General features: G+C 35.8%; 7 protein-coding genes, 1 long non-coding RNA gene and 1 other non-coding gene across 10 annotated transcripts; 2 read left to right on the top strand and 7 right to left on the bottom strand.

Annotated features, from left to right (window-relative positions):
* Window positions 1–19,922: 19,922 nt before the first annotated feature.
* LOC133294673 (pentatricopeptide repeat-containing protein At2g17140) lies at window positions 19,923–23,194 on the bottom strand. The gene is made up of 2 exons (XM_061493389.1): window positions 20,697–23,194; window positions 19,923–20,065 (listed from the first exon to the last, which is right to left on the bottom strand). The coding sequence occupies exons 1-2, from the start codon at window positions 23,192–23,194 to the stop codon at window positions 19,954–19,956; spliced, it is 2,610 nt and encodes an 869-aa protein (XP_061349373.1). The 3' UTR covers window positions 19,923–19,953.
* A 10,773-nt stretch (window positions 23,195–33,967) lies between these two features.
* Window positions 33,968–42,832, bottom strand: LOC133294666 (probable disease resistance protein At1g61300). Its single transcript, XM_061493381.1, has 2 exons — window positions 42,590–42,832; window positions 33,968–36,556 (listed from the first exon to the last, which is right to left on the bottom strand). The coding sequence occupies exons 1-2, from the start codon at window positions 42,830–42,832 to the stop codon at window positions 33,968–33,970; spliced, it is 2,832 nt and encodes a 943-aa protein (XP_061349365.1).
* Window positions 42,833–47,458: 4,626 nt separating this feature from the next.
* Window positions 47,459–49,809, top strand: LOC133294672 (protein PLANT CADMIUM RESISTANCE 8-like). The gene is made up of 5 exons (XM_061493387.1): window positions 47,459–47,718; window positions 47,809–47,872; window positions 48,032–48,196; window positions 49,018–49,083; window positions 49,268–49,809. The coding sequence occupies exons 1-5, from the start codon at window positions 47,459–47,461 to the stop codon at window positions 49,427–49,429; spliced, it is 717 nt and encodes a 238-aa protein (XP_061349371.1). The 3' UTR covers window positions 49,430–49,809.
* A 63-nt stretch (window positions 49,810–49,872) lies between these two features.
* On the bottom strand, window positions 49,873–49,946 carry TRNAT-AGU (transfer RNA threonine (anticodon AGU)). Its single transcript has one exon. It is a non-coding gene; the product is annotated as a tRNA-Thr (tRNA).
* Window positions 49,947–51,125: 1,179 nt separating this feature from the next.
* LOC133294670 (protein PAL OF QUIRKY) lies at window positions 51,126–52,759 on the bottom strand. Its single transcript, XM_061493385.1, has 2 exons — window positions 52,447–52,759; window positions 51,126–52,336 (listed from the first exon to the last, which is right to left on the bottom strand). Exons 1-2 carry the CDS (start codon window positions 52,685–52,687, stop codon window positions 51,297–51,299), a joined length of 1,281 nt encoding a protein of 426 aa, XP_061349369.1. The 5' UTR covers window positions 52,688–52,759; the 3' UTR covers window positions 51,126–51,296.
* A 7,204-nt stretch (window positions 52,760–59,963) lies between these two features.
* Window positions 59,964–61,698, bottom strand: LOC133294674 (uncharacterized). Its single transcript, XR_009749238.1, has 3 exons — window positions 61,416–61,698; window positions 61,058–61,131; window positions 59,964–60,337 (listed from the first exon to the last, which is right to left on the bottom strand). It is a non-coding gene; the product is annotated as an uncharacterized LOC133294674 (long non-coding RNA).
* A 9,513-nt stretch (window positions 61,699–71,211) lies between these two features.
* On the top strand, window positions 71,212–77,006 carry LOC133294668 (lysine-specific demethylase JMJ28-like). The gene is made up of 12 exons (XM_061493384.1): window positions 71,212–71,988; window positions 72,089–72,231; window positions 72,830–72,935; window positions 73,026–73,158; window positions 73,251–73,314; window positions 73,399–74,125; window positions 74,417–74,740; window positions 75,392–75,952; window positions 76,028–76,100; window positions 76,184–76,269; window positions 76,533–76,652; window positions 76,755–77,006. The coding sequence occupies exons 1-12, from the start codon at window positions 71,308–71,310 to the stop codon at window positions 76,824–76,826; spliced, it is 3,090 nt and encodes a 1,029-aa protein (XP_061349368.1). The 5' UTR covers window positions 71,212–71,307; the 3' UTR covers window positions 76,827–77,006.
* Window positions 77,007–79,539: 2,533 nt separating this feature from the next.
* LOC133294667 (uncharacterized) lies at window positions 79,540–86,960 on the bottom strand. Of its 2 annotated transcripts, none has more exons than XM_061493382.1 (5): window positions 86,768–86,960; window positions 82,800–84,135; window positions 81,702–81,968; window positions 80,068–80,223; window positions 79,540–79,862 (listed from the first exon to the last, which is right to left on the bottom strand). In XM_061493382.1, the coding sequence occupies exons 2-5, from the start codon at window positions 84,126–84,128 to the stop codon at window positions 79,743–79,745; spliced, it is 1,872 nt and encodes a 623-aa protein (XP_061349366.1). In that variant the 5' UTR covers window positions 84,129–84,135; window positions 86,768–86,960; the 3' UTR covers window positions 79,540–79,742. The 2 variants fall into 2 exon arrangements, with proteins under 2 accessions (XP_061349366.1, XP_061349367.1); XM_061493383.1 differs by lacking the exon at window positions 86,768–86,960 and adding an exon at window positions 84,975–84,982.
* Window positions 86,961–116,497: 29,537 nt separating this feature from the next.
* On the bottom strand, window positions 116,498–118,289 carry LOC133294671 (transcription factor MYB102-like). Its single transcript, XM_061493386.1, has 3 exons — window positions 118,025–118,289; window positions 117,756–117,885; window positions 116,498–117,406 (listed from the first exon to the last, which is right to left on the bottom strand). The coding sequence occupies exons 1-3, from the start codon at window positions 118,155–118,157 to the stop codon at window positions 116,560–116,562; spliced, it is 1,110 nt and encodes a 369-aa protein (XP_061349370.1). The 5' UTR covers window positions 118,158–118,289; the 3' UTR covers window positions 116,498–116,559.
* Between the last annotated feature and the right edge of the window lie 9,388 nt (window positions 118,290–127,677).

Raw genomic sequence — 127,677 nt, 5'->3', positions numbered from 1 at the left:
TTGGGATATGTCCTTGTGGGGGGTTTAGTAGGCGGAAGTCATGAGGAGATTGACACTATTTTCGTGGTGAGGGAGTTTGTGGATGTGTTTCCAGATGAAATTCCACAACTTCCGCCTCATAGAGAGATTGAGTTCACGATTGATCTATTGCCTGGTGTGGGGCCTATTTCTCTGGCTCCGTATAGGATGTCAACACCGGAATTAGCCGAGTTAAAGAAGCATATTGAAGAGCTTTCGGCTAAGCAGTTTATCCGGCCAAGTGTGTCCCCGTGGGGAGCACCAGTCATATTTGTTAAGAAGAAGGACGGTAGCATGAGATTGTGCACTGATTACCGTCAGTTGAATAAGGTTACCATTAAGAACAAGTATCCTCTCCCTCGCATAGACGATTTGCTTGATCAGTTGAGGGGTGCTTGTGTTTTCTCAAAGATTGATTTGACGTCGGGTTATCATCAAATCCGAATTAGGCAGGAAGATATTCCGAAGACTGCCTTCCGATCTAGATATGGACATTATGAGTATCAAGTAATTCCATTTGGACTCACTAATGCTCCTGCGGTGTTTATGGAATACATGAATCGCATATTTAAGCCGTTTCTGGATCAATTCGTGATTGTGTTTATTGATGATATCCTGATATATTCCAAGAGTAAGGAAGAGCATGAAGGTCACTTGAGAACTGTGTTGCAAATTCTCAGAGAGAAACAGTTATATGCAAAGCCTTCTAAATGTGAATTTTGGCTTTCTCAAGTGCAATTTCTGGGTCACGTTGTCTCTGCTGATGGAGTGGCGGTTGATCCTAGCAAGATAGAAGCAGTTGTTGATTGGGAGAGACCCAAGACAGTAACAGAAATAAGAAGTTTTCTGGGTTTGGCTGGTTATTACCGGAGATTCATTAAAGAATATTCAGCCATGGTGTTGCCATTGACCCGTTTGACCTGGAAGGATACTCCATTTGTTTGGACACAAGAATGTGAAGAATGCTTTCAGAGCCTTAAGGAGAAATTGACGACTGCTCCGGTGTTAGTACTTCCTGATCCGGAAGGTGAATTTGAGCTATACAGCGATGCTTCCAAAAAGGGATTGGGATGTGTGCTGATGCAAGATAAGCGGGTGGTAGCTTATGCATCGAGGCAATTGAAACCGCATGAAGAAAATTATCCAACCCATGACCTTGAGCTTGCTGCAATTGTTTTTGGGTTGAAACAGTGGAGGCATTTCTTGTATGGAATGCAATTTGCAATATTCAGCGATCACAAGAGTTTGAAATACTTGTTTGATCAAAAGGAGCTGAATATGAGACAACGACGGTAGACCGAGTTCCTAAAAGACTATGATTTTGAATTGAAATATCATCCTGGCAAGGCTAATGTTGTAGCTGATGCACTGAGCCGAAAATCCGTGAGTATATCAAGCATGATGATCAGAGATTATGATGTGATTGAGAGGTTCAGAGATATTCAATTATCTAAAATCTTTCCATGTAAAATTTGTGGCTTTGAAATCACAAGCATTGAGAATGAACTGATGACCAGAATTAGAGAGGCTCAACTGCAAAATGAAAGTGCTAAACGACTGAAGGGTCAGAGTGGTGTATCCTGCAATGATGAGGGTATACTATTATATCAGGGTCGTGTTGTTGTACCTAGGCAGTTGGCGGAGGAAGTAATGACAGAGGCTCATAAGGGTCATTTTACAGTTCATCCGGGAGCTACAAAGATGTATCAGGACCTAAAGATTAATTTCTGGTGGCCTGGTATGAAGAAATATATTGCCGAATTTGTCTCTAAGTGTCTCATTTGTCAGAAGATCAAGATTGAGCATCAAAGGCCTTCTGGTATGTTGCAACCTCTGGATGTTACTGAATGGAAATGGGAGAGTATCTCTATGGATTTCGTAGTGGGATTGCCGCGAACACAGGCTAGTTATGATTCTATATGGGTGATTGTGGATAGATTGACAAAATCCGCACACTTTTTGCCAGTTCGGGTAGACTTCTCAGCTGAGAGATTGGCTAGGCTCTATGTGAAGGAGATTGTGAGGCTTCATGGGGTGCCTGAGAGCATTGTTAGTGATCGGGACCCGAAGTTCACTTCTCGCTTCTGGGGAGCATTGCAGGAGGCTCTTGGCACTCAGTTGAGACTGAGCACTGCTTATCACCCACAGACGGATGGTCAGACTGAGAGGACCATTCAGACGTTGGAGGATATGCTGAGGGCTTGCACCCAGGAGCAGGGTACTGCATGGGATCGATATCTCCCGCTGGTTGAGTTTTCATATAATAATAGTTTTCATGCTAGTCTGGGTATGGCTCCCTACGAGGCCTTGTATGGTCGCAGGTGTAGGACACCTACTTGTTGGTCAGAGGTTGGAGACACAGAGCGGTTTGGATTGGATTTTGTTCAGGAGACTACTGAGCAGATCAAAATGATTAGGGATCGTCTGAAAAAGGCTCAGGATCGTCAGAAAAGTTACTATGATCTCAAGCATCGACCTCTAGAGTTTGAGGAGGGAGATCATGTGTTCCAGAAGCTGTCACCGGTTACAGGTGTTAGACGAGCCCTTGGAGTGAGGAAGCTGAGTCCGAGATTTATTGGACCCTACCAGATTCTTCGTAGGGTGGGACCGGTTGCCTACCAGCTTGCCTTACCTCCACAATTGGCAAATTTGCATGATGTGTTTCATGTTTCTCAGCTGAGGAGATATGTAGCTAATCCTTCTCATGTGGTTCAACCTCATAATGTGGAGATCCGGGAGAATTTAAAGACTCCTATTGGGCCACATAAGATACTTGAAAGAGATGAGAAGAAGCTGAGAAATAAATCTATTCCTATGGTGAAAGTCCAGTGGGAAGGAAGGACGCCTGAAGAGTCCACTTGGGAGCGGGAAGATGAGCTTCTCCGGCAATATCCTGAGTTTAAGGACAGGTACGTTCTTGATTTTGCGGACAAAATCGCTAAAAGGTGGGGTGACTATAATAGCCCTAACCTAAGTAATTGGCAAATTACATGTAATTAAATAATTAAGCATGTTTTAGTGAGTAAAGTTAAGTATAAGGCTTAATGAAATGAATCTGAGTCACTTTGGAGTTAAAAAGTGTACTCAGTGAAAATTAAGGGGTATAAATGGGTACTGGTGAAAGTGCCCAAAATATAAAAACAAAAATAGTAATATTCCTAGAATAATATTCCAGACTTTTGGGTAAAGTTTGGTAATTATTGGAGTTGAATAGATAGACGAACCAATACCCGCTTAAAGCCACTTAACCTATGTTAAGTGACTAAAAACACAAAAAGAGAACCCATTTCCCCCACTTTCCCGTCGCCAGAAAACAGAAAGAAGAAGAAGAAGAAGGAGAAAGGAGGGAGAAGGAAGGGAGGAAGAGAGAGAGAGATCAAATCTTAACCGATTGGAGTGATTCAAAAGCCTAAATCGCTTAGAATCTCGCCCTCTTTCATAATCCTAGCTTTGTTTTGAGTGGGAGTTATTGGGGAGAGAGATATCAACCCTCCAAAATTCGCCCCTTTTGGTGAGAGTTGGGGTTTTGGGGTGATTCTCTCCATTGAAGCTTGAGGAACGCTCCTTACTTGGTTGTGTGACCATTGGTGGTAAGATTCTAACCCTTGAACCTCATGATTCCTTGAAAATTGCATGAGTTAGAGTTTATGAATAGTGTTTTAAGGTTTGTGATGAAATGTTGTTAAATTAGCTATGTTTTAGGAAGAATGGAGCTTAGAGCACGTTATGGAAAATGCTAGGAATGTCATTTAATCGGTGAAAATGAGCTTAGATGGCTAAATGCTTATATTTGGAAAATGGCAAGAATATGACACTTAGATATTGGATTTCTTGCATTGTTGATAAATGGTATGGCTTGGTTGATTGATGATTGTGTCCTAATGATGTCTAGGATTGAGACATTTGGACCGACCGTGAGGGATCAACCGCTTGAGCAAGCTATGGAGCTTGAGTAGCTCATTGGAATCGGTGTTGGTTTTGGAGAAGAGTATTGTTGACATTGGTGGTGAACTAAGGTTGCTGAAGCTTTGAGGTAAGCCTTCGGACCTTGGGTATAATTCCCTTGATTGTTCCACCAAGCCCTGAAAGGGTAGTGGTGATTATAGTGTATATAAATGCAATGAAATAGTGTAATGCTTTGTTATACGTATGTGTATGCATTTGGTGTGGCATAGGATGGTGTTTCCCTATGTGGTATGTTGCATGACGATGCGTAAATCATACTTGGTAGTTAGCTGGCCAGTAGGACTATTTGCATCTGAGTTTCCTTAGGACAGCTTGAGAGCTCGAGGGATTTCTCCTGGAGATGTATTGCACTTTGCATAGATATGTATTTACTGCATTATTATTGTTATTGCTATTACACTGATATGGAACTGTGGGGTGGAGAGATGCTCCAAGGACCCCTGGTTTACTGGATATATTCGTATATCTCACCCCGTGTTGTGGGAACCCCCTTTCAGGTAAGGATGCTGCAGGAGCCTCGGGTGGCAAGTGGCCATATCTGGATTAGCATATACATGAAATGTGGCATTTCTTTTGAGATTATACATGTTGTTTTGTAGCTCACATGTATAGAATTGTAATTAATAGGCATTGATAGATGTATGATTTGTATATTGGAATGGACTTAGCCTATGCTCATGCCTTTGGTCATCTCTTTTGTTGATGGGAGCCAAGGGAATGATCATAGTGTTTTGTAAGCTAAGTTCCATGATTTGTAATGGATATGTACTGTAAATGATGCCTACTTGAAATTCAATATATGCATGCTTGTTATGTATTGAGTTATTGAATTGGTTGGGCTGAGAATCAATTAGGTACCTTTTGTTTAAATTGGGAAACGATGAGAAAACAAAGGTTATGCTGCCCAAATTCTAGCTAGATCTCATGAGAGGAGGTTGGATGAGTGCTAGGATTTAGTTTTGGGGCATGGACAATTGGGGTTTGGAATGGGGATGCATCTTCCCCTAGACTTGGACTTGAAGAAAGTGGGAATTGGAATTCCCTGGCAGCGCGCTTAAGCGCCCAGGAGCGCGCTCAAGCGCCCTGCTGCCCCTGTGAGTGCCAATGCATTCGGCCTCCTCGCGCTGGAGCGCCCAAAGTGGGGGCTTAAGCGCCCAGGATTGCGCGCTGGAGCGCCTTGGTTTGCGCTTAAGCGCTCTTCGCTGCAGAAAGATGGGATGCTTACTGTCCCCTCGAGTTTTAGCGCCCAGAGTGGGGCTTAAGCGCCCAGGGTTGCGCGCTTGAGCGCCCTTAGCCACTGAAGGAGGAGATGCTTCTGTCTCTGCGCGCTAAAACGTCCCAATGGGAGCTGAAGCGCCCAGGATGGCGCGCTTGAGCGCCCTGATGCGCGCTTAAGCGCCCATTCACACTGAAATACCTGATGCTTCCTGCCTCCGTGCGCCTAAGCGCCCAGATGGAGGCTTTAGCGCCCGATAACGCGCGCTTGAGCGCCCGGTAGCGCGCTGAAGCGCGCGGGGCCTGTGACCAACACTCTCTTGTGTTGCTTCAAATTGTCATAACTTGGGCTATAGTGCTCCGATTTGAGCGCGGTTTGAAGCCACGGGTAGCTAATGAAGAAATCTACAATATAGTAGAAGTTGTGAAATAAATAGGAAGTAAATTAATGGTTTAAAATGGAATAAGAACATGATGTTAAGCTTAATTTATCGGATTCCGCATGGTAATACGGTTATGATCACCAAATTGGGTATTATAAATTCGGCATGTTTTAAAATAAAAAATTTATCCAGATTTTAATTGAACCCATGTGATTGTAACTGCGCTTAATATCATAATGCGATGTTAACAAACCGGTTCTAGAACGGGGTGTTACACAAGTCAAGCACGCTTAACTGTGGAGTGCTTCCGATCCAGGCTACCGAAAAGCAGATGCATCTTGTTAGTATAAGTAGTACCAATTAATTCTTATAAGCTATCCCAAACTGTGCAGTCTCATACCTGCACAGTATTTGGAATCTCTCTCTTTCGGGTGTCGATTCAATTCATTCATGCATGTAACCCCGCACTGGAAGCCTGTCAGGAGCCGCTCCTTGTCCGTGCCTCTTTGCACCGGCGATCACTCCCCGCCCTCGTCAGCGCTCGGGATGTTACAATTTAGTTGATATAATTTTGTAGTTGGTGCTCGCCTTGTGAAAATAATATAGAAAAATATTTGAAAACTCACTTCTTTGAATCACTTATCTCTTTATGATTTTTACTTTAAATACTGAATCCACTATAATTTTTTTCATTTAAATCTTTCCTTAACACCATTAAAAATATAATTAATTTTTTCTATTTTACTCTTCTTAAAAGAAGAAAACAAATGATGCACCCGAGCTGACTCGCTTGGATTGGACTTTTCCATTATTTATTTCTTTATTTAAGAAATTTTAATAATTGCTAGTTATTTCCTTTTTGTTATTTTAGATTATGTTTGAGTGTGCGTTGATTGTGCGTTATCTCCTTTGATTGTGCATGATTATAGTTATTTACTTTTTTGTTATTTTATTTTTGCATATTTAAGGCTTGGAGAACCCTATTCTTATTTGGTTGTTTTTTGTTAAATAAAATTAAGAAAAAAATAAATGGTATTTTCTCACAATCCTTATGTTCGTTCTTATTTCTGTTTAGCCAATTGATTACTGCTTCGGCATTATTTGGTAATCAGAGCTCTGGTTGTCACTTAAATGGCTGAACAGAACAATGGCGGTCGAGGTCGAGGTCGTGGACGACGGCTATAGAGGGCGTGGTAACACCCATTATGGCGACGGCAAACAACCACACATCGACGTGCGACACACCATAATTGTAGCAATGGCTGCTACAATGGCAGAACATGGTAGGCGAATTCAAGAGCTCGAACAACTGTTTGCCCAAACACAGTTGGACGAGTCAGATGAAGGAAGGAAATCTGAAAGATCATCTCATGAGGAGGAAAGGAGCGAAAACCCATTCTGGAACTGGAACCAAGAGCGACGAGGACGAAGTCAACCTCGAAATCAATCTTTTTTTGCTAATATTGGGGTGAAGATTGAGATCCCGAAATTCGAGGGCACCACTCATACAGATGAGTTTATTGACGAGTCACACACCGTCGAAAGGGTCTTTGACATCAGAGACTTGACAGAAGACCAGAAGGTCCTGATCTATGATGAATATGATGAAGAGCAAGATGATGAGAATCCTATTATGGATGCTCCAGTCTATGACGAGTTCTCTATCTATGATAAGTATGATTGGGAGAAAGACGATGAGAATTCAGAGATGGAAGAAATCTCTTATAGTAATTTCGGTGGAAAGTCAGTTATTAGAAATTCTAATATCTCTGACAAAGATGAAGTTCTACCCCAGTATTATGAATTTAGGGAAAACGAGCATAACAACCTCATGCTCCATGAAGATAAAGATTTAACTTTTGGTAAAAGTTTAATTGGAGATGGTCAAGGGCAATGGGAATTGTTGTTACATCAGACGAAATTTTCCTACTACGGATCACAAATGCGATCGTTGATCCAAACTACAAATGAATATATCAAGCATATCAAAGAATTGCATTTCCAAGTCCTAATCTTAATTAGGAAATTCGGTGAAATTGTATCAGAAGAGTTGCCACCTGGGTTACCACCTGAAGAAGTTCATATCAATGTAGACGAAGCAGATTCGAGGGCGAATCTTTTTCAAGTGGAAGAGAATGATGCACCTGAGCTGACTCGCTTGGATTGGACTTTTCCATTATTTATTTCTTTATTTAGATCAACTTCCACGCATAGTCTTACAAATCTTGCTTTTTCAGTGTCCCCATCACCATTCTCTTCTCTTCTAAACGAAGCTTTGTCCACTTTCAATGTTTTCCTAAAAATGTTTCCTATCCTCCATAGGTGCTGCATGGTGTAAAATTTAGTGCAGAGGCCAGGGATCCTCAACCAAATAGCTAGCTTTTTCACCTTCTCATCATAGGGGTCAAAGAAGGGTCTCCATCTTTGGACAATAACGCAGTGATCAGCTACAATCCATGGTCCTTAATGGAGGAGATGGTGGTAGTCCTTGTCATCATTGAATTTGATTAGAGATTATCCATTGTCCAACTCAACTACCTTGTAGTCTCCCTTCAAGTTCCAAAGTCTTTGCAGTCTCGCCAGAAGGAATCTTGAAGCCATCTTTTTTCCCATCAGTTTGATAATGAAGGTGTTCCTCTACTTTTTGCAGTCTTCTTTATGCTGCTTCCTTGAAATTACATAAAATGGACATAGTGGATCGTCCATTCCACCAGGGTGGGCCTCATCTGGCATCTCTTCCTTTGCCTCCTCTTTCCTTTGCTTTGCTATCCAATCTTCATCCTCGCTTTTGGATACATCACCATCTCCATTGAGGCATAGGACTTTGTCCATATACGATACCAGTTTTCTCCCCTTATCAGTGTTAAGCTTCTTCCCTAATGTGGGATAGGGGATGTTAGTTGACACACCTTCCTGGCCTTCACAAATTTCATGATCATGCATTTCATCATCCATGGTTTCATCATTCAGGGCACCTGTTCCTTTGGGTTTTTTGACACTCCTAGCTAAAACATCCTCTTCCTCCGTCGTAGGACCTCTATCAAGCATTGTTCTCATTTTTTCTCCGCTAGACATCAAAGAGTCCATACATGTACTTTTGAATTGTACAATATTCTATCTTCTTGTCAACATCGTAACTGTCAGATCATGTGAAACATCAAGATCGACGGCATGGAATTCTCTATCTTCAGATTCCCTCATGGAAGTATGCAAAGATTGCCTAATGCAAAGGAAGAGCCGTTGCTTCACTTTCCAGCATGAACACCTCATGAGCTGTTGAATCTTGCACACATGACATTCATAATCAGTATGCATCTCAAAGATTTACTTTTAAGACTTAAATCACGAATGCATGGATCAAGAAGCTCCATTATTCTCTGTTCATTCCAAAGATGACAGATGCACATCCATTCCATCATAAAACATTAGCTTTATCACTGCAATGAAATTAGGATTATCAATAATACTACTTTTACAAACATTTTGTAAACTAGAATATCAAAATACGCTAGAAACTTCCAAGATAGGCGCCATAAGTGGCTAAAAGTGCTAGCATATGCAGTAAAGCTCCTGTAACGGTAAAACATCTATGCATTAAATAAATAAATGAATAAAATATGCAAGTTGTATGTGTTACATATCCTACCAAACTTGAGTCATCTCAGTGACAAAAGCCAGTGTTCCTGCTGCCACTCAAAATCGCTACTTCCCTAGTATTAATTGCCAAAACTACTGATATCAAATTTGACAGAAAATAGAATTTCCATTGCATATTCTGGCGATACAGCACCGATACAGTTATATTGAGATTATTGTAGTTCTAATAAGATTAATTGGATGATTTATCAAACAAGTAAAATCAAAGCATATTTACTATGTACCAACCACCCTGTACTGGCTTCATTCTGGTTTCCCTCAAATATCCTAGCCAAGCCAAAGTCTGAAATTCTTGGGTTCATGTTTCCATCCAACAAAAATGTTGCTTGCATTTAGATCTCCATGAATTACTCTTTCATGAATCCCAGTGCAGATAAAGTAGCCCAGGCTCTTGTAATGCCTTCAATGATCCAATCCCCTTTGCCCAAGCTTATTTTCTACTGAGAATGTTTGTGGCTATTTCAAAGCAACTAAAATTGAACAATAGCAGTACTGGTCTACTCAGTTAATTCCTCTCCAGACTTAGGTCAGCCGATTCCAAAACTCTGATGATAAGTCTATCCTCTTGGTTGTTCCAAAGTCAGGGGCATTGAAATTTTTGCAACGTGAAGCTAACGAAACTGTTGGAAAATGGAAAGGAGGAAAGAAACAGTATATAAAATCTTGTCTTTCATAAGAGAGAAAAAAATATAGATATTCATGAAAATGAATATATTACCTTTGAGTTTTTTCTTGAACCTCCATACCAGCCATACAAAGATTCCAGGGAAGATTAGACCTACTACAACAGCTAATATTATCCAAATTGGTCTTTTTCACCCCATCACCTGTATTTGAAGATATAGAAGCCATATACTGTAATTATAAATTGATAATCATAGAAGCTAGTGATTCTCATCATACTCATAAACAACAAATAAACAGATCAAAAATCAATGTATATAAATGGTTGAGATGGCTAAATAACTGCACGATGAGCTCAACAATGACAAGAATTTCAAATAGTTCAATTTACAAGATTAGGTACAAATTATACAAGACTACAAATTACTAACTACAGATGACTCTATGCAACGAAAATATCAAGTCTAGGTACATCACAGCCAATTATACAATTGTTCAAAAAGGAGTAAGATTGCAAGAATCATAAAATAAAGTACATTATTATTGCATAATTGTATTGAAGTTTTTCTAATATGCAGTTGTATATTGCTTGGCATTGATAGGAAGATATATTCAATGGTCGTTTGAGAAAGAAAAACAGATAAGAAGCACATGACCAGCAAGTTTCTTCCCCTATCTGTCTTATGGGGAAAATTCCTTTGTATTAGCAGGACTTTGCTGTTGGCTGATAATGTTAGTTTGTATATAAAGGGTGACTAGTTGAAGAATTTCCTTGAGGTACTTCCATTAAAAATAGTATTGATTTGTATATCAAAATTGAGAAACTAAACAATGGAAATAAAGAGGAAGGGCTATTTACCTTACGTAAATCAGAATCAGCAAGATGAATGTTCAGTATATTTCCATGATTTTTGAAATGTTGAACATTAACTAATTCCTTGTACCAAATCATGCACCCAATTCCAAGAGCATTTGCATATATGCAGTTCAAGGACTATTCTGCAGACAATTTCCCTCACAGTATTCACTGTCAACAATTACCCAACATTTGAAATCCAGAAACTTCATACACCGACATGCAAACTTACCATCTTATCCAACATTCACCTCTGTTCCAGAAGTATCAGCTCTAAGCCTTCGGTGGTGTCATCCTCTTACAACCACCTGACCAATGCCCACTATTCACCGATCCCTATTCTTTGGTTCAAACCCATTTATTACTTCTCCGATGTTCATTCAAAAGATAGAAAGATATTAGTTCAAAATAGTAAACCTTGAAATGCCTAACTCTATGCTTTATGCTGTTAGCAAATCCCCAGTCACCAAAACATGTTAGAAGGAAGGGGACAGGACTTAAGATGATTTGTAGTTAATTAGTAGCATGTCAGTTAGGTAGTTGGAGAATCTCCAACTGAATTAACTGTGGCTGTTAATTAGTTAAGATAGGCTGGCAAAAAAGAAAAAATAAAAGGGGAGCAGAAGAGAGGAAAATCAGGCTAGATCATAGAACAGAAATAGAGGCCAGGGTTCTCTAACCCGTGGAGTAAGGAGAGAATTAGAGAGCAACAACATTGTACCTTTCTACCATTCTTTACATTCAGGATTCTGAACACTGAGAAGAGACCATAGCAATAAGGATTCTGTTTTCTGCACCGTTATTTTCTAATTACTATACCAGTCTCTATCATATACACATGGCTACAACCTGCTAGGTGTCTCTATTACTCCATTGCATATATTTCATCCATCACAATTTGTTCCCAAAATATATATAACTTCCACATTGAAGAACAAAAATTCTTCCTTGATAGGCACTGCAATGTTCATATACATAAGTAGAGCTACATACACAATCTGTTAGATATTAAGAGACTTTAGAGGTTTTATTAATTACAATTGACTGGTGATCAGAATTCAAGAAAAAAAATAAAATATATTTTAAGGCTTAAGCAGATAACTACATAATCAAAGAAGAAAGTAGCAATTCAAAATCACTTGATTTGGTGTGTTACCATTTATGAACTTCAATTAAAAATCCTCATATGGGAATCAAACTAAAATAGGGAGAAGGACGGGATATGAGGAGAAGGGGATGAATGGTTTTAAAACCATGTAGTTACTTTCCATAGCAAACGACAAATGGCTATCTATATCTATCTATTTGGCAATGTTATTGTACTGTAGGTGGTACATAGATGTCTCCCGTGAGGGTGAAGTATATTGATATAGGGGTGTCCATAGTAACCATGGTAGAGACCAAGGCACTAGTGGAGCTTCCCATGTATGTGCTGAAGGGGGGAGTGTGTGTGTATGGCTAGGGTTCCTATTCTAGATAACCCAACCCCTAAGAAGCCCAATAAACCCTTTCCCCTAAAAGGGCCCAACCATGTGGGCAGCCCAATGGCGGGGGCCCAATGACCCCCCACTTGTACATGTCAGCCCTACCAGCATCGACCAAGCACTGGTCCCTAGGCGGCTCGCATTCCTAAGCGAGACACTAAAATGCCTCTCCTAGGAACCCCAACCCTCTGTAAGTCGCCCCAGATACCATTACAGGTAAACGCCCCTCTGTCCCATGCTGCCACCGCCAGAAGCAGGTACTGTATCACTGCCTACTCCTGCTATGGGAGCTAATCATAGCAGGCCCCAAGGAGCGTTGACCTCCAGAAGAGGATCCCTCAACGGATCAGCACACAGGACCTCTATAAATACCACTCCCCCCACACATAGTGGAGATCGATTTATGTACTGTTGTTATGCCCATTTGTATTTAGTCTCATTATTGCTCATTATCTGCCATTGTTATTAACTTACCAAACCCTTGGAACATTACTTATTAGCCAGGTCTTTACCTTGGCTGAAGGTATTATCCATATATTGATATTACCCTATCAGGGTACACAGTGGGCTTACTGATTCTATCAGTACATTGGCGCCGTCTGTGGGATTTAAATTGGAGCAACTGGACATCAAAGACCCAAGTTACTGGGCATTATTTATTATACATTCATATCGCCGTTGTGAAAGAAAGGAATATACATATCTATCATCTATGAAGACTACCAGCCTCTTTCTCTCTTGGAACACATTATCTTCTCGGGAAGCTTTCATCTACTACATTATTTCTCACCTACGAGTTTTATTTCTGAAGAAAGGAGCATATATATTTATCATCAGGATCTTCATCACCTCTCTCTCTTGCAACAATTATCTTCTCCAGAAGTTTTCATCTACTACATTATTTGTCACCAGCAAGATTTATTTATGAAGAATGGAGCGTATATATTTATCATCAGGATCTTCATCACCTCTCTCTCTTGGAACAATTATCTTCTCGAGAGGTTTTCATCTACTACATTATTTGTCACCAGCAAGATTTATTTATGAAGAATGGAGCGTATATATTTATCATCAGGATCTTCATCACCTCTCCCTCTTGGAACAATTATCTTCTCCAGAGGTTTTCATCTACTACATTATTTGTCACCAGCAAGATTTATTTATGAAGAATGGAGCGTATATATTTATCATCAGGATCTTCATCACATCTCTCTCTTGGAACAACTGTTAAAATCTCCAGGCTGCTTGATTCCACATGGGCGTTATTTATCATGAGAATCTCCATCACTCTCTATTTTGGAACACATCATCCTCTCCGGAAGATCTCATCTACTACTTTATTTATCTCACGAAGCTCGGATCTGCAATCCTGTCGACATTATTTTATTATTATCAGACGGTCAAGACTTTCTTGTTCCAGTTGTCATCATCTACAGGGTACTTGATTCAACATGGGCTCGCCAGCTTATTACTACTTCAACAATATTTGAAGACCTTCCTCAATAACAAGACGCATCTTCGAAGACAACAAAGTTCAGCACAATTGCAAGCCATAATAGAAGATTCTCCTGAAGTATTTAAGCATTGTCAATCAGACAATTCATACTCGACGACAACAAATAAGCAACTCATGAAGGCCGACGTATTATCGATCGGTTACATTATATCCTGCTTAGAACACTACACACTACGAATAACCGGCCTAAGCTGCCATACATCTTGGCACCCTTGCTTCGCAAAGCTACCAAGCTGGGGGGCTTCTGTTCTGGATAGCCCACATGCATAGGCCCACTACGGGGCCCAATCTAAAAGGCCCACTTCTAGAAGGCATCATAGGATGCCCCCTCTTCCCCATGCACACCAGCTGCCCCTGCACAAGGGCAGAGGTTCAGCATGCCTAGCCTGAAAAGGCTAGGCTGGCTAGGTTGACTAGGGCTCTTGCTCTAAATACCCCCTCTCACATTGAGGGACAAATCCTCTTCTTCTCCATTGAGCTTCATGCGCTGCCACTAGGAGAACAACCCTAGCCATACACACACACTCCCCCCTTGAGCACATACATGAGAAGCTCCACTAGTGCCTTGGTCTCTACCATGGTTACTATGGACACCCCTATATCAATATACTTCACCCTCACGGGAGACATTTATGTACCCTCATAAATGACGATAAAAATGTGCCTAGTGGGACGTTGGCCAGGCGCCGGCCATATAGGACTTTTGCCGAAAGGTAGCACATCTAGGACTCTGTTTGCCGAGGGGAAGCACATCCCGGACTTTGTTTGCCGAGGGGTAGTACATCCCAGACTTTGTTTGCCGAGGGGTATCACTTCCCGGTGCCGAGGGGTATCACATCCCAGACTTTGTTTGCCGAGGGGTATCACATCCCGAACTTTGTTTGCCGGAGGTGAGAACCGTCCCGGCCTTCATAACTAATTACCGTGGGTGAGAACCATCTCGGCCTTCATAACTAATTACCGTGGGTGAGAACCATCCCGGCTTTCACAATTAATTGTCGGAGATGAGAACCATCTCGACTTTCAACTCATATGAAATTTATAATCATATGAGATTTATAATGATGTAGTTGGAGAGAAACATATATATACTAGTGAAGAGATGTTGTTGCCTGGTGTTGAGAATAAAACCTGACCGACACTTGGCATGCAAGTGTTGATTGGATAGCTTTCAGGTTGTTGATTGGCATAAGAGCTTGGTCTCCATGTTGGGAGAGCTGAAATCCTACTGTTGGGCGTGATGAAATGCTTGCCTCCCTGTTGGGCGGGATGAGAGCTTGGTCTCCATGTTGGGAGAGCTGAAATGTTGGCCTCCATGTTGGGCGTGATGAAATGTTGGCCTCTCTGTTGGGAGTGATGAAATGCTGGTCTCCCTGTTGGGCGTGATGGAAAGCTGGTCTTCCTGTTGGATAAGCAGAAGGATCGATAGAGAAGGTGGCCATCTTTCTTCTGAACGGTCTCAAGTCTGGCCGGTCAAATATTGTACTCCTTTTATTTGCATGTGACCCTTACCATTTTCAAATGAGCATTTTCAAATGACCTTAGAATTGAAAAGGGCGTTCCATTCTGTGAGAAAAATATTGATATCCTCATTGACTTGTCAATTTATTTGGCTGCACGACCTTTGTTGTTCTTCAGAAATTTGAATGTAGATGAAATCTTTAAGGTGGGTCCCACGAGAATCAATATTCAAAGACTTGCTCTGAAAAATGTTTGCTTTGCTTAGCTTTCACGTGATTGTCAGATCATGTACTTCGCACCATTTAAAATGGAAGAAGGAAATTCATGTTTGATAGATGCTTCACGTAATGGCACCCTGATAGCGTGAGGGCAGAAAACTTGTAAATGGACATTACGTCCGTTAATTATTAAGCAGCTCGTATGAAAATTATGATCAAATAAGAGGATATAGAATGAAGAAAAAGAGCCATATATATGACAAGATATTATTGTTGAAAATAAAACCTGACAATGTGAGAGTCATTGGGCACTTGGCATGTAAATGTTGATTGCTTGAGGTACGAGTGGATCGCCCTTCGGTAATGGTTCTTTTTCCCCGGATTATTTGGCCGCCATCATAATAGCAATTAAAGTCACCTTCTGATTACGTATTTTGAGGCACTCTAATTAAGTGATGCCTTACCAATCTTTGAGGTCACGTGTATGTAGAAAAAATAGACGTAGACTTTGGTCACCAATTGATAGCACGCCTTTCAAAGAAATCAATTCTTGCGTAAGTATCTTTCTTTGCAGAGACAACACATATGTTTGCTAACTTTAACTTCTTGTAGTTCTCAATAGGGGCCCGCCATCATAGTTGCAATAATAACTTGTGATTTGTTAGTTCCCTCTCCTTCAACACTTGAATACGCGGTCTTCAGGGATGACCTTCACATTTGTTAGTTCCCTCTCTTTCAGCACTTTAGCCGAGCAGGAGAAATACTCAATCTTCAGTGTTTGCTCGGTTAATCTTTAAAATCGATCTCCACGTTGCCATCGAGGGAAGACAGATAAGATGGTTGGTAGATGAGTGGCTGGCGGTTCTGAGCTAAAGGGAGCCTCGCCGATAGCCAAAATTGACTAGTGAAACCACGGAGCTTCGAAACGGAGGTCGTCTGCCATTGTCGCCTGCCATGAATGCCCTAGCATGAAGACTAGTGTGTGAAGGTTGATGAGAGCGAGCGGGTTGGTCGCCAGCCATGATCGCTAGTCATGATCGCCGGCTATGGTTGCCTCGCCATATGTCCGGCTGAAAGAGTCTTGGACGATTGGTTGAGTAAAAAAGGATGTCAGTCTTCCCGTTGGGAGCGAACCTGGTCTTCAGGGTAGTGGCGGTGAACGGCAAGAGAAGGGAGATAAGTTGTGGATGAGGAACTGACTGGCATTGGTGGTCGCCCAGAATTGATGAGCGCTCAGAACTGGTGGCCACCCGAAATTGATGGGCGCTCGGACCTGGCGGTGGCTTGTTTAGAGGTTTGGTCTTCGTTGGGCGGTTGATGGCTGGCGGTGGGTGGGCGACCACATCTTCAAGTACCGGCGACTGGCATAAAGCTGAGCAGTTTAATCGGGCTTCATTTTTCCGGTTGGCCATCGTGTGTGGGGGAGGCTGCTTCTACAAGCTGGTATTCCTGGCGAGGGTCATAAGCTCCTCGTCAAGAGAAAAGGGCGACCTTCTCAAAGGCTTGTTATACTGGGCAAAGTACCTCTCAATGGTTCTCATCCATCAGGAGGGTGATCGATGTACAGTTGAAAGTGAGAGATTAATGTCCGAGGTGGTCTGGACTGGCTTCCGATCGGAAAGATCAAGGCTTTGTAAGCTGTTGATAGTGAGGCGCCTGCGTGTCCTCGTTTGCGAAGCGGAAAATGGTTCCTTGATGCTCGGCCAGTGTGGCTTCTGAGCGATTGTGCCCATCAGTAAACATGTAGTGCGGCGGTTGCCGGAGAGGAGTTCCTGGAGCTCTATTTTATTGATTTTCTGAATCTGTACGGTCTAAGAAGTTTGATATGTTGGGCGGTGGCTTCTTAGGGCGATGGGACCTTCAAGTTTGGTATTCTTTGGACTGATTGAAGGGATCTTCTATATGCTCGATGAATTACTCGTGAAGACGGTCGTTTCTTGGATTGCATTTGTTGATTTCTTCGAACATGTGGTAAGCGACCTGGAAAGTGGTTGAAACTAAACCATATGAATGAAAGTATGAGATACATCTTTACCTGGGAGTGGATGTCTAGCTTGCTGGCGACCGGAAGATGGCCAATCTGGTGGAGCCACTGAATAGTGAGTGGCGATCGTTCCTGTCAAACCGTTGGGTGATTGGCTTGAGCGGTGGTTCAAGGCTGTTGTTTTACACTTGGGTGGAAAAAATCAAACCTTTCAACATATGGCGTTCGGTTCGACCGGCAGTAGGGCGGTTAGCAACATATGGCGTTAGGCGTGATAGGCATAAGGATGATGGGGTCATGGCTTATGAACGGTGACAGTGGGCGGTGGTACCGTTGGGCGGTTGGACCCTCCTTGGTTTGTTAATCTTTGGCGGTCGGTGGTGTAGGCGACATCTGGCGTTCGACATCTGTGATAACAAGAAAGCTATTTTAAAATTCCTTGATCCTTTAATCCTTGTAAGGTTGTAGTAGGTTGGCGAAAGTCCCTGTTTGGCTACGCCATTGACTCGGGTCATGCTTCTCTGAGTTGTCTACTCCCCTCTGTCAGCTTGCTAGTACAAACTTACATCTTTTATTCTGTGTCTTCTAGAAACTTCACATTGAAATATATATATATATATATATATATATATATATAACAATTATTAAATAAAATGAAAAGAAAGATATGAGAACTGATGCCAAGACCACAGCTTTGTTTATTAAATAATATGAAAAGAAAGATATGAGAACTGATGTCAAGATCACAGCTTTGTTTAGTGCACGTCCTCCGAGAAAGCACGCATCCACAAACCGAGTTCTAAAGATAGACCGCACCCCAATGTCTTTGATTTTGATTTGACAATTGATTGAAGATCAGAATTCACATGACTACAGTCACGAATATATATAAAATTGAAATTGGTGTTACCTTTGATTTTTTGGTGGAGACCACCTTTTTGGGGCCCATCAGTTGGTCAATTCATGACACATAGCTTTGTTGAAATTGCATCCCACGAGATTGGAAAAGTTTAAGTAATATATTTTTTAAAGCATTTAAGAAATGGACCTTTTTTGACATGTCCTTCTTTATGACCGCCTGGTATGGATCTTGATGGAGTCGTGTTTGTACAAGTCTTGGACAATAACTGTAGTGCATAGGAAAAAGCTGTCTTTCTTACCTCTGACCGTTCGGAAGGAAAAGAGGAGTCTTTGAGGGAGTCAATAACTGAAGATATGGATTGATTTGCTTATTAGGCTTTTACTCTGGTACGGTTGGTTGATCGCCAATAAAGCAGTGATGGGTTCTGCATCGTCATTTCTTCAAACTCCATTCATGAGTTGGTTTGGGTCTTTTTTCCTTCTCTATCCACTGGCATTTCCTTTTTCTTCTTGTTGGGTGGCATTTATTGTGAATGCTGGTTTCTCAGCTCAGTAGATGATGGCTTCCCGAAATGTAAGAATTTAGTGATGTTGTACGCTGGATTGAAGTTGACTGGTTTGGGTTTTAAGGATATGTTCCCAAAGACCGGTCTCGTGCTTGGCTGGTATCCCTTGAACGACATGCTCCCAAAGAATGAGGTTGTGATGGACTTGCTGGCTAATATTTTTTGGATTTCTGGAAATCCGATGTTTTGGTTCTTCTATTTCCCTTGTAGATCTGGTTTTCCTTCAGTTGTGTTTAAAGACTTTCGTATAACCCAGTAACAGGTCTTTTGTAGTTGAATAAACAAGGGGCGTTTTGCTAGAATGCCTTTGAGAAAAGTGACAAAGAGGTTATGAGTTGTGAAACTGGGAGAGAAGAGAGTTTATCGGCTTTCTTAGAACTTCCGGTTGAAGAGTGGGAATCAGAATTTATGGTTTCCCACAGACGGCGCCAATGTACTGTAGGTGGTACATAGATGTCTCCCGTGAGGGTGAAGTATATTGATATAGGGGTGTCCATAGTAACCATGGTAGAGACCAAGGCGCTAGTGGAGCTTCCCATGTATGTGCTCAAGGGGGGAGTGTGTGTGTATGGCTAGGGTTGTTCTCCTGGTGGCAGCGCATGAAGCTCAATGGAGAAGAAGAGGATCTGTCCCTCAATGTGAGAGGGGGTATTTAGAGCAAGAGCCCTAGTCAACCTAGCCAGCCTAGCCTTTTCAGGCTAGGCATGCTGAACCCCTGCCCTTGTGCAGGGGCAGCTGGTGTGCATGGGGAAGAGGAGGCATCCTATGATGTCTTCTAGAAGTGGGCCTTTTAGATTGGGCCCAGTAGTAGGCCTATGCATGTGGGCTATCCAGAACAGTTATCAAGTGCACACCCTTGATATTCAGCGGACATACAAGAGGGGAAAATGTTTAACTTAAGTGTTTATATAACTCATACACTGGTCTTTGAATTAATATTGGTATTGCATATCCTTGGCATTGAAAGGAATAATGAAGACTTAACAGAAAACCTGCTTTACTTACAAATAGGTCTTCTATATCTCGAACCACAAACCTTTACATTCTCCTATCTGCTACTCCCTCCACCCACCTCTGGGGTTGAAAGAAAAAGGTAAGCATACCCAGAAAAAAAAAAAAAAAAAAACAATTAACCACCACCATCTTAGTAATCAAGAAAATCCTTCTGCTGAGGCAGCAAACTCGATATACTTCCTTGACCCCAGCCATTCTGCACATGCTTCAGAGTTTTCAATGCAATTCCACTGCCACCATCCCTGTCAAGGATTAGGTAACGATTCATTATTACTGATCGAAGAATATGTAGCATAAGTAAATTGTGGATTGCACTCGTTAAAAAAGCCAGACATTATACAACGCATAGTAGAATCCGAGTTTACATTTAGTTTGATGGAACTAATATATTTAAGATGGCAGCAAATGATAATAAGATATATTGTTAGATGTCACATGATAAAGCAAATCTTTCAAAGATGAATAAAACGCATAAAATGTTTTTATCTGTGTGAGTTTATCAACCAAGTCGAGTTAGAAACTGTCTAATAAATAAGGTATAGAAATGAGGCCACAGGTTCTATCAGGTGGTAGTATTCCATTCATCCAAACATAGTTTTCTCTGTCTTCTAAAATTCAGCAGTTTAAGTTGTCATTGTCCAAAAGTTATAAAAGAAATTACATAGACCATATTTTTGGGAAAGCTAGTAGTCGCATTTAGAGATTAAGGATGCAGATTATGGACAGACTAACCACAGACAAAGAAAAAGAACTGAATAAACAATTGAACCCAGGACAACCCAAACTATCTAATGAAAAATCATCATTTTTCCGAAGATGAACGGAACCCAAAAGTGAAATGAAAGATTATATTCATCACCCAAATGGCCATACCTGTTAATTATATCCTGCCAGTCACTTCCACCATCCTTATGTAGTTTTCCAGGAACGATCCTCTTTCTATTTTGATAAGTCCTATCAGCAGCTCTATCTTCTAAAGCCAATTCCATCATCTTCTTTGCTAGTTCATCAGCTTGTTGCTTGTTCCCCCTTTTACTTAGGCCATCAATTACAGGCATGAATGATGAATGGTTGAAGCCATACCCCTTATCAATCAATTTATGAAGAAGGCCATTAGCATCATCTAATCTTTCGTCCTGGCAAAGTCTGTCAATCAATTCTTTATACATGAAATTCTTCAATGTGAAAAATCGATCTAACGAGGCTTCAAATAGCTCCTTTGCTTCAGAGAGTTGTCCTCCAGCAAGTAATTCGTTGAACATCAAACTGTACAAGGCTTCTTTGTGGCCACATATACTCAAAGCTACCTCAAATAGTTCACATGCTACTTTAAAATCAGTAGACTTGCTGAAGGCTTTAATCAATATTTTGAAGGAAGATATATTGGGAAATATGCCCTTATCCAACATTTCATGTAAAAGAGAAGTGGCATCCTTTGTTTTCCCTACTTCACAAAGACAACTAATTATGTTATTATAAGTGCAAATATCAGGACTTATCCCTTTTTCTCTCATCTCATCCATCAATCCGTATATTTCAAATATTTGCCTTTTACTTCCTAAGCCCAGGATCAATGAATTATAAGTTCGAAGAGTGTTGTTGCAACCATTTCTCTCCATATCCTTCAGGACACGGAAGGCCGATGATATCTTCCCTTGTTTACAGAAACTCCAAATGAACGTGTCATAGGTCATAGAATCCGGGTGCAAGTTTTTTGCCATCATCTCAATAAATTTTTTTTTGGCTTCCTCTAGCCTTCCAACCTTACAAAGTCCATTAATTATGGTTGTATATGTGATTACATCAGGCAAGCTGTTTGATACATTATGGATTGAATTAACTAGGCTGGCAAATGTGTTTCCTTTACCAAGGGAAGTTGGTCCATCAGTCCACATCTCACTTACAATTTCAATTGCTTTATCCAGCTCTCCATTTCTACAGAGACCATTGACCACAATATTGCAGGTCACAGTATCTAATTGATAGTGTTTTTCATTCATCTTTTGCAGAAACTCCTCTGCTTCTAGTGTTCTCTTCTCTTTCCACAGGCTATGCAGCAATGTGTTGCAGGTATAAGTATTTGGGTGACAGCCATTCCTTATCATTTCATGAAGAACAGTTTTAGCTTCAAAAACCTTCCCTTTGCTACAGTACCCATGGAGGAGAATACTATAAGTAACAGTATCCGGGTAAACACCATTGTTGATCATCAAATCCACCAACCTTCTGGCATCTGACAGCATATGGTTCCTGCACAGCCCATCCATCATAATGTTATATGAATAAGCATTTGGTTCAATGCCTTCGGCTACCATTTCATTAAGAACTAACCAAGCTTCCGATAATTTTCCATTTCTAAGCAACCCAAACAACCATATATTATAACTTTCCAAAGTGACAAAATTACCAATTTTCTTCATGGTCTCAACCAAAGACCTAGCATCCTCCAGCATACCTTGCTTGCAGAATCCCTTAAGCATCAAGTTAAAAGTTATGATATTAGGCCTGGGAACTCCCAACTCTTCATCCACCTGCATATCTCTGAAAATCCTCGACGCCTCTAAAACTTTCCCGGCTCTACAAAGTGCTGATATCCTAGAGTTAAAGGTAACAACATCCGGCAACATACCCTTCTCTCTCATCCTCCCAACCAATTTCTCAGCTTCATCAGTAAGATCCCTTCTACAAAAGCTAGAAACCAGAGTATTGTACACAACTCTATTAGCATTGTGATTTTCCTTGTTAACAAGCTCCAAGGCTTGATTGACGAGGCCGGCTCTACAAAACCCGCGAACCAAAATCCCAAAAGTGAACTCATTGGGTTGACACCCTTTTTCAGACATTCTATCAAACAGTTCACGAGCATGATCAAGAGCGCCGGATTCACACAAGGATTGAATCAAGAGATTGAAAGTGTAGGTTTGTGGCTTAACACCAGCGGCGATCATGTCGGTGTATAACCACTTGACGAAATCTGAACGGTTTTGTTTGAGGGTTAAGTGGAGGAGCAAGTGGTACGAGGAAAGTGAAGGAGGAAGTGCAGGGAATTGGGTTCTGAGGGATTTGAAGTGCGAGAAAGCCCTGTCGATGTGACCCGATTGTGCCAAAACTCGAACCAGGGAAATGATGCAAGAATGGGCAATGTGGTTGACCTGCGACGCCACGATGAGTTCGTGGAGTTCATCGATTTCGCGCTGCATGTTAGCGCCAACAAGGACACGTGTCATGGTAGCAACAAGATGATGAGTAGTAGTAGAAGTGGATAACGAAGACGAAGGAGAAGAAAGGATGCGCTTTAAAAGATGCCATGCCAATCTCGGATTGTTGCTGTTCTTCAAAACACCTTTCACTAGCTTCCTCGTTTGCTCCATATGTTAGTGTGTTGTCTTGTTTTGTTTGGTTTAGACTTTAGATTGTGCTTTCGGAGGTTTCCCGGTAGCAAATTACGTAGTTTTAAACTGTGGTCAAAATTACGTAGTTTTGACCTACTCAGGGTGGGAGGAATGATCCGTTTTACAAATTTTTACAAATTATATTACGTACTTCCCTTCCGAAGTATATAGTATAACTTAATGATACTTTCATAATATATAATATAGTTTGTAACAATATATAAATAAAAAGTTTGCTAGGTACATAGTTTGCGGGGTTTATCTTTTCGTTAAAATTCTTAGTTACTTTTATTTAAAAAAGAAAATTGGAGTCCCATTTAAGAGTTTTGCAAGAGCCAATGCCATAAAATTCATATACAAACAAGAAATAAAATTAAACAATTGGCATGAATCTATTCACAGTGGTCAAGCTAGCAAAACACAACAAAGTGTTTCCATTAATCACAGCAACCAACTTATCCGCAGGGTTATCAGTAAGTTTTGCTGCGAAGTTTTGTTCATTATGTCATAAATTAGAATTTAGAAAACATATAAATGAGGAAAATAATAGCGAAAACACAAAAATGGACCATCCGCAGGGTCATATGTTGGCGATAACGGCAAATGTTGCGATCACGGCAAATGCACCGGTCGTACAAGTAATATAATGTTTAAGTAAGAGATCGTTCCCACGAGGATTAAAATTCAATCACTAGTTCACTACTTTGACTTAAGTTGGACAATCGAAATTGCATTTGTAACAGGATTTGAATTGAAATTTAAATATTTAAAGTAATTAAAAGCAAGAATAAAAACAAGAATTTAAAGATTTGATTTAACTAATAGAAATTAAACGTAGCTAAGGTTTCGATTTCCTTCAATCTCTCGATTATGTCTGAATTCCTTCTTTAAGTTAATCGCCCTTAATATCAATCTAATCGATTCTTTCTAATGTAATTAGGGCTCAATCCCTTGTTACCCTAAATCTTTACAATCTTGCAAGAATCCTAGTTCCTCGGTTTTTCCACAAGAAGATAAGCATTAAATTCAAGAATCTAACGATTACGCAAACCCTGTGTCTATCCCTAGAATCATAAAGCTTTCGATGAAATTATCAGATACAGATCATGCACCAACATTCCTATTGTCATGCATTTACCTAAGATCAATATATAAGATTCAAGCTCATATAAAGCATTAAGAACAGATAATTTCATTCATGATAAAAAGGAAAATTAACATAAAGAATTGTTCAAGACATAAACGATTAACTGAATTCCATCTAACCCTAACTGCTTAAGAATTTAGCCAGACATAGCAAGATCAAGAACGAAAGAAAATATAAAAGCTTCTCCAAACTCCATAGTTGATTGGTGAATCTTCAATATCTCCAGTGCAAGCTTGATTTTAATCCGTCTCCGCCGCTCACGAACATGAACTGTGGATTTCTCTGCGTTCCCTCTGCCTCCAAATACCAAGAACTATCTAGGAATATGAAAAAGTGATTAATTCTGACCCAAAATGTGTTTTTAAGGGCAAAGAATTCGTGCCCTAGGTGGATACTTCAAGTGGGCCTAAGTTGGGTCTTTTGGGGCGCTTAAGCCTGAATCTTCGCGCTTAAGCCTCCTTGATATTGCATGCAGAATTAACGTGGCGCGCTTAAGCGCGCTCTTCGAAACACAACTTTTACTCTTGGTCGCGCTTAAGCCCTGAGTTGGGGGCTTAAGCTTCCTCAGGCAGTGGCTATTTGCTTATTTTGGAATAATTGGGAGGCTTAAGCTTCGAAATGGAGGCTTAAGCTTCCTCTTCAACAACTTGATTTTTCTTGATTTTCTTTAGATAGATCCTCATATCTTCTAGTTTTTATCTCCATATATCCAATCTTCATATTTGACTCCATTTATCATCAAATTCCTTCAAAATAGCAAATATACATTATTTAATTCATAATTCATAACATTCATGATTTTTATATCAAAACCCTAGTTTTTACTCATTTAACTTGATAATTCATATAATTTTAGTTTATAAAATAAAATAAACTAAAGGTTTATCATCATACAATAGCAGTTATTATTGAGGCACAAAGTTCTACTATCTCTACCCTTTGCTAGCGAGCCCTCCTTAAAAAGTGACCATCCTGCAAAGTCTGACACTTTTGAGATATGATTCAAATGAAGAACCCCCTAAGGAAAAAAAAAAAAGTAAATGTCTGTTAGTTTCCCTTGACATCAAGATATGCTTTATGGCATGTCTGTTAGTTTCTCATTTTCCTGTAGTTACTTACCATTCTCGGGAATCAAACTCACTGTCCACACATCTTATTTAAGAGAAACGTAAAAGCATTAATATTGTGAATAGTAAAACATCAACTATTAATGAAACTATTGCTGTTTTGAAACTATTTACGGGTATGTAGCAGTTATTCATGCCCAAATTGGGCAAGACAATTCACGCCCAAACTATGTGTGAATGCCACGTAATTCACGCCCAAATTAGACATGATTAGTCATGCCCCATGCAGGCGTCGCACATATATCCTGTCTCTTTTAGGCGTGATTGGCATACAGATTCCTTATTTTAACACCTATCATCTCCACATTGTTCACAACTCTTATACATCATAACTTCTTAGTCTTTGATACAATCTCATTTGCTTACTCATACTCTGTTTTGTGTTTTTTTGTTAATATAGTTAAGAATGAGTTCACATTCTGATTCTGTTCGTGTTGTTTTAAATTATAAAGGTAGAAAAATAGAAGGTCGAAGTGGTGTCATTTTTTAAGGCGAGAAAAGGCCAACACGCATCATACGCAACTCAACAGTTAGCGAACTACATCAAAAATTAGCGCTTTGAAGGTAAATAATCTATCAATGTGGTCACTGCAAGAATATGGTGTGAATCACAATATATTAGTATGCAAGTTGTGGATGATGAAGACGTAGAAATGGTAATTGGAGAATTTTTCAATTAGTCAAGGGAAGATTTTTTAGAGTTGTACGAGGATATTGCCGAAGCAGAGGATGTTGCTTTACCCATTAGGTCAGTTGATTTCAATTTTGCACATAATGCATCATCATCTGCTGCTCCAGTTGTTAATCTATCTATTGAAGGAGAAAATGACCCTACCTGTGTTGTGGAAGATGATGGTGATGATTAAAATATCGCAATGGAAGATCAACTTCTTGCTGAGGATGCTAGCGCTTCGGACAATGATGATGATCGTGGTATTCCTGAAACTCAGATCCTAGAATATAATGTTGTGGGGGAGTCTCATGTCCAGGAACATCATGACATCACGTCCACTCAGTGACCGTAAATTTCAGAAGGTGTGTTAGTAAACAATGAAAATATACATTTATATTTCCATAAAAAAATTAATAGTTTTACTTCGAACATGCAGGTGACGATGTTGTTCCTTTTTGGAAAGAAATTCCATAGTACACATACATTGATTGGGATCTTCTGAGGGAACATGATTCTTATAACGAGGGTTCAAGTTTAAGTTCCTATTCAGGTTCAGTGTAACATCTCAAGCGCTAATGAGGGCGGGAAGAGATCGCTAGTGAGAAAGGGCACAGACAAGGAGCGGCTCCTGGCAGGCTTCCAACGGGGATTACATGAATGAATCGAATCGACACCCGAAAAAGAGGGATTCCAAAGATTGTGCAGGTATGAAACTGCACAGTTAGAGATAGCTTATAAGAATTAATTGGTACTACCTATACTAACAAGATGCATATACTTTTCGGTAGCCCAAAATGGAAGAACTCATAATTAAGCGTGCTTAACTTGGAGCAATTCTGGGATGGGTGACTTCTTGGGAAGTTTTCTCAGGAAGTGTGTGAGTAAGGATAAAGCACGCTGAAAAGTCCAGTGTTAGTATGTGGGGATAGTCATTGATTCTTGAAGCGGCCGAGCGTTACATTCAAGTTCAAATAATGGTCCATGGATAATAGGTAATAAGTTGTATGTTAAGCAAGAATTTCCATAAAAAAAGAGGTGCAGATGGAAATCAAGAGAAACCTAATGAAAGAGCATCAAGAAGTGATTGTGCTTGAAAGCACGCCTACAAAGTTAAGTACGAATTGTCGTGAGCATGAACACGGTTGCCCGTGGAGGGTTAGGGTAATAAAACCAATGTACGGTGAAAATTGGAAAGTTTCTAAATGGAATGGAGACCACAATTGCTTGAATGACCACATTTCTCAGGGTCATAGATAGCTTGATGCTGATGTTATTGCTTCACTCATACTAGGTAAGCTATTGAATTATTTTGTCATTCTTTTGTGTTTAATAGTTACATGAATAAGGTTTAATGTCTACTTACAATATGATTGTTAGGAATGATAAAATAGGAGCCATTAGTCTCAACTACACTGGTTCAAGAGAGGATCATCTATGCGTATGGTTTCAAAGTTTCATATAGAAAGGCATGGTATGCAAAGTATAAAGCAATTGCGATGATGTATGGTGATTGGGAGGAGTCTTATGCTTTTTTGCTCAGGTGGTGTGAATATATGCTTCGCTTTTCTCCAGGTTCTGTTTATAATATTCAAAAGATGATTATTTTGTTGCTCATCGACTGGTACGTGAAAAATGTGTTTCATCGCATTTTTTGGACCTATAGACAATGTTGTGAAGCTTTCAATTTTTGAAAACCATTAATCCAAATTGATGGCACTCATTTATATGGTAAGTATAATGGAAAATTATTGATTGCCACGACTCAGGATAGAAATAATGAATGTTTGCCACTAGCATTTGCCATTGTTGAGGGCGAGACCTTGGAAGCATGTGAATACTTCCTTGATAACATTCGTCGTCATGTTATGCAAATGCAAAATATATGTCTCATTTCATATCGACATCGAAGCATATTATCTGCTGTGGAGAATCATCATGGTTGGCAACCACCACATGCCCATCATGTGTTTTGCCATTGTCATATTACTAGTAATTTTAATCAAAGGTTCAGGAATGAAAAATTGAAGAAGATGGTTATGAACTTAGGTATGGGTTACAACTCTTTTACATCTCATTTAAAAGTGTTACTGAATTTAAACATAAATAATTATTATTATCTTTACAGGTTATACTCCTTCCAAGGTTGATTTCGATATAGCTGTTGCAAAATTTCGTGATACCAGTCCTGAGATTGCAGATTGGATTGATCAGATTCTAAAGGAAAAATGGATGTGTGCATATGATGTGGAGGGACGTAGATATGGCCATATGACAACAAACTTGTCTGAATTAGTTAACAGGGTGTTAAAGGGGGCAAGAAACATGCCAATAATTAGTTTGGTTAAGCATACATACAGTAGGCTAGTTCATTATTTTGTTACCAGGGGTCAAGCTGCGGCCTTACAACTTCATGCTTGACATCACCATTGCAAAAATGTGGTTGAGTCGTTGAAGTATAATGAGTCCCTTACTACAGGTCATAATGTCCGTACATATAATGTTGATCAAACAGTAGTTGAAGTTGATGAGGGTTATGAGAGGTCGTATTCTATCAACCTTCCAGAGAGATTTTGTCAATGTGGCAAGTTTAAGGCTTTCAAATACCCATGTAGTCATGTCGCAGCGGCTGCAATCAGTGTTCTGCAGAATCCTTTTCAATATGTGGACGATGTATTCTTGACAGATAATTTGGTTCATGCATACTCATTTCCTTGGCAGCCAATTGGTAACGAGGCTGCTATTCCACCCTGGGTAGGTCCGATGGTCATACCGGACAGATCTATATTGCGTGCAAAAGGCCGTCCAAAGTCCACCAGAATACTTAATGAGATGGATGAAGATTAAACCAGTCAAAGTCGAATTAAGTGTGGGCTTTGCAAGCTACCTAGACATAATCGTCGATCTTGTCCTAATCGTGTACCTAACCAGTGATTTTATAAACGTATGTATTCAACACATAGCTTTTTATGGTGCATTATTATATATCATCTCTATCTATGTTGAATTATCTATGCTACGTGATTGAATAAAGAAATGTGAAGAAAAATAAATAACTCCTACGCACGAGAAAATATATATAGTCCATGAAATATACAAACATAATCCAGTCAAATACAGTTAGTCGCAAAATATAACGTAGTCCTAGAAAATAAACTACAAAGGTGGAGGCCATTGCCTTTGACGCGCCTGGCACTGTGGCAATCTACGACTAGGAGCTGCACGTGGTACTGCATCTGGAGCTGGAGCTGGACATGGCTCTGGTACTGGATCTGGAGCTAGAGCTGGCTTTGGCATAAGACCTACTGTTGTGACTGGCTATATGGGAGATGAAGTAGACACAAGGTACGGAGGTGGGGTGACTTCTGTAGGCTGAAATGAACCCCAATCTCCAAACATCAACTCATCCATCAACTCGTTAACATCTCCATGTGTCCACTCATGATAATCGTGACTGCTACTCTTTCCTTGTGTGGAGGGCACGTACCCCGATGCCATGTGCACTGGACTAGCATGGTACACTGGCTGACTCTGAGAGTCCATCGGTGGACCCTATGTACCTGTATGGGAAGGAAACTCTGGCACATCCTGATGCTGAGGAGGCGCGAAATAAATGGGCTGAGAACCATATGTATGCCTCATCATGGGAGGCCTGAAATATCTAGACATATCTGTGCGTGGCCTAGGTGCGTGAATAGGCTTTGGAAGTGGTGGCACTGGTTCTCGATGGTGTCCTAGCCCACGTCCCTCCTATGTACGTCCAGGAATGTCAAGAGACAATTGGGGCTCATCCCTTGTCTGGGTCGGGGGTGCCGGTGGACTTGGCTCATCCATCTTAGATGACTCTCTGAATACAGATATGATGCGCCCAATCTCCTCATGGACCCACTCTAAATTGTAGCTCGAGAAATGCTCGTGAGTAGTCGTGAAGTACAACATCTCCATACCATCAATCTACATAAGTGAAATGGAAAAGTATGACTGACATTTAATAGCACTATATCAATAAACAATAAAACTAAGACAAATAGAAAACATACACTCCGTCCAATCTTCGCAGCCCTCATGGATACGTAATGCTTGCCTCTGAGCCTATACCAATCTATATACTCATGGTTTGGTGACATCAGCCCTGGCAATGGAAGAGGGCAGCGAACCTATGAGCTGCTCCCTGATCTCCCATCTATGTATGGATGGATTTAGCTTAACCGCCCAGTTATCAGGTCATTTACCTCGAAGCGTGTGATCATGAACCCCTTTGAGCTTTCTAGGCCTTAATGGTATTGGCTGATCCAAACCAAAGTGTCTCATGCATCTATCTGGTTGGCAGTACTCAATCTTGTGGAAACATGTGACTAGTGTCCTAGCCAACCACAGATATTGCTGCTATGCAGATGCATCCAAGAAATGATAGTAGTCATATGGCTGCCAAGCCTACCTACAAAAAATATAAAAGATTCCCATAACTTAAGTATCTACCACCATGATAAAATAATAATAATTAATCCATAAAAAATATAACATACCTTGTCCCTACATAACGCGTCTAGAGTCCCCCGATATAAAAATTGATGTTGTAGTTTAAAGCGAGCTAAACCATTAAACCTGTTATCCAAATTAAACATATAAAGTATTAATAATTTGTAATAAAAAATATAACAAATTAAGATATACAAATGACACATGCCAGTGCCTGTAGCGCCATTCCGGGTGAGTAGGCTGAGGAAGAGGGGGAGCAATAGGTGGAAATCTTATCCACGCCCATATCTGAAGTAGAATATAACACTCACCCATGTCTGATCTGCGTAGGTCAGTAAGCTCGCACAACTGTCTAAACAAATGGGCGAGAACAGCAGATCCCCAACTGTACTATCCAATCTCTCCAAAATCTCCTGAAAGCAATGCAATATAGCGACATGTGACGACGCTACCTCTCGATCTGTCGCAAAGGAACCATGACCCTAACATACGCGCAATGTGCGCCTTAGTAAAAAATATAACCTGCTCAGGATCCGCAGCAACTGCAGCCCAATGTGCATAGAGTTTATCTAAGTACGAGAGCTTCACATCCCCAAAAGGGAGCTCAGCCTCGACGGGAGCATGACCAAACACGTCCTGGCACACGACCCGCCAGTCCAAATATGTAACTTCGATGACCACTCTCCCTTCAGACGGCAAACCCAATATAGTTGCAACATCCTGCAGTGTGATGGTCATCTCACCCTGGGTCATGTGGAAGGTATGTGTCTCTGGTCTCCACCTCTCTATCGGAGCACTGATCAGCATGGGATCAATCTGAAATAAATACAGACAAACTATCAAAATAAACGAGACTATCAAGTACACTAATTTTTTCATATTTATTATTAAAATTAAAATATTCTTGATTGCTACTTTTTTATATGCATACCTGAATATGTCGCATGCGTGTGACTTGTAGGAAGCCAGCCTGTGACAGGTAGTCTGCAACAATGTCGGGAATATCGTCAGGAGATGGCCCCATGCATCCTACTGCATCTAGTCTTGCACTGGAGAACCTTCTCCTCATTCCACACAACTAGTGAAACATGTGTGCGCTGCGTGCGCCTCCGAAGTACATCCCACCTGAATGGTCCTGGAAGCACGTGTGTCTTGGGATCTGAAGGCTCAGGCTGAGCTTCAGTATCGGATGTAGACCGAGGTGACTCAGAAGATGACGAGTCAGTCATAATAATGTACTATACTCAATTACAAATTAATTGGTATCATTAATATATTCAAAAATCACTAGGTTAATTACAATTACATGCCTAAAACAAGGGTTAAAAAATATATTAAATTACATAAGTAAAATATTCCTGGGTCACTGCCAATTTGTAGGTCATTAACATATTCCTAAGTCACTAATATATTTATAGGTCAATAATATATTCAAAGTCACTAAAATATTCCAAGGACACTAGTTTAACATATTCCTAGGTCACTATAATAACATGTTATATGTACAAATTCCTATGTCACTACTATAACATATGTACTGTTGTATTTAAAAAATAAATAAACCCGATATGGAGACTTACTTGTCTGACAGGGCTTCGCTGCGTGAAATTCTCCACCAAAAATCTAGAGAGAAGTTAGAGAACAAGTTTAGAGAGAAGGTGTGAAAGTGAAAAGTGAATTTTTTGGGACTTAAATAGGCCAAGGCATTAACGCCTGGCTAAGGCATTCACGCCTGGCCTAGGCTTGACTAATCATGCCTAATTTTGGCGGGAATCATTCACGCCTAGTTTGTGAATTGTCTTGCCCATTTTGGGCATGAATAACTGCTACATACCCGTAAATAGTTATAAAACAGCAATGTATCTGTAGTTATTTATCAAAATTATAATATTTTAATTTTTTTTTGCCTAGTTATTGAGGCACAGAGTTCTACAATCTCTATCCTTTGCTAGCGAGCCCTCCTTAAAAGGTGACAATCCGGCAAAGTCTGAAACTTTTGAGATATGATTCAAATGAAGAACCCCTAAGAAAAAAAAGTAAATGTCTGTAAGTTTCCCATGACATCAAGATATGCTTTATGGCATGTCTATTAGTTTCTCATGTTCCTGTAGTTAATTACCACTCTCGGGTAGGGGTGTTCATCAACCGATCCAAACCGTTCAAACTGCGGTGACCGAACCGAAAAACCGAAAATCAAAAATCGAAAAACCAAAAAAAAAAACCGCAAATTTTAATTGGATTGGATCGGTTTTTGGATTGATTGATGAAAACTGATCCAATCCAAACCGATCCAATATATTAATTTCCCTCTACCTACTTGGACCTTTCCCCAATCATAGCCCAAAAATTTCTAAACCCAAGATCCATTAACCCATCAACTAAATCCAAGAAAAAACCTAATCACATCTCATCAACAAAATTTCATCTGTGTAGAGCTTCATATCTCATTGCCCAAAACAAAACTATATTATCGTTTACTGATGCTTTTGTATTTCAAAAATAAATAAATTTACAAAGCCAATATATACAAAAGATGTTATTTGCACAATAATCATGAAACAAATTTTAGGATTTTCAAAAAACCGAAAACCGATCCAATCCAAACCGGAAAAAATTGGATTGGATCAGATGAGATTTGAAAAAAATTTCAAACCGAATGGATGATTACATGATCAAACCGAAGAGATTAGATTGGATAATTTTTACTTCCAAAACCGATCCAATCTATACCGAAAGACTCATATTTTCGGGAATCAAACTCATTGTCCACACATCTTATTTAATAGAGACATAAAAGCATTAATATTGTGAATAGTAAAACATCAACTATTAATGATAATAAAAGAAGGGGTTTATGTATGTAATGTTACATGATAAGACCTCAATTTCCTGCAGACACAAAGTCTGTGGGCCCGCTGTAATTGTTTAAAAGAAAAAAACGGGCGTTGTTCTCCATGTATCTGTAGGAATAAAATTTTATGTTTGTGCAACATAACTTTTCAATTTCCCATAAAAGAAACTAGTCAATTAAAGTACAACCTCTATGACTAATATTTGCATTGAGAATGTGGAAACGAGGTCACAAATTTCAATCCAAACTACCATAGAAAAGCATCAATCAATAACTTTGAAACCCATCTCCCTAATAAGATTCAAATTAAAAAAAAAATCACTAATCAAATTATGAAAGTGATATATACCTGCCAATAAGCTTTTGATGTGATGTGATGTGCTATCCATAAATAAGGAGTAGCTTAAGTATTCTTCCACGATCGGAAATTTGATTGCAACAATTGTAGGTCTTTATCTGCTACATCAATCTTCCCACACTAAATTGTTCCACCACTTGTATTCTCCTTGGATTTGTCCTTGGCGATGGCATAGTTGGAATTCAAAGGATGCTTCCTCAAATTTGGGCAACCCTTAATGTCAACAAATTTCAGTGAAGGAAAAGCCAATGCACTCTGGTGGATGCTCTCAAGCTTTTGCAAATATTGAAGGGAGAGCCATATGAGATTCGAGAATACATAATTGGCTTTGTCTCTGTCCTGGCCACCCTCCTTCACCACTTCTTCAATTGAGCAACAGTTTGAAACTGAAAGAGACTCAAGAAGCGGAGCATACCTCAACCATGTCAAATCAGTTATTGAATGACAACGATCAATATTCACTCGCAGAAGGTTTGGCAATTTTCCCATGCAGGTGATCTTCAGTTTTGGCAAATTAGAAAGTTCAAGACGTCTAAGATTTGAGAATATTTCACCTTCATCTTTGGCTTCCTTCACTACTTCTTCAATTGAATGACATCTAGAAACTGAAAGAGACTCAACATACGGAGCATACCTTAGCCATGTTAAATGAGTTATTGAATGACAACAATCAATATTCACCCCACGAAGCTTGGAAAGATGGCAAGTAATGGATGAACCTTCCACAATGTTATTTACAAAGGATAATGTTATACGGTCCAGATGTTCCATACTTGACAAAGATGCTAATAATGGTGTCATTTCAATTGTGTCTTTGATTCCATCAAGCCATAAACGTCTGGAGCATTCCCTCAATTTGGTTGACCCAAGCAATTTATACATGCCAGTGATGGTTTTTAGTTGGATGCATAATTCCTCCAATTTTGGTAAAGACTCCAACTTCTCTAGAAGTGCTTTCTCCTCCTCACTTCCTCCTTCAATCCTTGTAGAAAGTCTAAACACCTTTAATTGCTTAAGACTTTCAATCACTTCCAAAGGAATGATTTTAATATCAATATCTTCCATAAGCAATATCCTCAAGCTTTTCAAATTCTTCAATTCAATTGGTAACCCTTCTATTCTTGTTCCTGATAGATTAAGGAATTCCAAGTTAATTAACTTGCTTATTTCCTTGGGGAGATCTTGTTTTTTACGTATACCGAACTTATCTATATCTTTGAGGCGAGCCGGCTCTCCAAGTACCCCTATGGGGAGATCTTTAATATAGGCATTATCTGATACATCCAAGACTTTCAATCTTGTCATCGAATGCAGATTTGAAAAATCAGTGTTCATATTAGATTGTACATATAGGGTCAAGAGATTTGGACAAGTCGGTACTTGCCAGCTTCCACTACCTCCTCTAATTGAAATCCTCTCCACAACATTCAACTTTTCATAATCCATATCTGATGTCGCCAATGCTTCCCTATCAACTACAATTTTGTGTTTGTTTGCATCTTCATCACAGGCTAACCAGAGTGCCATATCTCGGACCACACTATGCATCTTAATCACAGAGCTCCACTCAAATTCATATTCAACACCATCTAATAGACATGAAAGCTTCAATTCTTCAATGATTGATTCTCCTTGCTCATACAAATCATATATACTCTTCCATGCCTTATCTTTACCAAGAAAACCCTCTCCAATCCATTGATTAATTATACCATCAACTTTGACTTCATAATCTTCAGGGTATAGTGCACAATATAGAAAACAGTTTTTGTGTGTTTCATCTGGCAATCTATCATAGCTAGACTTGAGAATATGAAACAGTTTTTTCTTCGAATCTGAAGCTTTGGAACTATAACTCGTAAAATCTTTTTTTTCTTGACTCCATGTTTGAACGCTTTTTTTTCCAGCCATGGCATTTCCTATTATAGTAAGTGCTAGTGGCAATCCTCCACATTTTTTAACTATCTCCCATGCTAGTTCTTCAATTTTTGTGTGCCTCCTTAAAGTTTCATCACCTACTTTTCTGCAAAACAAATCAAATGCATCTTGCTCTGATAAACATTCCACTTTAAATTTCTTTTGAGCTTGCATTTTAGAGCACACATCCTCTAACCGTGTTGTGAATAACACTTTTGACTTTTCATTTGGATATGGAACTCCCACTTTTTCTAGTTCCAATTTTTCCCATAGATCATCTAACAACAAGACATATTTCTTTTGACATAGTTTTTGATATATCTTTCCCGCTCTTTGTTCTGTGCTAATTTCATTCCAATCACCATCTTTGATACGTAACATGTTTCCAATTTCATTAACAATTGTATTGATGTCACAATCTCTAGAAACCACTACCCGCAATATAACAAAGTCACAATGCCTATTTCCAAATTCATTGTGAATTCTCCCTAGAAGGGTGGTTTTTCCTACCCCACCCATGCCATATAAACCAATGATACCCATATTTTCATCTTCAATACTATTCCAAACTTGGTTGAACATTGAATCCAAGCCTACTATCTCCTTAGAAGGCCTAATATACACCCGCTTAGGCTCTAGCTTGTAAGTAATAACATTCTTAAAAGGTATTCCCAACTTTAACAGTTCATCCACTTCGGAGAGTTTCTCAACAACTTTTTTCCCTAACTTGTAGCTTGGACCACTTAAACATTTTTTTTGAACTTCAGGAGAAATTTTAATACCCTCAATAACCTATAAGCAGACATGCATGTAGTTAGTGTTGAATCTCTGGATTAACAGGTATCACTTTAAATTTTTAGTTAATGATATATTTCCTAGTTAAAGCTTTACTAAAAGAATAAAATTTTCTTCCATGGATATGGACAAATTAAATATATGTTAGTTGTTCCAGCATAACTAAAGATGAATAAAAATAATTTACAAACTTATAATGTTTTTTTTTTTTTTGTAATCTATAATGTTTTAATTTCAATGGGTTTTTGCGTGTCATTAAAGCATATTGTTAAACTATACGAGGTTTTACCTAATAAATGTTTTTACGCCAAAAGTGTATAGAAAATATTGCTAAACAGAAAGTTACGATTTCGCAAAAGAGAAACCATCTTGTTCTCTATTTCTATTAACAAATAACAAAATTAAACCCTAGAATAAGGGTCTTAAGCGCCATTTTATAGATTAATTACAAATTGATCCAAAATTCAAAATCTAAAATCGTAAAAAAAGAAAATTTCCTAAAACAAATATAACAGTGATTAAATTCTAAAAAAATGAATAATTACAATTAAATCATTCAAAAACACGTCTCAAATCATAGATCTCAAATCATGCCAAATGTATTGTTTTCCTTTTCTTGCCAAACAAATCACAATCATATATGCTGCTACATTTGGACTTTGATTTGATCATGATTTGTTATATTTCAAATTACTGCTCCTTTCAACAATTGAGTCATACTTATTGAAGCACAATTTTGGTTGACTACGAGCTTCTTGGATCAATGGTTGGGACATGTGCAATGAGCCAACTGTAAGTACATCATGGTCCATTGCACATGGCTCAACCATTCATTTAAGATGCTCGTAGTCAACCAGAATTGTGGCCCAATAAGTATGACTCAATTCTTGAAAGAAGCAGTAATTTGAAATATAACAAATTACGTTCCAAACCAAGTCCAAATGAAGCAGCAGATATGATTGTGATTTGTTTGGCAAGAAAAGAAAAGCAATACATTTGGCATGATTTGAGATCTAAGATTTGAGACGTGTTTTGAATGATTTGATTATAATTATTTACTTTTAGAAGTTAATCTCTGTTATATTTATTTTATAAAATTTTCTTATTTTTAGGATTTTAGATTTTGAATTTCGAATTTTGGATCAATATGTAATTAGTCTATAATAGGGTGCTTAACCCCCTTATTCTATAGTTGAATTTTGTTATTTTGATAATTATAATTGAGAAACAGGGGTTACTCTTTTATCAGATCTCAACTTTCTATTTAGCCATCTTTTCTATGCGTTTTCGTGATCATTTGGTTTCAAGGCACTAGGTTGCCTTCATCCAATGGGCCATGGCTGAACAAAATTGTAGAGGTCATCGATGGCAGAGTCGAGAATGTAAGGGACGTGGATTCATTCCTAAAGAAGATAGACAATTGCGTCAGATAGACACACGTGACATAGAAAATGAAGAGCTCAGAAGATGGATCCAGGATTTGGAGCTACAACTTGAACATGCGATGGATAAAAAAATTCAAGATTTTAAGTGACGATTGTGCGAGGCATAGTGAGAAAATCCAAATTATGAAGCGACAACTTGTGAAGGAGCAGAGCATGAAAAACCAAGATTTGGAGCGGGAACTTGCATGGACATAGTTAGGCATTCAATCCAAAGAATGAATGGAATTAGAGGATGCATTTGATGACAAAGAGGAGGATGTCAATCTCTTGCGGATACCAAACCAGGGACATAATTGAGAAATACGACCTAGAAATTAGTCCATTTTTCAAGATATCGAGATGCAACTCAACATTCCTGATTTTGAAGTCTATAATCATAATGCAATTTATGACAATTATTCAATATATGATGATTATCCAATCTACGATTATTATTTAGTTTATGATAAATCTGATGGGGAATTAGAAGATAAAGATTTATTGGAAGATGAATTAACATTTGAGTTTTTACCTAAAGAGATTGATATTAGTGAAGATTCGAGGACGAATCTTTTCCTAGCAGAGAGAATGATGCACTTATGGTTGACCTATTGGACATGGCCCAACCATTGGTTCAAGAAGCTCGGAGTCAAATAGAATTGTGGCCTAATAAGTATGGCTTATTTGTTAAAAGAAACAGTAATTTAAAATATAATAAATTACGATCAAATTCAAGTACAAAGGAAGTAGCAAATATGATTGTGAATTTGTTTGGTAAGAAAAGGGAAACAACACATTTGTCATGATTTGAGATTTAAGATTTAGGACTTGTTTTGAATGATTTAATTTTAATTATTTATTTATTTTTAGAATTTAATTACTGTTATATTTATTTTACAAATTTTTCTTATTTTTAGGATTTTAGATTTAGAATTTTGAATTTTGAATCAATTTATAATTAGTCTATAAAAGGGTACTTGTGACCCGTATTATGGGGTGTTGAATTTTGTTAATAGAAATTGAGAACCGGACGGTTACTCTTTTGTGAAAATCCTAACTTTTTTGTTTAGCTGTATTTTCTATGCCTTTTATGACATCATTTTTCATCAATTTAAAGTGTTTGTCATTATCTTTTATTCTTGAATATAATATTCTTACAATGAGAAATGTCCTTCACCATTTTAGCCAAAATTTAAATTTTAAATTGAAAAAATACATATTCAAATAACATATTTAATTGTTGTACTGTTGATAACTTTTATCGCTGCTTAAAAGATAAGTTGTTCATTAATACATTTCAAAATGTTATCAACGCAGAATAGTAACTTACAAATAATATAGTATATAAAAAAAAGACAAGAGAATGTTATTGTCTTTAAAGATGAAGTTCTAAAAAAATAAATTATTGCCCCATATTTATGAACCAAACTTATTATGTTAATTTGAAATTATATATGTAAAATATATATAAAAAAAACATAAAAATGGTTTTTTCACTATTATAGTTAATTTTTATAAATATTTTCACCTCCCATACTATACATATAAGTATATAACTATTGATCACGTTTTTGGAATTTATTAACGGAATTGGACTATTTGTGTGATGTTAGTATATATTTTTTTAAAGGGGTAAAATATATCAATATAATAGGTGATTTTCTGAGCCAAAGAAATGAACCTAAATTTAATAGGAAAGTTGTAAGAACCTGCACACTAAATTAGGAATATTAATAGTTTAATTATGAATTTAGGAAATATTTCATAATTAATATAGGACAATATTTGAAAAAAATTAATTATTAAAATTAAGTCACTTTTTTTTGGAAGAAAAATGTGAATACTGTGAATTTCGCAGTATAAATATGTACCCGCGAAGTGACCCAAAAAATAGAAATAAAAATATGAATATTCCTAGAAAATATGCTAAGTCAATAATTCGAAGTTTGAGAGAACAGTAATTATCTGAGGTCTTAGATTAATACCGGGTATCTTAAGTGAGAAGTGATTAAATAGTCGAGACACACTTAATCCTCTCATTTATCACAAAAACCTACGTAGCCGCTCTTCTCACCCTTAGTCTTTTCTCTCTTCTTCCTCTCCAAGCAAGACCAATCTTTTCTCCATGAAAATGCCCAAAGACTCCACCTTTCTTCATATTTCTTCCACTTGATTATTGTGAAATCTTGAAAGCAACAAGCTACCTTGGTAAGAAAAAACTTAATCTTTGTGCCACAAAGATTCTGCCTTGGAGTGTCATCCAACTTCATTTTTGAGAGCTTGAGCCATTTTTGGCTCTTGTTAGGAAGTTGTTTGGCAAGAAAGCACCCACCTTGCTAGCTTATATTCGTGCACACTATTGGACAGTACTGGAACTTGGAGGAAGAGGCTTGGAAGCTACTGCCTTGTCTTATTTTGAGCCTTGGGTATATGTCTCTACCTTTGTTCTTCAAAGTTTTGATGAAAAGATTTGAGCATGTATAATGAGTAAATATGATAGCCTAATGGACAACTAATATGAACACACCTAAAAACATGCTTGAACCTCTGTTATGCCCAAAAATGGAATCTTGAAGATATCTTCGCGAAGAAATGCATTTTTGCGTTTTGTCACGAAATATCTGGATATGGATATCCTGATATGGCCTTGGGAATATCCAGAAATTGATATCCGGATATTCTGCAGTTTTCATATTTTTTACTGTTTTGATCGAACAGAACCCAGTTTAATGATCTAGGACCTTTAAAAGAATTAGGGGAACTTTTGTAAAAATTATGTAAGTCCGAAACTATGAGATTTTGTGCTTGAGGCTTTGGAAGAAGCCTGCATTACACTAACCGAAGAAGAAATAGTGTCTCGTAAGACTTGAGGGGTTAGAATATAATTGTTAATGATATTTACATTGCGGAAACAGATTGTGACACTATTGATCACTAAGTTGGTGCCTTGATTATACGCCATGGTTTGGTTGAGACACTTAGCGTATATAGGTAAGCTTCGTGTTCTCATGGTTAATCCTCTATTTGTTCCACCAGACTCCTCTGGTGGATGGTTCTTTGATGTGGTATTCTTTTACTGGATATGTTGTTGATGCACTCTTATATATGTATATAATGGTGTGTGCTTGCACAAGATGAGAGTCCCTGAGTGTGGTAGGTGTCCACACACAGTGGGAATTCCTGAGTGGGAGTGTTTCACCCAAAATGGTAGTCCCTGATTGTGGTAGTGACCACACACGATGGGAAGACCTGAGTATGGTGTGTTGGGTAGGTTGCTGATGTGCGTAATCCAACATTGTTCTCTGGCCAATAGGATTGTATACACACATGCGCAATATATATATATAACTTGGCAATTGCCATCATACCGTTGACATATTGTTTGAATACTGTTATACCTGAAGTGAGCTTGGGGTAGAGTAATCCCTTGAGAACCCTATCTTACTGAGATTTGTCAAAATCTCATCCCGTGTGGAGAATATTTTTCAGGTGCAGATCATGATGCTGGTGCATCTCGAGGCAGGAGATCGGAAGCATTATGATTATGAGATATTTTGTAGCTGAAGCATGCTTATACTGACAATACTTATTATACTGTTATTTGATATGAGCATAGGGGTTATCTATGCCACATTGGAATAATCTTTTTTTTTTAGGAGAACTTGTATTTTAAACACCATGTGTTATGGTTGTTGTCATGACTACTTGATGTTAGGGCTGGCAAAATGGGCTGAGCCCGCCCCGCCTGCAAAATGGGGTGGGGTGGGTTGAGTTTTTCAACCCACCAGCCCGCCTAACCCGCCCCGCAAAACCCATCAGCCCGCTGGGCTCGGCCCTCCACGGGGCGGGCTAGCCCGCCAACCCCCCCCCCCCCCCCTTTTTTTTGTTCCTTACGGTTTCTCATATATACCCTTAGAATTTTTGTTGGATTTTCATATGCACATTAGGATTTTATGCAGAATTTTTTTAAGAATTTTTTATGCAGAATTTTATATTTTATATTTTATTTTTATGAATTTTTTTATTTTAGGCGGGTTGGCCCGTAGCCTGCCAGCTCACTCATAAAACTGGCCGGGTTGCTCAATTCAGCCCATTTTGTCAAAACGGGCCGGGGCGGGCCAGCCCATTTTCGGTGGGCCAGTGACGGGTTGGCCCATATTGCCAGCCCTACTTGATGTAGACCCATGACTAGTTAATTGTATTTATTTGAGAGAGGACATGTATTGCATTTTCATACATCCGATTATGTTGTGATTGCAGTACATAAGTTGAATAAAGATAAAAAGGAAAAAGTTGGATCCCATAATGAATTAAGGACTATTTGTAATATAAAATAATTAGCTTCCGTATTTATTTAAGCTGCACATTGTTGATGACAATACACGGGATACACATGATGTTAGAAGAGTCACTCGTAGCAATTAGCAAGTGGGTATTATTCAAACTGTTATTTTCCGTACTTCGGAGAACACGGAGGAAATTTAGTCAGAAAGTAAAAAAGAAGAGCACACATTAGGTAGCTAGAATTTTCATGCTTCAAATTCAATAAGAAAAGAAAAAAGGTCAATATAATTGGATAGCATACTTTTTTATCAATGGAAGTTACCTCTTGAAGGTTTTGAACTTTCTGCAACCAATCATCCACTGTAGCTGTCCTACGCCTCTCTCCAGTGCTCTCAGCCTCAATAAATTCTCTATTCACATCGTCGTGGATACTTCGAAGAGTATTAGATTTGGATATTAATGACTCCATATTCTCCGTCAGCTTATAAATGTAGGCAGCATGTGTTGTTGCAAAACCGAACAAACGAATAGTAGCATCCCAGATTATTCCCGCCAACTGATCCATGGCGATTACTTCTCAAACAATGTTGAAACTTGCAATTTTTTTATGTGCAAAACATATACAAAGAAAAAGAGAGAATAAAAAGTTAGAGATTTTGCGTATTGCTAAAAAAAAAAAAATGTGTACAATAAAGATGGCTTATGCTAGTGCTTACCTCCTATCAATCTGTGCCGTAAGAACTTTGAATTGTTATATTTTAGTTTCCTTGCTCACAAGTCCATTTATAAGACTTGCGTGATGATTCCTTTCCTCAGTTTTGCTCATGCCTTGTTAGCTTTATCTTTTTCTTCACTACAAGAAAAAATCTTATTAGTGGCAAAATTTTATGAAATTTTGTCACAAATTCCTACGTCGCAAGTAAATTTCGTCACAAATTCCTGTGTCGCAATTTTATTTGTGACGAAATTTGATTATTTGTGTCGAAAATTGTCATTTGTGACAAAATTTATGACAAAAAATTTTCGTCACAAATAAACTTTTTTCTTGTAGTGCTTCCTACCCAAGGTTTTAGTTATTCTAACTTGGTGCTTTTGCTTTGGTTAATTTTACGTAAAAGAATGACGCTCAATTATTGTACGCTAGGAATCAGTGTGTTTTAGGCCATGAACATGGCTTTTATTTATGCAAACTCTTGTGTTTCACTTTCCAATAATTTGTATATAATAAGAATGACATTGGTAACTGGTAAAAATAATGAAGTGATTATTATTACAAGACTTTCATGCCATTACTTTATGAAAAGTTTAAATAATTATAATTTTCTTTTGATGCTTGGTGTATTTAGTTATCTTAATGTTATAACTAGGGGTGATAAACGAATCAGGGGACTTTCAGGGGCTTTTTCCCATTCCTCTTGCCTCTTTCGTTCCCCCAATTTGCACAATCTACCTTCAATGGTATCTCTTTCTTACGATAGTGTTATCCCTTGACCCAATGACACATATTCAATCTTGAAAAAAGTTGAAACTACTTTTATCCTTTTCTTCCAAAAGCAAGATTCTTTTCTTTCATCTCTTTCTCTTTTTCAGCGGTCCCCTCCTTGTCTTTTTGTCCTTTTCTCTCATAAACACATACATAATTAATACAACTAAGTTTTACAAATGCACAAGGATCACAAAGTTTCACTAAACCAGCAATAACAAAACTAAATAGCTCATATCAGCAACAAAACATTTTGATGTAGCTAAAGGCGTACAAATATCAGCAAACAACAACAAATAATAGAATTTTACTCTCAAACCAATATCATTTTAAGTCTAAAATTTCAATTATAACTCTCACTGTCAGCAAGAGAGTTATTAAAGCCTTCTCCTAAAATCATGATAGGAATAGTTTTAAGGGGGCAAACGGTTTGAACTTTGAAGCCTCATTTAGTTGAAGAAAAATATGCATTATTTTCTGTTGATCATGTACCATGCATATTAACATGGTACACTCATCACTTATCTGTCCTTGTATATGATTATATTCTATATACGTATTTTATATTTGGTTTTCCCAATTACAACTTGATAATTTGAAAAGTTAAATGGCTCCACTAATGGCTGGTGCTGGGAAATGTTAATTGTAGTTGATGCAATCTTAGCTGTATATAATCTATAGATGTCTTGTGAAATTGGATGTGGTTCTTTGCATGGTATCGACCACAAAGTCATGAGTTCGATCTTCACTTCCCTCACTTTTTTGTGGAATTAAATAAGTACAAAGTAAATAAAAAATTAGGCATGTACAATATTCATTCTTCAAGTTCAAAAGACTCTTGTGTGAGAAAATATATTAAAAAATAATATAAAACCATTAAAAAGGCTCTCACTCAATACTTTATTGGATTTGAAGTAATTTTTTATTGGATTTGTTAATCATAAACTATTAACAGACAGCTATAAAATTTTGGTGTATGCTTACGGCTTACCTATTTTGTTCGGTCGTAATTAAAAATGAATAGTACACTTTTGAATTTTATTATTGCATATAATTGATTTAGGTGTAATACTCAAACGACATTTATTGGTAGCATGCCTAACATTTCGGTTTTTACGTATTTTTTAGAGCATTTATTCACTTCAATGATAATATTCTTATATCTCATTTTCTATCCTCGTGTTTCACCTTTTTTTATGTGAAAAAAATTTCTTTTATGTATTCGCAGTGTTAAGCCCCTGCAGTTTAATAGTATGGTCTCCTGACACTAACGTACAACATCTCATGTGTGTCACAGTTTAATGTGGGGGACTCTGGATAAAGAAATAAAATTGCACCTTAATGAATTGTTATAACTTTTGATATAGGATTTTATAATTCTCATGTTGAAGGAGAATTGAAATCTCATGTTGTAGAGATAAAAAGCATGTGAGACCTATGTGTAAAAAAAAATTATATGTAGGACCCATGTCAGCACGGAAATCAAAGGGCGTGTAGGAAAATTATAATTCTCATGTTAAATGAGAATTATAAAATCCTTTGATATAATAGTACTATAAGTACTTGTCCGAGTAACTTATATTTCTATCTTATAAACAAAAGACTTGTCAAAGAAAAAAAAGTTGGTCGGTACTATTTTGAGAAAAAGGTTCAGATGTTGTTATATAGGAAATCAGAATTCAAAATTTACACTAATTTAGATAGGGCGATATAATAATAAATCAATTCATAGTTAAATTTGAGGAATTCTTCAAATTTTCTTCATACAGAAAAAATAATATTTTCCTTTTAATTATAATGTAATTTAAGCCAAATATTTGATGAATTTATAATTAAAGGGAAAATCACCCCTCTTGACTCCACCACTGACCATGAATTTGCATGGGGTTTGGTCTAAAGATATACCAAGTTTTAGGATAACATTTTAGAGGCACAAGAGAAAGCTCCAGCTTGGGCAGTGCCTTCTGACGCAACCAGACCATCGCCCAATTTTGTTCCTATCCCTTTCATTTCCTTTATACGAAGAATGACAAGGAACCCAACATTCCTTCCACTAATTTATTCAACGTAAAAAGCTTGCCCATTTTTTTTTTTCATTTTAAAGTTTTAAATTAACTAAACAAAGGATCAGACTTAAATAAAAAAAAGTTAATTGTATTATATACATCATGTTTTATTTAATTAGCAATAATTTTTATACTTTTAGAGTATGCTTAGAATCAAATATTTTATTTTATTTTATTTTAAATGAAATGTTTTTTTAGAAAATTATAAAATAGGAAACAATTTGTTTTACTTTTTTATTTTTATTTTAGTTGTTCATAAAGAGAAATCTACTTAAAGGAACGAATTTAAATGGATGAAATTAAGGTGTTTTTTATTTTATTTTTTCCTTCGGGATAGTCCTTTGACTCCTTTCCATGTACCAAAAAAATGGATTTATTTTATTTTATTTTATTTTAATTTTAATTGCTAAAATTGACATTTTGATCTTTAATAATTAAGTCATTTAACTCATTCTAAGTAAAAAGAATGAAATAAATTACTAATAAACTTAATTCAATCAGTACTTAATGTACTCCAAAATCATATTTTATCAAATAAAATAATTAACATATTACAGCTAACCTCATACTATATCTATAGTTGTACAGACTCATTTCTTAGATATATTAGTATTCTATAATAATAATAATTATTATTTCATACTATATAATATGAGAATATGAATTATATTTAAACCAATTCCCTCCAAGGAAGCCGCTCATGCTGAAATTATAATTTTTTTTTAAATATTATTTGCGTTAAATGTGATATAATTATCATAAATTTTTTTTGAATTTATAAGCATGTATCTGTCCATACATTATATGTTTATTTATTATGAAATTAATCTCACTAACAACCTTTTATTTGTTTAATTTTTGGTGGATAAGATTTATAACATTTTTTTAATCTAACACGGGATTTCAACTTCAAAAACGACCTTTGCATAATTCTCTTACAATAACCCCGATATTCAATTCAAACTAGCTAGTTTCAGTGAAGCTATTTCAGTGAATTGCTCTTGTCCAATTATCCTATTCATCTGTCTATATTCAACTTTCAACATTTCCTCTTCAAAGAAAAGCAAATTTGCAATGGCACAAAGTAGCTGTTAATTTTGGTAGATGGTTTTGGTTTTGGTTTTGGCTTCTTTAGCTAATAAATCTCGTTTATTCTTAGAAACTCTGTTTGACTGCTACAACAACAAAAATGAAGAAACGATAACTAGTAAAACATACCCACTAAAAATAAATAAAAAGGTGATCAAAATCCCAATTGTAGTGGGGGATAAGAATAATATCAAAATCAAAATTGGCAATAATTTCGATTTAGTGGAGAAAAACACAGCTATATTCTAGTTTTCACGTGGCAACAGCTACACCCCTTATAATGGAGACATATTGTGGATCCCACAATAACTAATTACCAGCCAACCTAAGAGATTCCTGAATATGTCCACGCATGCACAGATCAACAACAAAGGAATCGTTTTTAATTCGTTATCTTATCGTGTTCTTTTATTTTGTTATCTGTCTTCTGTTCTTTTCGCTTCCTTAGCTTTTTCTTGAGACCCCATAAAGCAAAGGCTTCGAAAGGTTCCTTTTTTGAAAAGGCAAGAGTTTGATTTGGTTACAACGAAGAGGAGGGTGTTTTGATACAATAATGGGGGATTTGGAGAAGCAAGAGAGGGTGGAGGAGGAAGAGAATGAAAGGTTGTTGGATGGTATGGCGGTTTTGGACTTTGACATGCTTTGTTCAACTGTGGCTTTGCAAGCTGCTCATGGGAAATGGGGGAAGCTTGGAACAGAGGAAGAAGAAGAAGAAGAAGAAGAGGGTGTGGAGTTTGGTGGAGTGTTGAGAATGTGGGAGGGTGAAATTCTTGATTGCTTTGATGATCGTCGTATAGCTCTTGAATCCACATGGTAAGGAATTCAAATTATGCTGTGTGTTTCTTTTTCTTTTAGCTTATTCACATTATGTTTGAAAATAATAGCTCATTTGGGTATTTTCAGTTGTCCTTGCTACCGATTTGGGAAGAACATGAAGAGAGCGGGTTTTGGGAGTTTCTACGTTCAGGTATTGTTAAGTTGATTGGAAAGTCAAAGGGTGTTTGTGTTTGTAAAAATGACGAAAATGATGATTTAATGTTAGAATTGGCAATTTTCTATTTTTTGTTTTCAGTTTTTGTTTTATGTAGCACTCTGAATTTTGATCTTCCTTTGTCTTACTTTGCAGGCAGCGGTTTATTTTTTTCTTGCAATCGGTGCCTTTGTTAACTTGATTGCCTTTGCTGTCACGAGACGTCACTGCTTTCTATACCTGGCAGTTTCCTTCATTGTTTCTGTTGGAGCATATTTGGGTTTCTTCCGGACACGTATAAGGAAGAAATTCAACATCAAGGTGGGTATTTTCTGCAATTGTTTATAGATACTTGTTTATGAGGTGATTGGGTTTTGTTCATTGTTTGTTTTATAACTCCTTGTATTGGATATTGTTGCTCAATACATACTCCAAATAATCGTGTAACGAAATTACTTTGCCATGAACTAAGACTTAAAAAAAAAAATAAGGCCATTGGTGAAGGCACATAAATAATTTTATATTATATCTTTTAACCATGATCAAAGCTTCTTCTTATCAGTTTATATTATATTTTTAACATATTTATAGTGAAGCATTGATTTAGGATAAAGGTGACAATTCATGTATATTGTGTGGGGAGTGGGATGAGGAATGATTGGGTTCTATGATTTGTTTGTTTGTGTATAACAGGCTGGTGGCATGCTTGCAAATAGATTAAATATATAATTTCTCACATAATCACATTACATGTATATGCTGTCAACAGAGTGTAAGAAGTTAAAAGGCTGGATATGTTATGATACGGAAATATCCAGGTTGCAGTATTTAGTTTAATTCTATAAAGAACTTGCTAATATTCGACCATCTGCAATCATAAAGTAACTAAGTTATCAGTTAGACTATTCTGTTGTTCCATTTATCCTTTTTAGTTTGATTTGTTTGGATTCAGTGATGGAGGATGCAGCAAATTTTATATGCATTTTTGCATCCATGTATTTTATTGGGGTAAATATTGTTCTGATATTGATACTTTGAGTCATATGACTTGTTACTCTGTGGATTGAAGTGCACGATTATATGTTTGTTATTCATTTATTTGTTTTCACTAACTAATGCACTATTTATTCGTACCTTTTCAGGGTAGTGATAGTTCCTTGGACGATTGTGTTTACCATTTTGCCTGTCCTTGCTGTACATTATGTCAGGTCATTTTCGAAATTCTATCCCTTGTCAATTCGGTTATCTTGATGTATTTTATTGTCATCTGAGGAAAAACTATGGATGATGAAATATCTTTAAAATTAGTGATAACCACAACCGAAATGAGGCATATGTATAATTGGTCTCAATCATAATATTGAATATTCGTATCTTTATAATATGATGCAGGAGTCTAGAACGTTGGAGATGAACAATGTTCAAGATGGAACTTGGCATGGTCGTGGTGACACAATATGCATAGGCATAGGTGGCTTTGGTGAAAATAGTAAAGCTCTCTCTCAGTTTGGTCCACCTCCTATTGTGTCCATCAATACTACTGATGAAAATTGAATGGAAAAGAACACAAATGTCTTGAATTCAAGGTAGTGAGGAAGATTTGAAACAATGCTTCTTCGTCTTGATTCAATTACCATGTTTCTTCTCACCACATATTTCATCTCGAGTTCCCCTCGAATTTCTTGATCAAGAGAAGAAATGTAGTGAGGATTCCATCATTCGTGGAGAACAATGGGCTTGCTTCTCATTTGGATGGAGAACAATGTTCTGTTTCAAATTATCTGTGGAGGGAGATGTTGATTACTTAATTTGGCTCATGTACATAATTGTCGGTCAAAATACCAACCCCGGTAATATAGTTTGATTAGTGTACAAGAATTCCATCTTCATGCATGTTGTATATTTCAATGAAAATTCAGGAGTATTTTACATCAGACTAGCACTGGCACTTCGGCAAACAAATAAATCTAATGTAAAAAGGACCAGCAAAACATAACTGCTTTCATTGAGAGTTGAACTCAAGACCTCCCGCTTACTAAACGGGTGCTCTAACCAACTGAGCTATGAAAGCTTTGATTGCAATGGTGAATTTAAAGTACTTGTAGTAAGAATATGCAAGTGCATCTAGAACATTAAGAAAGGAATTGAGAAGCAGTACAAACTGTTTTCTAGAATTTACCTACCTGGATTGAATAAATTGTCCACGAACTTAGTAACTCCATGCAATGACTGTACCGTCTCTGCCACTCTGTATAATAGAATCATCACGAGACTTTATTGTACTCATGAGATTAACAGCACCTTTTTTTTGTGTGTTTGTGTGTTTTCCTTTGACCATTGTTTCGAATCTACATAATTTGGCAGTGTTTTGGAACATCTGTAGCCCAAAGTTGATCTTCTTATTAGGTAACTGGGTAATGCACGTAAGTGCTGATTCTTCAACTACTATATATATGTTTTAGTAATTTTGAGGATTCATTAATTAACTATAATTTCTTATACAGAATGAAACATTTTTTTCTTCAAATCACATGGGTATACAACAATATCTTCACGGAAAATAAGTTGAGATATATTTAGTCAAAGGTTGAGCAATGAGATATCTCTATTTGTAACACCGAATGTGTATTAATTTATTTAGGCAAATTATTCCAATTTTTATTTTAATTAAACTTGTAATGTTATTACTGATTTATCCTCACTCCTAAGAAATTCTTGCAGAAACCTAAACCACTAAGTCTAAAACTGAACTCCTAGTAAATTGAAAAAGGAAAAAAAAAAAACCACGTAGGACTTCCCTTATCCAACACTTCTCCTTGTTGTCATAAACTTTGGTTGTTTCTCTAATTTCTTTAATGGAAAAACACAAAGCTTGATCCTTTTTTTGACAAGTTGAGATCAGATCAAAAGATTCCAAACCTTTTGTTGCTTGTGGAAATAGAACACGGAGAAAAATCCATAATTGAAGAGAGATGATTTAAGTTCGAATATATTTGGAAATGTGAGAGATGGAGAATAGAAAAATGAAGGTTTTTTAATGTTTAAAAATTTAAAAATATTTTTAAATAGTAATTTGTTTTTAAAAACTTTCTTATTCCCTCCTTTTAGTTAAATCAGACTCTTATCAAATCCTTACCCTAGTTTTGTTTTACATAAATAACAGAAAGCCCAAAGAAACCTATAAATTATTTGTAGCATAACGAAATATCAATCATTAACATTGTCTTTTTTAATATATAAAACCTGAGTTATTAAATTACTTGTTCAAACAATTTTATGAAATATATCATTCTTGGCTTTTTATGCATTGACCAAAAAAGAAGCAGCGAAAACTGATAGTGCAAAGTGCAAACACACAAATATTAAGCAACCATTTACACGATCAAAGCAATTTAGCAAATGCTAAACAAAAAAAACTGGTTCAGTTATTTAGCGAGTTGGTGCCCCGACCCGCCACAAACTCCGCTCCACCTCTATCTGTCTCGTCCCTACTACCTGTCATAGCCATCGCTGGATGAACCGGAACCATACCTGAGTTTGGCATGGCTTGGTACACCTGCTGGTTCAAACCGCCGTGAACCGCCGACTCATATGGATGCATTGGGGTCACATGCCTCACCCCTGCACCGAAAACTTGACCCGGACCCGAAACCAAATGATGGTACCCAATTGGAACCTGACCTTGCACCACTGCATGATATGGTTGTTGAACGTAGGGATAGGGTGACTGAATAGGAACCGGTTGGACCGGTACAGTACCAGATTGAACCGGACCCGAAACATAGTAAACAGGAACCGGTTGTACAGAATGACCCGAATAAGCAGCTTCTGGGGAATAGTGTACTACAGGGTTATGTTGGTACGGGTTCGGTTGCGGTTGCCCACCCGTTTCAGCTTCAATATGATTTTGCTTGAACTCCATGTCAGGATTCGGGTTCGCGGGTTTGGTTTTAACCGGTGGAAGGTTCGGGATAGAGGGCACGCAGGGTACTGATGACGTGGAACAAAAAGGGGAAGAGAGAACCGGGGCAGGAGAACCCGGATCCGAATTGGAAACGTTGTCATGGAAAACGGGTCGGTCCTTGGGTCGTGGTTCGCGAGGGTGGTGGTGTGTTTCGTCTGAGTTATCCAACCCGAAGAGGTAATCAGGTACTTCCGAAACCATTGAAGAGGCTTCGGAGCGGCCTCGTTCGAGCCCCGAAACGCCGCCGTTTAGGGCGTCGAGGAACCAGTTCTCGCGGTTGGCTGAGCCGTTTAGGAGCGAGCTGATGCTGCTGGCTCGAGAGTCTTCGCCTTCGTTGAAGAGGAAGAGTCGAAGCCGAGCCGATCGTGGGTTCTGATTGTGTGCCACGCGGTCGTACTCATCCATCATGTTCTCCACGTCTTCATCCGTCGTCACCGATATCAACGCGTCGAGATCCTCGTTGGGAAGCTGGTACTTCGCCGTTATGTTAGTCATGCCTGCACCCGATCAAATCCCAAAAAAAAATAAAAAAAATAGCAATTATTAAAATAAAAAAAGAAATGAAGAAAACACGGCAAGAGAAGGTGGCGCCGTGGCGGTTTCGTACCTGAGAGTTTAGAGAGCTTGAGGAGGAGAGCGGAGAAGGAGATGGAGCGATGGACGGCGACGATTCGGGTGTCGCCGCCGACGTATCGGAGCTGGTTGTCGTGTGGACGGGGGAGGATCTTGCCGCCGAAGCTGCACATGAAGCGGACACGTGGCAGCGGCTCGTGGAAGTGTTCGGAGCGAGGAGAGGAGGCCACCGAGTCGGCGTCCAACTCTGATGGATAGTGAGAGTGTGACGTCATTATCCGACGAGGCGGGAAAAGAAAGCACACTTTGCAAAGTGTCAGATTTAGAGACACACGTACCTAGCTTGCTCGCTGGCATTGCCTGCATGCTCTATCAACATATATAAGGGACCCCCTTCCTTCACCCACTTGATGTTCCAAATTCCTTATGTTGCCAATTTTTCTTTCTTTTTTTCTTTCTCTTTTACAAAGAACATGATAATGTGATAGCATAAAATTAATTTTAAAATATGTAATATATAAAAAGTATATTCATATCAATATGAGTATTCTATATCGAATACTTTTTTGGATAACCCGATGGAAGCGTAATGGGTTTTTTTTTTTAAATGTATCACGACACTAAATTAGAGGACACACAAGTTGTCAAATGTATGTGTTATGTCTTATAAAATTTTCATGTATTTATAAGTGGCAGGTTTAAATTCTTTAAGGAGATAATTATTATGTATATATTTAATATTAATTTTTTAAAAGAGAATTGGTAAAAAAAAAAATTTATTCTTTCATGACATATATCATCATTCTACTTTTTTATATTTTAAATTTTGTTTTTATTTATTTATAATTTTAACACATTTTCTCTTTTTATTCACTTTTATAAATTAAATATATGATGAATCAAAAAAACTTAATAGTCTGAGGATTGTGTATTTATGTTTCTCTAAATTGAGAGGTTCGCTTTTAAGGATAAAATACAGAGTTATAATCTTTGATTGAATATCAATGAAGTTTATTTCAATAACTTTATAATTTATTTGGGAGAGGTTATACATATACACGTATTTTATTACAATTTCAGTTGTTTTATCTTTTAAAGTACACCATTAATTCATCGTAAAAGAGTCAAATTCATAACGTAATATGGGTTTTCTGACCTTGCTAGGTCTCAAATTTGAAATTGCGTGAATAATTATTTGTAAAAAAGATACAAATTGATTATATATAAAAATAAATTTAAATAATTCTGGAAACGAATCAATGATTACGTCCACATAAGTGTATATAAATTCAAATAATTATTTCCAAATTGAAGGTGTCATAGTCAAACTTTACTAAAATTAATTTAATGATATTTTATTAGATTAATAGAGAAGACGGTGAATAACTGAATATGCAAATATTTTTTTATGGACGCATCTCTTTGAAAGGTTACTTAATAGAGAAAAGGATGGGAAAGCAACCCCCCAAAAAAACTTTTGGCAAAGAAAAATAAATAATTTCAACAAATAGAAAACTGGGATTTCTGCTTCTTGGCTTTGTTGCTAGGAATGGGTGGCTACAAATGGTTGTCCTGATCGATGACATAATCTTTTTCTTATAAAACTGCTGGCCGGCAAATTGAAGTAATTACTAATATTTGTAGTAGTTAATAAAATTGAATTATTGGTTGTTTTTTTTTTTTTTGGGAAACATTGAATTATTGGTTTGGGTATAAAACAAATTAGTTAGTTGAGTAGAGACTAGTAGTGGTCCTTAAAAATCATGGTAGGGCATTATGTAAGATGTGGTGAGCATGAGGTTTGTGTTTGTGACTTGTGAGGAGTAATTTTCGCTTTAAATATTGGGCCACACCACCCACTGTTTAAGGATCAATGGCAATTTGCAAATTTTGCATACATTGATTAATGGAGGCATTCTTGATTGATCACACAATTACACTTTAAAGTAAATAGTGTTCCCACCTTTTTCTGTTCGAATTGTTACTATACAAGTTTCCTTGTTTTTTGGATCTTTGCACTTAAAAAGCAAGAATGTTTCCTAATTACTGGCTTACCAAAGTGCTAACCTAGGGATTACCAAAAACAAAAAGTGCTAACCTAGGATTTCCAAGACCAGCAGTTTTGGGTCTGCCTCACCTGCCATATTGGTTGTGAATTTGTGACGTGAGCGAAAGAATTACACAACTGTTCTGTAACAGTGATCAAAGTGTCATTTTTTGATTAAAATTTTAATCAAATACCACGCATTATTTTTTATCAGATTATCACGTGTCATAATTCGTTATCACCGGTAGCGAATTCTTTGGCCAATAATTTCGTAAGACGTGGTCATATTGCATACCAAATTTGCTATCACTGGTGACGAATTTAGTCCAGTCAGTTTTTTTTCTACGAAAATGTGCTAGGTGCCACAAAATTATTGGCGAACATAATTTGCTATCAGTTGTAGCGAATTACATCACGTGACAGTCTGATAAAAAATACTGTTCGCATAATATTTGGATAAAATTTTTGTCAAAAAATAACATTTTGGTGGATGTTCTGATAGTAGGCCCTAGGTTTTGGTCCCACTTGAGTGAAAACACTTACCAAGCTCACTTTTTATTTAGTTCTTCTCTTGTCACGGTCTGTGATACTTAAAACTGGAGAGTCTAAATCCTTATTTTCAATTCAATCGTGATTTCAAAGACGAGGGTTACTATCATACCTTTTTTTTTAATAAGAAAAAAAGTCATATTGGTGCCTAATCTTTTAGCCTACTCATTAATAACCTGACTGAAAATCAAAATCAGTATACCAAAAAAGAAAAAAATAATTGAATCCGCACTTAATTAGGTTAATTAATTGTGATATCTCATTTTATTTCCATCTTAAAGAATAATTAAAACCATCTCGGCTTTGTCCAATTGATTTATAATTGATTTGCAGTACTTTTCAAATAAATTTTTTAGGGATGTCTTCACCTATTTAAATAAGATTAATCTCTTTCAAGTCATAAAGTGTACAAAGTTTTGTCATTGGTCCCAACTTGCTTCACTTAGAAATCGAAACAGAGAATCTTTCTGCGCCATCAATCCATTTATTAAATAGAGCTCGTTTACTTTGAACAATTGACCTGCAGATTAAAATGTTATTAGCTTTGCAATTACTTTTTTATTTATTTATTTATTTTGGATACACCACATGTATCGTATCATGTATGGAAAACAATTCTATTCGAGGCGGATTCAGAATTAAAACTTTAAACTTCTTTTGAAAATGATGATACCGGGGATAGAAAAAAGTATTACATTTTTTTCTAATTGAAAGTATTTATATTGTTTTAATATGACCAAATCACTTTACAATATCTCTTCAAAGCATTTGAATTAAATTGTTTAAATGCTATAATTGAGTTCACCAACCTCGAAGCATTCTATATCCTAGATTTTGCATATCTACTTTGCCAACAACTATCTGATTCGAACCCCAGCAAATTTTATTATTCATCATGTCATTACTATATTTCCATAATTAGCAAAGCCGCAAGCTCCAACATACCCTGGCCCAATCTTTGTCTAATTCTATAGTTTTGAACTAGGGCTTTCCGTCATTAATCCATTCAAGTTGTATGAGGAAGACTTGCAGCTTGTGTAATATGTGGGGGGGAATGAACCACACAATAGACATTATGAATATGGAGAGAAAAAAATCTCAATTTCAGCAAGATATTAGATATGTTATCATAAACTGATCACTGAATAGCCCAGTCAATTAGATTGGTTCATCTCATTTACTAATACCGAACAATCAACAACCTATTAATCATTAAATATATAGCACAAACTTGACAAGCAAAGTTACTTGCAGCTTTTCACTTTCACAAAGGAATTGTATGAAATTGGTACACAATTGAGCTTCCTTAGAGTCTATATATCCGCACTCTTCATACATTATGATTTTATTTCCAAGTTGGGGTTGCATGATATCCATCTTCCAACTTGAGGGAGGATATTATACCTAATGTATTTATTTTTTATTAATATGTCATCAATTTATTTCTAACAGATTGGATTGCTAGCTTTTGGAGAATCCACTTTCTATTTCACTAATGAGTTGTAAGTAGTTACGAGTAATGTTATTAAATCTGGCTCAGTTATTGATCCGGTCGAGGTGCTGAGTCACTGATTCAACTGCATGACCCGGTAAGTGTATGTAAATCTATAATTTATATATTAAAAAAACTATAAATATACTTAAATACCTGTAAAAAAATGATATCAATTTCAAATATTTTAATATGAAAAATAATAAATTACACATCATTGTCCAACAAAAGATCAATCAAACATATAATATTTGTGATACTGGTGTTTCAGGTTCAATAAACGACATCTCTAACTATAAATCAAATCAAAATTCCCTGCATATTGCATAACCAAGATAATATTAGTGTTGTAGGTACATAATCTATGTAAGTTAATAAGTTAATGAGTTACAAATCATTCAAATGTTTCCAAAAAAAATAAATCATTTGTGTTTGAGAGTGAAAAAAAAAATAAGACATCAATGGATGAGAACAAATTATTAATTTTTTTTTTTACAAATCAGGACGGGTCACTAGTTGAACCGCTCGGGTCACCAATTTTTACGAAAATGTGTCGGGTCACATTAGGTCACACCAATTCTGTAATATAACCGGTGTAATATAAAAATCGAATCGATTATATAATCGGTTCAGTGATTGTAGTGGGGTCGATGTGATTTTTATAATATTGATAAGGAGTGGATAGTCTGTTAATTATTCACGTCGATGTGATTTTTATAATATTGATAAGGAGTGGATAGTCTATTAATTATTCACGTAGGTCTTCTTTTCCATCTTGTGCGTAGTATAAGTAGATAAGTGTAGTGTACTTGTACCTGAGTCCTTTTTAAAATATATGATATAATTAATTTACAAGTAATGATTTTTTTATTTATTTTTTAAAAAGTGACTCTCTAGATATGACATTTTTTCTGGAGGTATCCTGACATGCCTTTATTTGAAGGAAATCTGATATATAGTCATTATCCACTTTAACCATTGATGATAGATGATAGATTTTGGTATGAAAAGTTTCTTGTTTCTTTCCATGGCAACTTGATCGCAATTAAAAGGACGTCTGTGGCCACGCCTCGAATGGACGGCGCATAAAACAATTTTTATGTACTAAACATTGCAAGAAAGACAAAGCAATCTCATGTTGTTCAATTTTTAAACTGCAGTTAGTTTGCTCTGAGCTCCCTTCAATGCTGCTAAAAATTCATAATCGTGTGTTGTAATTAGAGATGATAAAATGATGCATCAAAAAAAAAAAAAAAAAAAAGAGAGATGATAAAATGGTTTTGATTAGTAGAGTTAAGTAGTTAAATTTGGGAATAGATAGTAGATACTGTGTTCGATTTTCAACGTATTAAAAAAAAAGTCAAATTTGGCAAGTTGGATTATATAATTAAATCTGCCAATTCGTCACAGCATGATCTATTAAGTTGAATTTTTTTATTAAAAAAATTTAATTGAATAATTTGAATAAAATATTTCACTTTTTTTTTCTAAAATAAATCTTTCATCTCTGACACATTTTCTCATTTTTATTATTTTTTTCATTTATTTTTACATTATAAACATCCACTATAAGATAGGTTTAGTTGAGATTTTTTACTCACTTTCACAAACAGAGCAAGATTATTCATAGTCCGCACGCATTGCCATCCCTAATTATAATTTATTTATTTATTTTTACTAGACTTTTCATCTCTCACAATTGGCAGAAGGCAAATTAGATATAAAATTCTAATATTATAAATTAAATTTTTTAGTGCAATATTGTATATGATATTATATTTTACAAAATATTATAATAATCAATAAAAATATCCTTTATTAAGTATATATTATATTTATCTAAATGTGTAACTCATACTATTTTTTTCTTATAAAAAGGCGTATGAGTTACATATTCTCCAATAGATCATGAGATTATCTGAATATATGATAAACCAATCAAGGGAATTTCAAGTTCAGTATTAATAAAAAAAGTAAACACCCTTTTTGGTCCTGACAATATTTATGAAATTTTTTTTAGTCCTTGGTAATAAAAAAGGACCAAATTGGTCCCTAACAGTATGCAAAAAGGGCCACGTTAGTGATAGAGGAGTTGACATAAGGACTAATGTGACCCTTTTTTCATAATTTTAGGGACCAATTTGGTCCTTTTTTATTGCCAAGGACTAAAAAGGATTTCGTAGATATTGCCAGGAACCAAAAATGATGTTTACTCTAATAAAAAATAACAGCACTTAGATAATCAAAACCTTGGAAACACAATTATACCAAAAATTATGCATGTGTATTCTTTTAGAAGGAACGTCCCATGTCGTTGATCAATCAGAAAAAAGTTTTAACATAAATTATACCGTGGCTGGAAAATATCCAAATAATGCGGGATACCAATAAAATTATCTCTAACAGTCCATTTCACTCGGTTATACTTATAGGCATGAGACACAATAAATAAAGAACAAAATGTTTAATTACGTTTAGTGTCGTAACAACTACGTACAACTAGCTAGTCGTAAAACCAACATGCCATGGTAACAACCTGAGAATTATATAACTCTACCTTTAAACCATCAAATGAAATGACAAGCATCTCTTAGAAACTTTTAAATCATAAAATGCAAAAGACAATATATAACACCCCGTTCTAGAACCGGTTTGTTAACATCGCATTATGATATTAAGCGCAGTTACAATCACATTTGGCTCAATTAAAAAATCCGGATAAATATTTCTTTTTAAAACGACGCCGAATTTAAAATATCCAATTGCGTGATCATAACCATATTACCTTGCGGAATCAGATAAATCAAGCTTAACATCATGTTCTTATTCTATTTTTAAACCATTAATTTACTTCTTATTTATTTCACAACTTCTACTATATTGTAGATCTCTTCGTTAGCGACGCGTGGGTTCAAACCGCGCTCAAATCGGAGCACTGTAGCCCAAGTTATGGGTTTTCTACGAAACGCGTGCGCGAATCCTGCTGATCCCGGCGCGACCGGCGCCAGCTGTGGCGCGGCGGGCGCCAACGAAACAGAAGCTCCTGATCACTATGGCACTGGAGGCGCCAAGGTTGGCGCCAGGTGCGCCAGCTGGTGATCCCGGCGCAATTTGCGCCAACTCCGGCGCGATTTGCGCCACGAAACAGAAGCTTCCAAGATCAATGGCGCGCGGTGCGCCAAGTTTGGAAGTCCTGAAGGTTTCACCAATTCTTAGTATTTTAACTCTAACTAGAGTTGTACTTGTCCAATTTACACAACATTGGTCTCTATGGAAAGCTAAGAAAAATATCTACAACTTCCATACATACACCACAGTCCAAATCTATCATATAAATTCCTCTCCATAAATGGTTCTTAGTTCTTGCATAATACAAACACATCTAAAGGGACATGTATGCCCTTTTCCTCATGGCTTGTACTAAAATTTGGGCAGCATAACCTTTGTTTTCTCAACAATTCCCAACTTAGCACAAGGTACCTAATTGACTTTCCAGCTCAACATGTCCAATACATAAAATACATTCATGCATTTAACTTACAGTAATCATCATACACAAATATCTTCATTACTTACAATATTACATCATGTCTTAATTACAAATCTCATATACATGCCAAAGGACTTAGCTACAAAAGGAACATGATCAAAGCAAGTAACCATGTATCAGATACCCATTACTACTACAATGATCATGCACTAAGTCCTCCAAAATACATCATGTGGCATCAAAATATACATATAGCAATGCTAAATGGCATGCAACTCAACATGTCCAGCTATCAGGTACAATCTACTCATGCTTCTTGCCTCGATCAACCTCACCTCTATCAGTACCTGAAATGATGCCCCACAACACGGGGTGAGATATACGAATATATCACAGTAAACCAGAGGTCCTTGGAGATCACTCCACCCTAAGGTTCACTTTCGATGTACACATAATCATAATAGCTTAACACATTCTTATCCACAAACATCACATGGACTTCCAAGAGAGGTCCACTAAGGGCTGTTTCTCTTAGGCTCTTACCACATGGAGTTCCACATAGGGTTGTTTCCAAGGGAAGTCCTTTCCTCAATCTATTCCAAGAGAGATCCTCAAAGGGCTGTTTCTCTTAGGCTCTTACCACATGGAGATCCACCTAGGGCTGTTTCCAAGGGAAGTCCTTTCCTCAATCTAGGAACCTCCAAGAGGAATCCACATAGGGTTGTTCCTCTTAGGCTCTAACCACATTGAGATCCACATAGGGCTGTTTCCAAGGGAAGTTCCTACCAATCATCCTCATCATAATACTATCACTCATAACCTCAATCACAATCCTCAACCATTACCTCATTCATTATTGCTACTTCTATAACCATTCCTCAATTACTCTTAAACAATCAAACATCAACCAATAATCATCAATCAATCATAAAATGTATCAATGCATGAATCAATGCATGAGCATACAATTACTATCATAATTACATATCACATCTCATAAACCATTTCTCCTCAACGAAGTATGGTGGAACACTCAATGGGATCAACCCCAAGGTCCAAAGGTTTACCTTGCTCTTGAGCTTTCCTCAATTGCACACAACCCCAAGGGTTGGTCACTCCACTTGGTCCTCTTGCCTCAATCCTATCAACATAAGGAATACAATCAAACAATGCTAACAATGCAAGGAAATCCATAGTTCCAAGCCTAGATTTCTCCAAACATCAAAGCATACTAAAATAACACTATAAACTCATTTCTACCGATTAAATGTCATTCCTAGCATTTTTCACAACATACTCTAAGCCTCATTCCGCCTTGAACATAGCCAATCTACTCAACATTTCATAAAAACCCTAAAACACTATTCATTAAACCCTAACCATGAAATTTTCCAAGAAAACAAGGTTCAAGGGTTAGAATCTTACCACCAATGGTTGCACAACCAAGGATTGATGGCTCCTCAAGCTTCAATGGAGGTTGAAACCCCCAAAACCCCAAATTTCACCAAATGGGCGAATTTTTGAGGGGCAATATCCCTCTCCACAATGCTACCCACTCAGAACTAAGCTTGGATTATGAAAGAGGGCGAGATTCTAAGCGATTTAGGCTTTTGAATCACTCAAAACGGTCAAGGTTTCCTCCCTCCTCTCTCTCTTCTTCTCCCTCCCTTTCTTCTTCTTCTTCTTCTTCTTCTTCTCCTCTGTTTGCTCGACGGGTTGGGTGGGAAAATGGGGCTCTTTTAGTAGCTTTGGTCACTTAACTTATGTTAAGTGGCTTATGTGGGTATTGGTTCATCTATCTATTCAACTCCATTAATTACCAAACTTTACCCAAAAGTCTGGAATATTATTCTAGGAATATTTTCATTTTTATTTTTATATTTTGAGCACTTTTGTCTGTACTCATTTATACCCCTTAATTTTCACTGAGTACACTTTTTAACTCCAAGTGACTCAGATTCATTTAATTAAGCCTTATACTTAATTTTACTCACTAAAACATGCTTAATTATTTAATTAAAATTAATCAATTAAATGCTTAAGTTTGGGATATTATACAATACAAACCCGAACACATTTAAATCATGCAGAAGACACTACAAGATTGAAGATATGCATTGATGCTATTGTTCAAATGAGATATCTGTCTTTTGTTATTGTCATAAAATGCTAATGCATATTGCCAATTTTCCATCCACACCCCATCAAGAACAATTAACAATATATAATTGAATGATAATACTAAAACCTTTACACTAGATTAAACTCTTAATTTTTTTTTAAAAACAAGAATAAAAGTAACAGTACTTTAAGAAGCATATTTAGTATGTAATATGAAATAGAGTAGCATGTAATATGAAATAGAGCAGTGTTATTAAACTCTACCCAGGCATCGACCCGGTTGGGGTACTAGGTTATTGGGTCATTGGTCAGACCGGTGGGTCATTAGTCCGATCGGTTGACCCGGATATATATAGATATATAAAAATATGAACATATAAATTTAATTATATTCTCCATATCTAAAATGAATTAAACTAATAAGCTCAAAAATTGAAGCATAAATAAATAAAAATGCACGCTATTACTATGTCAATTTAAATTGTAACTCAGAATCTCCATAAACAGACCTCTCAATGACATTAAGCTCATATTTTCAAATTCAACTATATTAAAATGATATATGTCACATTCTCTTAATTTATTATTCCGCAAATTGCTTTAGTATTAGAAGCTGAAATTTGAGGTCATTGTAAAAGAGTATACTAGCAAATAAAATTACAAAAAGTTTTTGAAATGAGTTTTACATTTTTTTTGACAAGATGAAACAATTTTGATTTTTTTTAAATGCATGACCCGACCAAGTCACCGGATCACCGATTTTGACCGGGTTTGACCGATTTTGTTCGGATTTTGATCGAGTCGATGCATGACTGGTCTAATGCTTGACCCGAACCGATTCGATGACCGAATCGCCGAGTTCTGGGTCAACCTGACCGAGTCAGGCCGGGTTTTACAACAGTGGAATAGAGTGAATCTTATCCGGTCGTAGAAATTATTCCATTTTTGTCTGGCAAATATTTTGGTTTATATACGGATCTTCAACTGTTATCTTTTTTAGAACGAAAATTGGTCCAAAATAGGGCCCAATACTTTAGTTGGCCCAAACTTTATGTTAGGAGCATAACTTACTATCTTGAAAGGCTAAATTATTTTATTTTATTTTCCTAACAAAAGGCTAAATTATTTTTTTTTATTTTTATTTTTCCTAACAAAAGGCTAAATTATTACTTACGAAAAAGAATACATTATTGATTTAAGCAAATCAGAAGAAATCAAATTGTTCTCTTCTAATTTTATTTTTGTTTCTTTTAGCTTTGTTAAAAGATGCTTGAAAAACATAATTATTAGAGTTAAATATCTACATCATATATATATATATATATATGATTTCTTTCAGTATCCAACTTAATTTCTCTAATAAATATCGTCATTTTTATAGTTAATCTGTTAGTCATGCCTTAGGGTATGGCCGTTGCACGTGTTGACAAATATAGTCAAATTTTATGTTCCCATATCTTGATAAGATCGGTTTTTACTAATTGCAGTTCAATAATTAACGTTGGAGACAGAATGTCCAGTTTCTTCTTTATTCTCATGCATTCTTATATGGTACTGTTATGCACATGATGTTCTTCACAGACGTTTAAGGAATATATATGCTTAAGTTGGGAGTTCGTGAAGAAGTCTCAAGGCCATTTTTCTTAGTGCGGTATCGAAATGTTGCCTTGCTTTTTCTTCACTCCAACTTCATTATGTGAATCAACTTCTGTGAAGCAAAGTTTCATTGCCCTCGTGATAAGAAGGAAAGCTCTTAAGCAGTTCTTCTGCAAGAACATAGCTAGCTTTTAGCTCTCCATATATTGTTTATGAAAATTCATTCTAAAAAATGGTTACTATTTGACCTTCATTGCTCTCTTTTTTTGGCTTTGGTGGAAATTCATTGAGAGAGGAAAAACAAGGAGAAGGAAAAAGAAAAGGACACTATTTCCCAATTAATAATTATGTTTTTTTTAAAAAAAAATTAAATGTTCTCTGTTCACGATTGCAGTCAGTTGTTGCTATTATTAACCATTGTGTTAGTTATGCAACTATTTATTATGACTTTGAGAAACAAATTAAGAATATTTTTTTTTTGCTGTGAATGCTTTTGAAGTCCTTCTCAAAATTACGAGCTGTTATTAATTGGAAAAGAATAATATATAGACAAAATGTTAGACCCATAAAGTTTTTTTTTTTTTTTTTTTGACACCAAACAATTATACACACAATTGCAAATCGAAAACAAGGACACAGATTTATCATGATTCATCTAATGTTGGTTAAGTCGAATAATATGTATTATATTCTTCTCACAGCACTCGTTATAAATAATTCAAATTACAAGACTATAAATAAGCTTAGAAATCCTAAGCAATAATGTTATTCGTGAACCTAAACTCGAACTATTAAAAAGAAATGAAATAAAATAAATTCGAGACTCACAATTGTACTTGGCCTCCGTGGTTTAGGGATGCTACCTTGACACCCTCGTTAGGCCGCCACCAATAAGAATCATTATCTGAATGCGAAATATGAACCATACCCAATATTTTTAGGTGCCAAAGACTTTTGTAAAGTTCAGTTTCTTAATTAATTAATTAAATTTTTTATTAGAGAAATATAATATAAAATTATTAATGTATAATATTTAAATCTTTTAATTGAAATAATTCTTTAAATGATATTAGAGCTCGCATTGTCCAGCTTTTGTATGAGAAAATGTGTAAGAAAAATATAATATAAAACTATTAATGTGACATTCATCCATCAATTTAAATTTCGGGGTTATTTACTGATAAGTCTATGCAATATGACTTAGAACACATGGTTATTGATATAAAATGTGAGAAGAAGAATACTTTTTGGCTAATATTTAAATCCCAATGACACTGAGTTGAAAACTCTTTGGAGTAAAAAATTAATTGATTGTTTGTATGTTTCAGGTCAAAAGAAGTGAAAGAAATGGGCCGTAGAGTTTAAAAGAGATAAGCCCAAACTGAAAAAGAAACACAAAGCAAATGGGCTGGTGTCTAAACCAACCAAGCCCAATTCAAAAACATTCTGAGAAGAGAACCATGAGAAGTTGTGGTCCAAAACAAATGCTAAAGGCTTCATATTGTTACTCACTCTTGACCACGCAAACCCTAAACACTCAGGGTGTGTTTGGTACTAGACTACTTTTTAGTTTCCTTAGAAAGCATCATAGGGAGAATAACCATACCATGTTTGGTATAAAAAACATCAAACTTTTCCAGATATTTTTTTTTGTGGAAAATAGTTTGTGTGTAATTTTATGTACTCTTGGTATCATTGGAATGCTATAGATTAGATAGATTTTTTGTTGCCAGTCAAAGTTAAAAGTGACCCACCAAGGAATAGACCACTTTATCCTTTCATTTGTATGATTATTACCCTTGGTTTGTACAATTTTTTAACAAATAGTGTCAAGTGGGGTTATTTTGGTAAATAATCTCATAATCCCACTAATATTCCATAACTAACCAAACACAAATTCAGTAAAATTAACTTCATTTCTCTGGAAAAATATGAGTCTACCAAACAACTTTTTAGTAACATTCCAGTAAAATTTATTCTCTGCTACATTCCAGTAATAATTATTTCTTAGACAAACAAAAATTTCTCCTCTACCAAACGCCCCCTCAAGTCACAAAAATATCCAAATCGTGACCTAGCCTTCGAACTTCACCTCACCATCTCAAACAGCCACAACTCCACACAAAACCACGAACCCATTCTGCTGAACCAGCCACAACAAACCACCAAGCCGCTCCAATCGATCTGATCCTTGTCAACCATCTAACCACAAAAGCCCTTTCTTTGTAGCGACTCAGTTGACCAAAGTTCTAGAAGCCTGACCCTAACCGAAGCGTGACGTGGAGGTTGTTACAAGCGTGCAGAGGAAATCCATTTGGTGGAGCATCTGAGAGAGCGTGGAGCAAGGAGTGCTCGTGTAACTCGCAGCAAGGAGCGCATGACTTGAAGGCTGTGGTGAAAGGGCCCAAAGCCCATGCATGAGAGAGGATCGAGTATAAAAGACCAAGGATAATTTTTGTAGGCTTCTTCTTCTGTAATTTTGCTCTCGGACCTTCTTCTACATTTCTTTTCTTTATTTTGTTTCTGCATGTTTGGATCTTGTAATTTCTGGTTGTCTTAGTCTGAATGCTGAGCACAGTGACAAAGCTATCTCATTGAATAGCTCTCGAGCTATGGATTTATTTTTCTGCAATTTTTATTTTCCTTTGTAGTTTCTTCATTTCTGTAGCTCAACCCTTATGGGTATGAGCTAAACTCTTTAAGGGTTGGGTGTTTGAGATCCCAATTACAGTGAATGATGCAATTTACATTTCTAATATGAATGTTTACTTTCCGAAGCTTAACTCTTGATTATTATTTGAATGCATTTTCTATTTCAGCCGAATAGATTATGCGTGCGTTAGGAAAAAGGGTATTGGAAAATATCCTTTTCTGGAAACTGAGTTGAATTCATGAACTCAAATATGGTTTTATTTGAGGGAGAATTTCTTATCAGATTTTACTTCTCCATGTGGTGATGAGGACCTGAGCTTCAAGCTCTTAATCTCATTAACTTAGGGATAAGTGTTTGGGAAAAAAAGGAAAAAAGATTTTTAAGGGATTAAAAATCTACAAATGTCTGCTAACGGAAAAAGAATTTTTAAAGAATTTTTTCTTAAGTAAATTGCATCAAGAGCTGTGGGGAAGGAATCAAAACCCAGCCCAATTTTTTTCAATTAGAACTCTTAAACATTTTGCCTTAAATTCTGATTTCTTTTTACTCAGTTAAGTTTTTCACAATTTCTTGAAAATATTATCAACAGAAAATGACAAAAATAATTTTTACAATTCAATTTTTTTATGTAGTGAACAAGTTCTTTTTGACATCACTTCTTAATTCAAAACCTTACAGTGAAGAGTAACTTCTGATTTCTCTTATTTTCAGTAACCAATTTAATTTTAATTTCTCTTTAGAATTTAGTTTAGCAATTGCTATTTTTCTTTGGTACTTTTTCGTCAAAAAGATCTTTGTGAGAATGATATTGGATTTTAAAGACACCCTATATTACTTGTAATTACGTATACTTGCGCATCTCTTGCATATTCTTTAGCAAGGCCAACATTTACCAAAATAAAAAAATTTGGGGTTGAAATAGTTATTAAACTTTTCAATTGAAATGATTGTTTATAAATTTTCACAAAGGATCAAATTCCAGAACCAGAAATTGGACCAAAATAAACTTCTAATGAGTCTAGCATATAGAGAGGTGGAAAATTTCAGAAGGCAAAATTTTGCTTGCCCATGCCAAATCCATTGCACGATTGAACTGGAAATTGAATCAACCAGACTTAATAGATTGTTGTTCATTTTGATGGAAAAAAAAAAAAAAAAACAAGTAACCTGTCAGGAGGGGCAACTCAGTTTTACACGGAAGTTATCAATAACTGAAAAATCGGGATTATAAGATGACAAAAAAAAAAAATACGAAAGCAAGTTGTTTTTTGGATTCATCCTTAATGTGTTCAATGGAAGCTACTTATCTTAGAAGTAATAAGCTTTACCGTATTTTATTGAATATTCTCTTTATAGCTTGATCATATGATGCTTCCATTTTGCACAATGTTATGTAAAACTCAACAATATTTTCAAGGGAAATATTTCTCTCATATTATATTAGAGAAAAAATTTCCAATGCACTCACAAATTAAAGGAGGGAGAAGAGAGAGAAAATATAAAGTGACACACATTTGATTTGTGAGAAATTCTCTCATATATAACATCAGAGTAATATTATCATATTTTCAAAGCTATAATGATGACAAAAAGTACAAGGACAAACAAAAAAACTCAATATCTCTTTGTAGTCATAACTATATACATAGTTCTATGGCTTTCTCTCGTTCATTTTGTACCTTGAATGATGGTAAAAAGGCCATAAACACTATTAAAATATTAATATATTTCATTATAAAAGGCTCTGTTTTCCTTTTTAGGCTGCTGGACCACATTTTCCACAGGCACAGGAAGCTACTACTTTGCCCACAGGCCACACGCAAAGTTTGAAATTATCAATGCAAATGCCAAAAAATAACTACAAATCATAAACTAATCTTTCTATTCATATACATATCTAGAATATAATAATCAAGGATCTCTTGCCATTTCTTCAATGTACAAGGGTTTTTTTTTTTTTTTTTTACCTTTAACTGTCATATATATTCATATTTTTAACAAAAAATTATGTGAGGATTGAGGAATAATATAATTGTTGACCAAAACAGATGATATACATTTCCATGTGTAGTACAAGATTTCATGCTGGTACAATTAACCATTAAAATAATTCCATGATGCTGAATAGGCAATAGTTGATAATGATATATAAAAGAGCAATGGTTAACTACTAGTCAAGTAATGAAATGGTAGTACGAACGAATGGTTGGTGTACTACATTGTACATTCTGTGTAAGTTTCACAAATAATATTCATTGTATTTAATATTTATATAACAGATGCAAATGCAATGACCATAAATTTGTAAAACGTAAATGTGGATCTCCCGAAGTTATGGAAACGCCCCATATTAGAAAAACATCATTGGGTGCAGCATTGATGAAGTCCTCACTAGCTCATGTCTCTCTGCCATACGCGTATAATTAATGGTATTAGTATTATTGTCATCGATGCTGCACTCAATCATGTTTTTTTTGGTAATATGGGATTATTCGAAGTGGAAAGCATCCATATAATTATGCAGGTTATGTTTCTCTATTTATTCTACCCTTTTGCTAATGAAATTTGGCAGCTTTTTTTTTTTTTTTTTTCCTTCTTATTTTCAGGAAACAATGCCCCATGAGGTGTCAATTTATAAGTTTGGTGAATCCCACACGCTTCAACTATTGTAATTGCTGAAATTCTGGAATGGATCATCATGTCAACAAGACATTTTTTTTTTTTGAAGATATTCCAATTAATTCATTCTTTCGCGATTAGTCTGATTCGAGGCGGGTCCTGAAATTAAGGCTTTAACCTCTTCCAAAGATGATATTGGAAAGGATAGAACACATGTAGTTACCCTCACTTGTTTAGTTCCTTAACGCCAACTAAGCTAGCATCATTTGGTTCAATATGACATTTATTTGACGCTATCACTAAATATATTGGATTTTAGAAATTCTTTTTATCAGATTACAAGCACTGCACTTGATTTTAGAATTTCAATTCTTTTCTGTTGCAGCATATACAGGATGAACTCTTTGTTTCAAAAAAAAAATATACAGGATGAACTCTCAATAAATGAGAAGTCCAATGTGGATGGCAAAACTGATTTAACATAACATTATGTCATATAGTAGTGCAACAAAAAATGAATGAACATTAGGCCGTCCTTGGTTGCCACTAAAGTTCTCTCTATAAACTGCAATTGAGCAAGATCATGAAATGTAGACGCCAATTTCTTATTTTCTCTCGAAACTTTCTTATATTTTCCCTTTTGAATTTCGCATGCATGTCTAATGTCAATGAGGTTCTCCTACTCTTACACATTACTTAAAGTTCTCCCATTATTCAATTCGTACAATCATTTTGACATCACAACAAAACACAGCAATAAATATTAGCCAAAGGTTCTCTCAACATCAAAGTCAAATGAAGTGTCAACATCGAGTTCATATTTCAATTGGCAAGGACCTAAATATTTAAAATTTGATGTGATCTTAAGGTGTAAGGTTTGGATAGTTCTTGCACTTATAACCAAAATAATAAAATAAAAAAAGGTCTAAGGAACTCAGCCACTTGGTTTACTACAGAGAAAAAAATGAAAATGAAAATGAAAAAGAAAAAGAATTCAGATGCTTGAGAGAGCTTTCTGGTATGGTAGCTGCCCTTTTTTTTTTTCAAGTTCACTTCTTTAAATTTATTGCAATGGCAATTGCAGAATTATATCTGAGATATTCCATATGGAGCTTAACAATTGACAGCAAAACTACTCAAATTGGTAGGTGTCCATATTCGTTGATGACAAGAGTGATTCTGCATTCAATTACGAGCCCAATACTTTAATACAATATAGACACGAGAAATACGGGCTTTATCAAGAAACAGTTAATGATTTTGCAGCCCAAAAATAACTACACTTTTAGTGCTCTAATTACACGAATAAACCCCCCAAAAAAGCTAATCTCCAGCATAAGAATCAAATATAAAGGCTTATTGCACTTATGACTTCTAAATTCCTGCTACTCAAAACAAAACAAAACAAAATTAAAGGAAAAGGTTGAATTGCAAAATTGCTTCTGATTTTATTTTTTTTCTTTCTCTCTTTCAAGGAAGTAATTTTCAAAACTTCAAATTATAATACAAGTGAACCTAAAACAATAAAGAACACTCCTAGATTGATCCAATATGGTCAGACCTCAGTATCTCTGAAAAGATTGCACACAATTAGCTTATATAAAAAACAGTGTCTGATTTGATAGCATAAAGAACAAAAGCTTATACTCCTATATATGCATCAAGGGCAGCTACAAACCAAAACAAACCACATTGGTCACTGCATTGGCCATTGAAGAATTTATAATGTAATTTATATCCAACTTGCTTAATCAAAAGCTAAATGCTACATATCAGGACACTATCATTAATACACATGCAATTGATTTCAGCCCAAGAAACTAAAAAGTGTGCAAATCTGCCCAAAAACTAACACAACAAATTATCCCAAAGATTCTGTTATATAATTTGGAACCAAAAGCTTGGTCCATAAAAAATAAAAAGAGCTGAAAAAAAGAAGGAAAATAAATAAAATCCATAGCCTGCTTTTGACAGAAATACTTTGCATTCTATCACAGATGATAAGATCACAAGATTTTGAATAGTCCCGATCTTCCCTGATATAATCAATGATCCCACTTGTTCCAATCTTGAAGATTACGAGACCAAATAGGACTATGCATTTGCTCATAATTACGAGAATATGCCATGCTTATTCTCACTGTTTTTTTTTTTTTAACTTCTCAATAAATACACTCTTTTGGGCCTGAAAAACAGAAAAACCCTTTCCCTTGCTCTGCGCTCTCTGCAGAAAAGACGGGTTTTTTGGGGTGCTTAGGTTTCACTTTTTTCCTAGCAAATTTTCCCGAGAAAATCCCAATTCTCCCAGAAAAAAAAAATTGAATTTTTATGGGGAAAAAATCAGCGGCGGCGAAAGAGGAGGAGGAGGAGGCTCTGCCGGACCATCTCCGCTGCGGGCGCACGGACGGGCGGCAATGGCGGTGCCGGCGGAGAGTGATGGAGAAGCTGAAGCTGTGTGAGATTCACTACCTGCAAGGTCGCCATCGCCAATTCAAGGAGAAGGTTCCAGAGTCTCTGAAGCTTCAGAGAAAGAGCAAGAAGAATGACCCTTATGTTCTCAACAATGTGGAAATTAGGGCACGGAAAGCGTGCAAAATGGCGAAGAAAAAGAGGAAGCTTTCAGAGGGTTCAGAGGCATTGGTTGTTGGTCCTGCTAGGAAGAAGGCTTTGAAGCAAGGTGATATGCAGTTGGAGTTAATAAAGATGGTTCTCAAAAGAGAGGTTGAGAAGAGGAAAAAGATGAAGAACAACAACAACAACAACAACAACAAGAAAAAGAAGGAGGAGGAGGAAGATGATGAAGAAGGAGAGGAATTGAATTATAGCGAAGGAGAGTTGAGGAGAGAATTGCCCAATGGTGTAATGGCAATCTCTCCAGCTTCAACACCCCATGATTACAACAATGTGGGTTCACATTGTGATGTGAAAGTGGGTGTTGATCATAAAGCAGTTACGCCACGTTACTTCAGGTCCAAGAATGTTGAGAGGGTCCCTGTTGGGAAGTTGCAGGTTGGTTTTTACCAGAACATTAGTTGTATTGTTCTATTTTTTATTTTTTTTATTATTTTATTTTGAGAGTGTTAAATTATTCATCCCTTTTCTTGTTTAGGCTGTACCATATAAACCAAACTTGAAGAAAAGTAAGACTAAGAGGAAGAAGTGTCATTGGTGCCAGAGAAGTGATTCTTGGAATCTTATAAAGTGTTCGAGCTGTCTTAAGGAGTTTTTCTGCATGGATTGCATTAAAGAACGGTTTGTTATTGTTAAATTCATTTAATCCCCCGAATGTTGAGCATGAGACTGAGCCTGTGTTACATTACCTTTTCTGTGAATACTTGTTTCGAAGTTTCTTGTCATGTTGAATTTCTTGCTTCGTTGTTGTTGTCCTCATGTATAAGGTGCTTTATCTACGTTGTGGGCTATTTATTCCCATTTGAAAACTTGTTGATTTTGATTCTTTAAGGCCACTCTTGTAATGTGATTTTATGGGGCAATGTAGAAGCTTGAATTTAGAAACCATAATTTGATCAGTTAAACGCCTAGCTAGAGACTCTTCATGTGTGATTCCAAAGCTCCTCCTGAGATGAAAGGATACCCTGTTTGATGTAGTCAAAAGAAATGTGTGGAATGATTATCATTGTCAACAGAAGTTAATAAGAATAACTGAAAAAAAATTGATTTCATGCCTATGGATTCATCATCTTTTTTGGCAACTTATAGAAATAGCAATACCAGATAGCTCAATAATGATTAGTGCCAAGATATTTACCTGTATGATTTGTGTAGTCTGTTCCTTTTAAATTGAGAATCATAATGAGACGCTTGCCAATATTTGTTGAAACAATTTTAGGTATTTTGACACTCAAAATGAAGTTAAGAAGGCATGTCCAGTTTGTCGAGGAACTTGCACTTGTAAGGACTGCTTGGAAAGTCAATCCAAAGACAGTGAAAGTAAGGTCTGATATCAAACATGGATGCTGTTCTGCTTGAATAGTTTTTCATTAGTAGCATATGCTGACACTTCAGTTTATGCTCTATTGTTTCAGGAATATTTTGCTGGTAAAAGCAGAGTATGTAGAATATTGCATTTTCATTATTTGATCTGCATGCTCCTTCCAGTACTAAAGAAAATAAGTAAAGATCAGGATACTGAGCTAGAAACAGAAGCAAAAATTAAAGGTATTAATTTTTGTTCTTCTATCATTGATTTTTTCTGAAGCAGCTTTTGTTGATTATAACACATTTATCTTAGATGCCTTTGTGTGTGACAGGGAAAAATATTTCTGAAATTCAAATCAAGCAGGTTGAATTTGGCTGCAATGAGAAAAATTACTGGTAAGCTCTCTTCTACAAATGCTATTAAGAAAATTCAAATGATTTTCCAGTGCTGCTTGTTAACTAATATAACACTTGTCTCAGTAATCACTGCAAAACACCTGTTTTGGATCTCCATAGAAGCTGCCCTAGTTGTTCATATAGCCTATGCTTAAGCTGTTGTCAGAAATTAAGTCAAGAAAGAACTTCTGGAGAAGTTAAATCATCTATGTTCAAGCTACCTGATGAAATAAAAGCTTGCATTGCCAGTGATAGCTACACTTTGGATGAGAACGCCATTTCTAGTGGCAAATTCACTGATACTTCAATATTGCCCGAGTGGACAAATGGTAATGGTATGGATAGTGTATCATGCCTTCCCACAGAGCTTGGTGGTTGTGGTAATAGCTACCTTGATTTGAGATGTATTTTTCCCTCTAGTTGGATAAAAGAGATGGAAGTGAAGGCAGAAGAAATTATTTGCAGTTATGATTTTCCTGAAACCTCGGATAAAAGTTCAAGCTGCTCTTTGTGTTTTGACACTGATCAGAGTACTAACAGATATAAGCAGTTGCAAGAAGCAGCTCAAAGAGAAGATTCAATAGATAATTGCTTGTTTTGCCCCACAGTTTTGGACATCAGTGGTGATAACTTTGAGCACTTTCAGAAACACTGGGGAAAAGGTCATCCTATAGTAGTGCGAGATGTGCTCCAAAGTACATCAAATCTCAGTTGGGATCCCCTGATCATGTTCTGTACATATCTTGAGCAGAGCATTACAAGATATGAGAATAATAAGGACTTACTTGCATCTTGTTTGGAATGGTGTGAGGTCAGTATACCAACCAATTGTATATTGTATTTGTCACGATACTTTTAAAGTGATAATGTTAGTTGGCCAAAAAAGTTCAAAATTATTTGACAGTACTATTTGTTCATTTCAATGTATTTTCTAACTATAGACTAAAATTTAGTGTACATAGTTATTGCTATTGGTTATAATGAGAATATGTGCAAACACATATTCCCACTGTATGTTGAAACCTGTTAACCTTGCTCTTAATAATGATGATGCTGCCTTTGAACCAAAATGCCATTGTTTAAAGGGTATTATTATTGGCAGGTGGAAATTAACATTAGGCAGTATTTTACTGGGTCTCTAAAATGTCGTCCTCAGAAAAACATTTGTCATGAGATGCTGAAACTAAAGGGGTGGCTTTCTTCCCAAATATTCAAAGAGCAATTTCCAGCTCATTTTGCTGAGGTAATTGATGCTCTACCAGTTCAAGAATACATGAATCCCATGTATGGTCTTCTGAATTTAGCTGCAAATTTGCCACGAGGGAGTGCAAAACATGACATTGGGCCATATGTCTATATTTCATATGGCTGTGCTGACAAAGAAGCTGATTGTGTGACAAAACTCTCCTATGACTCATATGATGTGGTATGTTATGTTGCACTTGATTTCTTCTTAAATATATCTGGAGTAATACTGGCCTGCACTTTAAGTCATTTTATTTTCTGCACGTTATGGATTAAGCCTCTTTTGATATTTCCTCTGGTGAAAAAAACTGTGTTCGTGCATTATCCTGTCGTGATAACTTAGAGGGGATCTCATGTTCTGAAGTGATAAGCATCCTCGTGGAATTATTGCTTGTCATGAAGACTGTCTGTACCTTATAAGGTTTAGATTATATGCAATAAAAACCCTGTTCCCTTGTCTATATGCTCGTTTCAGGTCTGGGAGTTTAGGAATTAAATATTTTCTCAATAATAGTAATATTGCATCTTATGTGCTTAGTGCTTACAGATGTCCAAATCCTACAATTTTTACTCAAACAAGTTGGAAAGTTGATACTCGAACAAAAACTTAATCAAATCTTTAGTCCAACTAATAATCAATTCATTAGGAATTGGCCTAACTTTATAATAAACATTTAAAATTGGCCTATGTTGGTGGCTCACACCTAGAAATTAAAGTTGCAACTGATTTCTTCTATCTCTCAAAACAGTGCTCTGTTGCACTTTGTAGTTTGTAAAGTGAATTTTGTGTAGATAATCCATGCTATGTTCTGTGTCTGATTTGTAATTCCAGGTTAATATTATGAGACATACCACGGATGTCCCCCTCTCTACTGAACAGCTTACGAAAATAAGAAAATTACTGAAAAAACACAAATCTCTGTGTCATATGGAGTCTTCAATTGCTACTGAGCAGCTGCAGGAACAGAAAGTAAAAGGAATAACATTATTGCCTGCTGAAGACATGGAACAAAAAGGCTTACACAGTATGGTTAAAGAAGAAATGGACTTTTTCAGGAGAGTCAATAGAACATCTTGCATCTCTACTGAAGCAAAAAAACCTGCTAGTCAGAGTTTAGACAGCAATATTTCCCAGGATGGAGAATGTGATTTCTTTTCTGATTCTGATTCTGAACCCTCTTTACTTCTCCATAGTACTGTTCAAACCACTAAATTGCCTGCAAACCATAATCCTAGAAATCCATCTGAAAGCTCAAACAGTGATAAAAATAAGTTTACTGTGCGTTCGGGTGCCCAGTGGGACGTCTTTCGTAGACAAGATGTACCAAAGCTCATAGAATACCTTAAAAGACATCATGATGAATTTTCTTATGGCCATAACTATCACAAGAAGGTAAGTTCAAAATTAGACTATTCCCTTGAAGGATTTTGTTTGAGTTGTTGATTATTGATTTTCTCTTGTTTGCAGATGGTTCATCCAATACTAGATCAGAGCATTTTTCTTGACAGTAATCACAAAATGAGACTTAAGGAGGAGTTTAGTAAGTACATATATACTTCTATTTGTTTGATCATCTGTTGCAATCCTAGATAGCTCAATTGACACACCTAGCACTGTTACCAGAGATTGAACCATGGACGTTTCAGCAACATGTTGGAGAAGCTGTCATCATTCCTGCTGGATGTCCATACCAAATAAGGAATCCTAAGGTCTTGTGCATTAGTATAAATATTCTCTCTCTCCTAGTTAGTTTAAAAAACAGAAACCTTGTTGAATTTATATTGTTATTGAACTTGATATCCATTCTTGTTGGACTATATTTTACACAATATTAATATTAATCGCGCTAATTTCCGTATGATTGGTGATGAAGGATATCGACATCGTTACCCCAATATTGGATTATGTAGCTCTTTGATATGCTCTAAATTGAGTGTGAATACTCAACAAATATTTGTTTCTTGATCTGCAGTGTTGTGTTCATGTGGCATTGGAATTCGTATCACCTGAAAATGTTAAGGAGTGTATACAGTTGATTGACGAGGTTCGACTATTGCCTGAAGACCATAAAGCTAAAGTAGACAAGCTGGAGGTACATTTTGCAATAATATAATTTACCAGTTCCTGCTTTCTTCTTTTAGTTGTCTACATAGAATTAACAAGCCTTTTCTCTTTTTGGTGTTTATGAAAACAGGTGAAGAAAATGGCACTTTATAGCATGAGTACAGCAATCAAAGAAATACGTGAGCTTACATGCAAAACATGACTACACCAGCTAAAATATACTTAAATGCCTCTTCATGTCTCAACCTCCCTACCATATTTTTTTTTCATTTTTGTATAGATTAATGCTCAAACCCATCAAGATCTAGCAAGGTACTTATTAAATTGATTAATTTCAGTCCGTATCCATTTTTGTCTGCTGTGACATTTATGCTTTACCTGAATTTGAAATAAAATTTTATGGTCTGTATATATTTCTTCAGTTGTTTACTAGAAGAAAAATTTGATAATATTAAGAGAGAGAGAAGAAATTATTCAGTCAACACCATTACCATATAAATAGCAACCAACTTCCTTCTTTTAAAATTCACTTGCTCGGTTTTTTTTTTTTTCAATTTGAATTTTTTCAGTAGTTTTAAATGCAAGGGAGTACATTGCTATTTATGAAAATAGTGTAATAGACCAGGTGGTAGGTATTCTTCATAATCGTTCGCGTAGATCGATGTGTATTACAAGTCTGAGAATGCTTAAACTAACATTTTGATCATTACCCGGGTGGATTTTTTAGCTCTTTAAGCTACAGGTGAAATGAAAGACATCAACTAGATATAAAACTAAAACACTCCACAACCTTGTATGTCAGAACCTGAATCTACAAATCTAATTTGCCAAAGTAGGCTTACTTTGCATGAATCATGACATGGACATCCCTTCTTTGTCTTAACATATTTTCCATCCCATGTTGTTTTTTTTTTTTTTTGGTATAATCTGGAGGTATCCCCATTCAACCTTCTCCAGTCACCTTGTTCTCGGGGTACGGCCATGTAGACTAGCCCCTCATTGAAACAGCGGGTGCATTGAGCTTTGTTACAGGAGGAAGGATGAGACTAATCCCCCCATTCGAGGAGAGAGACACATCCTTTGGCCCTCAAAGATTTTCTAAGAATTTGCTTGAGGTAGGGTTTGAACCCTGACTCAAGCAAACCGTTGGGAGCTCAGTTGCCAACTGAGCTACCCTTAGGGGGTTTCCCATGTTGTTTTTAAACGGTCAAGCACTTGTGGTCTTTATCAACTGTTTACACTGAATTTTGTATTGAAGTTGAATCATGAACATAATCTCTTAGTATTTTTCTTCTTCTGTGAAGTTGTCAATTTGATGAACCCCAGAATTTATTCTACTGTGAAAATTATTTTATCTTACTCATACGGAGTGGATTCGGACAATAAATTGAACGACTTTTTTTTATCTTTTTATGAAATGTTGGTAAGAAGTTAAAAGATCATTCTCATTTACGTATACTCTGTAGAAACAAACGCATATCACAGGGCTTATCATTTCATATGTCGCATGATGTAGTATCTCTCAATGTCATAGGCACAGAAAATGATGGGATTTACCACTTGTTAAAAAAAAATAACACGGATTTTGATATCTCATAATATGAGAAAACAATATCTAATAACATGAGAAAATGATTTTTCAATAACATAATAATTATGAAATTTTTTTATCGTTATATCGCTAGAGAATGATAACTTTAGCTCTATTTTTCAACTCATTTGTATCTCATTTTGTAAATAAAGAACCGCAAAAGAAGGAATGCAAATTGTTCAAAAAAAAAAATGTATTTTTAAAAATTTAAGATAAAATGAAAGAAAAATAAGATTTTTTGAAATTGGGGATTAATTACCAAACTCTTAAAATTTTAAAACTTATTTTTATTCTAACAAGATCTTCACCCTTTAGATGTAAAATTTTTTATTTTTATTTTGATACATAGATGTAAGATTAATCCTTGCTTAGGCATGCCCTTAAAAGTGTTTGACATTTTCAAACTATCATCATCAATCTAATTATCCGACCTTTACAGATTGACAAACATCCATATCTTTCATTGTAGAAACTCTGAATTATTTTTAGATAAATAATAGATATCTTTCATGGAAGACAATCTTGTTCGAGTCAAAAACATCTACATTATGGTAGAGCTAATTCTCTCAAAGAGGTTTTTTTGCATTCACAATGACTCCAAACTCAAAATTGTTGATTTTATTTACTAAATTTATTTAGGAATGGATAATGTTATCCACGGTAACACTAACATGATATATTGGATGCTAATTTGAACGATACAAGTGCAACGAGATTCAATATCAAATTGATCCGAATACTGGATCTCAACGTTAACCAACCTGGTTACTGATCATCCACGGCATCAACTATTAAGAAAAAAAATCCAGGAAACTCTTCGAGAATGTTGCATGGTTCAAAGGGGAATATTAGTTTGATTCATTTGGAAATTATAAGTATATCTACAATGACAGAACAGGGTAACTGGTCATAAATAATTGGCTAAATCATAATTCCCGCATTTTTAATTTGCAACAACCAAATTATACAATCTTCTTTGCGTCAAATTTTTCCTTTTCCTGTTCATAATAGACTGAAAATAAGAGAATAGGGAAAAAGTTTGAAAATAAGAGACCACTAAATTTGATGGATATTCTTTTTCCTTTTTTTCTTTTTTGGTTGGATGTTATGGTGTATAGATTGTGTAACTCAGTTGTGATATCACAACCAGTAATTTGGTTACATCAACCAGCAATACTAATCATATGGGAAAATAAAATTTTTGGCTATGGTTAACCTTGACATGTATCAGTTAATCGTATGATCCCAATTATCAAACAGGTTCCAACATAAGCCGAGACAAATTATTATCAAGCTTCTTTGTGCACAACAATATAAGGGGCGCAAACAATGACTGTTTTATTAACCTTTTCTTGTAAAAACTGTGATGCATAGACACACAATATAAACTGCTGGAATGGGGATAAGTTTCTCAAAAAGAGACAGAACCAAAAAAAAGGACAAATATAAGAGCGCCCCTTAGTAACATATCATGTTTCTGGTTCTTGTCAAAATTGTTTCAGAACATCAACGAACAACGAAACCTCCTCAAGGGGCCATGAGCCCGTCAATTGTGTAAGAAAGTGTCTCTGCCCAATCAGTTCTAAGGAGCAATGTCTGCAGCGTATGCATCACATTGTACGAAGGATCAAGCTTGCGCTGCCAACCCTGCAAATATTAGGTAAGTCACATAAGCTATTAAAAATAGTAAAGTGCATAGCAAGGTTGACAGTTGAGTAGACCGTTTGGTGTATGTGTAAATCTTATTCATGCTTTCACCAGTGTCCATGCATGAGTCTCACAAAATAAACTGTCCTACAGTGGTAGATAACATATTATTAGTGAGCTTGGTAAAGAGAAGACAAAGAATTACCTCAAGAACCAAGGTGGTCACCATGACAGTACAAACATTGCCATCAATATTAACTCTATGTCGCCTAACTTTTTCAAGTAATTGCTCAATGCAGTCGGCAGGATGAATCAGTTGACCTTCTGAAGTTCCCCAGAAGGTAAATGCCCCTTCCACTTCCTGTTAGAAAACAAATAGGAAAACCCATGTAGGAAAATAGCTCAGAATCAAAACCAAGAAGTCCAAAGTGAATGAACTTACGTAAGAATAACAAAATACCTATATCTTTAGCAAATCAAGCAGTCTATAAAAAGCCAATGTGAATGGCTAACAGAAAAAATTATCATAAAATATGCTGTTGCATATTCAGTGTCAATCAAACAGGAAAGTCTGCACATTGACATATATAAAATATCTTAATATGCACATAAACTTTGACAATAGAGACCACAAAACAAACCACAAAGTTTTCTGAGTTGAACAAAACATATGAACTGAAAGACATATACATATAAATAGAGAGAGTTAGAATTGTACAATTCAATATGATTTGGCAAGCCAACGATTCATATCATGGATGAATCAAAGATGGTTTTTCATCATGCAAAACATGCATGAACCAGTGTGATTCTGTGTTACCCATATGAATCAAACAATTCAATGATTCGTTAAATTTTCTTTTCTTTTTTGCTTTTCTTGCATCAATTCTCATAAAAGAAATTGAAAAGTCAAATAAGTTCAAATTCTGAATATGAAAAGGAACTAAAGGATCGCCACTGTATACATCCTATTAGATTATTTCATTGCACTGTTTTCATTTTTCTAAGGGAAATACAAGTCTCATGTTGTAGGAGACTTGTTATCTTATGCTATAGACACAAAGCATGTGTGACCCATTCTTTTAAAAAAAAGTAAAATAATAAATAAATGCTAGCACAATTTTTGATGTATGAGTAGGAGGGGTATGTTATCTCATGTAACATGAGAAAAATATACCTTTTTTTCTAATATAGGGGCTTCACACAGTCATTTGCTTACTTTATGCATCGTATTCGGCTATTCCATTGCTTTATTTTATTCTTATGAAACAAATACTTCACATAATCACTCACTCTCTCTATGTGCAATTTATTTGGCTATATCACATTGCTTTGTTTTTGTTCTTCTAAAACATAGGTTTCATCTACTCGCTTTATGTGACCCAGTTATGACTAATGTGACACTTATGGTTAAGTTATTTTGTCAATTCAAGTTTAGAATTATTACATGAGCACTATACATCAGGATATGATATATTTCAGGGATTTTTTCATTGTGTCTCTAAATTCTAAGATTCGATAAGATTTGATAACCTTGTTTGTGTGTGTGTATAATTCTACCGTCACTCCCCATTAAACCCCAACTAACAAGGGTGGGGTGACAATCCTTATATGCAGCTTTACCCTTACATAATTGCAAAGGATTGTTTCCCAAATTCGAACCTGTGACTTTTCAGTCACAAAGGTAAAGCTTTACCACTGCTCTAGACTCGCCCTCTTGTGTGTGTATAATTCTAGATGACAAATTAATTTTCCAACCCCATGCAATGCTCATCCACAGAAACAGAAGTCAATAATGCAATTATTCCTACCAAAAAAGTTGCACGTTGAACAAAGTACCTCAACAAAAGCCTTAGGATTTGGGCAGTTCTGTTGCCTTGATAACCTAAGCGTGCACTCTGCAGCAGTCCGACCATCTCGCCGGGCAACAGCTTTGAAAAATTCCAACAAATTTACCCGATCACTACCAGAGAGTTCAGCAGTCATGCCCACATCAAGGAAAATTACATGAGGCTTTGATTTGAAGAGCCGTTTGGGAGGCTTGCTCTGAGACACTCGAACAAGGATATTTCCAGGATGCATGTCCGCATGAATGAAGTTGTCCACCTGAAGAAGACATCCCAATGTCACGGAAGCTAAAACTTTATGATGCTCAAGTTTAAAACTATCAAAAATGCCCGGGCTTCTTATTCATACTAAAATAAAGATGTAAAATAATTAATAGTAGATCAAACAAGTGCAGTCAAAAAGCAGACCTCTTTATGGATATAAGAAGAAAATTTATTAGAGATAAAAGAGAAATGGTTCTATCAAGAACCAACTCTCCCAAAAGCTTAAGTTGTTAGCTGAAGGTTATATCTAACATGCGTCCTTGTGCAAGAGCCATTTGGGCTTGAAACACGGACAATGTATAGGCTCATCTTACCTTAAACTGAAATTCAACTTTTCATTGAGAAGATTAGGGTTGATAAAGGTTGAATTCTCGACATCATTCTCTCTCTCTCTCTCTCTCTCTCTCTCTCTCAATTTAGTAGAGATAAAGGAGAAATAAGTACTATCAAGAACTAACTCTCCCATAAACTTAAATAACTAGGTGAAGACTCATGAATGCTTTTATATCTAACATACCCCCTCAAGCAAGGTCCTTGGGACTTCAAACATGGACATTGCCCAAGCCCATCTCACCTTATGCTGTAATATAACTTTTTATTTAGAAGAATATCATTGGTAAGAATTGAACTATTGACTCCTCTCTCTCTCTCTCTCTCTCTCTCTACACTCCATAATTACTTCATTTCAGGACATATCAATTATCATGATTTACACTTGATGACGCATAGCAAACCAAGAATACTCAAAATAAGCCTTAAAAGCCATTCTATCACCAACTACAAGACTGTAAACGGCACAAAAAAAAGTAAATGAAAGATATGTTACCAGAAGCATCTTCAAAAGTGCATGAGTCCCAATATGAGCAAGGGCACTTTTAATCCCTTCATGTCCTTGAAGTTCATCAACATAATGCGAGACACATTCTCCGTTTTCATATGTTTCGACCAAAACTGCAGGATGCACAAGTGGATAGACAGGCTTAGGGAAAGATACATCCCTCCATTGACGGAAATTGTAAATAAAGCGGCTCAAATGGGCAGCTTCCCTGGCAAGGTCTACTTGAGACATCATGAAAACAGCAAACTGACGAACGCTTTCATCCAACCTTAACCAGCGAAGTGCACGGATGAATTTTGAACATTTTGCCACCATATTGATAATAGCAAAATCCCTTCTGATAGATTCTCCCACACCAGGATGTCTAACCTTCACTGCAACCACCAGGGGCTTGGCTTCATGACCTGGGTAAGGATATTTTAAAGAAGCACGATGCACTTGGGCAATACTTCCAGATGCAACAGGCAATTCTTCAAAATTATCAAAAATTTCAGAAATTTTTCGACCAAAGGCTCTTTCTATAGTTTTCTTTGTGTAGCTAAAACTATGCTCAGGTGCTTTAGTATGAAGTTCTGCAAGCTTAGAACATAGATCTCTAGGAAACAGATCTGGCCGTGTAGCAGCCCACTGACCCCATTTTATGAATGCAGGACCTGCTTTTTCCAGCGTGCGATGAACAACCCGGAGCCACACTTTTCTGAACTCCGGTCCAAAATAATCTGCAAGTGGTGCCATCAGTATGCTTGGAGAGAACAATATTGCCAGATAGATGGCTCTCACAAGCAAGACAAGGCCTTCTAATACAATCGATGCAAACGCAAACATGTAATTGTACCCATCTTGTGCATGCATATACAAAGCATTCTGTGACAGGTAACCTTCTGCGTCTGCCCGATTCCGCTGAGCCAGTGCTAGCCTTCCAAATGCAAAAATACTAGGAACCAGAAAATAAGAACGAACCAAAGCCAAGCTCACTGCTTGAGCAATCATATTTATGGAGGTAAATCCACTGTAATCATTGGAAGAATACTTTTTGTACAGCAATTTCCAAGCTCTTTGAGAATTATGTGCTGCTGTATTATTTGCTGAGATTACGGAAAAGTTTCTGAAAGAAAAGCCTTTGCGAAAGTTTTCTCTTGTCCCCTGCCACAAGAATGAAGTACGTCCTTCACTAGGAAACTTATATCGCATGTACATCCTGCATTGGTTGATACTCGGTCCAACTGAGAAAACAGCCCCATTTCTACTCACTTCCAGATACCTGCTTCTATGGATTCTAAGAATAGATTGGGCAACTCTCCCTATATTTCCAAGCATGAAAAATCTGCAAACCAAAAATCATGTCTATTATAACACTGTTGACAAGCGAGCAACAGCAGCTTCTTTTCAATTCTCCTAACCACAAAAGGTATACATGTTGACAAGCATTAAGTTTTATGTCAGTATTCAAATCTCAATTCCTTGAAAGGCATCAAGTGGTTAAAAATTACTTAATACATTAAATAAATGCCCTCCCCAACTCAGTTATGGAGTGGTTTATTCATTTTCAGTCTCAAATTTGTCCACAAAACAAGAAGGACATCACTATCTATTTTGGCATCTTCGAAAAACAAAAGAAAATAAATTGAAAACTCAAGATCTGGGGCTGTTATTCATATATCTGCATACAATACTTTAAATGAACCCTCATTCTGTAATGAAGAGCCACAATTCATCACCAAGTCAAAATCAAACTTATTATATCCTCAAAGTCAACCGAAAAAATTGTGAAATCTCTCATGAGTTAACTATTATCCCTAGCTTCCAATAAAAGCCATCTGAATTTCATAATTTCCATCTCTACCAAAAATTATCAATTATCTTAATTTGCAACAGAGAGAATATTTGATAAATATAATACTTTAAATGAATCCTCATTCTGTAATGAAGAGCCACAATTCATCACCAAGTCAAAATCAAATTTGTTATATTCTCAAAGTCAACCAAAAAAATTGTGAAATCTCTCATGAGTTAACTATTTTCCCTAGCTTCCAATAAAAGCCATCTGAATTTCATAATTTCCATCTCTACCAAAAATTATCAATTATCTTAATTTGCAACGAGAGAATATTTGATAAAGATTTTATAAATATGATAAAACTATTCTATTAATTAAAGCATTACTTGTCCATTTGTGTGCCGAAGCGGACGAAAGTCGTTGATGACGCGGCAATAAGAGAGAGGCAAGAGAAGATTTGGGAGAGGGTGAAGAAGGGTCGTAGATGTGACAAACGAGCTATGCTGTATGGATGTGAAAGCAAGGGATCGTTGAAGATCTAGCACAATTGTGAGGCGGCCGTAACAAAGAAGGCACAAAATCCATTTTGTATCCCTAACATGGCCCCTTGTCCACGACACATTTTGGGCTTGAAGTGTGCATAATTCACAAGGCCCAAATTTACTTTTTGCTGAAATTCAACTTTAATTTATAAGAATGAGGCCGGCAAGTATTGAACTCTTGATCAGTTGGTCATAGACTAGAGTATTTGATACCATATTAAGCACCAACTCTCCTAAATGCCTAAGTTATCAAGTAAAGAAATAAGATCGATTTTTATATCTATAACACAAAATTATCCGAAAAAATTACCTAAAATGAAGATAAAATATCACTAGTCAAATTTTTTTTTTAAATGAGCTTGTCACTAAATACTTTACATGGAGAAAGCAAAGGATTTCAATACATATAAAAATCAAACCAGTTCGGCCAGTCGGAAAGGAAATTTGGTAGCCTAGGTGCCTAATCGGTTTGGTTGAATATGCTATTTGTTTTTCAATGATATCTGCTTAATCAAGTAAAAACTGGAGAGAGAAAAATTAATCAACTTTTTTGGGTCAATTATCTACCTGATCAAATCAGTAATCTGGTAAACTAGTCTCCTTAAAGAGGACCAGTCAAATTTTAGAATTATGATATTTTCCTTTTAAAAAAATTATAAATAATAAATCTAAAGCAATTTGAAGACATAGAAATACCAAGAGTAATGCTGGGGTAAAAAAGACACAATTTTATCAAATCATATGAGAAATCAATGGTTGTTGGAACAGCTAGTGTGTATGCTTATTTATGTCAATAAATTTTTCTTTGAAGGATTTTCATATAATAATATGCTTTAAACAATAATAATAAATAGTCCAACCATGGCTACAATGATTTATGGGGAACTTACTTTGGTTAGATAAATCTGTTAGAAGGTAATAGTTGCTATGTCTATTACCTTTCCTTTTTTAAACAACTAGCAAGTCACGGTCGAACCACCATCAATGCCACGCACACAAGTCCAAACAAGCAAGACCATGGTTTATTGACCTAGAAGAGACACACCTTAACTTGAGGGAGAGGAAGTTAAGCTTTCCTTTGGTAGTTACACATAAAGAGGTTGCAAAGAATTAACAGCAGCAGGTGACAACAACAAGTGAGGGAACAAAAACCACCAGGGATAGCATCCTTCAAGCTACCAAATGGAAAAATTGAGGTTGAGAAGGGTAAGAGAGGCTTGCTATATATTGATGCAAAAGATCTCAACCTCTCCAATATGCTCAATTATAGCAACAAACAAGGAGAAAAGGTCATTGAGGAAATCTCATTAATCTAAGGAAGCAACAAAGGCCAAATCCGTCCTACATAGTTGGGAATTGAATCACCTACTCGTTGCATACTCCTTTTTTTCTGTGTACCCCAAAATCAAAATAAATAAGCATTGAATATTTGATGATCCATACTCTAACAATGACAAAAAAATAACTCCAAATGCATTTGCCCATCGAAGGTCCCAAGTCTCCATCCCAAAAAATGCAGTAAAAATTCCTTCTTTAATCAAACAAATGCATGACACGTTACTAATTATGGAATATACGTAATGGGCAGCACAAAAATCAATCAAACTTTGAATATCAGAGAGAGAGAGAGGAAGAACCTGAAAGGAAGGAGAACATGCTAGTTCAGTGTGAAGATCTCAGCAATGGCGGTGGCGACGAGAATCAATGCGAGGCACGACAAGAATTGGAAGGATCAGAGTCTCAGCTACGTGAATTGTGAATTGTGAATTGTGAATGTGAAGGATCATTCAAGACTTGGCGCGATTGTGACTGAGGCAACCATAACAGACACAAACCCTAAACGACTATAACAGATTATGACCCCAAAAATTCAAGACTGCCCAAAAAATTTGATGCTTTATTTTCCTTTGGAAAGTTTCAAATTGTAATTTAGGTAAAAGATCGTATATTATGTTTTTTTTACGAGAAAGTATTTCTTGTTTTAAATCACACAATTTATATCATTTCGTTCTGACAAAGAGGTGAGACTCACACGTTTATATTTTTTTGTCCACTCTCTCTCTCCTCCCTTATCTGTCTCTTTCTCTTACTTAAAATGACACAACTTTTTTTTTTGTATTATAAGGGGTTTACAACAACACCCCAAAGAGATCAATTCAATAACTTTACATTCTTTAAGATGATACATACTTTTCCTTTTTTTTTTTAATCTAAATAATCACTCTGGAATTTCTAACAGTGAATCAAATACACTATTGATACACACTTACAAAATAGGTGTTTGTTTATTACATATATGTAATTAAAAATATAATTAATGAGTTTAAAATGAATTAAACAAAAAATTGTAATTTAAATAAGGGAGAGGTTATACTTACTACCTTTATTTCTTACTACTTGTTACTATCAAATTTTAACCATTGATTTCCGTCAATCTAACGGTTATAATTTGGTAGTAACAAGTAATAAGAAAAAAAGGTAGTAACTATAACATTTTCCTTTAAATAATGATATTTTAATTTGTTAATAGTTAAATTAATTCATTATATATAAGCTAAGATATGCGAAGAAATTTATACTATGAGTATTATTATTCTAAAAAAAATTGAGAATAAAAAAAATTTATTTCTGTAAAGATTAAATAAAGTGACTTGTGTCTAGGGGTGCTAAACGAACCAGGGGCATTTGACTCGGCTCGTGAAAGCTTGAGCTTACATGTCTAAAATTGGTTGTTGACACTAAGCTTGAACTCTTATAAAAGCTCGTTTAATAAAAAGGTCTCATGCTCGAATTCAAAAGTTCGGCTTTAGAGCCTCACATGCTAGTCTAGTATATTATTTTTATTTTTATTTTATATTTTTATACTACTTGTAATTAGAGGTGGCAAAGTGGGCGGCCTGCCCCGCCCTACCCCTCCATTAACCCGCCAAAAAATGAGTCAGCCCGCTCTGTCCCGCTTTTGAAAGTGGGCTGAAAAACTCAGCCTGCCCTGCCCCGTTTGGCGGGTTGGGCGGGTTGGGCCGCCAGCCCGAGCCTATTTTACACTGACCCGTCTCGGCCCGCCCCGCCCTATTTGGCGGGTTGGCCCGCCGAGCCGAGCCCGTTTTGCCGGCTCTACTTGTAATAGCCCTCTCTTACTCCTCAATCCATTTCACCACATTTTATTGGTTAAACAGACTTTTTAAATGATTTTGTTCTATATTATGTTGTTTTGATATACATTGAATTTATGAATATTTATGGAATTACTAGTTTTGTTGATTGTATATTCTGTTTAGATAAATTTTTGTTGTCTTATTTTTTTTTAAACAGACTAAACACTACTAGAAAATGTTTTTTTTTCGACAGTAAAATTCCGTCGAAAATGGTTAAAATTTCGTCGAAAATAATGTTTTCGATGGAAATGAAGTCGTCGAAAATATCTTCGTGGGTAACAATTTTTTCGAGAGAATTACAGATTCCGTCGAAAAATTTTGACGAAATAATTTCTGTGGAAAGTTTTGACGAAAAAATAATTCCGTCGAAAATTTTCGACGGAAAATGAATGAAATTCCGTCGAAAAATAGTCTCAATTTTCGATGAAAAATAAATTCCGTCAAAAATTTTCGACGAAAACTGAATAAAATTCCATCGAAAAATCTTGTAATGATCTTCAACGAAAAACAAATTCCGTCGAAATTTTTCGACGAAAAATGAATGAAATTCCGTCGAAAAATCTTGTAATGATTTTCGACAGAAAACAAATTCCGTCGAAAGTTTTCGACAGAAAATGAATGAAATTCCGTCGAAAAATCTTGTAATGATCTTTGACGGAAAACAAATTGCGTCGAAATTTTTTGACGGAAATGAATGAAATTCCGTCGAAAAATCTTGTAATGATTTTCGACAGAAAAATATTCCGTCGAAAAATCTTGTAATGATTTTCAACAGAAAACTAATTCCGTCAAAAAATTTCAACAGAAATTGAATATAATTCTGTCGAAAAATCTTGTCTCAATTTTCGACGAAATTGCTTTTTCATTTGTTTCTCTACAAAATTAATACCAATTTATGTTTCACACCTGATAAACAAATATAATGAAAGTAACATATCAAAATTTTTTTATCTTACTATAATTTATATGTACAGAAGTCCCTGCCATATACAAATCAAAAGAGACTTATATATATAAATGTCCAAGACATATACATAAACAAAAGTCCCTGTCCTATACTAATCCAAAGAGTCCTATATGAATAAATGTCCAAGACATACTAATCAAAAGAGACATACATATACAAAAGTCTCTATCATATACTAATAAAAAAAAGCTATATATATAAATGTCCAAGACATATGCTAATCAAAAGGGACGTACATATACAAAAGTCCCTATCACAAATAAAAACAGTCTTATATCTATAAATGTCCAAGAGGCATACTAATGAAAAGGGACATACATATACAAAAGTCTCTGTCATATACTAATCAAAAGTGTCATATATCTATAAATGAGCAAGACATATGCTAATCAAAAGGGACATACATATACAAAAGTCCCTATCATATACTAATCAAAAGAGTCTATGTACAATAGTCCATGTCATATACATCCAACAAAGATACAAAAGTCATGCTGGTGGATGACCTGCATGATCATAGTCATCACCTAGGTCCTGAGACGGGGGCTGAGTCTCGTCGTCATCCTCAGTATCTAAAAATGCCTCAGGAAGCCTTCGCAAAAGCTTCTCTATTTTGTCCATTCGCCTCTGCATCATAACCATAAGACTATCATGTTGCAGAGGCTTTTTCTCCTGCTGTGCAGCCTTCTCTTGTTGTTGTGCAACCCTTTCCTCTTGCTGTGCAACCCTCTCCTCTTGCTGTGCAACTGTACCCTGCAACTGCATAATCAATGTGTGCATCCTGTCATGCTCTTGCTGAGACACTCCAAGTGGTAGCCTATTGGAGAGTCAAGATTTCTTATATGCTCCTCCCAGTGTACCTAAACCGTATACCCGTCCTTTACGGTTAACCCCACCAGATGCCTGCACGATCAAATCATTATCCGAGGCAACACTGCTAGCATCCTCTCCTGGAATGACTTGACTGTCTCTCTCTTCCCTAAGTCTCGTAAAGCCATCCTAAAATTTACATAGAAAGTATTGATGTGTTAAAGTCAGGTGCACTAAAACTAATCAGCTTTCGAAAGTAAACATTTGGTGTAACAATAGATATTACTCACAGCTGTTGCCTTTGCCTTGTCATTGCACCACTTGTCACGATCATCTTTAGATGTGTGTGTATGCTTGAACACAGCCCTATCCACGGCGGACGGATCTGTGACCCCATCTTCCTGCTGCGTATATATGTACATAAAACAATCGGAACATAATACACTAAGTATAAAAAATGGCTTACCATTTTATGAATCTATATGCAAATGAAAAATTGTAAGTATTCTTACCAACCGCCTTGCATGCTCATGAAATGGAATTGAACCTCCAGAATGTGAAGGTCCGTCAAATTTGGACCTGTTCCTCTTATTTGCTTCAGCCATTTTCTTCCATTTTTCATTAGACCAGTGAACCTTCAAACCATCAAGAACATTTTGTCTCATCCAAGACGTATCGCCCTTTCCTTTTCTTATCAAATTCAAGTGATTTCTGATTATGTCAGTGGCTTTGGTCTTGTATGCTTTATCAAAAAGATATTGGTCATCCGGCAAGTATTTATATTTTTCCTACAAGGATGAAACAAGACAATTTAGAAAAAATATCAACATTAGCTTCAAAAACCTTTAATCATACATAAATATTAATATGGTGAGATTTAAAGTGTAACATTACCATCAATGAGTTAAACCAGTTCTCCTTGACATTGGTTGGAACTGCGTTATATGTAGGTATGGACCGTCATAGTTGCGCTTGACTATACCCCATATTTTGCGCACTACATCACATGGTTCAATGCTGAAATAGATTGTAATTTGATTATATTGATCAATGCATTTAAATTATTGTCAACACTTATATGAAGATGTATTGAAAAAATAGCACAACTACCATTAACATTTCTTGTACTTACTTGCTCCCATCGACGGTCAGTCGTACCCATATACGATTGTCCACAGGATCTTTCTCCCCCATCGTGGAACAAGATCCTGGATGACATGCGGAGGTGGTCCATAATATGGAGCCTCTGGTGGGGATGGAGCGTGATCCTGCTTAACAAGAACAAGCGATAAAGACAAAAAAAAATTCCAATAATCAAATGAGAACATAAATTTTTTGGAATAAAAAATGTAGAATATGTGCATAATTAGTCAGATAACCTCATTTGCTTCTTCAGTAGAAGCTACAAACGTCTCCTGCGTCTCTGGGACTGCCGATGGTGGTGATTGTGCATCTGGTGATGTTGTTTGCATATGTGAAGAGAATGACGTGTGTTCCTGCCCTCGACGGTTAATGGCCCCTTGTCCATACTTACATAGAGAGATATTATCCTTACCTCCAGCCCTACCATGTGTAATGTCAAATGTCTTCATCTGCAATAAGAAACATTCATGATTGTTATATCAGTTTACCATTACAATCTCCATAAGAATTGATCATTTCTGAAAATGTAACAAATATTAGTTTACCATTACAATCTCCATAATATGTCATCAAAATTAACAATACATCCAAAGATAAGTATTTGATAGTACCAAATATTACAACAATTACAACTACATTGACATATCACAAGAAATATGACCACAAACAAACATAATATGTCATTATCCTACACAGTTCTCTAATGATTGTTTATAATTGGCATTTCATTCTGATTCCTCATTTTGAACTAGGTCTTCTTCTTCTTCAGTCTCCTCAGTTTCATAATCGTCGTGTTCTGATTCAGATGATGACAAGAATTGTGGTTCCTCAATGTCTGTGTCATCACTATCAATGCTTTGAGCAGGGATTGTCTCTAATTCAGCTGTAGTGTCAACAAGGATATGATGGATGTCATCATCAGCAATGTGTATAGGAACCTCCACAACATAATCATCTTGGTAAGCATTGTCAATTTGATCGATTTCTTTTACTCTTGTCACTGGGATAATGTTACGAGCTTTGGTTTTAATAACCTCGAGCCATTCTTGTTCATCCCCGGGATAAGATGTATAATACACCTGCTCGACCTGTTGAGCAAATATAAACGGATCGTATCTATTGTATCTCCTAGACTTCTTAACTTCAACATTGCCATATCGATCTTTTCGTGTGCCTTGTGGGCTAGGATCAAACCATTGACATTTAAATAAAGTTATCTTTGTGTCACCGTGGCCAAGATAATCCATTTGTACAATATCAATTATCATCCCAAAATAATCAACTTCTAAACTTTCCATCTGCGATCCTCTAACGCAAACGCCATAATTTGTTGTAGCCATCCCTTCATTTGATGATATAGTCGCAAACTTGTATCCATTAATAACATACTTTGGAAAACGAATGACGATTTGGTTTGGTCCCCAAGCTAAGCTCCATGCAACATCTTTAGTCGCATGACGTATTATAATATTAAATGCTTTGGATTAGGATGAGTTAGCATCATCCTATTTAATGAAATTGAGTCAACCACGAGTCAGCATCATCATATGAGTCAACGATGAGTCAGCATTATCCTATCATGACCCTATAAGAAAACTAAATGAAAAGAAATCCTAAGAGGAAAAGGAAACAAATAATTCTAGGAAAAAAATCCTAAGAAAAAGGAAACAAATGATTATAGGAAGAAAAGAGAAATGAATTCTTTTTTTTTTGGAGTTACCCAACCCTAATTACCTCTTTGAGGCGAGTTGGCTCCCTCCAGTATCCCCGCAAGCTTCGACTCTTTGAGAAGGCTATGGGACTAATCCGGAGTGCGAGGGTCAGTGATGGCTAAAGGTTCAGCCCCCTCCCCAAGAATGCATTCAGCGGGAATCGAACACATGTCCAACCCCACTAACTCAGCGCCAAGGAACCAACTGAGTTGCACCCATTGGGTAGAGAAATGAATTCTTTAAGGAGACATTTGCAACAAAGCTCATATCTCGAGCCCAAAACTTCAACTATATATAGAGGCTTAGTCTAACTAAACCAAATAATTTCTAATCCCCAGCATTTCTTCATTTTTCTTCTCATCTTCTCTTTTTCTTCTCTTTCTTCTTGATTAAATTATTTTTAAATTATTATTTTTTGCTACCAAACTAAGTTTCCTAAATCGCTATTCTTCCAAAACAAAGTCATTAATCACAGGAACTAGGTAATCCTAATCCCGAGAGAGTCATAGGTTAACTTTATAAGAATTTTGTTTGTAATTCTGATGCTTAAGGCATCATAGATTTGTTTTATATAAAAATTTATTATATGTAATCTTAATTCCTAGGTGGTCTTAGGTTAGTTTTATATGATAAATGTTATATAATGATCCTTAGGATATCATAGGTAAATTTTAAATTTAAATTACTGCATATAATATTTAGAGTATTTTTGGAAATTTTATTGGAAAAATAATAGGATTATTATTTTGGGAATAAATAGGGATGATGAATAATTATTATATTTGATTGAGGGGAAGGTTATACTTACCACCAAAAAAGTTTACCACCTTTACAACCAACTTAATTACCGTTAATTTCAGTCAATCTAACAGTTATAATTTATTGGAAGTTATTGGGTCGCATTTATTAATTAATTATTAATTTCGAATAAATTCAAGAAATTATAACCGTTAGATTGACGAAAATCAATGGTGATTAGGTTGGTTGTAAAGGTGGTAAACTTTTTTGGTGGTAAGTATATCTTACCCCTTTGATTTAATGATAATTTTATTATGTGCGAATAAATGTTGAAATTATGATTATGAAAACTTTCCAAATATGTGATTTATGATTGAATTTGAAATTATATAATTGTGATTAATCAATAGTGGGAAGATAGTTTCTGGGATGGTACTTCCTAAAGTAATGAACACAAACTTTGTGCTTTATGCCTTCGATATTTATATGATGTGAAAAGATGTTATCCATTTTTCTCAAAGTGGTAGCTGGCAGGGTTTATCGGGGTATTAGTAGTAGCTTTGGGAAGAGGTGTGCACATTAGAAAAAGATGTTTGGATGATGGACAAATTTAATTATGGGTTCGCTTTTTCTGCAGTTACTGCAGATAAGTTATCTGCAGTAAGCCCAATACGACGTCGTTTTGGGGCGGAAATCACGGTATTTTTGTAATTTGAATTTATTTTAGGGTTATAATAGTCTTTATACTTATAATTTTTTAAGATTTCAATACCAAAACGACGTCGTTTTGGGAATAAATGCAGATAACTTATTTGCATTAACTGCAGAAACATTTTTCCCTTTAATTATATGTGATTGGCAAGGTTTCTCGGGTCACATGGTAGACTGATAGAGTTTCTCGGATCTACCATGGTTCTCTTTCCACTAATGAACTAAATAAAGATAAATGTAATATAATAAAATTAATATTTGATTTGATTATCATGTTTAAATAAAGATAAATATGATGAATAATAAAATTAATATTTGATTTAATAATTATGTGAATATTTGAATTATATTTTGGATTAGGATTACCAACATTTGTTGATTATTGTGTTTGTGTTTTTGAGCCGCAATGATCCTTCGAGGGAGCAGATTTTAAATGAAGCAGGTTGCAAAAGTTGGGGCTAGCAGCGAGAAGTGAGGATAATATCTCGAACATTTCAAGCTACACTTAGGATTTAATAAATATATGAGATATATTTAGATTCTGGATTTATATTTTAATTTTTAAATATTTACATTGAATATATTTTGAAATAAGATTATGATAAAGTTAGCCTTGCATTTGTCCCTATTACAGGTGCGACGGTAACATTTCCCTAAATTAGTTTTATATTAGTTTCCGCAATATTTTATAAGATCCTAAATAATAATTAAATGTGAATTTTGGAAATCATATTATATTTTAAAATTGTTAGAAATTTGGGGATGTTACAATACTTAACCAACACAAATATGCATTGGTGATTATCTCAGATGTGGGACTTCTTAGGGGCAAATGAGTTCGTACTCCAATGGATACTACACTTAAGCTTAGCTCCTCACAAGGGTCACCTCTTCCTAATCCATCCCTTTATCGATGTTTGATTGGTTGATTAATCTACCTCACAACTACTCGCCCTGATATTCATATAATTTAATATATGGCTCAGCCTACTGATTTACATTTCGCTACTGCTAAACGTGTTGTTCGCTATTTAAAAAAAGCGCCAGGGAATAACCTTTTATTTCCTTCAACCAATGATCTACAAGTCAAAGCATTTGTTGACTCTGATTGGGCCACTTGCCCAGATAAAAGAAAGTTCGTTATAAGCCATTATATTTTTATTGGTCCTACGTTAGTCACTTGGCGATCCAAAAAGCAATCCACGGTGAGTCATTCATCTCAGTGTTTTAAAACTCTGCCCTACCTTGGGATCGACCTCGCCAAGTCACTGACCCCCTTTCTTTGAGAGTTGGAGTCAGCAGTTAGACCCTGCATGCACATTGACTCTTCTGACCCCCGAAATATGGTCAGGTCTCGATTACTCCCGGGTCAAAGGGGTCAGAGGGGCTCACTACTTTTAAAAAAAAATACACATGAAACAATATTGTTTAGTGTGTAAAAAGGAAAACAAAAATTCGTTGTTGCCTAGACCTCGAACTAGATCTTAAATCTGAATCATTCTTCTTCTTCTCTTCTAATCTTCTCTCCCAGATCTAGACTCAGTCTCCTTGATCCGGTGATCTCCGCCACTATGGGTGGTTGTTCCTCCTATCCTCTTCGATCTTCTCTCTCCATCGTTGATTCATCACGCCACTGCCTCTCTTGGGTAAGATATCTCCTCTCATATGTTGTTGCATAATTTTTATGTGTGACTTCAATTTTTAGTTGTTGTTGTTTGTGGCTTCAAATGATAGAGAAGTTCATTCCAGTATTTCAAGAAGTAGCAAATTTTTTGAAGAGAAAGGTATATTTCTTCATATGCTATTATTTTATTCTCTCTAATATGACATTTTTTTCTAGAGTCTAGACAAATTTTTATGGTGTTGTGCGCTGCTCCAGTGGATCATGAAAGTAGATTGGGAAGGCATAGAGTTAACAAAATGAATGTTGTATGTAATTATCCAAAAAATAAAAAATGAATGTTGTATGTAGTTTTCTATGGTGATGTTTGAGAAACTAAAAAATCCAGATAACTCACTAGGTTCAATGGAGTAATTTGTATAATATTCTGTTTGTTATAACTGAGGTTTTGGAAAACTTATACTTATTTGAGGGTTGTGGATGTAATTGGTTGAATTATGTTAAGTATATTTTGAATCTTTGATGATTTTATTTTTTAGAATTTTTCATATAGGATACATATTTATATTTTTTAATATAACCCATGACTCCTGACCTCGGCCGAGTCGATGACCGATCCGAGTTTTTAAACATTTGTTCATCTTCGGAGGCTGAATACGGAGCCCCAGCGAACCTTTCTTGTGAGCTCTAGCGGGTTTAATTCTTGTTTCAAGATCTTAATCTTCCTTAGTCAAGGTCTGCCTTAGTGTATTGTGATAGTCGTTCAACCATATACCTTGCACACAATCCCACCTTCCATAAACGTTCCAAACATATAAAAATAGACTCTCATGTTACTCGAAAACAAGATCAAATATGGACGGTTACATTTGCTTCCTATTGATACCACTGCTCAGCTTGCTGATGTTTTAACTAAACCCCTTTCGTTTCCGCTGTTTAACTTAGTTGTCTCCAAGTTGGGCAGGCATGATATACATAGCCCAACTTGTTAGGGGGTATTGTAAGAAAAGCAGTCATATGCAGAATTTTGTGGAGGAGAATGTGCTGATAAGTTGAAGTCATGTAAGCATGGTGCTTATTTGAATACAGTGTCATATCAATTGTGTAATTTGTTAGTTAGTTATTCTACTGATTTTCTGATTTGAGTCTTGGCCTCATGTATAAATGTATGAACCTCTTGTATCATCTTCGGATTTTCAATTAATAAAATGTATCACAAAATTTTAGAAGAGTGACCACCATTCCATGTAATTAATTCAATTAATGAAAAATTCTTGGAATTTAAATCATGATTAAAACTAATAAAAAAAGCTAAAAGTAATTTAATGTTATTGAATTTGAGAAAATTAATTAATGTAATCCTTTTATATATGAACCAACTTTGAATTTAGATATATAAAATATGAAAAAGTCTATTTCTATTATTCTAATGTTGTTTATTTAGTATATATTAATATTTTGATAGGCATCGAATCTATTTGAGATTGGCTAGAATACAAAACTAATTTTATCATGTTTAAATCTAATTTATATAAATTTACTTTTTTTTTTTTGAGGTTACAAGGAATTGAACACAACACCCTACACTACACACACCCAACACCACTAGGCTAACAAAATTAGAACATCTAATTTATATAAATTTACTTTTATATCTCTATAATATATTTTATATTTTTATATATTTCAAACTAATTCGAACAATATTACTTTTTAACAAAATTAGAGTAAACACATAGCAAATAACATGATGAGTAGTGTCAAGTACGATTGCTCAAGCACTATATAAATAATATTGTAGTTGATTTTGAAAAGCCAAAGGGGTGATCGCCCCCTAATCCCCCCTCTGGCTCCACCACAAGGTAGTCCAATTTGCCACGTGGTAGCATTTAGTAAAAGCATCAAGGGTATCATGTTTACCATATAGCACACTAGGCTTAGCATGTTTTGTAAATGTTGCTACGTGGCAATAAAGACACACTTGGGGAATGGCATGTTATTATCACACCGAAAACTAGCGATGGCATGACATGAGATTTTTGTGTTCAACTTAGCCTACTTTCACATTTGTGTCATGTTTATGTTATAAAAATTGATACAGAAAATGTGTGTTGTGTTTGTGTTGTATATCAACTTGCAAACACAACATTGACATTTGTTAATCTTCTTCCAAGTTGTTTGTATCGTGTTAACACAATATTGGTGAAAGCAATATTCAATACACAAATTATTTGTATCATATTATGCCAACCTGCATATTAAGCAAGATACTTTGAGGTTAATAGGTTATTCGTATTGTTTTGTGTCAACCCAAATAATAAGTAAACATTAGGAGGTTGGTGGGTTATTTGTATCATGTTATGTTGCGTCGATCCGAAAAATAAGTGAGCCATATTTATGTCAAAAGTTGTGACAGGAACCTTTTTTTGTATTATATTTGTGTTGATTGTATTTATATTCATGTCAAACCTCAATCCGATACCAACATGACCTGTTGAACAAATCAAGTTAACCTTGCCTCTTTTCGAAACAAGATATAAGTGTACATATGATCTTAAATATACATTTTAAAGAATATACCTTTTTTTTGTAAAAAAAAATATACCTCTTTTAATTTAAAAATAAAAGGGAATTTGTCACACTTTTGTTAAAGTGTTCTCGCTTTAAGTGCCAGTATTTGTCACACTTTCGTTTATATCTTAAATTTTGAGGCCCATATGGTTAGAAGGTTATGGATACGATCGTAAAAACTTAGAATTAGTTGCTTAGGTGTAGTTCACATAATTTGGATATAATTTAGAATTTTTTTAATTGATGTTTGTTTATTTTGTTCATTTTCTCTTCTTCATTTCTAGGACATTTAAGCAACGTAAGTTTTAGGTGGAGCTGTACAGAAATAAGCCCAAGCCCAGCGGCCTTTATAGATTGAGAGTTGCTTTTGACTTTGTGAGCGTAATTTACGGACATGAGTCCAACTCTACCATATTCTTAAGCCTTGTCACCGTCCTTACTGAATGGGCTTAATTTAATTATGCGATGATTAGTAAAGGCCCATTGGGCCTGAAAAACATACGCATCGGCAAATCAAATTTAAAAAAAAAATATGTTATAGACAAATAAAATAAAATAAAAAATACTCTCTCTGTACGTTGCTTGAGTGAAGCAGATGAAATGCTTTTTTTTCTTTCTTTTCATCAAATCCAAAAAAGAAAAAAAGAAAAAAACCACTCATGTCAGTGGTCCATAATAAGAAAACAATTCATTTAATTTTTATTTATTTATAAATTACAAATATCATTTACAGAAGATAATTCTATTTGGGATGGATTTAACATTAAGATTTTAAACACCTTCCAAAGATAATATTAAAAAGGATCAAATACATATTCTTACTCTCACCTACTCAATTTTTATACACCAACTAAACTATTATCATTTGATAATCTTCTGTACAAAGATAAGATAGTGAGAATTTGTCACATAATACTCCACTGAGTAAAGCATTATTATAAACTCATTTATAACTATTTGTTTTAGTGTATCTTTCACAGGTAGTGGTAGGTGAGATACTAATCTCCCGGCGTAAAATCAGGTTCCAAAGCTAGGGACTCTCTCGATGAATTTTCTTTCCCCCCGTACAAATTAATCTCAAGATCAAACCTAAGAACTCATACTTAAGGGACCTGAGCTTCTTCTACCCAAACAAACAAACATGGGTGCCTAGTGATAACTTTAATATATTTAAATGTTGACACTTTTAAATTTAATATTGTGAAAATTATAATAATACATTGAAGTCATTAATAAGTCCATTAAAATACTTATTCAATCAAGTGTCATGTCATATAAATATATGAGATCATGATTATTTTACATCGGTGTAAGGTTAATAAATCTTACACCATATCTCAGTCATTGATTTTCGTGCATCCAACAATTATAATTTAAGAAGTCATACAAATTAATTAATATTAATTAATCATTAACTACATTACAAATATCAACCGATGATTTTCTTCTATCAACGGCTGAGATGTGGAGCAAGATTTATTAGTCTTCCACATGAAGGAGTGTGTTAGAGAATAATATAAAGCATTAAAAAGGCTCTCACCCAACATCTTAAGATTTTGGGTTGAAAATGTTCTTTACATAGTATCAGAGCCTCAGTGACCAGAAGGTTACGAGTTCGATCCTCAACCCCCCCCCCCCCCCACCTTCTAGTGGAATTCAAATAAACACAAGGTAAACCAAAAATTGGGCCTATGCAATATCCACACTTCAAGCCAAAGGGGCTCTTGCGTAAGGAGGTGTGTTAGAGAATAATATAAACCATTAAAAAAGCTCTCACTCAACACCTGTGAAACACGGACATGTCTTTTAGGGGAAAAAATGCGTGTCCGACACGGACACGTTCGGACACGCGTCCGACATGTAGTTGACTTTTTAGGACACGTTGACTAGTGGGACACGCGAAATTGACCGTATCCGACACGCGATCAACCTAAATGGACACGTTTTGCATTTTTTTTGTAAAAAAAAAATTACAATTAAAAAAAATACAAAATATTTAATAAAAATCAGAAAATCTGAACCCTATTCTCCTCCGATCCTCTCTCACGCTGGAGGCTTTCTTCTTCGTTGGCGGTGGAGGAAAGTAAAAAGAAGGAGGTCACCAAGGAAAAGACAAGCATGTTGTCAGGAACGTGAGGAGTGGTGCTAACCGATGACGACGGTGAGGATGAGGCCATGCGAAAAGCCCTAGCTGGTGAGTGAGGTGAAAGTGCAACGGATTTGAATCTGAGTTGAGTGAAAGATAGAGATGGTGTTGAGAAGTGTGAAAGCAGAACTCTACTTCCACTTCCCATTCTCGAATTTTGTTCTTTTTTTTTCTTTTTAATTTGAATTCACTTTTCTCTTTAGATTTTTGGCACTTTGCATATTCACCTGCGTTTGGGAGTTGGAAGAACAGTGAGCGAATGAATATTCGGCATATGCGAGAACTTGGGTTAGTGTATTTGTGCAGCCAATTAGTGTCCTACAACTCAGATTCTGAATTGTATCTATTCATATTTTTTTCTTCTGTAGTTTTTACTAATTTCTCGGATAACTATTTCTACTCCTTTTTGTTATATCAATCTCACGTTAATATTTATAAGAATTTCTATAATAAGAATATCCTATTATTTGAAGAATAAATTCATTAATTTTCTTGCACGGTATACTTTGATAAAAATGTGTTTTTGATTTTATTATTTTATTTTTTTTGCTATATTTTTTCATATGAATTTTAATTATTTTTTAAACATACCATACCTATTGTAATGATTGCTTTAGAATTTTATTTAATATCAAAATGTGTCCCAACGTGTCCAAATATGACATTTTTTAGAATTAACGTGTCGGCGTGTCGTGTCGTGTCGTGTCCCGTGTCCGTGTCCGTGCATCATAGCTCAACACCTTAAGGTTTTGTGTTGAAGAGGTTCTTTACATAGTATCAGAGCTTCAGTGACCACAAGGTCACGAGTTCAATCATCACTGCCCTCCACTTTTGAGTGGAATTAAAATACGCACAAGGTAAACCAAAAAATTGGCTCTGTACAATATCCACATTTCAAGTCCAAAGGACTCTTGTGTGAGAAGGTGTGTTAAAGAATAATATAAACCATTAAAAAGGCTCTCACCTAACACCTTAAGGTTTTAGGTTGAGATAATTTTTTTACATTGTATCAGAGCCTCGTGTCTCGGGTTTGATTCTCACCAGACTGCCTCACATTTTCTCTTGTGGAATTTCTTAGTACATGTAGGTGGGCTTGTGCGTTGTACACTCTTCAAGTCCAATGGGCTCTCGTGTGAGGAGTGATTTTGCCATATATATATATATATATGGTTAAACATTTCTACAACCACTTTAGCTATGGTTGTCTACAGCTACCCCTTTTTAACTAAGTCTGACCAGTAAGACATAAAAATTACATTTTCTCTCTCCAACACATCTGTCAATAATGTCTAAGGATAGAGAAAAAAAGAACAACTTTATTATTATAACAATGTCTTACTGGTCAGACTTAGTTAAAAAGGGGTAGCTGTAGATAATGTTATATAAAGTGGCTGCAGAAATACTTTTTCCATATATATATATATATATATGTGTATATATATGGGTTATGTTTATCTCATTTTACATGAGATAAATAACTTTCCTATACAAACAAAAAGGTATTGGGTCCCACCACCCTTTTTTCTATCTCCTATTACTTGTAGGTCCCACTTATAAATAAGAAAAGTATTTCCCTATATATATATATATATGTATGTATGTATGTTTGTATGTATGTATGTATGTATGTATGTATGTATGTATATGTATATGTATATGTATATATATATGTATATGTATATGTATATGTATATGTATATATATAGGTAAAATATTTCTACAGCCGCTTTACATACAGTAGTGATAGGTGTATGGTTATGATTCCCCATATTTATTATTTAATGTTTTTCCCTTTTATATGGATACGATTCCCCATATCTAATACTTTTATGTATATGTATGGTAAGTATTTGACTGTTGCACGTACAACAGCTGTAGAAATATAGATCTCATATATATATATATATATATATATATATATATATATATGAAGGTTATACTTACAATCTATTTTTATTTATAATCGTATTTTAACCGTTGATTTTCGCCAATCAACAGTTATTATTTTCTCAAATCAAATTCATTAATTAATTATTAATTCACAATAAATGATAACCGTTGATTGACGGAAATCAACGGTTAATATATGGTTGTAAACAAAAATAGGTTGTAAGTATAACCTTTCTTATATATATATATGGTAAAATCATTTCTACAGCCGCTTTATGTACAAAATGATAAGTGTATGGTTATGACTCCCCACATTTAATGTTTTCATCTTTTGTATGGTTATGATTCCTCACATTTAATATTTTCACATATATATATGGCAAGTATTTGACTGATGCACATACAACAACTGTAGAAATACAAACCCTTATATATATATATATATATATATATATATATATATATATATATATATATATATGTATATGGGATAAACATTTCTACAGTCACTTTAGATAAGATTATCTACAGCTACCCCAAAAAACTACGTCGTTTTAATTAATGAAGGTTGTTTCTATAATTTTAGGTTAATTAATGAAGGGTATTTTTGTAATTTTGTTTATTTTTTATCATATTCATTTTAGTGAAACACCCTTTATTAATTCACCTAAAATCACAGAAACACTCTTCATTAATATAAATGATGTAATTTTTGAGATAGCTGTATATAACATTATCTAAAGCAGCCATAGAAATATTTTTTCTTATATATATATATGGGCTTATTGTTTCTCAAGTTGCATGAGATAACTTTATCTACGACGACTAAATTATAACCGTATAAAGATGGATCAATAATGATAGAGGAAGAGAGAGAAAAAAAGAATCACAATAATTCAAAGCTGAATCAATTAATATAAGGAAATAAATAAACAAAATGACGTGATTTTTGGGTGGACGGAGATAAATATATCTCAAGCTGTTTGAGAAATATTTCTCTCTCTCTTGATATATATGTTGGAATTAATGAAAGAATTAATGTACAATGATCCATTGGTTATGAATAAGAAGTGGGTTAATAAAGAAAAGAGAAAAGGGAAGATGAAGAGGTGTGTGGGTTTAACAAGTCCCACATTTGACAATTAGTAGGAAGTGAGAGAGTATATAAGCTCCAACCTCACTCTCTTAGATTGGCCCTTGGGTCACTTATGTAGGGGGAGAAGCTAGGTGAGCTTTGGTCCACCACACATGCACGCGCTGCCGCTGCCGTCCGCTCGGATCGGTTCGGTTCGTGTAATAAAAATAATTTTTTATTAAATTTTTTTAATATTTTGTCCAAAAATGTATCCGTTGCTTCCCTCCAACCCAAACGTTTTTACCCGCCGAATTTTTGAGCAATGTTGAACCGAACCGGTTCTTCCCCTTCGTGAACCAGTCACCGGTTGTGTCTGCTCGCTGAATGGTCACCGGTCGCACCCGTTTACCGTCGTCAGACACGGCGGTTCGCCACCGGGGACTGTTCATCGTGACCGGTCAGTGTCTATAAATAGACACGTCAACCTTCAGAAATTTATCCAGTTTTTTGTGCACTGAAACTCTCCCGAAATTTTTCTCCTTCCGGTTCTGCATACTGCCTTTCATCCTCCGGTGTACTTTCCTCGGGAAATAGTTGTGTTCGTTTGGGCTGTTGATTGGTAGTGCCACCATTCTTCAGACGAAATCCGTTCTATCCTGGGAGACAAGTGTCCATCAACCTTTGGCATCTGTGAGGGGCAAATTGTCTTAAGGAGACACGTTCTGTGGGCTCGGATTTTAATTCCTCTACTGCATACATTCATTCCTCTGATTTTGTCTGCTTTATCACACTCCTCAAGTAAGTCTGTTTTAATTATTATAATTGCACAGTGATAATTCTAATCATCTACCTCCTCTGTTTATACATGGGTTCAAATCTATTAGTGAAGTAATATCACTCATTATCTTCAACAACAATATATATATATATATATATATATATATATATATATATATCAGAAAATTATTTTTGCAGTTACTGCAGATAAGTTATTAGCATTTACTCCTAAAATGACGTCGTTTTGGAATTGAAATATTAAAAAATTATAAACATAAAAACTATAATAAACCTAAAATAAATTAAAATTACGAAAACACCATGATTTCCGCCTCAAAACGACGTCGTATTGGGCGTACTGCAGATAATTTATCTGCAGCAACTGCAGAAAAATTAACCCTATATATATAGTGGTTTATATTTCTGCAGCTGTTGTACCTGGAGCAGTCAAATACTTGTCATATATATTAGTGAAAATATTAAATATGAGGAATCATAACCATGCAAAATATGAAAGCTTTAAAAATCAACGGTTATCATTATTGGGAATCAAACATATTAATTAATCATTAATTCTCAATAAATGATATTTGTTAATTGGCAGAAATCAACAGTTAGGATTTGGTATCAAATTTCAAAATTTGACATTAGTGTCCAAAAATTCATATCCCATATTTATATGTGTATATATAACTTCCTCATATATATATATATATGGAAAAAATATTTCTCAAGCAGCATGAGATAAGTTTATCTCCGGCTACCTCAAAACTACGTCGTTTTATTTATTTATTTCCTTATATTAATTGATTCACCTTTGAATGGTTATGATTCCCTTTTTCTCTCTCTTCCTTTATCACCATTGATCCATCTTTGTACGGTTACGATTTACTAGCCGGAGATAAGATTATCTCAAGCAGCTTGAGATAAATTTATCTCCGGCTACCCCAAAACTACGTCGTTTTGATTATTTATTTCTTTATATGTATTGATTCACCTTTGAATGATTATGATTTCCCTTTTCTCTCTCTTCCTTTATCACCATTGATCTATTTTTGTACGGTTATGATTTAGCAGTTGGAGATAACTTTATATATATATATATATGGGGAAGATTATATTTACAAACTTTTTAATTACAAACTCTTACAAATTACACTAAATATGACCAGACATACTTCAATCAAGAGTGTATGACCAGTCATAGTTAGTGTAATTTGTAAAAAAAATTGTAAACGGATCTTTCCCCTATATATATGTATAACTTCTATTAATACTTTGGTGCATGTGGACCAAAATCGCACATAAGCTATAATAGAAGAACTTAAATCACAATGAAACTTTATTCAGAAGTTTTATATTTTAAATTTTTTAAGACAAGCTTCTTTTTCAAACCGAGGAACATAAAGTTAGCTCATATGCTCGTAACAGTAATTATATTGACCAAATCAGTAGTATCCTCTCTAATAGGGATTTGAATCCTCTCATGTGGAAAAGTGGTCATGTGATTATGTTATTTGATCATAACTACTCATTTTCAGTTATTGATGATAAGATAAAAAAGAGACAAGTGTATGAATTTTAAATTAGTAGCTGTGATCAAATAATACGAGTATATGATCACACGACCATTTTTTTACATGAGAGGATTCAAATCCCCGTAATAGTGACTGAAGTCAATTTCCCCCAATAATAATAGTTTGAAATTCAAGTGTAAAATAATGAGGTTTCACATTGGTTAAAATTGAATTAAGTAAGGACCATATAAGTGAAATAATTCATAAACTAAATTATTTAAGGTTTTGAGTTGAGATATAATATCGAACTCACTTATTGTGATGGATTATCCCTCAGTCCATTGATGGTATAGTTTTCCTCCACTATGGCCTACCCTTGACCTTCCAATAGTGTTATTTAAGGCAATGGCTGACTGGCATTTGGAGCTAGCATTTTTGAGAGTTAATTGGTAGTTCTGGCCTATCATGGGCTTCCCTTTACTACCCAATAGTGAGTATCAGAGACAATAATTGATTGATCTATGTAAACTAAGTATTTGGAGAGCCAAGATATATAAAACTTTGAGGGTGAGAATATTTAGAATCCAAGTGTGAGTGATGTCATGCTTAATACTTTAAAATTTTGGGTTGAAATATAATATCGTGTGCACTTATTATGAAGTGTTTCTTAACCCATTGATAATAATTTTTCCCTATGATGGATTAATCACCTAAAAATAATTTAGACTTCTGCATGTTGAACCTCAATTTTTTTCTATACTATTGAACCTCATTTTTGTTTCAATGCTCAAAGGATTGCTGCTACAGGCAGTAGATTACAGTTGGCTAAGACTACAAGTTTAATTGCACGCAATCTTTAACTAGCTAGTCAAAACAAGTTTATCAGTCAATCACATCATTAAACCAATTATTGGACTGATCGAACTCAACAATATCACATTTCTAACCAATGGATTGCGACTTGAGTTGTTCTAAAACCCAATTTCAATTTCTTATCTCCGCCGAAAGTTGTAGTGTATTTTTCTGGGACAGTCACTCTTGTGTGTGGTGCTTTAACTAGAAAAATGGGATTGAACTTTGAATTATGATTTTAGAGCACTTCATTTGTAATTAGATATGAATGAGGTATACACCTATGCCTCGTAATAAGTTGTTTGGTGATTTTTTAATTTGTTGAGCACCAATTTATATTATATATATTGGCAACCTAAACACAAATGCGTAAAACGTTTAAATAAAATTATAATAATAAATTTATTGTATACATTTTTACCAATCGTGAATATCAAACATATGAAATTATGGGGTACCGTATACTGAACGGCTCAATGTTAAGCGATCAGGGTTAGTCTTGAGGAGTGTGGGTAGTTATATAATAAATTGTATATTCAATTCCTTAATATATAAAAAAAAAAACGGCTCAATGTTTAAGTTCTAGATTATATGAATACGAGGCGAATCACTAAATAAAGGCGATATTTTCATTCACATAATTAGAGGGGTTAGGCCGGGCTTTAGCCTTTCTGACCCAAGTTTACGTTAAAAAAATTCAGTCTATCTGGCCTATTAAAGGCTTTATTTGTAGGCCAAGCTCGGCCTATTTTTAAAAATAAGAATGTCTGACATGGCCTACAGGCCTTGTAGGCCTCTCACTATAAATACTAAGCAAAAAAAATAGTTATATGGAGCAAAGAAAGTTCCATTCATGCATGCACTAGTACTTCTCATAAGAAAAAAATGACAAACAAAAAAGAGTCAACATAATACCTCAACTCTAGAATGTATATCGTAGAGGAATAGAGTCAAAGAAATGGAAAAAATAAAATAAAAAATTATTGCTTGCTGAAATAAAGTCTACAAGAGAATATCATTCATCTAAAAATCTTCAAACCACCATCAAGACAAGGGAAAGAAAAGACGAAGCCGAGAGTGAGAAGCGGCGGTGCACATAAAAATTAGGATTGGTATTAGTACTTTGCCACATAAAATAAATATTATTTTATTATTATATTATTTTATTTTAATAAATTAAATAGGCCATCCTACAAGACTTTAGGTCAATCTTGACAAAATTGGCCTATGGCCTATTTGTTAAAATTTTTTTCTTATAAATCAGTCTAACTAAGCTAGGCTCAATGTAAGCCGGGCTGTAGGCTGGAATCGCCAATTTACAATCCTACACATAATTATATATGTACCATTCATTCTCTGTATAATCTGACTTTTGTTCAAATGCTCATCTTGTCACCAGAGAACACGTTGTCCGTAGTGCGGATTAGGTGCACTCTTTATTTATATCAGCCGTTGACAATTCAAGTTAGGTGTTGGATTTATTTGGAGTTGTTTTCAACCATGGGGTAATTGGGTTATTTAATTATAACAATTTTCTAAAAAGCAATAAGCCTTTTTATTTTATGTAGATTTCAAAGCAAGTTGAGTTAGAACTTAAAAGTATATGTTGAATTTTTCACGGTAATGTGTAGTGGGAATTGTATATATGCTGTCAATTGAGGACATTGATCAAAACTTCCAACTCAGAGAGAATTAATAAGCACACTTATAAATCATATTAAAGGTGATTGAGTCTGTCAACGTTTTTAGCGAAACATATTTTCTATAAATCAAGCTTTCCCGCGGACAAATTCCCCCATTTCTGACTTTCCAGAAAAAAAATTAAAGAAAATAAAAGACACAAAGTCAGATCTGGTAAGAGAAAAAGGTATACTGATTACAAAAGCTTAGGTATTACTTTTTATACAATATTGCTATAATATTCTAAACGAAGAATGTTATCGAAATCTGACCAATTAAGCTGAGAGGACACAATATCAATAATTTATAGTTCATAAAACTTTGGGTAGTTGCCTTCTCCTAACCCCATTCTACAGGAGAAGCAAAACTTTTGCTTCTATATTAGCGACAAAAGAAAAAGAAATGTTAAATTGGTAATTAACCTTCGTACACTATTTCATTATTGATCTTCTGCTTTGGGCGCATTGCACATATTTTCTCACAATATATGGTCATGTAATCATGTCATCTTAAAGAAGACAAAAGCAAACTAAGAAAACATGGGCATAAATATAAGAGAACGATGTAAATAAAGGGAAGAGCTCTAGCAAAGACATTAGTCCACTTTTAAGAGTTTGCTTTCAAAATCTTGGAAGCAACTTTTTCTTTGGACGGTCGAGAAAGAAAGCGAGGGAGGGTCACATAGAATCACACAATGCCTTTCTGTCTCTCTCTTATAGGCTTGTGTGTGTGGACGTCGGCTGCTAGTCAAAGACAAGGAGATGCCCCAATGTCAGTATGTCACATAAAATTTTGCTCATTTTTTTTTTGGTGAAATTTTTTTGCTCATTTTGTTTGTGTTTAGATATTTCAATTAATTTTAATTAACGATAAAGAATTTATTATTTAATTACACATTTACTATTTTTATTTTTAAAACTATATAAATAGGTGATGAATCATTATTAATTAAAGTTAAAATATTAAAGCATGAATTAAGCATATTCTTTTTTATACTCTAAGAATATTAAAAAGAACATGCATGTCCTTTGCTTTTAGGACAAGTTGAGCAATCCAAATCTCATCCTTCAACTTACAATGACGAATATAAACCTTGTTGACGTAAAAATGACGAAGAGCTTACACGAGCGCAAAAGAGAGGGGGGGGCTTCATAACCTGCGGAATCGGTAACCCATAATTGGGGAACCTTCTAATCGTACAAGTAGAACAAAAGGCTGGGACAAGCAAAGGTAACTCATGGCGATCTGGATCTGTTGCCAACCATGCTCCAAATATGTGGTTGAAAATGGTGATTGACCAATATTTTTTTTTTTTCTGATAAACGATTGACCAAAATTTTATGACACGTAAATGGGTCCTACATGGGAAAAAATTTCTAATTTTACCATCGCAGGTACATCCGATCAATAAAAGTGTATCATATTAGTTTGTAGGGAAAAGTTTACCACTGCCGCACGTACGCTTGCTTCAGAATTATTTATGCTCCTGCAATTTTATTTTATCACATATGTCTCTGTATTTTGTAAAAAATAAAAAATCACAGGAACATATGTGATAAAAAAACATACCATTTTGCAAAGTACAGAGGCATATGCAATAGAAAAAAAATCATAGAGACATAAATGATTCTGAAGCAAATCACATGAGCATTGGTGAACTTTTCCCTAGTTTTGTATTATAGAAATAAAAAAAATTATTTTTGTATTTTATACTATATCTTATCAAGTAAAAACTAAGTAATCAAGCCCATTAAAACTAAGTAATCAAGCCCAATTTAGTCCTCATTCGCTATCAACTTCTTTTCAATAGTCTTCCGGCGAGATTAAAATGAGGAAGACACACAAATAAATAAATGTCCGTCGTACCTAGAAATATTGCACAATTTTTTGTCTTCGAACTTATAGGGCATGTGGTAGAAAGTTTGAAACGTGCGCAGCCACTGTTGTGTCACAAAGAGACGTGTGCAAATTGGAGAAAAATTCCACTTTCCAAACACAAAAGGACATGTAAAATGTCGGAACACTGAGATGCAGCGATCAGGAAGAATACGCAGACCGACCATAAATATATGCTGGCACTACTTGCTTGCTTCTTAGTAGTCTTGTTTTTTGTATTATGATATGACCATTAGAGGCGTGTAAATCTGAAAAAACAAAAAAAATGAATGTGTTTTTAAAGTAATGGGTTAATATTTCAAAACAATTTAACTCAAAATAAAAAATATATATCCTTATTTATTTACTTTGAAGATTATTTTTTTATTGAAAAATTAATATATGAAACGTATCATCTACTAAAATGACGAGTAGTTGCAAAGTCATACTACATTAATAAAAAAATATAACTCCCAATTAATGCGGGATTATGTTGCATTTAGGGTTATATATATGTACTTTTGTCCTAAATCTTTAAAAACGTGATTTAAGTTCGACAAATTCCGTTAGGATTTGACATATTTTTGTTTGAAGTTTCAAAACAGAATGCAGAATCAATCTTTAATTTATCATATCTATAAGTCTATAATCAGCATGTTTTTTTGAATTTTATCTAAGACAAATACATCTTCTGCACAAATGCTATACATCCATAAGAAACTTGAATTTATTTTACTTTTCTGAACATCTCGTAAACTTTAATAAAATGAAAAACAAATATACTGAATATTATTTTTTTAGTGATGCTGCACATTTTATTGCAGTTATCTTATTTAGAGTTAAATAATAGTATATGTTTTTTAATTTTTTTATAATTTATATAATACTCAATGTTTCCAATCCACTGGTTCGGCCACTAAAACTCATATAAGGGATCATATCTCTACACCTTTAAAGTGAAACTCTGTAATAGGGAATCTCACTTCCTAAGCACACACACTTCAGAGGTGAGGACGCTTACCTCATATCTAATATGGAGCCCTTAAAGATAAAATTAGTATGACTCTCTCTCTCACTTATTAATTGAAAATCTTCTCTTGCTATATATATATATATACTTTACATTTCTACAGAGATGTACGTGCAACAATTAAATACTTAATATATATATATATACTTAAAAACATTAAATGCAGGAAATCATAATCATACAAAGAATGAAAGCATTAAATATAGAGAATCATAATCATACACATGTCATTGCTGTACGTAAAATGGCTACATAAATAATTTTACCTATAAGATATATATATTTTCTGTCATCGAAAAGACACTTTTTGCATACTCAATCAATCACTTTGCCTTAATATCACCTCAGAGAGCCACAACGCTTTTCATCTCCCCTTGATTCTCAGTCTTTGCCTAAGATATACTCAAGATGACTTTCCATTGAGTCTAGGTGCATAGCTTTGCCTCATCACTGTTATATTATCCCAATTAGAGAAACTAACGAGTGTTAAAGAAACTACGTTTCTAAGAGCAAAATTATGTTAAATAAAGATAAATATATGATAAAGAATATAGTATAAATTAATAAATGCAAAAGATTATAAAGTTTTCATACTTGATATGACTTTGATATCTTTTTCATCTTGTTTCAGGTATAAAATAATAATTACAATTACTAAAGGATAAAGACAGTTGCAAAGAATAAAGATCAAGAAAAATAAAGAATTAATCAGAATTAATTCTTGCTCGCTAGAGCGAACAAGCCCAGCGAGGATATTTCTCTGATTCACGTTCCCTCGCTCTGCAGCTCGCTAGAGCAAGCAATGTAAGCGAGGAGTTAAAATTTACTCGCTATATTTACAAAATATATATATATATATATATATATATTTGCTCGCTGAGCAGCTTGCTTTAGCGAGCTCCTCAGCGAGTCTGGTCCAAAATAAAAGTCCAATTTTATTTCTTTGAAAGAGATGCAATTAGAGTTTTTGAGGGTGATTCACGCAGCCAGAGACCTGAAGAGGAAGCAAATGAGAGCTCTTGGAAAAAAGAAGGAAGAACAACAACTCAAAGCTTCACTATTGGATCATCTTTAACTTGGTTTTATCATGAATTCTCTTTTTCTTTTATCTATTGTTCTTGTTTTCTTGAACATTTTAGACAATTCATTTTATATAGTTAGGGCGAGACAGAACCAATGGGTTTCAGAACGTTGTTTAATCATTCTTGTAATTATTTTTCATGTTTCAATTATGCAATTAATCTGTTTTAAATTTCTAGACTCGTTTATAATATGACCAATCTTGAATGGGCATTAGAATCTTGCATGTTAATAGGAATATTGCTTTCTTGATTCCGTTTGATTAATTACTAGAGTTTGTATGTTCTAGGAATAGTCTTACAAATTCTATGACGCATAATTCTTAACTTTAAAGCTTGCTTTAGAGAAAGGCCATAAGGGATTAGAGCATTGAAATAGAGTAAAGAACTGAAACCACCAAGAGATTAGGGATTCAGTTAAATTAGAAAGGATTGTCAATAATTGATTTTGAATGTTAATTGCATGAAAGATTAGACTCGTTAGGAAAATATTAGAGAAGTCGAATACCAAGCTACGCTCGTCTTTAATTAAAGGTTAAAATATTTCTTGCGTTTTTCATTCTTGAATTATGTTCTTCATTTCTTAATATTAAGAATTAAAAATATTTTATTTTTATAATTAAATTAATATTCTCAACAAATGCATTTCCAAGATCGACCCAACTTTAATTATATAAATAAATTATTGCTTGATAAATTAATTCTCGTGAAATCGATAACCCTACTTTTATCATTTTATTACTTGTACGACTGGTACACTTGCCAAAATCACATTAGAAACAAACCCATTATTTTCATCACACCAACAATTCACTTAATAAATAAAGCATTAAATGAAAAAATAAATATTTAATATTTTAAAATTAAAATATATTTAGTATTTTATTTATTTTCTAATCAAGAAAATTATTGTATATATAAATTAAAATTTCAAAACTTATTTTTATATAAGATTGGTTGTACGCGTTTCACGTGATTTAGAATATTATTGAAATAATTATTTGTTGGGGAGGTTATATTTACTATCTTTTTTTTTTTTTTGATAACATATTTACCACCTATTTTTGTTTACAACATCTTACAACTATATTTTAACCGTTGATTTCTGTTAATCAACGGTTAAGATTTTTGCAAATTAAATTTATTAATTAATTATTAATTTGTAATAAATGATAACCGTTGATTGACGGAAATCAACAGTTAAAATATAGTTGTAAAAGTTATAAACAAAATAGGTGATAAGTATAAACAAAAATAGATGATAAGTATAACCTTCCCCTTATTTGTTACTTCATAATCAAGTGAAGATTTGCTCCTCAAACAAAATAGACATCTTTTCCCGCTTCAATGTGATTTTAACTATGTGGAAAGCTAATTCAATCCGATTACTATTAAGTATTTAGTTAAGAATATTTAAAATTGTTTTCTTAAATTTACTGTCATCATTTTAGTAAAAAAGAAAAAAAGGACACTAATGTCACTAAACCGCGGTGGCAAGAAACGGCTTAAAAGCCTGAAAACAATACTGCGTGTGGTGGTGGTACACAGAGTTCCTGCGACAGCGTCCTTTTCAATAGTCGATTCAAACTGGATAAGACTTTCCCGTTCACCGAGTCAACCAGTTACCCAAACCGGGCCCCCTACTGAATTATTGAGGCCACGTGTCCCCATTGCTGACGCAATTAATAGTATCTACCCACTTAATTCAAACCCTCCAGGAAAACAAAATCAAAAACAGCACAAGAAGCACGCCATGATTTTTAATAGGAAAAGCAACCCCGCTAGATTGGTGGGCCCCACAAATTGCAGTGTCACCGCTTGTGCATGGCCACGTACCCACGAGTGTTCTGGTCAAAGCCCCCCATGCAAAGTCATATACTATATTACTTTATTCCTTTTCAGTGTACGTGAAAAGACAGCTACGTTGTACAGGTGTCCGGGACAGGTGTTGAACTCACGTGCTCCGGCGTCCCATCTCCGGCCACCTTGCCGGCATCTTGGACTCTGTCGGAATCTCTGAAACCACTAATCTTGCCTTCCTCGTCATTGCTTCTAAAATGCTTATTTCCTTTCCTTCCCTTTCTCCCCTTCACTTTCAATTTTACTCTTTTCTTTCTTAATTTATTTCTAAATCAAAGTTGTCCAAATCCAAGTAAATATTAGAATAACAGGAGAAAAATAAAGAGAAAAGTAAAGAGAATATTATATAAAATGTACATTCTATAGAAAAATAAATTTGCATATCAATTATTTAAGTAAAAAGTGTTTGTCATTTTAAATGACAGAAAGTTGTGTTATTTTAAGAGAGATACAGACACAGAAAATTTGAATTTTAAATTAAAAAAATCACTTACTTTCTCTCTCTCTCATGATCTCCGTTTTTCTGTGTCTATCTCTCTCCTAAAATGACATAACTTATGTCATTTAAAATGACAAACACCGAACCCATTCATTGACACCTAACAATTATATACACAATTGTAAATAAAAATAAAATAAAAAAGCAGAAATATAAACTTGTCCTAATTCATTCGATGTGAACTACGTCCAGTAATATGCACTATATTCTTTTTACTGCACTAGTTTCAAAGCACCTAATTTAAAAAATCAATATAAACAAGTTTAGAATCTCTTGCCAATAATAAATATTCATGAGCTCGAGCCTATGTTCAAACAACTAAAAACGAAATAAAAATAAAATAAACTTGACGAGACCCACAAGAATATTAAGCACCCCCCTCGGTTTTATATATGCTCCTCCTATGATGCACGGACACAGGGCATGACACGACACGCCGACACGTTAATTCTAAAAAATGTCATATTTTGACACGGTATGACACGTTTTGATATTAAATAAAAAATTTAATATATATAATATAATTTATATTTAATACATATAAGAGTCCATAATAAGTCATATAACCAATCAAATATTTAAATTTCATAACATAAATATAAATATAAATAATTTTTCATATTTTGTTAATTTCTTATGTCAAATTTCATAACAGAAAAAAGTTAATTTATAAATTATTTCTTTTATTTTTAGTTAACAAAATAAAATTAAGATTTAAAAAAAAAAAAAAGTGTCCGAGCGTGTCCAAGCGTTGACTGCATGTTGAAAAAAATTGACTGCGTGTCGAAAAAACTTGTCGAAAAATTGACTGCATGCTTCCAAATATTGACCACGTGTCGAAGCGTGTCCATGTCGGACACGTGTCCGACACGCAAAATTTTGAAAATGAAGCGTGCCCATGCTTTGGTGTGCTCCACAAACAATAATGGTTATTTGAATGCAAAACCTCTATATTTAGGAGGAGAATAAAATTTGAGCCGTAAATGCAATATTAGTAGTTAATTTCATTTGCATTTAATCGCTCAAATGACTAATAAATTAAAGCTAAATTAGATGTAAGTGAAATCAGCAACCAATAATGAATATAAAATTATAGTGATGTAAGTTATTTATTCCCCAATATATATATATATATATATATATATATATATATGAGATTTATATTTTTGCAGCTGCTGTACATATAACAATCAAATATTTGTCATATATATACTTAAAAGCATTAAATGCAAAGAATCATAACCATACAAAGGATGAAAGCATTAAATGTAAGAAATCATAACCATACACATGTCGTTGCTGTACGTAAAGCGGCTGCATAAATGATTTTACCTATATATATATATTATTACTTTGGCTTTTTAATTTTATATTTGTTTATTTCTATTTTGAGCATAATACTCTTGTCGATCTTGCGTTGGAGTGACGTAATTGGTTTTGGTTTAATGCTTTGTTTAAGTAATCCGATTAATATATGTAACTGGGGTGTTAATCTTAGGAGGAAAACAGACATATGCACGATATCATAGCAATAATTGAAACTTTAAATAAATAATTGGAAAAAAGATAAGGACGTTGCTACTTCCTAACACAGCCAAAGCCTCAATGAACAAAGTCAAAATATCAATATTAATAAAAATGTAGAAAATGTTACATGATCAACACCATGGATACGAGGAAATGATCAACCTTTTGGTTGACTCAATTTTGTTTTGATCACATTACATGAACTCATTTACACCTAAAATATCAGGGATTTCAAATTTCAATATGTTGCTGCTGACATAGCTTTCAGTTTCATCCTCGGTGCTGATATAAGTTGAGTTCGAATTCAACGGTGTGGGGCCTGACGAAGGCGTCGATAGAACTGAACCGAAGTTTAAGTTCTGGTTGCTATTATTGGAAAGTAAAGTGGAGTTTTCGGACAATGGAGTGTCCATAAGATTTGCATGATGATCATAACTATAATAATTATAGTTCGGAAATTGAGGGACATAATAGTCTTTCACAGTGCTTGAAGAATTTCCATTGCAATGCCAATCACTTGGCTGAGAATGTTGTTGGGAGCCAAAGTCGGTGAAAATTGATGGGTATGTGTTCACATTTGATTCAACCATTTCGGCTTGAGTGGTAGACAAAGAAACACAAGGGGTGGTCAATGTGCTGCAAGCTGCTCCAGAAGCTTCTAGAACCGAGTCCTGAATTTGTACGTAGTGTGGGATTTGGTTCTGAATTTGAGGATTACAGAGCTGGTTCTCTTGGGTACCATTTTGATCACAGATGTTGAGGTTCTCATGTTGCTGAGTGGAGAAGAGTGATGAAGCTAACTTCAGAAGCTCAGGGTTCACCATTGACTGTGTACCAAGCAGCCTTTGGATGTTGTTCATTTGTGATGAGCCATAAAGAGATGAACTTAGAATTGAAGAGAGGTCCAAAAGATCAAGCCGTGGGCTATGTGTCACAGGATCAATTCCCATCCTTATAAGCCTTTTTCTAATGTGGGTGTTCCAATAATTCTTGATTTCATTGTCTGTCCTTCCTGGTAGACGAGAAGCAATTGCAGACCACCTAGACAATATTCCAATAATACAAAGTTAAATTCAGCATTTTAATGAATAATAACATTTGACTTATGCCCTGTTATATATATATATATATATGTATATTTTAAAAATTGATTGGAAGTTCTAGGAAGGAAGAAAATGGTGTTGGGAGAATTACTTCAAGATGTTTTAGGGTTAGGTGGAGATCTATCATTATATGAGCTAAGATATATATATAATATCTTAACTCAAAATTTTAAGGTATTGAACTTTGCTATTCACACTTGGATTATGACCCAAAATAACACAATCAAACCAAATGACCAAAAAAAAAAATGGGAAAAAAAATAGAAAAAAGAAACCAAGAGCCATACTTGTTACCAAGAATGCTATGTAGCTGAATTATCGTCTCCTCCTCTTCAAATGAGAATCGACCTCGCTTTATATCTGGTCGGAGATAGTTTGTCCAACGAAGACGGCAACTCTTTCCACACCTTTGCAATCCTATTCAAATAAAATAAGCAAAAAAAAAAAAACATTCAGTTAACTTTTGTTAAAGTACAGAAAAAAAGAACCATAATTTTATGTGTTTTATGACTAATGTTCACTTTTGGTACAAAAAAATGAAAGATACGTAACATACCAGCATTTTTTGGGAGTGTTCTCCATGTGCCATACCCATGTTTCTGAATGTAATCAATAAGTTTCTGGTCTTCTTCTGGTGTCCAGGGTCCTTTCTTGAGGCCATTCTTCTCACAACAAGGTGTTCTCCCCATGGCAGTGCGTGCTAGCTAGCTAGCTAGGTAGTTTCTCTTGGATAATCTAATTAAAGCTTTGAACTAGTTGAGCTAATTAAGCTACTTGCTCAAATGAGCTTGCGTGAAACAGATGATAGAAAAAGTGGGAGAAGTTTTGGAGACGTGAGAAAATAAAGAAAGAGAGAAAAGGGGTTATATTTTGTATGGCACATATTTGCTTGTTGTATAAATAGCGATTAAGGAGATGAAGGGTAAGAAAAAGGAGAAGTCAAATGGATTTGGCGCCGTCCTTTTTCATTTGTGTTACTACGTGTCCCCTATCCATATATACCATCTAATAAATTTTCTCTACTTTGTTTATATATGTATTTCTTTCTCTCTTGCATTACAAATTTTGGCGCAGAAAAAATAAAATAATATATATATATATTAATACTGAAGAAAAATCTTTAATTCACATCACTTTTGAGTTTGATCATTGCATTAATATGTGTGTTCGACATTAATTTTTTCATTTACTTTTAATATTATCAGGGATTCAAACCATCGTTTTCCGCGGACTGTGACCCCTGCCTTTCTGCATTCATATTAGCTGTAATCAACAACACAGCGCCACGTACCCCCAATTTCCTTCAAATACCACGTTATAGACGAAAAGTTTTTATTTACTTGAGATTACACTTAGTAATAAAAATTAATATGTAAATCACAACCAACTTATTTTAAGTTTTTCGACACCAAAACTCCGAGGCATTTGCTTCTTTTGATGCATGGACGTGTCTTTTTTTTTTTTTTAAATAAAATAAATAAAACAATTGACATTATAATTTAATTTTATTCATACAAAAAATTTTATAGTCACATTTTATTTTTTATCATTAAATAAATGCACTAATTTTGTCAAAAAGGTGACGTTTGATTTTTATTTTTTTTATTTTTACTTAGTATATTTTTATTAATAAATAATAAAATGTGACATTATTTTTATTTGGTTTCTTTTTTAAATTTTATATATAAAAAGGAGGTGATAGAAAATAACTTTAGTTGTTTCCATCATCATTTTCATTAAAAGTTTCAAAATTAAAAATAGGATGATGTTTTCATAATTAATAATAAAACCATAAGTTTATCAATAATAATAATATTAATAAAACCATACAACTAGAAATGAAAATAAAAATTAAAACATACACTAAATCACATTTATTTTTTTTCTTTTTGCAAGAGCCTATGTATGTATATGACTAGCTTATTTTAATATATATGTGCAAGAAAAGTGTATGCATCTAAACTTAATTTGCTTATCGACTTCATGTCGCAAGGTATGTCTAATGTAGCATACGTTATTATATTAAGCTCTGTTTGGTACATATGGCCGGCAAGACTTGATAGTATTAATTAGTTTATGTTTTGGGATATTGTCTCTTATGTTATATGAGATAATTAATCTCTTACAACCATTGATCGACCTATTTGGTTGTCAATGTGTGCAAGTGCACACATAAATTTGGTCATACATTTTTTAGTAAAGAAGATATATATTTTTTAATTAATTAGAAATGTCACTCAAGCAACAATTTTATAGTAGCTGGGACCCACATCTTTAAAAAAAAATTCACCTATTCTCTCTTCTATGATTTATCTCTTTCTCTCACTTAAAATGACACAACTTTATGTCCTTCAAAATTATATACACATTCCCCTTAAGTTAATTATATTTTTTTATGTTAAGCCAAAATTTTCTTTTCTTTTGTTGTTTGAGGATTATATCCCTCGTATTATATGAAATTTTTTTTTGTCATATTAAGAAAAAGACAAGTTATATAATATTAAAGAAGGAAAAATATTTTCTCATGTTGTGACCCTTCGATTTGCGTGCAAAGCTTTTCTTTTCTTTTTCTTTTTTTAATACATGTGGGGTCTACCACTAGTTGAGTCACAACATGAGAATTTAATTCTCATGCAACATGAGAAAATTAAACCTCATTAAAGAAAGTTAAATGACACATTATTCAATGAATTGGTCTTGTCTTTTTCTTAACATAACAAAAAATTGGTTCATGTAATGTAAGTGATATAAATCCCTTTTTTTGTTTATATTCTTTAACTTTTTAATGCATTTAAAACTTTGTTTAATTTTTTTTCAGAGGCACTACCCCAAACTCCCTCCATTAAATATTGGACTAAATATGTACACATAAATAAAAAAATTTGTGTTCGCCACTGCTTACAACAAACACAAAAATGAATAAGATCCACTTAAAAGAGAGAGAAAAATAAGTGGATTATACTCATTTTTTTATATGTTGCATGAGATAAATTATCTCATATAATATGACAAATAATAATCTCTTATATTATATATAAACTATTTTTATCGTACGTACCTTTAATGTGACACTTGATACGATAATCTTATGGAAAATAATACTCTCATTTTACATGAGATAGTTATCTCATTTTCTCTCACTTCGAAAATCGCACCACCTCTTTTTTCTTTTTTGCTTTTTAATGGTGGACCCACTTGAATTCTCTCTGTAGCATGAGAGAACTACTCTCATGCAACATGAGAGTAATATTCCCCTAATGTTATTAGAAGCCTATTTGGATCCTCTTATTTTTAACCTAGAAGCTACTTATAAGCTAAAGCTAAAAAAAAGAGCTTAAAAAAAGAAGCTAGAAGCTGTTTGGAAATTACATAAAAGTTTTAGCTTAAAAATGACTTAAAAGCACATATTTCAAGAAAATTATCTCTCTCTATCTTTATCACTCTTCATTTAAAAAAAAGCACACAATTCAAGAAAAACAGTTAAGAGCTTAAAAAAAAGCTCCTCTTAGAAACTTTTAGTTTTCAGCTTTTTTTTCATTATAAAAAAAAAAAAGAGTTTTTCGTTATAAAAGCTTTTCCCAAAACTTGTTTGGCCTAGCTTATGCTTATAAGGAGCTTCTAGCTTAAAAAAAGAGGATCCAAACAGACACTAGGTAAGTTCATTTTTATTTTATGATTATCAGATAAACTGATTATACTTCAGTTGGCTTGATAAGATCCTATTGGATTATTTTAATTAGAAAAAATATTTATCTGACATAAAGTTATGTTATTTTAAAAAATATATATAAATTAATATTTTTTCAATTAAAATTTAAATAAAAATAAAAAGCACTCACTTTTTCTTTTATAATTTTTATTATTTGTATCTTTTTCTCTCTTAAAATGACATAAATCTATGTCTTTTACGACCACAAATATCAAACCCAATTAATTATATGTAGTCAATTAGATAAAAATATAATATTCAATCTAAAATCAACCTTAACACTTCCTTCTACAGTCACCATCTCATCTCAATTTCGACCTATCGCTTGCCGACACTAACCTTCGAACCTGAAGCCTTCATAAGTTACTCATCCACGATGTAGGCTCAAAGACAGAGTACAGATTGGTCACCGACACTGTAGCCTGCAAGTTTGTAATGATGTGTTTTGCATTCTTTCTCTTCCTCTACCGTGACAAAGAAGAAGGCTACAACGCATCAGAAGAAGACAAGGCAACGCAAGTCGCAACCTTAAGACATAAAAGGTTCCTCTATGTTGTTATTTTGTTTTATTTTATGGGTAATTAAAGTATTTTTCAAAAAGTTAACTCTGTTAACTTTATTTTTAGATGGAAAATTAAGATGGAGAATAAATGATAAAAAAAATTAAAATAAGGATATAACTAATTTAAAATTTTAGAGAGAGAATAAGTGATTATAGTGGGATTTTCAAAATTTCCTTTAGGGGGCGTTTGGTTGAAGAGAAATTTATATGAACCATAGGGAAATGTGATTAGTAAGGAAATGGTTGGGAATTGAGTTTGGTAGGAAAATGTAAAAAAAAGTAGTTTAGTCCAAAAAAAATTTACCGGGAAAATTAGGTAACTTTTGTAAAGTCTATGTTTGGCTTTTGGGAAAATATAGATGGGAAAAAAATGTACTTTTACGAAAATAACCTTATTTTTAAAAAATGCCCCCTAAGCCTTGCTACCCTGCTAAAAATAAAAAAAGTTAATAGTAATTGTCAATCCAACCTTGTACAGTTTTTGTGGATGCAGAAGCTTGAACCATGGCTAATCAGCAGCATTAAAGTAGCAGGCAATTTAAGTCTCTTATCAGTCCTGGCTAAAGGCTTACCTGTTACTGAAATTATAATGCAGTTGTTGATGTTGAGAAACTGAAGGCTCCCTCTATCCCCAAAAAAGGACTTGTTTTGTTGATTGGAGTATTCTCTACTGGAAATAACTTTGAGCGTCGAATGGCCCTGAGGAAGTCTTGGATGCAATATGAGGCTGTACGTTCATTTTGGAATGCCATTTCCAGCAGCTGTTCCATGAACTGCCCATCTCGCCCATCCTCCACTACCAGCCCAAAGACAACCACTGCCAGTATACAACGACCGTCGGGTACCCATGATCGCCCCATACCCTCCTAGGCCATAAACACATAACATGGCTATCCCTTTTCAACTACCTCACCAAGCTGGTTTCCCTTTCCATGGTTACGCCATGCAGCCCCATAACATAGCCGTTCCACAACCTCTGGCATCTTGTCCGGATCCCAATCAACAATCATATGGCACTCAACAAGCTTTCCACCAAGCCCAAGCCCTCTCATACTCTGTGGAAGCCCCACAAATACCTCGACCACAACAAGATCAACATATCAGAATAACGTCTGCTCACACGTCAGGGCGTAACAAGCCTTTGACCGACAACTTGAGACTAACTCCCATACCCCTCGGTTTCAAGGGTCCATCTAACATCGCCACATATGTTGGCGATACGGATCCTTTTGAGTGGATCCAAAAATTCGAAGAAGCAATGACACTCCATGGCGAAACGGATCTACTCATGTGCAGAACTTTCCCAACACTGTTGGGAGGGAGAGCTCTGACTTGGTACACCACCCTGCCAACAGGCAGCATTGCGTCCTGGGGCGATTTAGCAAGCAAGTTCCAGTCCCATTTTGCAACTAGCCGCCCCGTGCCAAAATCTGTGCACACCCTTGAGAAGGTCCGACAGCATTCTGGCGAGTCCCTCAGGTCCTTCCTAGACCGTTTTGATAAAGAGGCCTTACAAGTGCAAGGCCTAGACCCAAAGGTACAGGTACACATACTCTTGTCAGGCTTGCGACAATGAGAATTCTCTTACGAACTCGCACGACATGAGATTACTGACTTAGAAGAAGTCAAGAAAAAAGCGCAAGAATTTATGAGAATTGAAGAATACAAAGGGAGTCGAGCTGGTGACTCCCACAATCAAGAAAAGACGATCAACAAGGGAAAGAACCACACTGATGAAAGTAGAAAAGGATACCAAGCATCCACCCGCTCCACCCGTCCTTCGGGGCGAGACACATCAGAACGACGGTCACACAGTGTCTTACAAACCGACTACAAAGAGGATCCCAAAAGTAGCCAACGGTCCCAGCAGCCAAGCAAAGAGGTCAAAGCATACTGCAAGTTTCATCGCAGTGATGGCCACAACACGGAGGAATGCAGGCACCTCAAGGACGAGATTGAGAAACTCATCAAAAGCGGTACGCAGAAGCGCGGAGGAGATAGCGCCCGCTTTTCCAGATCGGGTGGGCGATACTGTGACCGAAGCAAGTCGCCAGAAAGGAGGAGAACCAATCAATCCAGCACTCGGTCCCGCCAGGGACGAGACAACAGAGAAGACTTACCTCAAAGAACCAGAACACAGGAGAGCTCGAGCCACGGAGGAAGGCGCGTGGAAGAAGAAGAAGACTCTGCTGCCATCAAACATGGAGTAATTAACATGATCTCTGGCGATTTGAGCACGTGACCTAGGTCACCATCAACCAACATTTGAAGGAAGCACTGGACTTGCTGGACGAAATCAGAGGATATGCCTCCCACAACGATCGCCAGTCAAAAGAAAGGTCAGCCACTTATTACAACAAGAAAGTCATTCCGCGAGTTTTGGAGGAAAAAGATCTGGTTCTCAGAAGAGCGGACGTGGGAAACAAGGGCGCCCGAGAAGGAAAGCTTGCCCCAAACTGGGAAGGTCCTTACCGAATAGCAAACAAATTGGGAAAAGGAGCTTACTCGCTCGAGACACTGGATGGGAAGGCGATCTCGAGGACGTGGAATGCAGACAAGCTCAAGAAGTACTATAGTTAAGTTGCCATGTAACATCCCCTGCACTCTTTTCCTTCCCTACGTTTTCGTCCCAATGGGTTTTATTGGGGAAGGTTTTTAATGAGGCAGGGTCCCACATTTTGAATAAAATGGAAGCCAACATTAGCCTTCTATATTCTGTGTCAAAATTAATATAACGAGATGGTTCTCACCCCCGCCGCAGTTGGACTGGGATGGTCCTCACCCCCAGCCAACGCCCAACAAACGGGATGGTTCTCACCCCCGCTGCAGTTGGACTGGGATGGTCCTCACCCCCAGCCAAAGCCCAACAAACGAGATGGTTCTCACCCCCGCCGCGGTTGGACTGGGATGGTCCTCACCCCCAGCCAACGTCCATCAAACGGGATGGTCCTCACCCCCGCCGTAGTTGGACTGGGATGGTCCTCACCCCCAGCCAACGCCCAACAAACGGGATGGTTCTCACCCCCGCCACAGTTGGACTGGGATGGTCCTCACCCCCAGCAAACGCCCATTTAACTTACGAAAAGGAATATTAAAGAAGAAAGCCTAAAAGCAAGAAAGGAAAGGAAGCTCATTAGCAAATACAAAGTACTTCATGTTCGTTGGGAGATCAAATCACAGGCCTCTGGTTGACATGCCAACCACTGGAAAAAAAAGGGCCTAAGTCTAAGTCTATAAATTTGCCTTGGCCGCCTCAATGCGCGGCGAATGATCAGTGACACCCTCCTCCAAAGCTTGAGCATCCACTGCCTGCTCCACCGCGACCGACCAAGCAGCATCACCACTAGTCACCATGCCAGGATCAACCACAGTCTCAATGACAGTCTTGGTGGGCACGCCGAGCTCAGTATCTCCCTCCTCAGGTCCATCCTCACTACCCACATCAGAGGCTGGAAGCATTCCCCGCGCACCTTCATCATTGTCAATCTCAGGCGCCTCCTCAATCACCCTGATGGTGTCACCATCAAGACGTTGAATAATCTTGCCGCCCTCGACCTCATAATCGGGAGAAAAGCCAGTCAGGTCGGCGTCAGGATACCTAACAGAAACCTGTTTTAGGGCGTTGTCAAAAGAAAGGTACATCAGGTTAGCAAGAGCCTCCTCCAATTTCTCTACTTGCCCAGAGGCCTTCTTAAAGTCCCCATCTTTGGCGTGAAGATCCCCTTGAACGGCAAACAAGTCGGCGGCCAGCTTATCCTTCTCAACCTGGAGAACCCCCTTCTCCTTTTTGGCGTCCTTCAACAACTTATTAAGGCCATTTTTCTCATCAGACAGCTACTTGACATCGCCATATGACTTCTTCAGCCGCTCAGAAAACGAGTTAATGGAGTTTTTCTTGTCAACAATCTCCTTGCCAAGACGCCCAACATCAGCAGTAAGACTTTCCACTTGTCGCCCAAACTCATCAAGGCGATTCTCCTGCAAAGAGCACTACTCTTTGATAGCAAGGGCGATCTCCTGCATCCCCAGGATACGGCCAACAACCACTTGGGTACAATCCATAATTTGCTTCCGATCCAGACGCGGAGGGGCCACCATCTTTGGACGACCAACGTTAGGAAATCCTCTAACAAGCTCCCTTTCTGACGAGGTTAGGGCCCTGCTAACAGGAATTACAGCAGCAGGAGGGGAATCTTCAGCGCCAGAAGTCATACGGGCCTGGTCACCCTGGGTTGAAGGGGGGTTGACCGCCTGGTCACTCCCGCAGGTACTACCTCCTAACTGCCCACCCGTTGAAGGTTCATGGCATGCAGACTTCGAAGCTCGAGGCAGCGTTAAACTTGCGTCCGCACTTCATTTCTGACCAAACGCCCCCAGGACAAGCGATCCAGATCCCAGAGTTGATTCGCTCGCTGAGGAGTTACCGGCCACGCCCGTAGGTTCTTTAATTATAGGATGATTGGCCCTCTTCCTAAGTTCTCCCGCGAGAATGTCAGCAGCAGAACGAACTTTGGTCTTCTTGGTCATTGTTTGTTGAGTTTTCCCCTTACCCGTATCCCTCAGAGCAGGGTTGGGCTGAACTTAAGGAGCATCACCCTGTTTGGCTTTCAGCCTCGCCGCCGCCTCGCGTGCAAGCTTTAGCATCTCCGCCGCCATTGATCCGACTACAAAGAATTAAAGAAACGTTAGTAAAGGCTGCATAAATAAGGAGGGCGTTAGAAGCAACAGAAAAGGTCACCACCAAAAGTAAACACTCAGAACGCCACCACACCTCCATGGCACACTTGCTTCATGGGCCACCGATCCGAAATCCCTTTTACCTCCACAAACCAGTCAACCACATTTACCTCCTCAGGAGTCAAACTCCCAAACGTAGAAGAATACTGACCAGCGGGTGTCTTGTAATGGGCCTTAGTCCAATACAGGGGAAACCAACATTCTCTACTCGCCGGATCAATGAAGAAAGGAAGCTCTCCCTCGCCCAACGTGGGTTCAATCCAAAAAGAGGTGTGTTTCCAAATCTTGTACGAGTTGGCGTACTGAGCAAATATCACTCCTACCGTGGTTCCAGCCTTTAACGACACCCATCCAAGTTTCTTCTTTGAGGGAGACACCTGGAAGCAATAAAAGAATAACCGAACAGAGTACCCCCATCCGAAGTACTGACATATGCTTTCAAAAACCCGAACGAACGCCCAAGCGTTTGGATGCAATTGTGAAGGTGCAACCTGCAAGTGGGATAGCACTCCCATCTCAAACTCAGCGAGTGGAAACCTCACTTTCTGATCCGTAAAGTGAGTCATGTAAACCATGAAACGCCACTGAGACTTCGCCACATTGCTGGGCGCGTCACAAGCCCGACGTTCACTCGTAACGGCGAACGGCTGCCACTTCGCCTCATGAGCACCATTTTCAGTAATCATGAAGCTTGGCTCAGATTTGTAGTGGCGACGCAAAGTGTCCTGGTCAACATAACTTGATGACGAAGTAGCAATCTCTGGGTCAACCCAATCCCTTGCCTCGAGGCGATTTTCTTATTGAACAACCTCCATTAGTCAAGAAAGAATCCTACCTGGGTGTGATAAACACACAGCCAATCCTCAATACTTCACCAAAGCCAAGAAGACCACTGCGAAGAGAAAAGAGATGCCACCTCGCCCTACCCCCCACCTCTGTAACCACCAACGCCCTCCTTACTAATTACTACAAGAAAAAGTAACTCGGGCACAAACTACTTACAGTTAGAATCAGAAGCTTCTAAAGAACTTGAAGAATAAAAATCTGAGTAGCTTAAAGAAGAAGGCCACCAAGCAGGCGGTATCTTATAAAGCCCCAGGTCTTCGTATATGGCGTCCCACACACCATACTTCACAAGGCGTCCATCTTCAGGATGAAATCTACTTAACTGGTTCTCCGTGGACTCGTCATATTTACGGCG

This window comes from Gastrolobium bilobum, unplaced genomic scaffold, assembly GCF_033153095.1.
Source record: "Gastrolobium bilobum isolate Gb01-03AN ecotype WA unplaced genomic scaffold, APGP_CSIRO_Gbil_v1 utg3475, whole genome shotgun sequence".
Lineage (NCBI taxonomy): Eukaryota > Viridiplantae > Streptophyta > Magnoliopsida > Fabales > Fabaceae > Gastrolobium > Gastrolobium bilobum.
This window is presented reverse-complemented; position numbering and strand designations above follow the sequence as displayed.

Coding starts and splice junctions, on each gene's coding strand:
- LOC133294668 (XM_061493384.1), top strand. CDS start 71,308: ATGGGGAAAAAATCAGCGGCGGCGAAAGAGGAGGAGGAGGAGGCTCTG. Junction 72,936..73,025: donor CCAAAGACAGTGAAAGTAAG/GTCTGATATCAA, acceptor CTATTGTTTCAG/GAATATTTTGCTGGTAAAAG. Junction 75,953..76,027: donor GCCATAACTATCACAAGAAG/GTAAGTTCAAAA, acceptor TCTTGTTTGCAG/ATGGTTCATCCAATACTAGA.
- LOC133294671 (XM_061493386.1), bottom strand. CDS start 118,157: ATGGGGAGAACACCTTGTTGTGAGAAGAATGGCCTCAAGAAAGGACCC. Junction 117,886..118,024: donor AACACTCCCAAAAAATGCTG/GTATGTTACGTA, acceptor TTATTTGAATAG/GATTGCAAAGGTGTGGAAAG. Junction 117,407..117,755: donor CATAGCATTCTTGGTAACAA/GTATGGCTCTTG, acceptor AATATTGTCTAG/GTGGTCTGCAATTGCTTCTC.
- LOC133294666 (XM_061493381.1), bottom strand. CDS start 42,832: ATGGATCAGTTGGCGGGAATAATCTGGGATGCTACTATTCGTTTGTTC. Junction 36,557..42,589: donor AAGTTCAAAACCTTCAAGAG/GTAACTTCCATT, acceptor GTCTGCTTATAG/GTTATTGAGGGTATTAAAAT.
- LOC133294673 (XM_061493389.1), bottom strand. CDS start 23,194: ATGGAGCAAACGAGGAAGCTAGTGAAAGGTGTTTTGAAGAACAGCAAC. Junction 20,066..20,696: donor TGGCAGGATATAATTAACAG/GTATGGCCATTT, acceptor AATCCTTGACAG/GGATGGTGGCAGTGGAATTG.
- LOC133294672 (XM_061493387.1), top strand. CDS start 47,459: ATGGGGGATTTGGAGAAGCAAGAGAGGGTGGAGGAGGAAGAGAATGAA. Junction 47,873..48,031: donor TTGGGAGTTTCTACGTTCAG/GTATTGTTAAGT, acceptor CTTACTTTGCAG/GCAGCGGTTTATTTTTTTCT. Junction 48,197..49,017: donor GGAAGAAATTCAACATCAAG/GTGGGTATTTTC, acceptor GTACCTTTTCAG/GGTAGTGATAGTTCCTTGGA.
- LOC133294670 (XM_061493385.1), bottom strand. CDS start 52,687: ATGACGTCACACTCTCACTATCCATCAGAGTTGGACGCCGACTCGGTG. Junction 52,337..52,446: donor CAAGCTCTCTAAACTCTCAG/GTACGAAACCGC, acceptor GATCGGGTGCAG/GCATGACTAACATAACGGCG.
- LOC133294667 (XM_061493383.1), bottom strand. Junction 80,224..81,701: donor ATCCTAAGGCTTTTGTTGAG/GTACTTTGTTCA, acceptor GTTTTCTAACAG/GAAGTGGAAGGGGCATTTAC. Junction 79,863..80,067: donor TGACCACCTTGGTTCTTGAG/GTAATTCTTTGT, acceptor TAATATTTGCAG/GGTTGGCAGCGCAAGCTTGA.